The sequence below is a fragment of the Carassius auratus genome, chromosome 26, assembly GCF_003368295.1.
Source record: "Carassius auratus strain Wakin chromosome 26, ASM336829v1, whole genome shotgun sequence".
Taxonomy (NCBI): Eukaryota; Metazoa; Chordata; class Actinopteri; order Cypriniformes; family Cyprinidae; genus Carassius; species Carassius auratus.
Window position 1 is genome coordinate 6502896 of NC_039268.1, and position 144179 is coordinate 6647074.

General features: G+C 37.3%; 3 protein-coding genes and 1 long non-coding RNA gene across 18 annotated transcripts; 3 read left to right on the top strand and 1 right to left on the bottom strand.

The window, feature by feature from the left end:
- Positions 1 to 395: 395 nt before the first annotated feature.
- Positions 396 to 77060, bottom strand: LOC113044175 (sorbin and SH3 domain-containing protein 2-like). Of its 14 annotated transcripts, none has more exons than XM_026203883.1 (25): positions 59540 to 59892; positions 37863 to 37918; positions 34964 to 34990; positions 34601 to 34725; positions 32073 to 32648; positions 30647 to 31033; positions 29175 to 29295; positions 27554 to 27729; positions 23539 to 23605; positions 23385 to 23435; positions 21896 to 22100; positions 21515 to 21629; positions 17876 to 17959; positions 15900 to 15956; positions 14561 to 14607; positions 13564 to 13739; positions 11436 to 13121; positions 10438 to 10499; positions 10199 to 10245; positions 9652 to 9766; positions 9425 to 9553; positions 9144 to 9314; positions 3238 to 3275; positions 3020 to 3126; positions 396 to 2677 (listed from the first exon to the last, which is right to left on the bottom strand). In XM_026203883.1, the coding sequence occupies exons 2-25, from the start codon at positions 37870 to 37872 to the stop codon at positions 2616 to 2618; spliced, it is 4641 nt and encodes a 1546-aa protein (XP_026059668.1). In that variant the 5' UTR covers positions 37873 to 37918; positions 59540 to 59892; the 3' UTR covers positions 396 to 2615. The 14 variants fall into 14 exon arrangements, with proteins under 14 accessions (XP_026059668.1, XP_026059655.1, XP_026059660.1 ...); XM_026203870.1 differs by lacking the exons at positions 396 to 2677; positions 3020 to 3126; positions 3238 to 3275; positions 59540 to 59892 and adding exons at positions 3282 to 3645; positions 6471 to 7256; positions 8183 to 9037; positions 76724 to 77060; XM_026203875.1 differs by lacking the exons at positions 396 to 2677; positions 3020 to 3126; positions 3238 to 3275 and adding exons at positions 3282 to 3645; positions 6471 to 7256; positions 8183 to 9037 and having other exon boundaries at positions 9425 to 9550; positions 59540 to 59938.
- On the top strand, positions 66325 to 68113 carry LOC113044176 (uncharacterized). Its single transcript, XR_003275855.1, has 3 exons — positions 66325 to 66384; positions 66641 to 66646; positions 67866 to 68113. It is a non-coding gene; the product is annotated as an uncharacterized LOC113044176 (long non-coding RNA).
- A 6290-nt stretch (positions 77061 to 83350) lies between the features above and the next one.
- On the top strand, positions 83351 to 87863 carry LOC113044177 (toll-like receptor 3). 2 transcript variants are annotated; one of them, XM_026203885.1, is made up of 5 exons: positions 83351 to 83687; positions 83897 to 84374; positions 84762 to 84956; positions 85473 to 87322; positions 87566 to 87863. In XM_026203885.1, exons 2-5 carry the CDS (start codon positions 83934 to 83936, stop codon positions 87792 to 87794), a joined length of 2715 nt encoding a protein of 904 aa, XP_026059670.1. In that variant the 5' UTR covers positions 83351 to 83687; positions 83897 to 83933; the 3' UTR covers positions 87795 to 87863. The 2 variants fall into 2 exon arrangements, with proteins under 2 accessions (XP_026059670.1, XP_026059671.1); XM_026203886.1 differs by having other exon boundaries at positions 83998 to 84374.
- Positions 87864 to 123560: 35697 nt separating this feature from the next.
- LOC113044178 (cytochrome P450 4V2) lies at positions 123561 to 131392 on the top strand. Its single transcript, XM_026203887.1, has 11 exons — positions 123561 to 123810; positions 124647 to 124759; positions 125434 to 125519; positions 125932 to 126122; positions 126498 to 126567; positions 128311 to 128437; positions 128520 to 128693; positions 129104 to 129206; positions 129351 to 129485; positions 130286 to 130465; positions 130585 to 131392. Exons 1-11 carry the CDS (start codon positions 123618 to 123620, stop codon positions 130746 to 130748), a joined length of 1536 nt encoding a protein of 511 aa, XP_026059672.1. The 5' UTR covers positions 123561 to 123617; the 3' UTR covers positions 130749 to 131392.
- The last annotated feature ends 12787 nt before the right edge of the window (positions 131393 to 144179 follow it).

Sequence of the window (144179 nt, forward strand, 5' to 3'; positions counted from 1 at the left end):
CCGGGCCGTCCATCCCCTACCAGCGCCGCGGCCAACGAGAGAGACGCGGCCGCTAGGAGAAGCCGCCGCCCCTCGCGCCCCGGACCAAGGAGGGGAGCGCGTGCGGCCGCCGGACTCCGCCCCTTGCCTGGACCCTTCCTTGATGAACACTGCCCGACCTACACAAATCCCGCAGCACGACGAGGACACCAGATTCCCTGTTATTTTGGACACTTTCCCCCTTTGGCCACTTTTATTCCCTGTTATTTTATGATTTCTGTTAATAAAAGCCTCTCCGAGGCCTGACGCCACGCCCACTGTGTCTGTCTTGTGCTCCTCCCGTGACAATATGGAACAAAAAAGAGATAGAGAGAGAGAGAGAGACAGAGAAAGATAGAAAAAGAAAGAGAGTGAGAGACAGAGAAAGAAATCTTTATTTGAAAGTGAGCAGGTTAAACTTGATTCTCTCAAGCTCACCAGCTCATCAAGCACACACATCAAATAACACTATATGTTGTTCAGTCAAAAGGCTATACGGAAAAAGGCAAAAAATGTCTTCCAAAAAATCCACTGTCTTTAGTAGAGGACAGTAGTTTGCAAACTGTGACAAAAATCTCCTAAATCCAGTTTGACTAGAGTGTGCATCAGTCTCCATCCTGTACTGAAGAAAGTCCTTTATTAGTCCCCAAGAATCCTTTTTGTCTATTTTTTGCATACGTTTTCTTTCTTTTTTTTGCACCAGAGTTGTTGAAGAATACATTTGGCACATGTGATGAAATATTAAGGACTAAAACAGATGAAAGAAAGCAAAAGTGAGAAAGGAAGGGCTTTATAATGCAAGTGAAACTCATGTACAGTACAATACAAAAGGACAAATAAAGAATCAGCAAACAGCCGTGAAGCTGGAAAATGCAAACAGTGTTATTAAAACATTTTAAAGCTGAAGTGTGTCATTTCTGTCCCATCAAACATTATTGCAATTGTTTTCAAACAGGTTTCCAAAACACTTCCCATCTGCCATTGGTCAGGCAAACAGAAAGCCCCGCCCCAAACTCAAACCATTGATTGTGCTCGGATGAACAAAGCTATAAATTATTCAACCTATGAAAGGTTTACTTACAGTAGTTGTCCCTGCATATTAATCTACAAAAGGAGATTAATTATTTATTACCCAAATTCTTACACACTTCAACTTTAAGAAAAAAAGTAGAACCGATAAATGTTTAAGGTGCTTTAAGATTGCTCTGCTGTCTGTGAAATTCATAGACACACTTTTCCTTATACTGAATATACATACTTGTAAAAGCCAATGCAACAAAAGCCTTATGCTTTCAGATGAGAACACAAAAAGTGATACACTTAATGCAGAAAATACTGATACACAAATCCTTCGAAAAACTTAACATAACACTGAACGTCAGACAAGCATACAGACATTCATCAAAGACCAACAACTCTCTCTATTATGTTATATGATGCAATTGTAAAAGAGTGAATCTCATGAGAAACGTGGCAGATAAATGACATCATTTAAGTTTTATATCAGAGATCAAACTTTCGAAATTACGTTTTAGATAAATTAGTTAATTTAGGTTAACAAATAAGAAATGGAAACATCAGAGCAGGCTCACCTTGTTGTTGTAACATTGTTGTCAATCATTACTAAAACAAGCAATGATTTAATATTGATTTACATGTTTGTTTGTTATTTTATTTTTTATTATTTCTTTTTTTTTTTTTTTTAAAGGTGGTTCACTGACACCTGGTTTACAATTCTAAAACTCAGTCTGTTCATAAAATTCACAAGTAAACATTAGAAAAAAGTTCACTAATCAAATATTTGTTACCAAATTCCATAAAAGGATCTTTTCTTCCCAGAATGTCAATGCACTTTCAACAGACAACTTATACAAATACCCACAATGCACTGATTACATTATCCTATGGTATATGAATGATTGCCACTTCAGCAACAGCAAAAATTGCTCAATGACAGTTATTTTGTAATTCTGTATGTCAAAAGTATTGTTACCTATACAACTGTTTAAAGCACATCTGGTCCAATCACTTATTGATTTTGGCCACACACAAGGGGAATGAGCAATTTCATAATTGTCCATGATTTCACCTTTAGCTAATTTTAATAAAACTATCCATCCTCATCTATAACCAGTGGACTCTATTGCTATTAACTCTGTAATGTTTAATACACAATACTCACACACACATACACACACTCAGTTGAACACTGATGCCTGAGGTTTCTTCTCAGACACACTTTCCCATGTGTCTACCATTTATACTGATCTACTGACCTCACTCAATACCATGGCTGCTTCAATCCTCGCCATACTAACTCTAGTGCATCCTGAAAAATTACAAAATGCCAATATAACAGGAACAACTTTCCTGAATGAGCTGTTGTCAGAATAGCAGATGAAAGAACAGTAAGGAGACTCTGTGATGGCAAAAAAAAAAAGCTCAAGGTGAAATAAACTTCAGTTGTGTGGACTTGACAGAGCTAAAACTGCTGTGGTTGTGAACACACTCACACATATGGACACACACACTTTCTCAAAGGTGAGGTGCCTTGTTGGCCCTACACAGTAGGCACTGGAGTGGCCATATTTGTGCCATTAAAGTGGTTTAACATAGTTTCCTGGGAACGTTCCAAATAACTTGGTTCTCCGAGAGGTACCTAAAAAAAAAAAGAGACTATCAGCAAAGCATGATTACATTACATAATGCATAAAAGATGATAACATAATGTACATTATGTACAAATGTATTTCAAATATATCAAATATATGTTTTGTAACAATGTAAAAGTCTTTTTTAAACAGCTTTTAAATATTGATCCATTTTATACATCCTTGCTAAATAACAGCATTAATTTATAAAAAAAAAATCTTACTGACCCCCAAAATTTTAATAGTAGTGTACATACATTTATTTATTAAGTCATACTGAGTAGTCTCATTAATAAAAAAGTATATACCATTTGCAGAGATGCTGTATTTTTTTTTTTTTTTTAACTTACCCACAAACCAGCCATCATCACATTTTTCGATAACATCAATAACGTCCCCATCCTTCAGCTCCAGCTCATCCTCATTACGAGGCACATAGTTGAACACAGCTCGGAAGCTTAAGTGAAATTAAAATAATTTAAATTTGTAAATGTGCTGTTTATGTTCTGATGGTGAATAAACAAAATAACAGTGAAACGTATCTGAAAAATTAAAAAAGTGTACTTACGGGTCACCACCTGAATGCTGAGAATCCTGCATCATTTTCTGAGAGAAAGAGAGAGGGAAGTGTCAGTATGGTGTGAATACAACACTTTAAGGTGTGAGAATATCATGCCAAATCCAGCCACAGGATGTCATAGTGTGAGACTTCATCGTCGTCACAGAGTTTAGAGAAGACCTGTTGTGTTACAACACACACAAAGAGGAAATCCACCCATGATGCGTCCAGAGAATTATAAAAGGGATTAGAAAGGACTTCATTTCCCAGTCTGCACTGCTGCTAGTGTCACAGCACACTCCATCCTACCCTTCTTGCTCTACTGGGTGATAAACAGGGAGATAAACAGCGCCTCCTGGTGGAAATGGGGCTAAGTGGTGGCTTACCCTCAACCACCACTTCCTGCTTATAAACTGTCTGCAAGAATCAAATTCAAGGCAACCAATCAGAGATCAGCACGCTCATACAAAATCCATCTCAGTGTTATTTACAATCTCATTTTCAGTCTTAAGCTTAATACCAATGTTAATTCTATTTTAGTTAAGTCATTCCTTGAATTATTAGGGATGTGATAACTTCAGTCCAAAACATAGTTATGCATATAAAAACGCACCCTTCTCACACACACTATTATTAATACATGCCATATTTAAAATAATGAAATGATGAATATAAAAACTGTCATATATCTTGCAATAAAAAGTCATATTAATCACTAGCTGTTGACCTAGCTAAAAATCTGGTGTAATGCAAATGTAACATTTTTTTTTTTTTTTTTTGCAGTTTAAGGTTCAAAAAACATTATTTTCCACATACTGTACATTATTGTTTCTCCTCTGTGCCCCGCCTTTCTTAAATGTGTGGATTTCTACAAAGCTCATCAGTATGAAAAGCGAGGTGCATGCTGATTGGCCAGCTATTCAGTACATTGTGATTGGGGTGGTGAATACCTTAAGCTTGCGAAATGTTACGTCCCTTAACATAAAACTGAAACAATGTCATATATCCCATTTAAGTACCCATCTAATAAGTACAGAAATGCAAGGATACAGATATTAAAATCTTGTACACAAAAATCTGTCATTAGTGAAAAAATTAAATAAAATAAAAAAATCTGTAATTCTGTCACTGTATGTTATGACTCATTAACAATAAATTGCTCATCTTAAAATTATATACTGTTTGGTATCAATTAAAAATAAAAATAATTAAAAATAAACACTAATAACTAAAACAATAATTGCAAATGCTGCAAGTGAGTTTAGCCACCAAATTATTTATCTAAATTCTTAGGCTGTCCTCGACTAAGGAATTTTCTGGTCGACTAGTTGTCGTACATTTGAAGCATTAGTTGACTAATCGCACGTTTATTAACAAACCATTTAAATCATTATAATGAGCCTTTAATTGCCTACATAGCCTAATAAGTGCTCAAGCATAAAGCTTGCCACAGTGTACAGCAGAAGTAATGATTATGAATGTGTCAGGGAAAAACGGTAAGGAGACCGCATTTACATTCACAGAGACACAACTCAAGTTCACAGAGACAGAGATGGCAGAAAGCACATCCTGTTTGCTTTCATTATTTTACAAAAGTACGATTTGTTGTTATTGTGAGTGCAAAAAAAAAACAACCCAACAACCCTTGAGTCTTTACAGATTTGAAGGATTTATTACTCTTATCCATATGACAAAAATAAGAGAGTATTTTAAGAGCAAGTGAAGCACCTGCGCCTCAATCTGTCCTGCAGTGAGCACTACTGATCATCTTCCACACGCTACACAGACACTTCAATAGTGCACATTTCTCAAGCTTAACATTAGATTAAGTGGCCATGTAAAGTTGCTAATACATATTTCAGATGATAAGCCATATTTGAGGTTGATGAATGATAGGCGAGAATTTGGATGTCCTGCCTGATGTATTGTATTACCATAGACTTGCTATTAGCAATCTGTCCATCACAAACTGCATGACTTCGCAAATGTCGATTAAGGCGGGCGTACACGAGTCAGAATTCGGCTCAAAATCGGATGAAAATCGCAGAGTGTATGCCCGGCTTAAGAGAGCACACGGATCCAAAGCAGTCGAATCGCTCTCGCTATACTTTGATGTCATACAAGTGATCAAGTCGAACGCGTGTGTGGTTTATGGAGACACAAATGTCTATAATGACATGGGTTTTACAACGTAAATGAGCACACTTCCCATGCCCTCATAAACCAAATCTCTTTAAAAAATACTAAATGGTGTTTAATTGAAATTTGAAACATGCATTTTTTCTGTGATTGATAGAGGTAGTGTATGGGGATACTGTAGAATACACAGTTTGTACAGTATAGAAAACCGTTATGTCTATGGAGAGTCCCCCATGAACTACATAAGTGTGTGTGTGTGTGTATGTGTATGAGAGAGAGAGCAAGAGAATTAAAAAGCATGGTACATGCTGCTAGAAACATCATACAGCGCTCGCTGTTCCTGTCAGAGTTCAGCGAGTTAATCCCCCTGGTCAATAGCGTCAATAGTCCACATTAGCCATGGCACTGCAGTCTTCGTCTTTCTTCTTCTGTGGTTTTCCTAGTTCTTGATTGGTCAACTTCAGATAGATCAACAAATCGGGTCGTTCAACCGCACGCCATGAATTCAAACTGATAGTTTAAACCGATGTTTAAAAATGATCGGGAGGTCGGGAAGTGCTCGTAAGGCACTCTGCTCGGCTCATAATTCCTCGCACATGATACACAATTGAAAAAAAAAAAATTGCATGCGAACTCGTACGACAGCAAAAATCGCACTGTGTATGCCCGCCTTTAATCAACTATTCAGCTTGCATAATTTAACATCCAATGTCCAATTGTATTGATATATTTTGCATGGCAACAGAAAACACCAAAAAGGCACCATAAAAGTGGTTTATATGTCGCAGCTTGGCTCTGCTCATCAGGAACAGCTTGGAAGCTTTATATTTCTATTGGTGGTTTGGAACAATATGAGGATGCATATATAATAACAAAATTTTCATTTTGGGGTCAACTAGCCCTTTAAGAACTTACTTAAAACCCTTGTAATTGTGTCAAATTAATACTTCTGCAACACAAGCCTCTTTTTTTCCCCTGAGTGTTCAAGGTGCATAACCATATGATCTTACTTTTAATCTTTGTTTAATGTTGAAAACGTTACAGGTTGTATCACATGCATCACACAGCAGCCCTGAATACATTGTTTTGTTCATTCTTTTTACCTTAATCTTAGGAGAACGAGGCTGTGAACGTGGGGAGAGAGGAGGAAAAGAGGGCTGAGTGGAGACTACAGACACAGAGGATGCAGGAGGAGAGGTGAGGTGTGAAGGAGACCTGGGAGGAGATGGGACGTGGTCTGAAGAAGATGGAGGAGGAGAGGGAGTGGAGGGTGGAGAGGCTGGAATAGTTGGTAGAAGAGGCTGGCAGGAGGAATAAAGAGGAGGATGCAAAGAAGGAATAGGAGATGAAGGAGGAGATGGAGGGATTTGGGAGAGATGGGGAGAAGGAGAGTGGGAGGAAGGGATATTTGAGAAAATAGGAGTGGAAGTAGGAGAAGAAAGGTGAGAGGATGGAGGAAGGGGTTGCGGAAATGAGGGAGGTGGAGAAGGAGATGACTGATAGTTAGAAGGGAAAGAAATAGGCAAAGAAGTAGGAATATTGAGAGTCGATGAAGGAGGAGGAGGAAGAGGGATTGGGGAGTTTGGAGGAGATGGAGGAGGAGTGGAGAGAGATAATGGAGGGAGAGGAGAGTCTGAAGGAGAAGCAGCAAATGAGGTTTGGAGGACAGAGGAGGAATAAGGCACCAAAGGAAGAGATGAAGCAAGAGGAATAGAAGAAGGAGAAGGACATGGAGAAGCTTTGGAAGAAGACGGTGGAGAATAGTGAACAGCAGAGGCAGATGATTCAATGTGTGATGGAGAAAAACTAGTGGAAGAGAGAGTAAAGGAGGAATTAGGCATAGGGGAGGTGGAGAATGGCAGAGATGGAGTGATGGAGGAGGAGTCAGCCTGGTAAAGAGAAAGACAGAGCTGTTCAACTACAACTTTCACAACTTTGAACTAGATTTTCAAAGTTATACACACAACTAATGTGACAAAGACTATTAAAAGGGGCCATATCATAGTTAACGGGATTTTCCTTTATCTTTTGAAACAGGATTGAGGTAGCTATATATTTATGTTCAGAAATATTTACCACGTAACCATCAGTTATCGTATTAACCCCCTGTTTTATTATTTTTAAAATTGTATTTTTTTTTTACAATAATGAGAATAAGACTGTTAAACACTGTGGCAAATAGAATTTGAGGGATAAAATAAGCTCTATTGCCCTGAAAATAAATATAAATCTGTAAATATTGTTTTCTTATAGTAGACCTGTTTCCCCTATTCCTTTTTTTTTTCAAGCTATATTGGACCCTGCTTAAGACCAGCAACCAAAAAGTAACCCTTATTTCTTAAGTCATTTACAAGTCTCTTCACACCAAGGACAATAACTGTAACAATAACTAAGGATTTAATAATCATTATAATTCCATAAGAATGGGGAAGCTCACACCACAGCTATAATAATAACAGCAGAAGAACAATATAGCTGAAATCATTTTCTTTTTTTAATCATGAATGATAAAAACATTGACAGCCAATAAGAATCCATTGCTTGAGCATTTAAAGCAGCAAACAATGACTGCAGTATATGCTTATAATATAACAGAACGTTATAATCATGGAGTGGGCATACATTTGTGGAATTTAAAAAAAAAAAACTAAGTTGAATATGGCCCCTTTAATTTAGTCAATGAACATGCAAATAATGTTCTGTATAATTTTTTTTTTTTTGTATTTAAAATTTAAAAATTGTATCGTTAAACTTAAGGTTATAAGAGATTTCACACCACCAGACTATCATGCTTTTGTCACACTGCATGTTCTACCTCTTTTTTTGAAACCATTTCCAAGCCTGATCTGTTGTTTGTTTCATCATCCTCTTCCTTTATGTACAACTCAGGAAGTTCCTCCCATTTTATAGCTTCTACTGGACTGTAAATCTCTGTTTTCTCATTCAAAAGGACTGACAGCAGCTCCTCAGCCTTTTTCTCATAGATATCATGATGTTTATCCAGTATATTTTCTGATCTGTGGCTTGCACTGATGGACAGGGGCTTATCAGGTAATACTTCTCGTTTAGCCATGTTTTTTGATCGACTGGCCAATCGGAATTCAAGTTCATTATAAAGTTGATTTTTCAGAAACATTGACATAAGTTCGCCATGTGGGTCAGGTTTGTTTAATAGCTGGGATGGGTCATGGTTTTGTTTCAAGCTTTGCTCCTTTAAATACATGTCTTCTAAGAACTTTTTACCATCATGCCCCTTTCTTTCCATTCCTAACAGAGCTTGATTATGGTCTGTAATCTGTTTCACTGGTAAACCAAATGTTTCTGGTACATCTATTGCTGTCAGTTCATCTCTGTAGAGATGTTCATGAGAATAAAGCAAAATATTTGAGAACTCTGAAGTAATTGGTCCTTGGCTAGGAAAAGGGGAGCATTTTGAGGAAAGGCTTCTTGGTGGGGTGGACCTTCGCACAAGTGGAGGGGGGGACTGGGGGCCAGCGTAGTGTAGATTGCTGGGTAATGGAGGAGGGGTGGGTGGGAGTGGACTGCCACGGGAAGATGGGCAAGTGGTAGAGACACCCAATGTGAGAGACAGCCATTCGCTAGTGACTGTCTGAAGGTGTGTCTTAGTGGCAGAATCAAGACACTGCAAATGGGAGGACTCTGTATAGTCCTTGAGCAAAGGAAAAAGAAATCAAGGAGACTGGTTTATGAACTTATTGGACTTATAGGACAGACTTTGTGGAGGTGACGGTCAAAAACCGATGCTATAGACTTACCTTATGTGCCCTGTATGTGTGCGTGTCTCCTTGGTGACTGGGGCTCTTGGAAGGAGAGCCCTTGGTCACATCGACATAGGACATTGGGAAAATGCCCTGCTTGTTTGAACCAGGAATCTTTCCTTCATACCAATTCTGATCCACCTTCCTTAGCAGGATCACTCGCTCCCCCTACAACAGCAAAAACATGCATGCATGCTTTAAATATGCAATTCATGGTGGGGTGCGATAGAGAGTGCACGACTGAAAGATGGTAGTGTGATACAGGGGTTTATACTCACCTTTCTAAGAGAAAGCTCCACGTTAGTGTCAGCATTGAAGTTGTATCGTGCTATGGCTTCTCCCATCTCTCGAACCTGAGCCGGAGGAGGAGGCCTGACAGGCTGCCTCCGCTCTGGAGACGCCACCTTCTGAAGGAGAAAATGAGAGAAATAACGAGGAAGCGAGAGGGAATGTGATTAAGCATGTGTCAGCAGTTACTTCATAAAATAGATTATTTCAAATTTACCTCGACATAAGAGATGGGGAAAATCCCAATCCGTCCTCTGTGTTCCCCCTCATACCAGTTACTGTCAATCTGTCTGATGATGCTGACAGCATCACCTTTCTTAAAGGAAATTTCCCTGCGATATGCAATAAACATGCATATGTGACCATGAACATTCATTACATATATAATAAAGAGAACATTTATACCAGTGACTCGCCTAAATCTATATTCTGTATATCACATTTCTAATTTTTCTACTGAAGCAACCAAGCTGACAATTTCATGCAATGACACTGAGCTCAGAGCAGGATTGCTGATCCAGAGACCAATTTGACATAAAGCAAGTTAGTATGCAAAAAGCACAAGAGCAAAAACTGCACAAAGGAAAATGCAAAACAAAATGAAATAAAAAGCTTTGAATGGATAGGCAAGAGTAGAATTAATTAAACACACTTTCACAAACAAAAAGCTGACTTAGCTCTTTGTGAATTCAAATTCAGTGAGATGCTGTGATGTTATCTGCATGCGCCAGACAGAGTTTCTCAGATTAATTATATATACTCACTTTGCAGACTGAGCTTTAAAATCATAAATAGCCCTGGCAGACTGTTTCTGATGGAGGAGAGAAGACAATATCAGATAGGTCGTCTGCTTGGAGGCCAGCAAAAAGACCATCAGCTATCCAACATTTGCATAGCCAAGCCAAATACGAGGTTAAAGGGGTCATGGGATTTATTAAATTATTAAATTATTAAATGAAAACTAATTAATGTAAAAATGGAATGAGTAAAGCAGCATTTCTACCTCTCTTTCTGGCGTGGGTCTTCTGCTTTGTGGTGTGAGACGTCCTGCATCAGAGCCCTGATCTGTGGAAACAGAGAAAACGTCAACCGAAAGAAAACTAACCGAAAGAGTTCATGGTGGCAACACATGCATTCCATTGGTGTCAAAAGGAAAATGAGACTTCTTTAAAATTATACAAATATTTATTTCAAATTTAGGGTAAAAAAAGAGGGATGATCTGGATATACACAATATGACATAAAATGGCATGCACTTGACCTAAAATAATGGCCCAAATATTAGTCATCATAGAGCCATTTGTTAAAAAAAAAACCAAATACATACAAAATACAGTACATACAAAGCAAGCAAATACGCATATGTACAACAGTATTTCATACATCAGAAAAAAATTAAAATAAAATAACAACAACCAAAAAATAAAATAAATAACACAATGGTAAGGGCACAAAATCAAAAGGCAAAATTTAAGCTCAATGAAACACATCATGCATATACTGGATTGACATTTAGTGCCCCAAGAACTGCTAATACTTCTTTTCCACATTTATCATTATAAATGAACAGAAAGAAATACAATATTCCATGTATTCATAATCAGAGCTTTTGTGTTAGCATTAAAGCTAACTATTAGCTAATGTACTATAAAAAGAACAAAAACATTGAAAACTGATTTTTGTCCATTGAAATACTTTCTAGAATGGGAATCTCCCCCCAAAAAACGAGCTGACTTCTTCTTTATTTATGGTTCTATCTCAATTTATGAACATAGGAAATCAAAGGACTGAAAAAGTCAGTCAATCTAAATATACTATAATTTATAATTACATAAATATAAAGATTGGACACTTGGTGCCATAATAATGATGCATTCTGTTTAGGTGAAAAAGAAGTAAAAGCACTTGCATGTTTTTGGTAGGGAATGCTTGAGGTAATGACATGAGGATTTTGCAAAAATGATTCGAAACAAAAGGAAAACTCTTGAGAACTAGCTGCACCTGAGTAGCAGTGCACATTAGCATTAGCATTATGCTGGTTGTTGTTGAAGGCGTCTGTAAGGTGGTGTTGCTGCTGGTAGGAGGCACATTGGTGGGCTCCATGGTAAGGCTGGTTGACATTGAGCGAGGAGGGGGAGCCGGACCCTCTCTGTGCCCGCAAGGAGGAGCTACGTTTGGGCACGTCTGGTAGCAACTCCTCCAGTAACCGCCGCAATATGCTATCATCTGGCAACCTTGCTGGTCCCTGCCCCCTTTCCGCCCTTATGTGGTCATAAATGTCCTGCAAAGCGGCATCTAAAGCCTCATAAATTGCGGTTTTGGATTTTGGCCGACCGCTTCTGCAGTGTCGCTGTTGGGTTGGTGGGGAGCCTCGTTTCCGGCGGAAAGGCACAGGGCTGACCAGGAAGGCAAGTTTTGAAAGGCCTGACTCACTGGGTGACTGTTGCGCTAGTGGAGACGTAGCGGCAGTGTGGGACTCCTGCCGAGCCCTTTCTTGTTGTCTCTCGTGTTTTAGCATGGTGGTGAATCGTGTATAGGATGCCGGGCAGCGACCCTTACAGGAGCTGATGAGGTGGCGGTGTTGGTAACCTTGACTCTGACCCACACTCTGGTGGAGGTGATGGTGCCGGTGGTAACGGTGTCCATGATGATGGTGTCCATGATGGTGATGCTGCCCAGAACCAAAGAAGCTTTCCGATGAGGTAAGTGAGCAATGATCCAGGTCGCTCTCGCTACACAGTGAAGACCCTTCTATGTGGACGTCACTCATTTCGGAGGCACATGCGTCTTGCTCACTGTCTGAGTAGTCTTGATGCTGCCTCTGGTTCTTCCCATAAATTTGCACCAGGCTACTGTTGTCTGGTCCTGGTCTTGGCTGTCCCTCAGGGGGACTTCGAGCCCTTTCTGGAGGATCCTCCTCCTCCAAAAGTGATTCCACAGAAAAGCGTCGTTTGGGACAGCTGCTGGCCCTCGAGGACCCTGGTGTGGTGGTGCCTGATGGGGCATTTTCATCACCAAGGTCTGGCATGGACTTGGATTTCTGGATAAGCTGTTCATATTCCGATATACGGTTTGGGACCATTTGTCGTGGTACCTCATTACCAAAAGGTGCCCATCCGTGGAGGTTGTGCCTCTGTTGTTGTTGTAGCCGCTCCAGCTCAAGGATTCTTGCACGTACAGAACGGATCACCTCTGAGGGCAATAATTGTTCTCTGTCTATGTGGTGCATTTTCTTGTAGAGCTGAAGGAAACCTGGAGCATCGTGTGGCATCTTACGCCGGTGATGTCGGCGTCCCCTGGGAGATGAGGTAAGACTTTTTACTTGAGGTTTCTGTGGAGTGTCTTCATCAAGCAATGAATCTGCACTTTCAGAGCGAGTGGTAGTCACAGAAGTGGACGCTCTTCCATTATTATTAGCACCATGTCCGTCAGACAGCAAGTCATCACAGCTGCGTGATTTGAGCCGTGGTGATGAAGGAGTCACGACAGATTCATCGTCAACACTACTCCAAGTCTCCGCAGCTTCATGCCGGCCTGTCTGCCAACCGTTCTTGAAGCAGATGGAGCGTTTGGAGCCACGCCAGGTTGGTGTGGAGATAGTGAGGGAGTCTGAGGAGAGATGGGAGGAAGGGCGCTCCATACCTGGAGAGCTCATACAGGAGGAGAGTGACTCACTAGCATCTCCAGCTGTGAATTAAAATAACGTCCAATGCAGCATGACAAAGAGGAGACAGGAAAGCTGGTTAGTGAGCTCAGCTGAGTGAGAGAAAAACGATATCAGTAAAAGTGACAGTTAGTGAGAATGCGTCAGTATAGTTAAGATAGACAGAGGAGAATATGCAGTTTCAAGCAGTTACGATCATCTAAAAATTGTACACAGGTAACAACCACAAATGTGATGATCTAACGATAGAATAAGAGAAGTGCGGTCTTTTCGGTTTCTGGCACAAATCAAACAATACATTCTGATAGAATGGTAACAGAACAAATCCATCAAACAGTTCCTCTGCACAAAATAATGGAGTCCTAATTTAATATGTCATTAGACAATAATGCATAATCTAAATGTCTTCAACAGATTCGATCAGTTTAGCATGTTCTGTTCGAGTTTGAGTGTGTCTGAAATTACCTTTGGGTCTGGATGGTGAGGAGGGCGAGGAACGTATGGTGGGCTTCTTCAGTGTCTGTGCTTTACTGGCATCCAGTGGGCGGGAAAACACTTGACTGACATTCTGCTCACTTCCTGTGTTGGCTTGAGTGACAGATGGTTCCGACTTTCGCCTTGTCTTGTAGTCACTCGCAGAACTACGAATCCCCAAAAATCCCAGATCAATAATGAAATAAAATAACAAAAGAAAAACATTATTAATGACTTTAAAGTTTTATAGAATTACTGAATACTTTAATGCAACATTTTATATAACATTTAAGGCCAAATATACATAATTAAGGGACTACCGCTGTAATTTTATAATACAAATGACTAAGCTATTTATGCCATTTTTGAAAATGGAAACATCACCCAAAGTGATCCAGCTAGTGGACAATAAACCATTTTACTTATATTGACAATGACACTCTGAATACAGGATCTTCTACCCATTAAATATTCCAAAATATGGGTTCCCATATCCAGTACTCTATAGATTCCATATGAACAGCAAGTGTTTTTGAGCTAGAAATTAGCCGTAGAGGGTATGAACAATAAATCTTCAAATACACACAACAGTATGGGATGTCCAATTCATATATATACAGTATATACAATATATATATATATATATGTATAGTGTTCCTGTAGCTCAATTGGTAAAAGGTTTTGGTTCGATTTCCCGGGAACACATGATAGGTAAAAATGTATAGCCTGAAAGCACTGTAAGTTGCTTTGGATAAAAGCATCTGTTAAATGCATAACATTTATTTATATTTATTTTAAATTTAATATACACACACAGCAAAAAAATAAAAATAAATAAACAGTGACAGAGCTTTTAAAACCTGAGTAAATTAAATTAAACTGAGGATGCTCAGGTTCTGTCCTCCAGTGGATATCCAAAGGGCATCTCTCTGAGAAATTAAAGAGCCTGAGTGAGAAACACTGATATAAGAATGAAAGGGAAGCTTACCTTGTAGTGCCGTCAGGTCGTTCGGAAGGCGAGAGATAGAGGGATGACTGAAAGAGAGCAGACAACAAAAGAGAAGAGTGAGATCCATGGGAACAAAGAAGTGTAACACTCCCGTGCTGCGCTACAATCTAAACCTTCCCCCCCGCATGCGCAAAGACAGCCGTGACTGCTGAGGGTTCCACATCTCTCAATCCCACCTTGAAGGACTATAAAAAATGAACTTTGACCTCCTGTAAGAATAAAAAAGGGCCAGGGCCCCACAGTAAGCAGAGACCAACAAAAGCTAGAGAACAAAACAGTACAGATCTAGAAAGGCTGCACGTGGCACCAGGTCACAAGAAGCCCCGTCTATTATGTTGTCCAGGATGGCCACGCCTCCTTTCCTTTCACACAGCCTGGGGTGAATTTGAACAAATCTGAGAACATTACAGCAGTCTCTGGTGTTCATTCAGGCTTATCCATGCGACTTGGATCAGAGAAAAGAAAGGACTCACTTGCTGACAACAGAGCATTAACACACCAATTCTGATAGGTCAAATAAGAGGATAAATAAAAAGCTAGTTCACAGGCACAGGAGAGAATGCATTTCAGTAGTACTTGTGAGCATGTGACTCTTCTCAAACAACATATTTTAAAATAAGAAACCTATAAAAACTCCCAACACATGCACATAAACACATTCATTCATCAGAGGAAAACTGTAAGAGAGAGATGTTCATGTTCTGTGGAACATGAATTAGTATATTCTAAGAAATATCTCAATGTCTATACAATGGAGGTTAAACCAAAGTCAAACCAGTGTTCCTAAATATCTTTTGTGTTTTGCTAGAAAGATCAAGTCAAGATCAAGAATGACATCAGGGGGTGAGCAAATCAAATAATACAAAAATACATTCTGATTTAAAAAAGCAGTTATGAAAAAGCATTTGTCGGTGTTCATTATTTAGCTATATTTTTCAGTAGTGTCACTCCAGGAAAGCGCAAATGAAGTTTCACATTTAGTTTAGTGTTTGTTTTATTAAAATGTACACATGCAGCGTAGATTTTACCCTGAACATTCTAATTTGCAGATTTCTAGTAAAAACTACAAAAAATAAAATTAAATACATGTTCTTGACACTGAATACATTGCAACATTTTTCACTCAACAGAGTACACACTACTCTAATAAACTAAAAATAAATATTTACACTATATTGGTACATTTTTTTTGGCATTTGTTGTTTGCTAAATAAATGATGGGGCAGGAGAAAAGGCAATAGGAAAGGAGAAAGAAGGAGATATAATACAAACAAACAGCAAAGGAAAGATGGATGCATGGACAGGAAGGTAGATTTACCTGTGCCACAGCATTTGTGGAGTAGTCAGGATTATAATCCAACCTCTTTTTAGGAGGCTAGGAGCCCCATCACCCGAACAAACGAACGAACAGCACAGGGGTGAAGAGGTGAAGATGAGGTGGAAAAGCAGGTGCATCATGGTAAAAAGACACATGTGGAGAGAGTGACAGCATTAGGGGCATGGAGAAACAGAGATCACACAAAACAAACACAGTGTACAAACAAACGAAGGGTGAATACAGTGAACCTTGGTGTGTTAGTAAGTAACTGACTACACAAGTGCCCAGGCATGCTTCACCTACCTTACACACACACCGCTGCTTGTGTGTATAATACACACAATAATGAAACTACATAAAGGTTTCACACATATTTAGCTTGTTTACATATGATAGCAGCACACTCAATCAGTAAACAAGCCAGTGTGTTTATAGAAGCTGGAGGAACTGTGCATAAATATCTCATTTATGAACATACATTTGCCTACAACATACATCATTTTTAATTAATTGTATTGCATTAGATAAAATAAAATAAAAAAATTCCTAAATTTGGAACAGATTACACTTCTCTTAGTTACCTAATATCATTTTAGGGGATATTGGCAACATTGAAAAGTCTGGGGTCAATATGATTTTTTTTTTTTTTATTCGGTTAATGTTAAAATGGTGCACAATGCTAATTGCTAAAAATACAATGTTAAATGCAAAAAATCAGCATTGATCGTTTTACTATATATATTTACAATTTACTGCCTTTTCATGAATCACCTACACTTTGTTTGCGGTCAGTAAGGTTTAAAAAAGCAATAATAATAATAATAATAATACGTTCATTAGTCACTAAAGACATTTATAATGTTACAAAAGTTTATTATTTCAAATAAATGCTGTTCTTTTGTACTTTCTGTTCATTAAATAATGATGGGACATTGAAGACTGAAGTAATGGTTGCTGAAAATTCAGCTTTGCCATCGCAGGAATAAATTACATTATAAAATTTTTAAATGTAATAGTATTACAGATACTAAAACATATATATTACTGTTTTTACAGTATTTTTGATCAAATAAATGTAGCTTTGGTGAGCATAAGTGACTTGATGAGTGTTCGCAACATAAATCTCCATAGATCCTGAAGGTGAAGCATATCCTTCTAAATTAATACTTCAAAATTATACATAGTAAACAATTAATTATAATAGCGCTCATACATTTTAGTGAATTTTTAAGTGAACTATTATTTTACCTTTGGCGAACCAAATCATCAATACTTGGTTGCATTATAGTAGTAGAATACATGCTGAACTAAATAAGTTGTCTATTCTTTTAGTATTAAGACATTTTTGATGTGAAAATATTCATTTTGAAAGTGCAGTGTTTATATGTTGGATGCATGGATTAAGTGTCCAAATCCTTTTTAGTGCCACTGCAAGTCTTTTCAAAACTTTAGACTCGATAGTGTTTTCTGCACAGGTTCTGCAGCTGTGAGAGCTTTAAGCAACAGAACAGAACAGGTGTGGGATACAGCAAACAGAGCCAAAGTAAAAACGCAGTGTTACACAAAGTTAAATGTTAAATGACATTCTTCTAAAAACAACATTGTACCCCATAAGTTGAGTACCCCATAAGTTGCTCTTTTGGTGAGAGTTTTGAAAACAGTGCATAATTATTTTCTTTAAATATTAGCTTTGGGATTAACATCAGGCATATCATACGTGTCTGATGCCTCACCCGCTGCCTCGAGCATTGTTATTGTGTAAATTGTTATCGAGGTGATGTTAAATGTCTTTTTCCAGTTTTCAGTGTGCAAATAACACACTGAACAAGTCAGAACTGGAATTAGAAAAAAGTAACTACACACACACACACACACACACACACACACAGCTTGTCATTACACATCAACATGTGTGTACCGGACAAGGACATTATAGCCTACAGCATGCCAACCTGCCGCACCCTCACTCAACTTACCGGCCGTCCAAACTCCAGCTCGGAAAAGAATTTAAACCAAGGCTCATTCTCTAAATCTATGTCATCTGGGTTTAAATCAAACATCTGGAGCAAGAAGCAACATAGAAAAGAAGAGGTCAGGGAAAGAAGAAAAACAATGAAAGGGAAAGAGATATGGAAATCAGGATTAGGAGGACCAAAATGTGCTGGAAGGACTGGTGAGCAAAGAACAGAGGAGGAAGATGTTGTGGGTCATCAACACTCTTTCTGTCACACACACAAAATGTGTAATGACAAATCATAACTATTAATAAGACTTAAAGAGATTCCAAAAACACATGCCTCATAACACCTGGAACATAAAAGAAGATATTTTGAAAAATGTTTGTAACCAAACAATTTCAGGGCCCATTGACCTCCAAGATATGGAGTAAAAATACACTGGTAATTCAATAGGAACTTAAACTATTTTGTTACTACATTTTTTCCAAATATGTTTTATACTATGCAAGAGAGAAGATATTTTGAAGAATGTTGTTCTGTGTGATATGAGTGTGCCTCTCAGACATGTCCAATAGGGGGAGACATTGTGCTTCTTCCCCTCTTCTCTCTAAAGTCTCTCTCTCTTCCTCAAGCTATGACTGTACATGCTGAGAAAGCTGCCCACTCATTTTGCCACTTTGGACATCTACCGTCACATCCACTGTGTTTGTGCTGAGGGCAGTGCAATGATTCAACCTGCTGACATTTCTATCTCATTGTTCCCTAAACTGAGTCACTGTCCCGCTTTGTCTGACACTCTTCAAGCATTTTACATCTGCATTGCAAAACAAAAGTTCAACTGCTTTCAAAGGAGACATAAAACACTGAGGGAACTCCTCTACTAAGGCATTTCATTTGTCTTGCTTTATTAGACAAACAGAATGAAAGAATGAGACATTGTTAGGGGAGTTTGGGACACACTGTATTGCTGGAAAATTAAAAACTGCATTGTCCCCATCATGACCACAGCACAACGGCTCTAACTGACTGCTTTTAGAGCAAACCTTTACCTATATTTTACTAACTACATGAACTAATACACAAAGGAAAAGAAAGCTTGCCCTTATGAAGCAAAAATATATTGCAGTATATTGGAAAATATCATGTAATATATCTGTCATATATTCTTATATATATATTTATTTTTTCCAATATATTGCAATATATTGAAAGCGGCAATCATTTGTATATTTTGCAATATATTATATAATATATGTATCATAAATATATTATTAAATGTATTCAAATATATAAAATATTAGAAAATAAAAAGGGAAAATAATATATTGCAATATATCACAATACATTTTAAGAAATATATTGGTAAATATATTTTCCTTTCGTAAGGGTGCTGCAGCACCACATTGCTCATGATAAGCAAACTCATGGCTGATGGTCCATTATTTGGTCAAACGACCCATGAAACAAAAGGAAAACACAGCTTTAACACATGTCCAATCAGCAGGCTGCAAAATTGCAGTTTGACTCTGTAGTAAAGAGTAAGATAGGCCTGCAACACCTTAATAATGCGATCCTCAAACAGCTGTACCGGCTACAATGAAATTGAGAGTTTTCATAAGACTGGATGGCAATGTAATTACTGTACATTGCTATTCGAAAGTTTAGGGTCAGTAAGTTTTTTTTGAAAGACAGTAGCAATAGCATTGTAAAATATTACCACAATGTACAGTAAATGAAGTGTCTTCTATTTAAATGTGTTTTAAACTGCATTTTATTCCTTAGGCAAAGCAGCCATTAATCCAGTATTCAGTGTCATATAATCAAACAGAAATAACACTGAACAGTTGCTGCTTAATATTTCTGTGAAAACCGTGATTCATATTTGAAACAAATATTTGTTACATTATCAATTTCTTTACTATATTTTTTAAATTAATTTAACTGCTTGCTGAATATATATATATATATATATATATATATATATATATATGTATATATTAGTGGTGGGCATAAACTATTTTTTTTAAATCTAGATTAATCTCACTGTAATCTTGGAATTAATCTAGATTAATCTAGATTAAAATGACTCATTTGAATTCTGCTGAAGGCATTCAGAATATGTGTGCTACCCAAATAAAATAATGACTAAAAGTAACGTTAAGTCTTTGAAAACGGGTTTCTCAAGACAGGTGGTGCATTAGACCAGGGGCTCATCTCCTGTTTCCAAAATGCATCACAAACTGCTTGAGAAAGCTGTAAACTAATTCCACACTGCACAAGGTGCAAACAACCTTACGCCTGTTTCACACATAATCCGTTTGCAGTGCATATGCGTTTCGTATTTTTTTACGCACCCATGTAAACGGATTCCAGCATTCACGCGGTTGCAGTCCGTCAGTGCGTTCCTGGAGCGGTGCATCTGCAGCAGTGCAGCGATCGTTCATGTACCGAGTAGCAGACTGCAAACGCGTCCTGTTTGAAAGCACAATGAGTATGAGCTGCTTCTGCACCACATACGAAACGCACACGGACCGCATACGCACTGCAGACGGGTTATGTGTGAAACAGGCGTGCGTCTTGTCGAGGTTTCCATTGGGAAGCTTATTTTAAAAAATCATTTCCCAGAAGCAAACCCCGCGGCATCTTAGCTGCATCCATGTTAGCATGTCATGTTTGATGTGCTAATTTCATAGTAGGCATACACACAGGTTTAAAAACTTGTTCTCGCCCCCCTACAGATTTGGCTAGGTATACATCTGCGCTAAAATATCAAGGTGAAAGTCATCAAAGCTCGCGTAGTGTAGACACAGCTCCCAACCCAACTTTGAGAATAGATTAACATTAACAATATTCTTTTTATCGCCCGATAAGTGTCTCACTTTAACGCAGCACGTTAACGCAGATAACGGCCCACCACTTATATATATATAAAAAATCTTACTGACACATATTTTTGAATGGTTCTGTGAACATACGACAAAGAGAGAAGCACAAAAAGTGTCAACATAAAACATACAGAAACTAAAGAAAGAAAGAAAAAAATCTTTAAATTATTAATTATATTAATAAATATTTATTTAATGCATGAAACATCGTTTTGAGGTCAAATGATAGCTTTGTCTGAGAAACAGACCACACTCTATTTACTCCACTTTATTTACTGAAAATATGGCACCGTAGATATTAATGACATCAATGTGAAACATGAGAACCAGTAACATGGTTAAAAAAGAACTGGTTTGATGTGTCATATTTGAATGTACGTGTTTCTGTTCCACAGAAAAAAGCAAATCATACAGTTCTGGAACAACATGAAGGTGAGTAAATAGTTTTTGGTGAGCTACTTCTTCAAAACTTTTTACAGATTCTGGGACACACATTTGGCTTTACATAGAACTAAACATTTTCAAAAGGCAAGTCTGCTGACATAGCAATTTAAAGTCTAATCTTCACAAGAGCCTGACCCTGTATGTTTGATTTTGTGATTAAACAGACTGGAACAGCACTGAATTACTCTACAGTAAAATGAAACAGGATTGCCTTTAGACCTTAGCAACCTTGGGTCCATGTTATGTGAGGATTTTTACAGCAGGTTAAATTAAATGTATGAATAAGAATCACTTAGATATAATGATTCAATTAAATAAGATTACTCACAGGCCTTTCTTGCTCAAGGATTGAGGATTTGCCAGGCTCATATTCAAAGATGCTCCGTGGTTCTGCTCGGTATTTACGTGTGTCCACTTTTCGATCTGGAGGACCCCACTCATTTCTATAGATGAGAATAAGAACCAATCAGAGTTGTTTTTAACCAATCAGAAGCCAGTACACTGTAACATATGTGGCACAGGGTTTACTTTGAAACTTTTTAACCATAAATTTTCAGAATTTTTAACCAGAAATATCACAAACAATTACAGAGAAATGACAATTAACCCCTTGAATTAAACACGCAATTTTGAAGTTTAAACACTGCAATAGTATTTTCTTGCAAAATGCACTCTTTTACAGTGTAGCTCAGGATGTCAGGAGTCTTACGGGTCGTGCGAGAACTCTTTCTCTCTGTCCATGTCTCGTGAGCGGAGCTGGAGGAGAGAGGGCATCGGAGGGGGTGGAGGGGGCACGGGAGATGGCGAGAGCTCCCGGTGGACGGCACCGTCTGGCGTGTCTGAGGTATTTCTAGAGAGAGGCCGGTAGGTGTGCGTTCGAGGGGGCGGGTGGGCATGGACAGGAGGGTAATTTTCTAAAACAGAAGCACAATATTCAGAGTCATATAATAGATCAAGAAAACAAATGTACAGTTGCTATACATATTTGGACATTACAGCTAAATATTAACATATGACTGTACACTGTACACATCTGAATTTTGGGGTTGGTAAGTTTTTCTGCTCATGCTCATCAAGTCTGCATTTATATAAAAATATATTAACAATGTAATATAATAAGAAACAAAATTGCTTATTTTAAAGAAAAAAATATATTTTTTTTTTTTTTAGAAATGCACAATATAGAATGTAATGCAATAATATAAAATGATACTGCTTTTAAGAAGTTTGGGATCAGTAAGATTTTTTATGTTTTTAAAGAATTTTCTTATACTCATCAAGGCTATATCTATTTGATCAAAAAGAAAACAAATGTAATTTTGTGAAATATTATTGCAATTTAGAATAACATTTAATATACTTTAAAATATAATTTATACATGTGAATCAAAACTGAATTTCAGCATCATTACTTTGTTCTGCAGTGTCACATGAGCCTTCAGAAATATGCTGATTTATTACCAATGAAAGCTTTTTCAGGATTCTTTGAAATATAAAAAAGTTAAAAAGAACAGTGTTTATTCAAAATAGAAATGTGTTGTGCTACAATATACATTACTACTCAAAAGTACGGGGTCAGTACATTTTTTTTTTTTTTTTTAAATAAATTAATACTTTTGTTCAGCAATGATGTGTTAAATTGATAAAAAGTGAGAGTAAAGACTTATATTGTTAGACATTATTTATATTTTTAATCAATTCTGTTCTTTTTAACTTTTTATTAATCAAATAATTAAAGCTAAAAGTATCACAGGTTGCAAAAAAATATTGAACAGCACAACAGTTTCATCAGTGATAATAAATATACATATTTGAATTTCTGAAGCATCATGTGACATTGCAGACTGGACCAATGGCTGATGAAAACATACATTGTACATAGTACATTATCCACTCACTGGCAACTTTAATCGGTATACCTGTTTAATTGCTTGCTAACTAATAGCTAATCAGCCAATCACATGGCAGCAACTCAAAAGGAGAAAATATCCAGTGAGCGGCAGTTGCAAAAGGGGGTCCAACCCCGTACTAGCAAGGTATACCTAATAAAGTGGCCTGTGTGTGAGTGTGTGTGTGTGTATACCCCACCATCGTATATATAAAACCATTCTTATATAAAGGAACACAGACATGATTTAAACTTTTACTACATACATGTGTTGGATTAAGCAGATATGAAAGTTAATATCAGAACTTACCATCGTTTATGACAGCGTATGTTGCATTGTATGTGTCTGCATAGTCATCATCTGGTGAAAACATTAAACAGAAATGAAATCAAAGTGTGTGTTTGTGAGTCATCCGAAATGAATACTGCAGGATACGTTTTAGTGTGTCCTTCCACTCACTCACCTGCTTTATGAACCATGTGGATCTGTTTGAACATGGTCTTGTACCAGTCCTTGGGTCTGTCCACAGTCTAAATAGAAGCACACACACACAAAAACACACACACACAGCATGTGCAATTTGCCTTGTCAGTTTGCCGGTTAAGCGCACAAACAGCTAACAGCATTTGTCATTACCTGACAACCAACAAAATCACCAGAGCACAGAGTGAGAGAGACAGACAGGGAGTATCATAGTAACCTTCCAGGAAAGAGCCAGGAATGTTCTCTTCCCCTCACAAACACACACATTCACAGACAGTCTGAACTGCTGAGAACTCAGAAGCATTCCTCTAACCACAGTAAGAGGATCAAATGTCAAAATAACTTAAACACAAATTAAGAAAAATGCCCTCAAAACAGATGACAGCTTGTCTGTTGTTTTAAACTGAACAGTGAGAGTGAACAGATGTTGTGCTGTTTAAAAACATTCAGAAAGAAAGAAAGATTGTTTTATTTTGTTTTGATAAGGCAACAAGTAATAAAACCTCATGTAAATCTCAGTTTTTGTATTAACCAGTCACAAGCGCGATAAGCAGTAGAATAATCTGCCAATATTTTTGGGGTTTATATTAAATATAAACCCAAAAAATATTGACAGAATATTCTACTGCTTATCACTTATTTTATGTGCCTTCATGTTGTAGAGCACCATCAACTCTAAATCTCATTGCTAGTACATGTTAACAGTTCAATATATGGAATTATTACTACAAAAATATTTCCAAATGAAGTCAAAGCCACTCACGTCTTCTGAGCAACAAACAGATGTCTTTTTCGTAAATGAATCTGTGTTTTGAACTAATCAGTTGAATGAATGATTCAATAAGCCCTTTCACACATGCAGACTTTTCCTTAAAATTACCGATCAATTGCTGTAAAGAGATCATGTGTGAACAGGATCTTTAAAAAAATACCGGTAAATTCATTCTGGCAACTTACCGGTATGAGAAGTTGTAACATTACCAGTAAATAGAAAATTCTGCTGTGTGAGAACGCAGAAGGAAAATTATCGGTATGAGCACGTACGAGATTGGAACGCGGTTACATAAGACATTTAATCTGGGCCAATCATAAAAATGTGACGCATTCAAGCACAGTTTACAAAAATAAAATAAATGTCATCCAACTGGAGAAACAGTGAAATTAAAGCGGTTTTCCTTATTTGGGCGAATTAAGAAATTTGTCGACATCTGAGAGGAACTGTTAGTAATGCAGTAACATATGATAAAATATTATAGTCCAATCTATAGAAAGCTTTAAGTTACTACTTAACGAAATAAAACAAATAGAAAAAGATGTTGAGTCAGGCAACTTCATCCTTGCGACACAGAATCAGAAAACACTAGTTTATTAGTAAATAATTCAAATATCTCATTACTATTTCCCCCTGTCACATTCATGGTAATTACTTTTGCCGGTGCTTTGCACCATCTTTTGAACTCATTTTGAACAATTTGAATGCAGAACTGTTCATCTGTGCTGACGGCACATAGACTTTTTGATATTAATTTGGATCAGCATAGGCTACATTAGTGAACGCATCTTTTCTGCAATGTCGTGCGTCTTACAGACTGCATTTTACAACTTCATTGTGCTATTACTCCTTTCAATCCGAATTTCACTCAACTGGTCAGCTCCCGACAGCATCATGTGTTTTATTAATGGTGAGCATAATTATTTATATATTTATTTAAATGAATGTAATCGATTAGATATCATAATATTTAGGCTATAATAATTATAAAGCTGGTTGGTCTGTATCGGTGACATAATATTTAAATGATATGCATGCGGCCCATGAGTCTTGCACTTTGACCATGGTGCAGCTCAGTGAAAAAAAAAAAAAAGGTTGAGAACCACTGCTCTAAACAGTAGCTTGAATTCAGAGCAACCCCAAACTAGTGTCGCCGAGGACACATGTGATGAAGCACGTCATCGACTCTTACGATGTCTATTACCATATCTCTGCAACAAAAACATTTGCATGAATGCAAAAATTTTAAACAAAAATGTAACATCAACAAAAATACTGACCATTCATCCCCATTGAAACTGTGTGTACGGTATACTGTTCATGTCCCGAAACGTAATAAAAACATCTTCAAAGTAGTCCATGTAACATCATAGGGTCAGTTAGAATATTTTAAAGCATCGAAAATACATTTTGGTCCAAAAATAGCAAAAACCATGACTTTATTCAGCATTGTCTTCTCTTCTGTGTCTTTGTGAGTGAGTTCAAAACACAACAGTTCAATGATATCCGGTTCGCAAACGAATCACTCAATGTAACCGGATCTTCTTGAACCAATTCGAGAACCGAGGAGCTGATGATACTGCGCATATGTTGTGTGATTCATCATGAAGCAGACTGACACACAGAGCATCTGAACCAACTGGACAGAGCGTCTGAACTGAACTGGTTCTTTTGGTGATTGATTCTGAACTGATTCTGTGCTAATGTTATGAGCGCGGTTAAACCGAAGGCTTGAATAAAGGTCAATCGTCAACAATGATATCATTACGTCGAGTGCAAAAGAACCGGTGAACTGTTTTCTTCAACCGGTTTATTCAATCGAAATGTCCAGAAGAATCAGTTTGCGGAAAAGAACCAAATTTCCCATCACTACTGGTGATCCGAAAACTGATGCAACCGTCGAGAACGAGTTTATCTTTTGTTCATTATCTGGCTCGGCTCGGTGTTCATCTTGAGTTCTCTCTTCCAGGAGTTCAGTCAGTGTACTGTTTGAGTAAATGAATTACTCCAGGATATTGGTTTGTTTGAACTCAGAGGGAATGTCAGCCACATTAAAAATGTTAACAGCTTAAGTCATTTGTGGATTAATGCTTATTGGAGACGAGAACCGTTTCAAACAATTCAGCTCGATTTTGTGAACTGGTTCAAGAAGATCCGGTTACATCGAGTGATTCCTTCGCGAACCGGCTATCATTGAACTGTTGTTTTGAACTCTCTTACAACAGACACGGAAGAGAAGACAATGCTGAATAAACTTGTAGTTTTTTATATTTTTGTACCAAAATGTATTTTCGATATTTCAAAAAATTCTAACTGACCCTGTGATGTCACATGGATTACTTTGAAGATGTTTTTCTTACCTTCCAGGACATGGACAGTATACCGTACACACAGTTTCAATGGAGGGACTGAGAGCTCTCGGACTAAATCTAAAATATCTTAAACTGTGTTCCGAAAAAGAAAGGACGTCTTACGGGTTTGGAACGACATGAGGGTGAGTCATTAATGACATAATTTTCATTTTTCGCTGAACTAACCCTTTAATGATGTCACAGAATTTACCGGTATTTTGGAATGGATGGGTGAATGGTGCTTTTCTGAAGAAAAAAAAAACACAAAATGTCTTTTGGGAACAGCACATTTTGCACAATGAATTTACCGGTAAAGTCGTTCTGGTAATTTTTCGGCAATTTACTGGTATTACTGTATGAAAGGGGCTACAGACTCATTTCTAAAGACAGTCCTTTGTCACAACATACATACATATGTAACTTGACAAATTACTCATCTGTAAATATATCATTCATAACTTTAGACAAAAGAAAATAAAATAAAAAATCACTAAATACTTCACTAAAGTGTCATCATGACACATTAATGGCAAAACTGTGTATACATTTAAGTGTATATATATAATGAACTGTGGCTACAGTGAAACATGGGTGAAATAAATTTAAAGGAGCAAAATACACTGGAAAATTTACTTTGTAATAATTTTCACTCCAAATTTGCTTGCAAAATTCACAAATAATAACAAAGGAACAGCAATAACACATTGAAAATGCAATTTTTAAGTAGACCAACTAAAATAGTATTTATTTGTAAACCGTACTTCAATAATCTTTATTTTATTAAGCAATAAGGCCGATCTTTTTTAAAGTGTAGTTGTTTTTAATTTGTCATTTTTGTCAGTTCCCTTAAAAATGTCTGGAATATCACTCACCGTTCGGATGGCGATGGGAATGCCTGACTCATCCACTGGTCCAATGCCTTCGTAATGGGGAGCTTTTATGATGGACACCTTCTTCTCTTCCTCTGAGAAACGAGCAATGGGCACAGAGCTACTGACCACTGTCTGACCAGAGACAATGGTCTCTCTCTTCACCGTCTCTGAACCCTCTGAGTGTGTGTGTGTGTGTGTGTGTGTGAGAGAGAGAGAGAGAGAGAGAGAGAGAGAGAGAGAGAAAGAGAGAGATAAAAAGAGTTTTAAAAAAGTGCTGTGCAATTGATTCTTGTCAAATTGTGACCTCAGTGAGTTCCTGGGTAACAGAGAGGGTAGACAGTGCACTACTTAGTATCAACCTTTTCAACTAAACATCTCTCCCTCACACACGCATCATTGATTGCTGTGCTGCTATTGGCTGTTCATTAGACTGCTGCCATAGCTACAGCCACACTGCAGGACTCAAAATTTGTTACTGTCAGTACTTCATTGTATGCTATTATTAATCAGAAAGGCAACTAATTTGATATCCGTGAGAATGTCACACTAAGCAATCAAAAACTGCCTTTAATGAAAGCAATCTATTATGTTTCCCAAAATTTTATGAGATGGCATAATCATGGAAAATATTACACAGTGTCAATGTCACAGTGTCATATATATATATATATATATATATATATATATATATATAGTGACATAAGTCTGAGCTGGACAGTCACAGTCAAATCTAATTTAATAGAGCAGGAACACTGACATGGCACAATCTCTCACCCTGACTAAGCACCCTGAACTATGAAATATGTATGACACAGCATAAATGAGACAGCTACTTTTATTCCTTCACCTATGCTAAGTTAGCACTAGCACAAAGACAGTGACATGAGGAAACACTAAAGCAAACTTTTTGTCAGCATCTTTTCTTTAAACCACTTCAACAATAGTATGAATTTGCCTTCCTAAGCAAATCCGAGTCAGACCTTTGCCTCTCCTCAGTTTCCCTCTGTTCAGGTATTGATTGCACCGGTCTGGCCTAATGGATGCAAATGCATCATATCCTGAGGACTGGACTGCACCGTTAACTGGCATCCACTAACAAGAATTGTGCATTACAAATCCATTATTTTAGAACACCAAAACTAGGACTCAATCAATAGAAGGACAAAAAGACAATTGAGGAAATATTTTTTTTTAGAAAACGTGTCCAAATAGGCTTACTTACATACCATTGAGTATGCAAAAAACATTACACCAAAGAGTGTTTAAACGGTATTCTAAAATAAAATATGCAAAAGTACCTGGATGATCTACTATGTCCGGCAAGATTTTAGAGTGCCATGGACATGTTACTATCGCATAATGCCAAATAGTCGTGAGGTAAGTTTCAAACATAAAGTAGTATCTACTAGGCTATTTTCATACAGATTTTATCTGATGCAGTTACTATCTCTCTTTTTATGTCTAGTCTACATCACATATAAAAACTAGTTTTACATGTGGGTGAGACATCCTATTCCAGTCTAAGTGGGCGGTTTAAGGCCTGAATAAGCAATGTTCGGCTGGTGGTCCAAACTCTGCTTTGCAATACTAGCCAGAGGTCTGTGTGGGACTTTCCTCTCACCTGAACTACGACCCTGCTGGATCTTTACCAGGCCAGGGCTGAGGTTTGGGGGTGGAGGCGGGTACACAGGCGGAGAAAAGGGCCTCCGAGATTGAGAGCTTCCGTTCACTGCCATCTGACCCTAGGCAACATAAAAAATAAATCAGTTTACAAGAGATGGAAATATGTTATTTGTAGAGTCACTTTATGTCAAACAAGTATGAGTGGGGGACAGCTATGGGACAATAAGAAGTTAGAAGAATGAGAAATGCAAGACACAAGAGCACACATCAAAAGATACTGTACAATAGATGTATAATGTATAATAAATGCATTACTGAGGAAAACTCTTGTTACAAAAAAGATAAAGGTGCTTCTGCAGTAACATAAGTTGAATGATGGATGACACATGAAGAGGTAACTGAAAAACTGTTAGACTACATGACAACAAACACACTTTGAAAGAACCTTCAGTATATAATGAGTGCAGGACAATCTATGTAAGAAAGAGTGTTAACACTGGAATATGGTATCATTATACATTCATATTCCAAAGAAGTTCAAGTTTTCAGTCAACAGCAGCAATATAAAATGCAAATGTTAATCTCAAACAGACTTCATGAAAGGAGAAATAGAAAATTCTAGAGTCTACATAAAATTAAACTGTCCTCTTTCTTCATACGCATACCTGGACTTCATACTTCTATTAATATATAGTATGAAATATTATATATACATTATCATTTAAATGTTTGTGTTCAGAAAGATTTTATTATTTTTTTATTTATTTTTTTATAAGACAGGAATAATTTTATTTGACAAGAATGCATTACATTTATCAAAAGTGACAGTAAAGATATTTATATTTCTATCTAATCAAAGCATCTTTAAAAATGCATCATGGGTTTCAACAAAAATATTGAGCAGCAAATCTTCTTATAAACACTCATATTTATAATAAATGTTTTGTGAGCACCATATCAGCATATTAGAATATAATAATCAATACCAAAGACTGGCTGCTAAAAATATAGCTTATTTAAAATATATTAAATTATATTTTGTACAAAAACTATATTTTTGATCAAATAAATGCAGCCTCATGTAAGGTTCTTTTTTTAAAAACACCAAACATCTTACAGACTCTCTCTCTCTCTCTATATATATATACACAGTATCCGTTTTTCCAGACACAGTTTTTAATACTGTTTCATTTTAAAACATGTCACATTATGTGTGCATGTTTACTTTAAATGGGAAACAACATACATATCATACAATGAAATACCGAATACATAAAACAGAGTGAGAATCAAGCGTAAAACAAAAGACAAAGCAGCCACCTGCTGTAAGCTGACACATTCAAGCATGTGACTCAAAGTTAGACATTCAACAGTGCTGAAAGACTAGTTGAGGACATACAAATACGAGCAGATTCAAACAAACATGACACCAGACTGGAGTGAGGTGTGCCAGTTGAGCGTGATAGTTACGTTAGTGCCCATGGCAGTTGACGGGGCGGTAGGAAGCTCGTCAGGGACGTTGGAGGCATGGCTGAGTGTGGGGGATGGGGTGGGTGTGCCTGCAGGGGAGGAGTCCATGCCGCAGATCTGCAGCTCCTCCAGCCCAGCTGTGGATGATGAATAATGACTCAACGCTGACACGGTTACTGGTGACGGGGCAGGTGAGGCCGACATTAGCCCAGAACGTTCCAGAGGGGTATAGGGTGTTGGTGACAGGGCTTTGGGCAATAACCCTGAGAGGAAGTCAGGGGAATCCTGACTGGCCCGGCTATACGGTGACCGGCGAGCTGAAGGGTCTGGGGAGGGCGGTCCAGAAGAGAACGGCCCGGTGCTCCCTCTTACAGGGGAAAACTCACGCTGATGGAGGAGGGTGTGAGGGAATAAAAGGGAAGGAAGACAAGAATTGAAAGTGAACATAAAGCAAAGCCGGTGAGCAAGAAGTGACATACGGGCACAGGCGGATTGAACCATGTTGAGTGAAGAAAAACAAGTGGAACTGTGGGAAGGAATAAAAGGTTGCTGGAAAAATAAAATAATATAGTAATTAGCAGTAAACACACGTTCTTTCATCAAGCTGTCTGTGTATGTTCACTTCAGATGAAGATGAATGAATGCTAAATGGGTCACACTCAATGAGTATACCGTAAGAAATAGAGACACCAAAATCTCAAAAAATTTGGAATAATTAAGATTTCACCAAGGCTGCATTTATTCGCTGAAAAATATAGTAAAATTCATAAATATTATTAGAATTTTAAATTATAATTTTAAATAGTTTGGTGATTAAGAAACATTTATTTTTATCAGTGTTGAAAAACGTGCCGCCAATTTTTTTTGTGGAAACTGTGACACTCTACTATTCCATAGTTGGAGGTAAGTCGGATTTAAAATAATAATAATTATTAAAATAATGAATTACTTATATTCAACAAAAATGCATTACATTGATCAAAAGTGACAGTAAAGCCACTTTATAATGTGTAAAGATTTCTATTTCAAAGAAATGCTGTTTATTTGAATTTTCTGTTTAAACAATCTTTAACATTCAGCAGAGAGTTCATGTTTTAAACAGATTATAATAATACAATTATTAATAACTGAATACCAATAATACATGACAATAACTGAGCAAAACATCAGCATATTATAATGATTTCTGAAGGATTATATGACATTGCATACTGGAGAAATGGCTGTTGAAAATGAAGCTTTCTCATCATAGTAATATATTCAAAAAGAAAGCAGTTTTAAATATTTAATGGTATTTATTACAACATTTCTGCTTCTACTGTAGTTTTAATCAAATAAATGCAGCCTTTTAAAAATTTTCATTATTCCAAATTTTTGACCAGTAGTATAAGTGTACATTAACACTGTAAATAAATGACAGTAATACCACCAAACTGCTTGCTGGTCTTGGTGGTACAACAGGGGCTCGCATGGGGTCAGCGTGGTCCACTGCGTTTGTCCTGGATCTAGTCTCAAGCCCTGACTGGGCCTCTGCTTGAGGTTCTGGACTGCGAGGAGCTAACTGGACGGAGAGAGAAGCTACGTGTGTTTCAGAAGTAGCAGTGGGGTTTTGAGGTGGGGAAGCAGATGGCTTAGTTTTAGACTTAGGGTCAGTTTTAATCATGTTCATCTTGTTAGGTGCTTCATTTAGTAGGTCGCTTGAGAATTTTGAGGATGACAATTTGTTCCCCAGAACCCGAGTGATAAAACTGTTAGCATTAGCCTGTTGGGACAAGGGGGGCTCCTCGAGTGGGGCTCCAGAGGTGCTAGTGGAGGTTCGGGTGTTCTTAGAGTATGAGTATGAGGAGGTGGCACTAGATTGGATGGTGTAAGAGCCTGAGGAAATGACTTCATTAATCTGTGGGGAAGAGAGGGAGGTGTCTGACAGCAATGCAAGGGAACTGTAAGATGGGGGGTTAGGGGTCATGTGATAGCTCTCTCTCCGAGGGGGTGGCGAGGGGACCTGATAGAGAAAAGGTCAATTCAAATATGTAAAGTCAGTTTAAATAAAGCACATTTTCTCAGAGATATTTCAAATCAACTGCTTTAGGGGTCAAGAAAATCACACTTGATATGAATCCTATAGAAAGACCTTATCATATTGGAAAAAGAGCATGACCAATATTAATACAAACAGTTGTGAAGCAAAATCATTTCAAAGTAGCACATAACATGAAAGCAGAGGATTGCTTGTTGTGAGAAGAAAATGAATAGGGTGCAAAAAAAAATCTAACAGCAGTATGATAAAGAAGCAGGAATGCATTAATAGCTTATTTACAAAAAAATATATTTATATATTACAATATATATATATTAGTGCTGTCAATCGATTAAAAAAAATTAACTAATTAATCGCACAATTTTTTAAAATTAATCGCGATTAATCGCGATTAATCGCAATTAAAAGACTGAAACTTTTTGGATATGTAAATGTAAAATGTAAATAATTAATGTAAACTCAAGACAAAGAAACTATTTAAATTCAAAATATGATTGTTTATTGGAATTTTTGTTTAACTTGTAACACAGATTTTCTCATGTAAACAACATACCTGCAATAAACCATCAATATCCTCCAAATTAACTGTTGGCTTGAAAGGCATTTAACACAGGCAACACAGGCATTTAAGTACCATTTGAATTTCAAAACAATCAATGCCAATAAAAAACAAAAATGATTTCCACGTTGAATTCTAAGTGGACTGCAAAAAAATTCCAAAGTATAGTCATTGCCAGTGCTTTAAGTGGGCCAGTGCACAGGTACTCAGTACCGGCACTTCCAAATATAGCTCTTGAGCGTACCGCCACCTCTCCGTGCGCCCAGAACGTGCTTTTAGCGTACCGGTACGCTCATTTGGACATCTGTTTTAATAGAGGTTTTAATCTTTTTGCCGATTTTCAGAGTGCCCTTCACAATGCAAGCTTCCTAATTCATCCCACCCAGAGCAGAAACTACATTACCCATTCACCCTTAAGTTATACAAGTGAATAGCGCATGTGTCGCTTTTCCCACTGTTTAGTGTCAACAACTCAACGTGGCCGGAGAAGGTGTGTGAAACTCGTTGTGAGTTATACTAAAGCAAAATCTTGATCTTGATTGTCTGATAAACATTAAAAACTGTCTGCGGAGGTTGAGTCGTCCTGCCGCCCCCGCTGGCTGTTCATTGGCTGCAGCATCTTTTTTCTAAGTTCTAAAAAAATACCGTAGACGGCAAGGCACAAATTTAGATATTCATTTATCTAATTAATCTATAGCCTATGCACAAAGACAATATGATCTTTTTGTCCCCTTTTTGTTTTAAAGCTTGATGAAGAGAGAGAGCGCAAGTTGCTGCAGCTGAGGAGGACAGTGATGCGCGCGCACAGGAGTGATTGACAGTTCGTGGCACTGTGTACAAAAAATACTCCGCTACACAATTATTTATTTATTTTCGTTTAAGCTTATTAACGTTAGCGTTACAGAAAGGTCTGATTTACGCACTGTTACAGTCATTGTTTTTTTTTTTTTAAAACAATGACATTTGAGTTCATGATTTTAATGTTGCTGTTTCTTGTGGCAGACTGAATGAAGAGTAATGTTTCTTGTGGCAGACTGAAGAGTAATCCGGCAGAGTTTTATACTGAAACTTTCCGTCTAAAAGTCCTTCCTTGGTCTTATCCATATTTCTTTGCACGTTGAACACACATAGGCCACAACTGGAAATAAAAAAAACTGCAACCGCGTTAATTGCGTTATTTTTTTTTAACGCGTTAAATATTTCAAATTAATCGAATGCGTTAACGTGCTAATTTTGACAGCACTAATATATATATATATATATATATATATATATATATATATATATATTATATATATATATATATATATATATATATATATATATATACATATACATATTATAGATGAATATGTACCGGTGTCGGAGATTTTTTATCCTGTAGGTTTGGTTTAATGCTGCGGAAGCCTTTAGCAGTCAAGGACGAACTGCTGGGATCTCCATTCCTTAACCCCTCAGACACACTGTGTGAACGCCAGGCATCTACACACACAGACACACATTTTTTTTTATTTTTTTTTTATAAATAAACAATAAAAAAATAAATACCCCCTCCCCAACACACACACATACAAGACACACACACACAAGACACACACACACACACACACACACACACACACACACACACACACACACACACACACACATATATATATATATATATATATATATAAACACATCAATGAAGACAGACAAACATGCAACAACAAACACTTGCCTGAATCTGATGACTGGGAATCACTACCTGTGAAAAGTAAAGATGCATTAAAACATATAACATAAAAATGCATTTACCATGATAACACCATAGAATTACCTGAGAAAAGCAAGACAAACATATAACAAAAGACACAAAACATGCAGAAATGTCATACCCATTGAAACTAAGACAAAATTCTCTTGTATACTCCTTAATACTCAATACTCATATGCAGGGTGCGATTTGTGAAAATTACAGATGAGGGGAAGGTTTTGAAACATTTAAATTCCTAAAAATAAATCATGAGAACATGAACAAAATGACGTCATGAACTAATTAGCATATTTATGACTTCTTATAAGCTTCTTATTGTATTGTCTCCCTATGCTCAAATGCTGCAATTTAATTAAGCCATTTAATTTAATTCTCAATAAAACTGTTTTTATTACTATATTTTAATGTTTCTGTTTGTCAGACAACGGAATGAATATTATAATGACTGAAACATGGTCCATTAAGACTACACCAGTTCTCAAACATTAATCTGCACTAATGAAATCAAATACACATACGATAAAGTCAGTGGTTGTGCTGTGACTGATGTTGGCTATACTTGCTTGTAAAATAGAGTTAGTGACTCTTTACAGAATGTCTTTTTTTTTTTTTTTTTTTTTAAATAAAAGTGCTGCTCCTCACTGCGCTCGCTGAACACAGCAGATGCAGAGAGAGAGGTTCGCGCTGGGAAAGAGAGACCTCGCGCTCGTGCGGCAGCACCAGAGAGTCTCAGAGACTAAATAATGATTCCCCAAAAAGTCGCTAGATTTGCTAGACAAAGACGCCAAGTTGGCAACTCCACTGTCCAGCGGACCGGCTTCAACCGTCTCACAATTGTTTATAGGCTATTACTCGTGAGCTGTAACCAATCAGATAGCGCCGTGGGCGGGACATTGAGCAAGTCTGCTCAATGCAGATGCAGGGATACATTGACCAGAAAGGGGGAAATCCCACGCATCCCCTCCGGCAAATCGCACCCTGCTCCTATGCTATGCCTATATTTTGAACTACTAAGCTGTTAACCAAGCTGTTTTTTTTCTTTAGTTACGTCTAATTTTGCTTATTACACCATGAGATGGTCCTGCCATTTGTGCATAATGACTACAATATGGGATTAAAAAGAGAGATGCAGAAATACAGAGAACAAGAAGATTACAGAGCAGAAGCTGCTACTGAACACAGGGAAAGAAAGAGACCGCTAGTAAGACCACACAAAGTTTGAAACACCTACTACTCTCATAATGATAATTAAAACTACAATATATAAACTCAAAGATTGGAAGAACACGAGCTTACATTTTGAACAAAACTAATATACTTTACAACAGTTCATATACATGATCACATGCTGTCCTAATGTAGAGGTTGCAGCATTGTATGGGCTATTACAAGTAAAAGTGAAAGGCAAAGTCTCCATGTTGCTATTCAAACATCTGCTGTATTTTGTCAAACCAGGCCATGCATTAAAAGAGTACAACTGTGCATCTGTGAATGAATGCTTGACTGCCTGTCTGTGGCCAGCAGCTTTTCAAAACTAAAAGACGTGTTGTCATATCTCTGGAAGGTCTTGACAGCATGTCACTTTTTTCATCAGACTCACATAACCAGCAGAATATGACCGAGAAAATGCCTGGATCCTTGTAACAATCAGCACAGAAAAATTGCAGCTAGTCTTTTTATTTTTACGTTAAAATATCATTGAGTGTGTGTTTGTGTTTTGAAAAGGTAAATGGTTTTATTGATTGAATTTAAACCTGAACACTCTACAACACATTGGATTCAATATAGCTAGCTGACTGCAGACTGAGCATTATTTTTTTAATTCAGAAGGCACATTTTTAATTTGAATAGATTACATTCAATCAGAAAAATTTGAGAAAATTGAGAAAGCTATGTTTTCAATAGTATATTATTATTGCATCAAAAGCTCTTATTTAATTTAGGGCTATCAATCGATTACAAAGTGTAAACAAATTAACTTTATTCTTAAAATGCTCTGAAAAAAAAAACCATATGACTACATTTAAATATGGGATAAGACCCAATTAATATAACGACCTGAAATTAACTTGGTAAATTGACAGGCTTAATTTAAAGATGTTAAACATTTACAGTATGTACTCTATGTATAATAGAAAGTAAAACATATTAAACAGGAAATTTTTATTTGGCCTTTCAAATTATTCCTTTTAAATTTGATCATATACTGTATACTGACAACATGGAAGATCCTTAATCTAATACTTCTGTTCTCATCTCATCAGACCATAAAAAGATTCATAAAAAAATTAAGAAAAAAAAGAAAAAATAAACCAATGTAGCATGACAAATATGGAACACAACAGATGTAGTGAACACATGTAAAACAAACTAACAACGCAAATAGAACACCAGGGAGAAAATGCATTTAAATAACTAAGGCAGATGAAACAACGTTAAGCAAAATGAGATAACACCTTCTAGAAAGTCTATTTTAAAGATCTGTGTCTTAGATAGCCCTGCTCCATTACTGATACCTGCAGCAGTGTACAGGTTGGGTGAGCTCTGGACCCTCTTCACAGGCCAGAGAGTGAGCGACAGGGATGCTCTTTTATGAGCATAACCTCCGTTATCTGGAGTATGTTTGTTTGCACATGCACACGCAGAAGCACACATGCAAAACAAACACAAAGCAAAGCACATGCATTGTTAATGCAACATTATTGCACCAAAGATAATGCAAAAACTTAATTAAACGATGAATGATTACCTACCATTCAAATGTTTTATTTTTTTTATTTAACCAAGGATGCATTAACTTGTTAAATTGTAAACCATAAAGACATTTATAATGTAAAAAAATTTACACAAATATTGGACTTACCTGTATTCATGATGAAGATCTCCGCTGATCTGTGTTCTGAAGAAGGACACTTTCACCTGTAAAACACATCAAGCTATTCTTAATAATCTCAAAATCAATTCATTTTCATCTACATACAGTAAATAGATGTTTGAATTAGATCTTATATATAAGCAAGCTAATTTATTAGCCGGCACTGTCTTGTTGTGCTAAAGTCCCTAAACTGTTTAGCGACCGTGAATTTTTATCTAGCAGTTCTTTGACTTGTACAGGTTATATTTACTCAGATTGATATCAGATATAGAGGATAGGCCTGTTCTGTTTTAAACATGTTTGTTGTGTATCAAATGAAGACATAGTCCTTAATATGGATCCATGACAGTCAACAGCTAGAAAGTGTGGCGTCTGTGTGTGTCTAGTATGTAGTAATACTCTGACTGACACCAGACAGTCTGGACACCAGGAATACACTCGATGTGCCTGCGATGTGTTAATTTTACAGTGCATTACACACATATTTCACTCTCTCTCTCGACACTATCAACATTTGCAAACATGAAGCATGAGGTGTGGAATGTGTGTGGTGGAATCTCACCATAGCATTTGTATCTGTCTCATATGAATACTAAATAATGTTTCCCAATATACATGTTAACAAGATAAGAGATAGGATTTATGTCGAGATGAGGTTTTGATGATGGTGCTCCACTTCTGAATAGCAAGAGTTGAGGATTTCCATACACTCCTTACAATAACTTATAACGTGCATCTCATGTTCACTGAGGCTAACAGGGAGCAGACATAATGGATTAAAGAGAGAGAGAGAGAGAGAGAGAGAGAGAGAGAGAGAGAGAGAGAGAGCATTTAGACATAAAAATAAAATCCAGTTGTCCGATATCCCTTTGCCACTGACAGATTTATAACTTGCCAGGAGAAACATTCTACACTCAGGGAGTGAAAACGTTGTCAACACTATTTGAATCTTAGTAACTTGAGGTCCTAATGTGACCTAGAATACCATATTAATTTTTAACCGTTAAACTTTTTAACTTGACATATCAAATGAATAAAGTCTTGGTTAGATGAAGCCGACACTCTATAAGACTATAAGTCAGAAAAGACATCAGATCATAGACTGCCGACAAAAAAAGAAAAAAATCTCAATACATTCACTAAGTTGCTATGTACTTTTCAGTTGTCCCCTACAGTAATGCAAAAAGTAGAAGAACACTCCAGAAGTATTTATACACATAACATGCTGTGTGACCCAGCTAATGCCATGAAGGTTCTTCCCAAATTTGGTGGGCCCAAAATAAAGGCACTAAAAGCACTAATAATAGTCTGTAGCATCTTTAAAAAGAATGAGTCTCTGGGACATAAAGAAAATGGAAGCAAAACACAGACTATTTAAGGATCATCTGCACTATCCGGTACCAATTTACTATTTTACTATGAAGCTGTCCTATTTCCAACACACTATTTTAGGTTTTGGTGAAGCGATGGTGAATTCTTAATAATTTGTACAAATTTATTCATAAATGTTCATATAATCTTCTTAAGCTCCACTAAGGGGTTAGGTTTAGGGGTGGACTTTCATGCTCAGTCATACAAATTTGCCACCAATTAAAAAAAAAAAAAAAAATTTAAACAGACACGTTATCTCATGAGACTGGGTTTAAAAAAAATACACATACTCTACATCATGGGGGTCATTTTAGGTTGAGGGCCGGATTAGAGAAAACGCCTTCTTGCGTGGGACAACTTGTTAAAACTTTTCAGTGGCTCACAATTGCATTAATATTAACCATTCAAACTACAATATTAGGAAAATTAGGAAAACTTTTTTTTTTTTCGCCAAAGATGATGCTAGATTATTTTAAAGGTATTGACATTAAATGCTATCTCAATATACAGTATATATAAAAACAACAAAAAATGTATCAACTGATAAACATGCTACACTCTTACTTGTACCATACATTTTCCTTATTTTTCTGCTCCCCATCATCCATTTGCTTTCATATTGGTATATGTGACTCAAACCTTTTTACAATCCAATTCCCGATGGATAAAATCACATCCTGTCCATCCAATCTCAAAATGTTATATTCTAATCCACAGCTGCAGCTCTGAGCACCTGATTAGTTACTGGCAATATTAGTGCAAATCCCTCTGGGTGCACTTGATTGTGACAAACATTCAATGCCATCTGCAGCTTGCGTTAACAGGCAATTAAGCTGGCATTTCCGTTATGTAATGGACTAGCTGCCACAGCTATTCACTTCGCCATGAATACTGTAATTCTCCATTGTTTGACAAGGCTCAGCTGGAAGATATTTGTGTTTTCAGATATTCAGTTTTTGGCACAAATAGCCGAAGGCAGCTCAGTACAGATTTTGTCAGTAGCTTTGAGTGTTTACTTGCAGATTTCATGAAAGGACTCAGAGACTAATAAAGTTGTTCTTAGCTATTTTCTTGCACACATATGGGCTTTCACACTTGAGATTGCTAAATGAGAAATTTTTAACCAGGGGTTAGTGATAACACACTCATTTGTGGTCTCTTAAATTCTCTTTTTCACACACACTCATACTGCCCATGTCAGTGGCATACAGTAGTGCACTGTGCAAACTCTGTAGTGCAAATTAATTTAGTTAGTACTAATTTTATTTGATCGATAACTTATTTTTCTTATTCCATTGTCTTTTTCTTGTTTGGGGGGGGGGGGGTTATTGGGGAATCACAGTATACTCAAAACAAAAAACTAGGCTACACCACTTAATGTAGCACATTCAAAGCACGTAGGCTTATTTCCTCTTCATATTTCATAAAATATACACTATTATATAGAACTAAAGTGTGTAAAATTAATTTATTCAGAAATGTCATGTTTGTGTGTTTTTTTTTATTTCCTTTTTGTTATTTAAATTAATAGACCTATTTGGAAACAGGTGCACTGAAAAAAAGAAATATATATAAATTGGATTTGGTAAGTGGTTGCAATCAACTGATTTTATCTACATTTAAATAACCAAATTTAGTTGACTAACTTTTTTTTATGTAGCTAAAATAAGTAATTTGCAACCAACTTAAAAAAAAAAAAAAAAATAGTAATAGTATCTGCTGCTTCACAAACCCCTTATGTTAACATACACATCAAGAACCAAGACGTCGCCCAGCATGGCGCAGCCGGGGCCCCACCCTGAAGCTAGGCACCTTTAGGGGCGTGATTGGGAGGAACGGCCACCCTGACCTGAACCCGAGCGGTGTTCTGTTATTGGATTTCTGTGCTAACCACGGTTTGTCTATAACGAACACCATGTTCAAGCATAAGGGTGTTCATCAGTGCACGTGGCACCAGGACACCCTAGGCCGGAGGTCGATGATCGACTTCGTGGTCGTGTCATCAGACCTTTGGCCATATGTCTTGGACACTCGGGTGAAGAGAGGGGCGGAGCTGTCAACTGATCACCACCTGGTGGTGAGTTGGATCTGATGGCGGGGGAAGAAGTTGGACAGACTCGGCAGAGCCAAACGTACTGTGAGGGTCTGTTGGGAACGTTTGGCCGAGCCCACTGTCAGAGAGATCTTCAACTCCCACCTCCGGCAGAGCTTCGACCAGATCCTGAGGGAGTCTGGAGATATTGAGTCCGAGTGGACCATGTTCTCCATCTCCATTGTCACTGCGGCTGCTCGGAGCTGTGGCCGTAAGGTCTCCGGTGCCTGTCGAGGCAATAATCCCCGAACCCGGTGGTGGACACCGGAAGTAAGGGATGCCGTCAAGCTGAAGAAGGAGTCCTATTGGGCCTGGATGGCTTGTGGGACTCCGGGAGCAGCTGACAGGTACCGGCAGGCCAAGCGTACTGCAGCCCGGCTAGTCGTGTAGGCAAAAAATCGGGCCTGGGAGGAGTTCGGTGAGGCGATGGAGAAAGACTATCGGTTGGCCTCGAGGAGATTCTGGCAAACTGTTTGACGCCTCAGGAGGGGGAAACAGTGCCCTACCAACACTGTTTACAGTGGAGATGGGCACCTGTTGACCTCAACTGGGGATATCGTCGGGCGGTGGAGGGGATACTTTGAGGATCTCCTCAATCCCACCAACTTGTGTTCCGTTGAGGAAGCAGTGGCTGGGGACTCGGAGGAGGACTCGTCCATCACCCGGGCTGAAGTCATCGAGGTAGTTAAAAAGCTCCTCGTGGCAAGGCACCGGGGTGGATGAGATCCGCCCTGAGTACCTCAAGTCTGTCTGACACGCCTCTGCAACATCGCATGGCGTTTGGGGACAGTACCTCTGGACTGGCAGACCGGGGTGGTGGTCCCTCTTTTCAAGAAGGGGGACCGGAGAGTGTGTTCCAACTGTAGGGGATCACACTTCTCAGCCTCCCCGGGAAAGTCTATGCCAGGGTACTGGAGAGGAGAATTCGGCCGATAGTGGAACCTCGGATTCAGGAGGAACAGTGTGGTTTTCGTCCCAGTCGTGGAACACTGGACCAGCTCTATACCCTTTCCAGGGTGATGGAGGGTTCATGGGAGTTTGCCCAACTAGTCTACATGTGTTTTGTGGATTTGGAGAAGGCATTCGACCGTGTTCCTCACGACATCCTGTGGAGGGTGTTCTGGGAGTATGGGGTCGGCGGCCCCCTGCTTAGGGCTGATCGGTCCCTGTACGACCGGAGCTAGAGCTTGGTTCGCATTGCCGGCAGTAAGTCAGACCTGTTCCCGGTACATGTTGGACTCCAGCAGGGCTGCCCTTTGTCACCGGTTCTGTTCATTATTTTTATGGACAGAATTTCTAGGCACAGTCTGGTTTGGGGACCATACGATTTCGTCGCTGCTTTTTGCGGATGATGTTGCCGTGTTGGCCTCCTCAGACCAGGATCTTTAGCGTACACTAGGACGGTTTGCAGCCGAGTGTGAAGCGGCTGGGATGAGAATCAGCACCTCCAAGTCCGAGGCCATGGTTCTCAGTCTGAAAAGGGTGGATTGCCCACTTCAGGTTGGTGGAGAGTTCCTGCCTCAAATGGAGGAGTTCAGGTATCTTGGGGTCTTGTTCACGAGTGAGGGAAGATGGAACGTGAGATTGACAGACGGATCGGTGCAGCTTCTGCAGTAATGCGGTCACTGTACCCCTCTGTCGTGGTGAAGAAGGAGCTGAGCTGTAAGGCAAAGCTCTCCATTTACCGGTCAATCTACGTTCCTATTCTCAGCTGTGGGTCATGACCGAAATGACAAGATCCCAGATACAGGCGGCTGAAATGAGCTTGTTAGATAGGGTGAGATAGGGTGAGAAGCTCGGTCACTCGGGAGGAGCTCAGAGTAGAGCCACTGCTCCTCCACATTGAGAGGAGCCAGCTGAGGTGGCTCTGGCATCTATTTCTGATGCCTCCTGGACACCTTCCCAGGGAGGTGTTCCAGGCACGTCTCACCGGGAGGAGGCCCCGGAGAAGACCTAGGACACGCTGGAGGGACTATGTCTCCCGGCAGGCCTGGGAATGCCTTGGGGTCCCCCTGGAAAAGCTGGAAGAAGTGGCTAGGGAGAGGGAAGTCTGGGCGTCTCTGCTTAGACTGTTGCCCCCGCGACCCAGCCCTGGATAAGCGGAAGATGATGGATGGAAGGATAGCTGCTGGTGTCTGTGTTTTCATTTTGACGACTATTGTTATTGTGCAGAATTGAGTGTGCAAGCTTGAAATTAACTAATGTGAATCACAAAAGGAGATATGAAATGATTACCCTTTCAGTGTTTTTGTAAGCATGCCACTAAAGCTGCAGCTGCTTCTGGTGATAGGCTACTATAACAGACTACAGGAACGATAACATTACTGTAACGAAACGACAGAAAATTAGCCAGATAAGGCTGATATTATCCTATACATTACAGAAAACAAGGCTGATGCTATTGTAGCGTTACCTGGAACATCAAAGTAACAAATAGCTAGGCTATGTTATCATTAATGTAACTGTAACAGCAGGGGATTGTTGGCATATAAAAACAATGAGTGATTTCAATGAACAAAAAGTTAATATTAAGTTACTTACATTGCCTGATTTTGCTCTATTTTGTAAACTAAAATAGTTTCAAACAAATGCACAACTGAACCTCTGCACATCTCCTTTCAAACACAGCATTGTTTTCGAATGAATCTGCGTTTTTAAATGAATCATTTCAATGAGTCAATTAAATTATCCATTCATAAAGACATGATTTGTTCTTGAATGATTCAGCCTTTTGAACAAATCAATTGAGTGAATGATTCAGTGATAAAATCAGTAACTTGCCACCACCTAATGGCAGATTTAGTTTAATTTTTCAAGTATCATTTCAGTTTTTTAAATCATTGAATATTTCTAAACTCAAAATGTTATATTTTAACATTATTCTCAACCTGAATTTATAAAGTTCACTGCACTCATGCAACCCCTTGAGCCTCATTAACTGTCTGTAAATACCTACAGACCACTTTTGTGTTCTTCTATGCCAACTCTGTAGTCCAAATTAATGTTGTTAATATCAATTTAATTTGATTGATTACTTATTATTCTCATTCTATTGTTTTTTGTTTGTTTGTTTGTTTGTTTTTTTTTGGGGGGGAGGGGGGGTATTGGGGGAATCACATTGTACTCACTGCAAAAAACTAGGCTGAATGTACCCTATTATACCCTATTATATAGAACTAACCTGTATAAAATAATTTTATTCAGAAATATCATGTTTGTGATTTTTTTTTTTATTTGATTTATTTATTAATTCATTATTTAAATTAATAGAATCTAAAACTCTATCCATTAAAAATTTAGCAAATTCCTTTTTTTTTGTGCACCTTTTTGCAAATATATCTATTAAATCTATTAAATAGATATATTTGCAAACAGGTGCACTGAAGAAAAAAAATGGAATTTGCTAAATTTTTTAAGGTCAAGTCAATTGATTTTAGAAGATACATTTAAATAAACAAATTTAGTTGACTAACTCTCAGTGTTTTATTATTTTTTTATATTTATGTAGCTAAAATAAGTGATTTGATTTGTGATTTAAAACATATATTTATACTTTTTTCAGTGCAATTAGTTGCTGGTGTCGGTCACAAAACTTATGAAAAGATGCTTTGTGAAAATGACTGGCAACAGCTGGTCTTAAATTCTTTAGACAGCACAAATATTATATTTGTATAATAAACTGGGAGGCCATTTCATTAGACTGCACAGGCCTGTGCCCGTCAGACCCATCCACTGCCTACACCCCTGGAAGGTGGGCACTATAGATCAGCATACAGTGACAGGACAGGACATGGATCGAGTTTTAATGGGCAGACCAGAGGCATCACAACAGCTGTTTAATGGAACACACACTATTATTTTTTTTTAAAGAAGTCTCCTATGCCTACCAAGACTGCATATATTGGGAAAATATTATTACAATTTACAGTTTTCAGTGTGACACCATTTTTTAGAAATCATTCTAATATGCTAATTTGGTGCTCAGGAAAAACATTCTCATTATTATCAATGTTAAAAACAGTTGTGCTGTTTAATGTATTTGCATAATATTAAATAAATACCTTTTGTAACATAAAATGTCAGAATAAGTCTCAGGATAAATCCTTTTTACTTACAGACCCCAAACGTGTGTATGTTCATATGCTGTCCAATTCTGAAGTGTTACATACAGGAGTGTTGTGAAGACCAAGAGAGTTCTCTAGGGATCTTTCTCATTTTGTGAAGGAGTAAAATCTAGGAAGCAATATTAGAGCAATATGAGATGAAGGAGGACACACAATCTCAAATTGTGAAATCCATCACAAAGTTCTTCCATGATTCTCGAAAAACTGTTTGTGATCATGAATCTAGTTTGTCTGCAGGGAACTGATCTAATAGCTGATTCACAGGAGTTCTGGCAACCATAAGAACATCAATATGAACCACATGACAGAAGATATTTTACGTCTGACAGCACTACAGATATATTTGCTATTTATACATCTTAAGGTATCCATCAACTTCTCCAGTAAAGGGATATTTAGAATTTAAGTAAATGAAATCCAATGTTATTTTTTATTCTTTCACATAAAACAGCTGTAATAATATTCATGTTCATGTTCCATTTTTAATGAATTATTCCATTAAGCCTGTAGCTGATATTTAAGAGTATTTGGCAGCATTTGTAAATATTTCTAAGCACCTATTAAGCCTTGTAATTCTTAACTGAAACCGCTTCAGGACTGTTATGTACTTAATCAAACATGGCCTCTATTGATGACATTTTCCTGAGAGGTACAGTAAAGAATGGCTCTTAATAATAAAAGACTTAATCTTCTTTATATGACAGAACTGGTGGCAGAGAACATTTCTCTGTAATAAGGTCATTTTTATGCCATATATAACAGCTGGTAAGGTAAATGTAGGACGGTTATACATTACAAATCTGCTGTGTGTATGAGTGAATGTGCGTTAAATAAAATCACTCCGAATAGGCCACTAACGTCTGCCAAATAATTTATTTCGCAATATTTTTAAACCACCATGACAGATTTAAAGGGGCCAGAGAATTCAAGTCAGCTAAATAAATCAGCTCTACTTAACTTGATGATAGAATCTACAAAACAGGGGAGGACAACATCAAGCTTGAGCTGGAACAAAAAAATGACTGGTGGTGTTTAGCCTGATTAGCTATTCTATCTAAAGCTAGTGGGAGTGAGAGGAGGAAACTATACAAGGTTGTTTTGCTGTTGTGCGTGTGTGTTTGTGCCATTAGAGAGATGTGAAAGGCTGTGTGGGTTTCTAAGTTGCACCAAAGTTGTCATTATTGTTATATTGGATGCCCAAATGAAAATGTGTGTTTTTAAAAGTTTTGTGTAGATCCTTTACGCTCCTGTCTGCTCCGTCCCTGCCCAAACCACAGACTCTCTGCTTCCCTCTGTCAGAGACACTGATTCATTAGTGGCTTCAGCCATAGCGCCACAAACCACATTCCACTTCCTATTAGTGCAGTGAAGCGTCTGGCACAGTACACAGCAAGTAAACTAGGCTCATGTTTTGAACTAAACCAGTTCTTTTAACTGAGTTTACACAAAAGCAGTGTTTTACCACAATGCTAAATGCTAATAATATAATGCTAAATGCTATAGATAACAAGAACGGAATGAGAATCTGGTGGGAATTTATTACCATTGATCCGAAAGTCTTTCTTCTATACAGTTTTTTGCACAAGTTTTCATTTACTCATTATGAATCGATTACTGATAAAATTATGGATCAGTAGTGCACGAATGCCGATTTAACCATATTTATTTTATTGTGACTGAAATAGAGCCAAAAAATAATAATGCTAGATCAATTTTTTTTTGATTTTGGAAAGTAGTACTGCTGACAGTGCTCCAGTACTGCAGAGTGATTTATGATTTATTTTCGGGTTTTTTTAGAGGACGATGTGGTTTACGGTAGAATTCAGTTATTTTTGTATCATGTGGTTAACTGTGTGACACAGGGCAGTATGGTTACACGAGGAACTCAGAAAGCAATAATGCCGTGAAATAAAGCAGAGCTCCATCAGTCAAGTTTGATTCAGTTCTGTACTGCCTCATATTATTTTAACAGATATGACTGGAACATGATCTAGATTCCTGCTACTGTGACAGACATAGAAAATCCTAAACTGGTGAATGCCACAGCCACAAAGAAATTTTGCATGCAGAAATAAACCATTATAAAACACATGACATTCTGCCCATGTGCTATACTCATACAATGGGAAACCACACACACAGAAAAATACAACACAATAACTTAACACAGAAAGACACATACATTCATTGCAAAAGAAAATAAAAAAGGAAAAGAAGAAAAGAAAGGAAAAGAAAAAGAACTAAATTAAAATGTTCAAAATCGGAAAAAGAAAAAAGAAAGAAAGAATTGGTATTTGGTCCTGTTTATCAGGAAATATGCAAAATATCTAAAATGTTTAAAACAAGAATAATTTACTTTTGAAAGCAAATGAAAAAAAAATGTCTAAACTATATTTCTATAACTATATATAATTCTGAATAAATAAAGTCAATATATTCATTATCATTCTTAATATTTTACACAAATATATATATTTTTAAGGGGAAAGGTCACAGCATATCAGGGCCACCATGGTGGGCACACTTACAGACTTTCACCACTTAAGATTATGTGTGTGCCTATAAGTGTGTATGCCCCTATTTAAGGTTGTACAAGAGAGGAGCAGACTCACCTATCCTTACAGTTTCAATCTTTGATAAGTAAGCAACACGCAGCTTACATACCACTTAAATGCAAATTCAGTTCAACACTGAGGACAGCAGCCATATCCTTCCTTCAGAATTTCAAGCCAGAACATAAATCTGAATGCAGACACAGAAAGTCTCGAGTCCCTTCCGATCACAAGACCCATCCAAATAAGGAAGAATCCATTTTGTTTTTTGAAACAGGTCCAAGATATTTGCTTAGTACATTTTTGTGGGATATTTGTCAAAGGCTAATAAATTAAAAACATTTTATCAGGAGTTGCAAAAAGGCGTTTAAGCGGCTCTGGGTGGTTAAATACCAGCTGCTGTTGCTGGGTCCAGATTGCTCCCTTGGTTTCCCTACTGACCACAGATATTCTAGTTAACTGCAACCAGGCACTTCTGTTTCCCTGGAGCTTTAACCTTATGATCTCCAAAACAAAAAAAGACAATAAAGGCTAATGAAACATTGCTGGTCCAAAATATTCTCAATCCAAAATAATAATCTACTGCATTCTCTATTCCTGTTGCTATATTAAACAGAATAGAAATAGAATCAAAGTTTGATTCATTAAAATTACTTACATTCCTTTTCATTTGCTGCAAAGAAGTTACAATTAGACCTATTAGTTTGTTTCTTTGTCGGAACAGATTTGGCGATATGCAAAGGTATCGGTATCGAAACAATAATTTTGGTATCGTGACAACACTAATGCATATGATTACGTCACTTGCTCACTTAGTGCAGTGAATGGGTGCCGTCAAAATGATTGTTTCAAGGAGATGCTTCTGGCCAAAATCCATAATCCATCCCCCAGTTGTCCTTTCACAACAAAATCCACCAGTACATTCTTTTAGAACTGGTTCTGACCATTTTACTTTAAAACCGAGCTTGATACAGTATGTGCACATTTCTCTCCTGATTCAGATGAGACAACTTTTCCATTAAAGTAACTGGATAGAGGATTTGTATTTTGGCCAGAAACTGCAGTTTGAAGTTTTATTGTAATAATTTACACATTATTACAAACAGACAGCTTTTCATAGCAGTTTGGATTGTGGATTATTTTGATGTTTTTTCACTTGTTTGAACACTCATTCTGACGGCACCCATTCACTGCAGAGGATCCATTGGTTAGCAGATGATGTAATGCTCCATTTCTCCAAATCTGTTCTGATAATTATGTAATGCAGCATCCCTACCGAACATGTAGGGCCTAATTACATATTCATCATGATAACCTGTTACTCCTCGCAGAGCCAACAAGATATTCATGCCCAGGGAAAGAAGTGGTGATCTGAGGAAAAGGAAAATCACTGTGCTAGGGGCAACAAAAGCATGTCAGATAGAGAAATAGGAGACAAATAAATAAGTAATAGCCTTGAGCTATATATATAAAAAAATAATAATAATCAAATTTGGTGAAATGAAAAATTTGCACAATTGTATTATGCAGTAAAGAATAAAGAATTACTATGCTTCAGCAGAATATGAAGAGGATGAAAACAGGGAGAGACACAGGAGAGTAATTAAACAACATAAACCACAAGGACAGAGAAATGAGAAATTCCATGAGAGCCTGTGGCATGCAGTATTATGTAAGATGAATGAGCTCCTTCAGGACAGGATATTAACAAAGAGCAATTCCTCACACACATACACACCACAGCGTAAACTTCATTAGGGCTCAGTGCTAATTGGACTAATTGCTGTGGTTTGTGTGCACCATAAAATATGGTAAGAGTTTGGCTCATTACAGGAACATGAACAATGCCTCTTTTATTCGCACACACTACATAGATGCAAACACTACTCAGACTCATGCAGCAAAAGTGCAGACTGTTGCTAAAACTCACACATTTTAACTTATGCAATTAATGTCTTAAATATGGAAAAAGGCACATGCATTCATCCTCATGATTTTTTTCTTCTTCTCACTTCATTATTTCCATTGCCCAACAGGGTTTTTCATTATAATATGACTTTAGAAGGCTCAAGATAGAGTGCATGAGTCATACACACAATGGTGGTTAAGTCTCTGTCATTTCTCTATAGTCATATTTATAAAACACATCATGACTGTGCTGAAATCAGTTCACAATAAATAGCATGTATTCTGAAAATCACTACAATACAGTGATACACCTTTGGAAAAACAAGGTGTGAAATATTTCACTGGCTACGTTACAGTCTCTTGGTCTATGTACTAAACAAACTCTCTTTAGAAACTTGCTTCCTAAAAGTCATTGGACGGCATAGCACAGACCACATCACACACTTAACTTCTATTACAGGAAAATAGACAGAGGAAGCTTGAACAGAATCACCTGCAATCCATCCATCATACTTCAGTCTAAATAACGTCACACATCCACTCCAGTACAAATTCCACTGATATGATGAGTCTAAATATAAAGCCTCGCACTGCTATCCTTTCTGAAAAGCATGCTCAGTCATCTATAAAAATACATTTCTACAAGTGTTTGGAGGGCATACTTTTGGTTCATGTGATAATACTTAAGTATCGTTTAAATGTTTGGGGTCGGTAAACTTTTTAAATGTTTCTGAAAGTCAACAAATAAATAACTATTTCCTACTTTAATATGCTGATTTAGTGAGAAAGAAACATTTCCTAATATTATTATCAGCTGACTTCTGTTGAATGTTTTTTTTTTTTTTTTTTTGAAACCAAGATAATTTTATTTTCCGGATAATTTGATAAATTGAGAGCTCAAAAGAATTGAATAACATTGTAAAAGCACATACTTGTTCCCTTATGTTTTGTTACTGTGTGTAAAAAAGTATTAATAAGTCTGACTGGTAACAAATTGTTTGTTGTTTGTGTATATATTATTGGTCAGACTATGAGCATTTGAGTTAGTCAGCATTATTTATAATTATTCAAACATAAAACAATAGAATTCTATTGTTTGTTCCTATTTAGGCTACTGAATGTGATTATTTGTGTGTGTGTGTGTGTGTGTGTGTGTGTGCCTGCCTGCATGCCCTGTTTGGCCAGGTTTACAAGTATTCCCAGACCACTGAAACTCAAACTCACTGTTCCCTTTTGAGGCCTTTGTTGTGGTGGAAGCTAGTGAGCTTAAACAAATCACACACAAACAGAGGAATGAGGAAGAGAGGGAAAAAACACATTAAGAGTTGTTACACACATCCTCTCACTCTCCCTTTCCATCTACTTTATCTCTAATAAACAAACATAGAGAAAGTCAAATAACAATGGTTTACAATGAGTTGGCCTCATTTGTTTAAATTCAGTGTCAGAGTTGTAAATGTCATATAAATCATTAAAACTGCAGAGAATTATTCCAACTGTTACTGGGAGTGAACGAGTTGTAGTATTAGACGTTGGGTACAGATGTGCATGAATTGGAGTCTGTGTTTGTGCGCGTGTGCGTGTGTAATGCCATCAGGGATCTCACTTTCTATGTACTTTAGGGGTGATGAAGTCAAGGTGACGTTCCAGTTCAACATTGAGAGACTAACTAAAGACACACACAGACTAAACACAGAAATAAGGACAGCAGACAGCCTTCATCCTATCATTCAGTGTTATCAATGAATTATCAAATTATCAAAGAACTTTCAAAATAGTCTGTAAAACATAGGTCCCACTTTATATTAGGTGCCTTAACTACTATGTACTTATTGTGTACAATGTACTTATTGTGTTAATATTGTATTGCAAAACACTTTTTCTGCTATTGAGGTGGGATACGGGTAAGGTTAGGGACAGGTCTGGTGGTATGGGTAGGTTTAAGGGTGAGTTAAGGTGTAAGGGATAAGTTATATATGTAATTACAGAAATTAATTACAGATGTAATTACATGCAGGTATTTTTAAAATATAAGTACAATGTCAAACGTATGTACACAATAAATGCACTGTATCAAAATATTAATTTAAATGTAAGTAAAAAGTAGTTAAGGCCACCATTATTCTGCCTCACATTTAATTAATAAAATCCCAAAATTAAACATTTAATATATGGAAGCAAAATCTAAATATCTCAAAATCTGAGCAACTTCAGAGTGCACGCAAACAAGTGTAGTTTATATCATAAAATAAAATAGAAAGAATTTTCGCATACGGGCTGATCTTTAAAAAGATTTATTTGAAAAATCCTTTTGGTTTCATTTGATGACTCTGGTCTAAACTGCAGGCTGACTTTTTGTGTTCTATTTCTAGGAAAGTGTTGGGCTAGAACCACAACCTTATTTTGACGCTGGCTTTATTTTGTCATCTATGGAAAGAAAGAAAGAAAGAAAGAAAGAAAGAAAGAAAGAAAGAAAGAAAGAAAGAAAGAAAGAAAGAAAGAAAGAAAGAAAGAAAGAAAGAAAGAAAGAAAGAAAGAAAATACCAGATGCACTTGTTCCTTTAAAATTGCGATTTTAGTTATTTTGGTGAATTCCTCTGAAACAATAATGACAAATGTGTCTTTATCTTCTATACATAACAGTAGCACAGGCTAAAATGCTGCAATCCTCCCTGGGAGACTCACTGCAGCTTTTGCAGCAATATGACTTGCACTGCAGACTGCACTGACCTACTCACCAGTCACATCTATAAAAGTGTACCTGCTCTTTAACTCTGACTTCAAAGACTTAGTGAAATGATAAAGATCATTTGTTTTTCAATATCCATGCAAGTCAAAATCTAGAGGGATCAGCGCTACTTAAAAAATTATTAATAATATTTTTTAATAAAAAATAAAAATTACTATTATTAATATTATTACTATAGTTTTTTTTAATTAACTATTTTTTTTATATTAAAGCAATTTCCTGAGAATATATTAGCCTTCTAATCCATTAGCTGGTATATTCAAATCAAGTCACCTTTATTTACATAGCACTTACATATACAATTTAGATAGTTTCAAAGCAGGAAAATTACAGAATTAATGATGCACTTCATTAATACTGATGAACTTCATTAAATATGAGACCATTTCAAATTCTAGTGTAAAACATCTCTCCAAAGATGTTTACTGATATATTCACACACTATAATTCAGTTTAGTGTTGATTCAGTTCAGATCAATAACTGTGCAAAATTCAAATAAAAAAAGAGTTCAGTACTATAAGCAACTCTATTCACCTCAAGCCACTAGGGTCATCATTACTGAAGTATTGCCATATTATTGAATATTAAGTGTATTTTAAGTAAGGGATAATGCACATCCAGCATGTACATTATCCCACTTATTACAAGCCTACTTGCCACATAGTTATCTTATAATCCAAACAATTCATACAAAACAATCGTAGCAAAATGGCAGCAGCTGTTTTTGTATGAAATGATAATGTGTCCGCAATACCAGTATGACATAATTAAATAATTGTACAGCATTTTGAATCAAGTTTTAATATATTAGCTAAACAAACACAAAGCTTCCAGCAAGAAAAACAGTTCCTAGCAAGAGTACAGCCCCGACTTCAGTTAGCCGGATGAGCCTGTGTTATCAGCTTTTATCGGCTTCTATAGACGGATAACTTACCTCAGAATGTCGTGACTGACCAATCAGAATATAGTATTCCACAGAGCTGTGTAATAAAGTGCAGTAAATGGTACAACTATTTCTGGAACAAACTAGTGTGTTTATGATTATGATAATGGCTTACAATAATATGATAACAAATACCAGTTAGCATAATCAAGTGAAGTAAAGGTTTATTTTTAAATAACTAGAAGTAGCTGATAGCAGAAGTCTTGTGAAGATAATAATGGCCATGCCTACTTTTATGTTCAAAATAAGGTGAATGCTAATGCTAAGCATAAAAAATGCACAGCACAAACAAATATTTGGTAAGATCATACATTTTAATTACTCTGACCTAATTTTTATAATCTGCATTCATCTCACTTCCTGTTTTATCTCATTGAAATGCATTCTGGGATGGTCTTAGAATTTCCCTTAGAATTGGGTTACAACAAGGTTAGGAGGCAGAATAATTAAACCATGTACCATTTGGAGCAATCGATCCAAAGTGTGGGAAGTGCCGCTATTCTGCTTCTGTAGTGCTTTACTTGGTTTTGGAAAAGAGAACATCCCTTTCTATGATTGGGAAATAATATCAACCTGATCTATAGAGCCCAAAAAACTGACTCCGACAGATTTTTTATTTTATTTTTTGTTAATAGAGATGCAGTCAGACACATGAAGAGACAATGCCATTTCACTCTAGTAAAAGATGCGTGATCAGCATAACAATAAGAGAGAAAGCAAGAGATGGGGGGATAGAAAGAAAGGATGAGAGACAGAGGGATAGAACAAGCCTGAATGATCCTACCGTCATATAAATTCCACTCTCACTCTTGTACAAACGTCAGTCAAAGAAATGTCAGCATGGCACTTTGTTCTTTCCTTTTTTTTTTTACCTATTAGTTTTAGTTTTTAATTAGATTTTTCCTCTGTCCTCAGGCTATTCTTGTCAAGTCCAGAGCAGAGCACCACTCCTGGGGGACAGGAGGGTTAGACAGTGAAAGATCGGTGGGGTGAGAGAAAAAGAGGGCGAGAGATCAGATAGGTCTATTTTGGTAGTCGGACATGCTTCTGTAGTGCCTAGAAAGTTCCCTTATGGGGTCTGTATGGCTCCACCTGTCACGTCTGAATCAGTGACCCAACCTCTTAACATCCGCTGCAAGCAGCTTAATGACCTCAGGGAAATTTAACAAGCCATAAAGCACCTTAAAGTGCTTCACATTTAAATGATGGTCCCAAAGAGAGACTCATAATGTTCAAGAGAGGAGTTTGAGAAATGTGCATACCTTATCTACTGACCTAGCATTTAAGAGACACATACATCACCACATCAAAATGCTGTCTGCTGATGAAGAACTCTGCTTGGTCTCAGGCTAATGTGTGGATTTGTGTGTGCAGCTGTTTTAGTGTCAGTGTAAGCAGCTGTACAGCTACATTAAATCAATGTAAAAAGTCACACACGTGCGCACACACACACACACACACACACATTATATATGTGACCCTGGACCACAAAACAAGTAATAAGTAGCACAGGTACCTTTAGAGCATTAGCCAACAATACATTTTATGGGTCAAAATTGCATATTTTTCTTTTAAGCCAAAAAACATTAGGATATTAAGTATATTAATCATGTTCCATTAATATATTTTGTTAAATTTGTTATAATTTTTGATTAGTAACATGCATTGCTAAGAACTTTTTTGCTCCCTCAGATTCCAGATTTTCAAATAGTTGTATCTTGTCCAAATATTATATAATAGTTGTATCTCGGCCAATTTAAATATGAATCAAAAGTTCAGTAACTACACTGAAGTCAAACAGTCAACAGTCTTTATGTTAAAGGCTGATGCAGGTGTATCAAACAGTCATTTAAGATTATGTGACATATCTTATAAAATTGTACAATTAAACCTAATTATGCATCTGTACTAAAGTTTACTCTAAAAATCTGGATTAGTTCACACAATTGTGGAGAATGATTTAATTTGCTGTGTTCTGGCAAATTGGTGACCGATTCCTAATCATGTACAGTTTTTACCATTTATTTTCCGTAAAATTCACAAAGTAAGATTTCATACAAATTTGTCACATAGTAAAATAGTTACGTTTTACGAAAAAGGATGTGATCACAGGTCATGTACATGCCAGGGATGACTGTGTTATCGCAACAAGCAGCAAACTGACACTATGCACACCAATGATGTAATGGTGAGAACATTTTCCAGTAGCCCGATAAAACTACAGTCAGGATGAAATACAAATGATGGCTGTTCTAGGGAAGAGATCATGCCAAAAAAAGACAACAAAGTATGGGAAAGAGGAAAGCTGATCCTAATCCATTGATTCATGTTATTTCATTTACATCATCAGTTCAACATGATACTATGATACAGCACTCCATTTCCTCACTAAACTAATACAAATACAAATTATGCAACAAATTGTTTTTACCAATTAAACAAACTCTTGTTTGAATTCACAGTGGAGGGAATGGATAGACACTACCTCTGCTGACCCATCTCAACACCCAATCCATTATCACAGTGAATACCAGCCAAACATTCCTGACACGGCAAGTGAGAGGTTATAAAAAGCATTGCTGTTAAGTAAACACATGTATAATCATATATCGGTGGGTCGATACAGCAGTCACTGCTACTGTATTGCCATTTGCCCTTTACGGCAACACTAGTTTTAGTTAGAGATAAATGGAGTCTAAAAAAAAAAAAAAAAAAACCTTTTCATCTTAATGCTCTGTACCCCATTAACCAAATCGTCTTATTTTCATGTCCTGTTTCCCAAAAGCACCATACATTAAATAGCACTTAAAATCACCATAAATCGAATGTTAAGTTTCTAAGTGCATCAAAATTGCAATGCTTTATTCAGTGTACAATATGTGATATGTTTATTTATAAACATTTATACAAAATAAATGTATAAATGGAACAGTTAGTTGGAGCTGGTCTGATGATCTGAATATGAGAGAGAGAGAGAGAGAGAGAGAGAGAGAGAGAGAGAGAGAGCAGGGTGACGTGAGGAACAGGATTGAGAATCAATGATTTAGAACACTGATTTTGAAACTTGTGAATCCATTAGAATCGATAGAAGACAGAATCCAGATTCATATATGCATACATTTTTACGTGGACCCCTAGTTTTCTCTTCCTCTTCTCTAAAGCAGCACAACATGGCCTTGCCCCCTTTGTTGCGTGTACCCAGGGGCATGGTTTATCTGGGTTCGTGACGTAAGGAACCTGGGAAGAAGCTCGTTGTATAGTCCCTGACCAGCAATTTTTGTAGGCTTTAAACTGCCAGAATTTTTAAAGTTAAAAAAATATATATTTTTTTTCAATTTGCATTAAACTTTCAACTATGCAACTTTGAAGATATTGTTAGTGCTCAAATAGAAACATTACAAACTAACTAATGTTAAAAAAGTAAAATCGCAATCAACCACCTTTTTAAAGAGGGATCAGACCATTTGACATATGTCCAATAAATATTCTTCTCACTCCTGCAGATACTGTGGGTCTATGTAGAGAATAATCTTCACTTTATCCAGCACTATTCTAGGGATCTCTACCCAGTAACATTAGACAAATGTACACAGACACCTTGGCTTCAGACATGCACATCTCATCACTCAAACACATGCTTTCTTTAGCACTTCACACCTTTTTGACACTGTTGCGCTACATGCATGTGTCTGTCTGTCTCTTTGTCTGTCTGTCAGATGTCCTTACCTTTTTTGAAGAATTCAGATTATTTTCTAATTGAATGCACTGTAACATAGCAGTTTTATAGAGAGCACACACAGGATTCATAAACTTTGAGAATGAGCCATAAAGCCTGCATTAAATATGAATGATGAGGAATTAATGTTAAGTAACTTCAGAGAGAGCTTCATTTGCCTCACCCCCCCCACCCCCACCCCAGAGCAGCATTTTTAATAGACTCGTTAATTATGTAGATGCTGTGACTGAAAGCTTTCAGTTTTGTATCTGTATACATTATGTGCTACTGTACATACTTTAGAATGATGGTAACTAGTAAACTGCAATTCCTTCATATGCAAATTAATCAAATTAATCTAACCTTCAAATTATTTGATTTATTTCATAATTATGTAAGTATTCAATTTCAGTGTGAGGTCAATGGCATAATTACATTACCTGGCGTGCCCTTTCCCCGCTAGTTAATCACCCACAAGAACAGTATTTAAATGAATGTGCAATACTGACATCCAGACCTAAAGTGAGATAGAGGGATAGATATCCTAATTTACCTGTCATGACACCATCCTATATAAGCACAATATCAAACCGATCTAGTTCACAAGAGATTAAAGCACCACCATTCTCTCTGTTCTGCTTTAACACATATAGCATTCTGTCCCCAGGCCATAGTCAGCTCTTCGACTATGGTAACCTCACCACTTAAACAACAAACTTTATTTTGATTTCTACAGTGAGTTCATTAGTACATCCACCATCTGAAGAAACTATAAGTTTAATAAAACATAAAAGCATAAATAAACCGGAATGAATATTTATATGTAAAAAAATTAAAGAAAACATAATAATAAAGACAATAATAATAATAATAATAATTATTATTATTATTATTATTATTATTATCATTACTTTTATTATTATTATTAGAATTATTATATACAGTTATATTATTACAATTTTGGTAAATATATATCCAATTAAATGCTATAAATAACACAAATGATTACCATTAATTATAGGAAGTATTACAAATAGATAAATACATTTATTTATTTGTTAAAATGTATAACAAATAAATGGTATCTTTTATAAAGAAAAATACATAATTACATAATATTAATTATTATTAATTATATTAAATATCAATTTAAAGTTATTAATAATTAATTAATTTCCATTCATTAAGATATATTATAGCTTTTATATATTATATATATATATAATTTGTATATTATATAAATACATATTTAGATTCACTGCGCAAAAAAAAAAAAAAAAAAAAAAAAAACAACAACAACAAAAATAAACTGTGTAACAGGCTGAAAATAATGCTTGAATTAGTTGATTGTGGAAACAGTTATGAATTTTTTATGAAATTACATCCCAGGATAATAAATCCAAACCGTTCATCTACTTCCACCGTCCACTGGACCTCCTCGCTAATGAGCGGGTAATGACAAGCCTCTTAATTGTTATGTTAATCAATTAAGCCAAAAGATCTTGGCGCAAGATTTTGGTACACAAGCGCTCTTTGTTGTCGTGCAAGGTCACGCCAGATTGAGTTACGGGTAATCAGTTTCACTCTCTGCATATCCACACAGCAAACGTATTTCGGAATTATGGACAAAACTTGTTGGGTCAACTATAAGGCTACAACATATCAGAATCTGAGAGCAAAACATCTTAAATTGAAACTGGTATGCAGCACCTTCCAAATACGCAGCAGTGCTACTTTAACGATGTAACCACCGCCATGTAGCTACTGCAAACTGAGAGCGGCAGAGAATAAAAAATAGGTGATGAAAAAGTGTTACAGCATATGAGAGATGTAGCCTACATTACCTTTTAAAGTCACAAACTTGGTCATAAATAGTGCATTTTTGTTTTAGGCTATAGTTAAAGGATCCTTATTTAAGTCTCTATTTCATGTTCAATAATAAACTGAAATCTCTATTTGGAATGACGTGCTTCTGCAGTAAGCTACAAACATTAACTAACATCTGCCTTTGGAATCGAACTCTGAATCTGCAGCAAAATCTGCACCTGAGGTTTGTATCTGGAATTCTCTTAAAACTACATTTAAAATTCATTCTCTCGTTGTTACTGAAATTTGTCTTTGAAATCTGCCTCTGGAATCGCAAACTCTTCTCATTCTGACTGCGCCGTTGTGATTCTGTCAGCGCGTGACCGCGAAACAAGCGTCCTTACCCTGAGCAATAAGCAAGCATATGGAGTCATCCACCGCAGTTAACGCGCAGCACGTAAGTCCATCAAAGTCAGGGACGAGAGAGACGAGGTCTGAATCTAGACTGAAAGCGCACACCTGCTCCGCTCGCTTCTTCTCTGCGAGCCGACTCCAAATAAACGCGTAAACGCACATGGACTATGCCAGTGCGCGGCACCACCCTTTCCTCTTGGGTCAGTGGCTCTCGCACGGAGCTGGAGAGCTATTGAAATAGCATTGCGGTAAAACTGTCTCTTTACACATGACGAAACGCCTCTCCTTATCGGCTCCAGAAGGAGGCGGAGATGGAAACGCAAGATCACATTCGTTTTGCATACTCAAAACGACGCGATGCTTGCGCACGTCACGAACGTGAGAGGTTAGTGCTTAATAGAGACTTTATCCAGACATCATCCAATCGTCGCTTGAGGAGTATTTTATATCACAGCCTATAGAGTGAGATAGAGAGCAGCGCCGCGCATCGGTCCCTCACAGGCTCTCAGTAGTCATGGCAACCAGAACACTTCAATCGGGAACGCAGATATGAGATGCTGATGCTGAGGTCACCTCTGCCACTCAAGGGCAAAAAGACCGCACTGAACTGCTGTACAAATGTCGAAATTTGATGGAAAGTTAAATTGAAATGTATGGCAGAATATTACTGCAACTCTTTAATTTGCCACCATTGTAGGAAGATCTTAGCAAAAAATCCTGAGGAACCAGATTCTTCAGGGTGGATACATGCTTCATCACCTTTGCATATTATTTCATTACTTAACATCCACATTTAATTCAAAAGGACTTCTTTAGTTCTGATATAATTTTTTGGCAAGCATGTCATACCACATTTGGACAGCTGGGAAACATTGTGATACACATTGACAAAGCCTTTTTTTAAATGGTAGATCAGATTTTTTCACATTTTCAAATATTGTCTTCTTCATTGCTGAAACCTTGAAACTGACAACAATGTTTTGGCATAGCGGTGTGTTTTGTGAACTGGGACAGCGTTTATGTAATTTTAACAGAGATGAAATAAATTCTAGTTCAGAATGAAGAATTCAGAATGAGCTTTATTGCCAGGTATTTTTACACATATGAGGAATTTTTTTTCGTGATAGAAACTCCGCAGTTCAACAGAATAACAGTGACAGAACAAAAAGCACATAATAATAGAATACAAAATTCAAATACAAAAGAAAATAAATAAGTTGGTAAGGAAAAATTATACTTGACCATGACATAAATATTATTTCTAGCACCATAGTTCAGTCTAGAAGCTTAGGATGTTATGTAAAGGTATTCTTAAGGTATCTTGTTGGAATAAATAAATAAATAAATATTTAAAGAGTAAATTTAAATTTTGAGGGATGCTGTATATGGGAAGAATAGGTTACAACAGCAGCTAGTAAAAAAATATATAGATCATATAAAATCTAATATTGCTGTATTTGAAAGAACTAGTTGTCCTACTTTATAAATTTGTCCCAGTTTGCCTGTGTGTAATACCTGTGATTTGGGGTCTGTGTGTTTTGAAGAATTTCAGGTTTATGTATTTAATATTTCTTCACATTAGGTAATATATTATTTGATTATTTCTTAATGTGTGAGGCGCCAAGCCATTTGGACTATGTATTTAAACAATGTGAATGATACATTAAAAGAGTGCCTCACTTTGCCTGCATTTTTCTAATCAACTGGACATAATTTGCTTAAACACAAATGTGATTTGGATATACACAGATTGTGTCACCCTATAAAAGGTAAAGTGACACAATGCCATTGTTACGACTGGCAAAACCAGTTCATTTAGAGTTTACCATGTCTAGTATGTCTAGCATGTCTTTTTCAGTGAAAGTAGTGCACACATTAAACAAGACTCTGCTAAGGCTCATACTGCCAAACACACACGCACGCATGCACACACACACACACACACACACACACACATTAATATTTTAATCGGTGGCAGCATGGTGGGTTTCCCTACAATTTGACCTACATATTGAAAGTCATACAGCATCCCTCACACCTACTAATCCAAACAGACCTCAGAAATGCAAAACCAGACAAACCAAACTTCACAAATCATTTACTTACTGATTTATAACACTAGTAGTCTGTATATTCTCCCCCTGAACCCATGTGCATTATGAGGATTGATAGCAATGGGAATGCATCATTCAGAGCAGCTGTTAACTGGAATTCTGACAGCTTATCTTATCATGTATACAGGATTTAACTAACTGAATGGTTTCATCTTTGCCAGTGTATAATTATAATGTCACAGCCACAGAAGGGAGTCTGAAAGCTGAAATTACAATGCACCTCATTCTCTTTTTTTCCTCATTATCTGCTTAGAGTTGATCATTATCTATTTTTTAAGCTAAACAATGAATTTAATGTGGTCTTACAAGCAATAAAGCATATTAAATTACATTTTATTGGTTTAGATTAAAATTGCTAAATATATTACATAACACTAAACAATAAAATCCAGCTTTTTTGTGGGTGGATGCCACGTTCTCATTAAATTTTTTCATGTTTTTCCTCAGAAGACTTTTAGTCATGGTCTGGTGGAATTCAGACAGACAGTAGATGCAGGACATTTTATCAAAATTTCTTAACCATCTATTTTACTGTACTTGTCTATTTTTACAATAACTGTTTTTAAAACATTGCCTCCTTATAATAATAATAATCTCATTAAAGCAATAAGGAGAAATTACGAGAGGGCATTTACGGTGAGATTTCAGCTCTGTCACAAATGCCCCACTGCTCTGCTATACTGGCGTGGAGACTGAGTCTCAAATACCCCACGTCAGTAGCACCTCGGACCACTGCAGATCAAAGATGTCCAAATATAATCTCTTCACTCATAACTGACCTTTGCAATAGAATATGATTGTGAGTACAAGTGTGTATGTGTTTGAGTATGTGTATAGTCTTAGCAGCTAGCCAGGGCTCTTGGTTATCTGAACTGGAAAATTCACCATGACATTGAGGGGATATTTTCGAGGGGCCAGTCATCAACACATGGGATCTCAGTGGGACAATGATAATGAATATAAATACAAATGTCCATTGTTGGTTCATGTGAGCTCAGCTACATAAAATAATATCAACAGATACAATTTTTGATTTTAATAATGTATTTGAAAATGTTGAAATCGACATAATCCACCCAAAAATTCACCCTCAAGTTGTTCCAAACCTGTATGGGAAAATAAAAGAATATATTCTGAAGAATGTGGGTAACCAAAAAGTTGCTGGTAGCCACTGACTTCCGTAGTAGGGGACAGTCAATGGCTACCAGCAACTGTTTGGTTATCCTGGTCATCCCTGATCTTTCTTTGTTAGGCTAAATGACCATAAAGGTTTTTCTGGTTAAGATAGTTCAAGGACACTAGCATACTAGCCTTTAAAACATACAAGTTACTATTTCAGTCAGGATTTATTTTTGTGTTAAAATTTAAATTAAAGCTAAACTGAATCTAAAGTAACATTTGCGCATCTTTATTGGTAGCTGGGCTAAAACCAAGCAAATTTACACTGTGGAACAGTAAGCAACCTGAAAACACACGGATGAGTACCCACATACACTCATAGCACGTCACATGTCACAGCCCTACACTTACAGCATGACATCATGCACTAGTCTCTAATTATCTCACATGTGAGCACCAAAAATACCATGGAATGTAGCTTGCATGTTCTCTGTTCACACATACACACACACACACAGCCACACTTTGTTGTGTCTGCAATATGTGATAAAATGCACAGGAAAAAAATAACACCCTTATCTCCCGGTACTGTTCACTCCATATTCCCTGCACTTGATAGTGTGGCTTTATCTCTGTCTGCTTAGCTTTAGCCACAGAGCATTCTAGGCAGGAACATTCCAGCATGAGGTCATTTTCTAAGAGTAATGAACGGATTCAAGAGCTCTTTACCTCACCTTTGATCTTGAGATGGTGGGATCTTTTCTGAATGTGCACTCTATTTTTTTATGTTGAGGTGGCTAATATTGCAGCCATCTCAGATTTGTACTGACACCAAGGAGTTTCACAAAGTCTTTAGTAAACAATGGCATTGTAGAAATGTGTTATTCACTGTGAATCTGAGGGTGCAAAAAAATCTAAATACTGAGAAAATTGTCTTTGAAGTTGTCCAAATTAATTGCATTAATTTGCAAAATGCCTATTACTAATCAAAAATTTAGTTTTTATATGTTTACAGTAAGAAATTTACTAAATATTTTCATGGAACATGATCTTTACTTAATATTCTAATGATTTTTGGCATAAAAGAAAAATCTATAATTTTGACCCATACGGTGTTTTTGTGGCTATTTTGACTAAAAATATACCCCAGCGACTTAAGACACACACACACACACACACACACACACACACATATATATATATATATATATATATATATATGGCTGTTTCTGCAACTACAGGCACTTTTAAGTCCCAGCAGTGAATTTAAGATTTGTGTTAAAATTTGTCATACGTTTCTTTATAAATATATTCACAGTGACATTACACACCTTGACAAATATATGATTAATATAATTTAATATAAAATTATGAAGCATAAATTTGTTCATGTTCCACAACTCTGGTCATAATGTTGACATATGTAAAATAAGCTAATTAATTACAATTTGATATTATTTCAAATATAATTGTTTAATATATATATTAATATAAAGCATCTTTAAAAAAAAAAAAAAAAAAAAAAAAATCTAAACTAAATACTAAACTTTCCAACTAAATGTGCCTGTCCCACACTTTTCAGTATGCACCGCAACAATGAAAAAAGGCTTTTATTATGACATTTTATCAAAGACAAACAAGTCTAGATTCTATGGAAACAGAATTTAGCATGTGAGCACAGAAGCCGCGTTTCCACTGTCGGGCCAAAAGCGGCATTCTAGAGCATTCCAGGGCAAGTCGCGTTTCCACTGTCATTTCCCGTGCCTGATCGTACCTCGTTGGTCAGCGGCCTGGGTTTTTTGGCCCACCGAAATGACAGACTGGGCTACCTCACTACCTCACTCACAAGATCCTCAAAAATATAAGGTAAATATAATATTTTCTGTGTCAGTATTTATTGAGTGTCCTTGCAATACAGCTTATTAATTCTGTACTTTGAACTATATTTTAAAAATAAATGTATATTACTGTTTAATTCATGTGTATTAAGGTGCTAACAGTCAAAACTAATGTAGTAGACCTTGCTAGCTGCCAATTAGCTGCAATATTAGCAAAAATGGTCTTGTGATGCGTTAGAGACAAGTTCAAGATTTACTGTATATTAAATTACAAATATTCAGTCTATACGTTTTCTGCTTCTTTTAATACTGTTGTTCTCTATAGTAGCCTGTTTTTGATTTCATGGCCTTTTAACATTGTGATTGATGTCATTACTGCAACTCTACTTTTTTTTCTTCAGATTTTCATTTTCTAAATTTGATTTACACATTGAAATTGCAACATTTGTCATAAAAAAGCTAAATATGTTTTCTTTAGTGTGTATGCATCACATGTTGGTGGGTTTTTGTTAAATGTGAGCCAAAATCATCACAATTAAAAGATCCAAAGACTTAAACTACTTCAGTCTGTGTGCATTGAATTTATTTAATACACGAGTTTCAATTTAAGTTGAATTACTGAAATAAATGAACTTTTCAATGACATTCTAATTTATAAATATGCACCTTTTCACTAACTTATCATGCAATTCAGTTTATGTTACATATTTGAAAGAGGCTGGGAAGATAGGAAGCACTGTTCATTAAAAAATCCCACAACGTTTGAGCACTACCTCGGTCCTCAGGTGATTCATTTGGTGTCTTTTGTCTCATTCTCTGCATTAGTTTCTGTCCTCCCCTTTGTCTATCATGTTAAACTTTATTGGCTTTGCATTCAAGCAGAATTAAACTGTGCATTATTGATCTTCCACTAGCTGTGCTGAAGTGAATTATCACTGTTTCTCTCTTCCCCCTCATTTTTGATCTATCAGAATAAAAATGGGGTTTAAATACAAAACATGCAACATTCAATATCTTAGCAGGTTTTGCGCTGTTATTTAACAACGTCTTCTGCCTCAGAGTTAAACATTTTAAAAAGTAATTGTAAGATAAATATTGCAAAGTGTGATATGAAATAACACTAGGAGGTATCAGTGAAAAAAGCCAAAATTGGGAGAAATAAAGTTGCATTTTTTTATATAAAGGTCACAGTTACCTTTTAATTTTAATTTTAACAGATTCCATATGCCTGTTTTCACTGTTACCTGATTTGCATGATTTCTCGAGTGAGCTGGGTGCTAAAACAATCACAGAATGTGTGTTTAAGTAATCATTGTTATAACTCTGGGTTCTGACATAGTTAATTTTACTACATTGGCCATCTGAATCATGATGACACAAACGTCTTGGGACCCTACGTCACTAGTGTTACATAACTACCCACTTAAACACACTTTTGCCACTGTACAGACCTCAAGGCCCCTGACCACACATATACACACACTGTTAGAAATGTCTGTAAATTTAACAGTATTTAACTGTAAAATGAACTGTATTTTACTGTAGGACAGTTATACAGCATATTACTGTATTTTAAAGTAACATTTTGGGGAATACCCTCTTGGCGACACTAAATTACAGTATTTTTAATTTACTGTAAATTTAAATACAGTAAAGAAAAAATGAGCGCGAAACCTGACCAATCACAGATCAAGTTTTATATCCCACTTGGAGAAAGAAGAAAACAAGACACACAGATGCGAAAAGAACCAGTCAGATGCAAAGGTGGGTACAAATATTACTTCTTTTACTTTAAATATATTATATCTTTGGTTTAACTAAAACAAAAATATAAATAAAAAAAACGCTGCCACTGTATGGCGCGCAGTCACCTCACATTTATGCTGTGAAGAGAGCTAGAGAGAGTTGTGGTGACACTGTGCAAACATTCATATTTCTTTCCTTTCTTTCCCTTTTCTGAACGTTTCACCGTCAAAATATGGACATTAACGGGTCTCTGCCTTGGGTTTGACCACTCCAGGAGCTGGTGAGTGTTCATGTGAACTGTTAGCCGAACAACAAAGCTTTCGTGGATTTAGCTTAAAGTCAGTCGGATTTTTTCCCGCTATTATCGCTTGCTGTTAACTGATTACCCCATATAAATGCACGTCATGCTTGTAGTGCTAGAGTAAAACCCGCAATGTTCGTGTCGTGTGCAAACACTGGCGTCTCTGTGGAGACATTATACGCCTTTATTAATCATGCCAAAGGGCATAAAAACACGGCGAATTTAAGGTTTTCGTGTGCAGTTCCTGAATGCTCATACACTTTCCAAAGCCTCTCCGCCCCTCAGTCTCACATTTAACGTTACCGCAAACACATAAAGTTAAGGAAACTAAACAACCAAGAGAAAAATATGTCTACTTCAAATGTAACATTTGTTCTGTACATCAGCATCGGGAGAATAACATAATCTCGTTCGCGAAAATGCGCCGCAAATGGCACAGAACACAATGGAAATGTTTTCAGGGGACCCCAGTAAGTGACGAACCCGACTGTGTACATCCAATGCGCGATCAACGGCTGTCCGAATTCATTCACAGCTTCAAGTGAACCGTATTAGTGGACTAATGTAGAAATGAGTGAATGAGTGTTAAGGGGGCGATTTCGGATTTAGCCAACGTAATTTCCTCATTATTTTAACCTGGGATGTTCTCGTGACAAAGCAGCATGGTGTCTATCAGCTTAATAGCTGTACTTAGGACATAAATGTCTTATTATTGCTGTTAACATAACTGTTGCAAATAAATACATTTTATACAAAAAAAGTTTTCGTAATATGCTTTATTTATCTGTGTGTGTCTCAACTTTAAAATTAGCTGTTTCATCTTTGGACCCTACATTACCTTACATTTCTTACCTATGAAACTTATTTAAACATAACATTAATTTTTTTTTTACAATGTTACTAATGTATAGATTAATATCTCACCCTCATGTTCTTTTTACATTTTTTATATTGTATATAAAGTTGTATGTCATAAATATGTAATCTCTGTATTTTTTGCAAGAAAACAAAAGTAGACATTGAGTACTAAACATGCTCCATCCGGGTTCGTCACATATTGGGTCCCCTGGAAATATTTCCTTTGTGTGCTGTGCCATTTGCAGTGCATTTCTGTATTTGGTTGTGTTGTGAGTATTTGGTTGTTTTGTTAGACATTTTTCACATCAAATGATCTAACTTTTTTTTCTGTTATGTAAAGGTTAAATGATAACACTGACAACAGCAAGTGCTCCTCAAAGTTCCACGTCATCAAAAGAAGTGGGAAGATGGTGCAAAGGAAGAACTCTGGTCTGAACCCTCATGTATCCTCCTTCATTAAAGGGATAGTTCACCCAAAAAATTAATTCACCCATTAATAACTCACCCTCATGTCGTTCCAAACCCGTGAGACCTCCATTTATCTCCTCTGTCCCTCCATTGAAGCTGTGTGTTCGGTCTGCTGTCCATGTCCAGAAAGGTAAGAACATCATCAAAGTAGTCCATGTGACATCACAGGGTCAGTTAGAATTTTTTGAAGCATCGAAAATACGTTTTGGTCCAAAAATAGCAAAAACTACGACTTTATTCAGCATTGTGTTCTCTTCCGTGTCTGTTGTGAGAGAGAGTTCAAAACAAAGCAGTTTGTGATATCCGGTTCGCGAACGAATCACTCCATGTAATTGGATCCTTTTGAACCAGTTCACCAAATCGAACTGAATCATTTTAAATGGTTCGCATCTCCAATACGCATTAATCCACAAATTACTTAAACTGTTAACTTTTTTTAATGTGGCTGACACTTCTGAGTTCAAACAAACCAGTATCCCGGTGAACTGCTGTGAGGAGAGAACTGAAGATGAACACCAAGCTGAGCCAGATAACGAACAAAATACTGACTAGTTCACGAGTCAGCCACATTAAAAAAAGTTAACAGCTTAAGTAATTTGTGAATTAATGCGTATTGGAGACGCGAACAGTATAAAACGATTCAGTTTGATTTGGTGAACTGGTTCAAAAAGATCCGGTTACATCGAATGATTCATGAACTGGATATCACAAACTGCTTTGATTTGAACTCTCTCACAACAGACCCGGAAGAGAAGACAATGCTGAATAAAGTCGTAGTTTTTGCTATTTTTGGACCAAAATGTATTTTCGACGCTTCAAAAAATTCTAACCGACCCTGTGATGTCACATGGACTACTTTGATGATGTTTTTCTTACCTTTCTGGATATGGACAGTAGACTGTACACACAGCTTCAATGGAGGGACTGAGAGCTCTCGGACTAAATCTAAAATATCTTAAACTGTGTTCTGAAGATAAACGGAAGTCTCACGGGTTTGGAACGACATGAGGGTAAGTTATTAATGACCTAATTCTGATTTTTGGGTGAACTATCCCTTTAAGGAGTTTGTGGATTTCAGCTGGCAAAACTATTAAGCTACTAAGAGCAAATACATTCTACACAGGAGTTTTCTGAATTAGTAAATTTTTAAGATTGTTCTTATGACTGAATCTGTTCATGTCTGTTGTTTTAAAATGCTCTTAATATGAAACTTTTATGTATAAATGAAATGTATTCAAGTTTTTGGAAAACTGAAAGTACAATCTGCAAGAATATTAAAATGTTATTTCAAGTATTACAATTTAACTATTAAACCAATAAAAGAAGTTAAACAGTCTTTTGTTTCTTTTTATAGTTTTTACTACTGAGACATGAGACCTGTTGAAATACAATAATTTGTAAAGTTTTACAATACATAATAAAAGTGAACCAATTACAGTAAATTTCACAGTGTAAAGTAATATTTTATTGTATTAAAATATATAAAAGGAGAAAAAAAACATAATTGTGTTTTACAGTAAAAAAATATATTACTGCGAATACATTTACAGCAAGTTAAATGGTACTGTAAATATGAATACAGTATTTTTACTGTAAGTTTAATTTACAGTAAGTTACTGGCAAACTGCTGCCAGTAAGTTACTGTAATTTCTACAGGAAATTTTTTACAGCAATTTATACCCATCTACTTCAACCCTTTTGGACACTCTGGTTTTGAAAGAATCCAGTCTGAATTTGAAATTAAGAAAGTGAGAGAAAGAGAGACAGTATGACAGGACCCAATGGAAGAGAGAACACCAAAGGAAACAGACTGAGAGGGAAAAGAGGAAAGCAAAACTGAGAAGACTGAAACAGAGGACTGTCATGTTTAACATCTCCATCACTTTCACAGATGAGAGATGAGAGTGTTTGGGGGAAGGGCAATGATTTCCACTTTCACACATGAATGCACACATGCACAAACAAGTTTACCTTGCTGTCTAAATGAGAGCACACTATAGACTTCTATTGTTTTAATATAAAGTAGTTTTTTAAATAACTAACTAATCTTGTAACAAGTAGAAATAAAAAATGAAATTTATAGATGTTTATAACTATTTTTTGCTTAGAAAAGCAAAGTTTGTCAAGCAAATGTGGTTTGACAACACTTTGTTTGAAAGTTTCAAAAAATACTTAGATAAAAGATAGACAAAATGATAGACAGATACAGTATGATAAAAAATATATATAGACAACAAATAGATACAATGACAATTATATATAAAACGATAGACAGACAGAAAGATAGATATTTTGTATTGAAAGTATGAAATAGGCATTCATGCAAAATTTTTGCCCTCACACACAAATACACACAAATACACACACACACACACACACACACACACACACACACACACACACACACACACACACACACACACACACACACACGTTTGTTCTTGTGAAAAGTGGGGACATCCCATAGGCGTAATGGTTTTTATACTGTACAAACTGTATGGCCCTTCACCAACCCTACACCTAACCCTAACCCTCACTGGAAACTTTGTGCATTTTTACTTTCTCAAAAAAAACTCATTCTGTATGATTTATAAGGGTTTTGAAAAATGGGGGACATGGGTTATGTCCTCATAAGTCCCCCTCTCCTTGTAATACCTGTGTCATACTTATGTCATTATACAGAGTTGTGTCCTGTTATGTCACAAAAACATACCCACACCTTTTGGTTTGACCATTTTTTGGTAATTCAAAGTATGTGCACACACATCCTGTGTTTGTGATGAATGTAAAAATAAACGTCTGGAATAAATGGTTTGCCGTGCCAGGGTGTGGTACACACACTCACACTTAGCATACTTCACTCACAAGCCATCTAAGCCACCTCTGCAGAATAATAGCGCATAATAATAGAGCCGGCTCTCAGCAGCACTTAGCAATCAGCAACTCTCCCACACTTACGCTGGCTAGCACCTACACACTCAGACAGCGAGAGACACACACGCACTCACTCTGGGCATACACTGTTTAGAGCTGCAGGTCATTTACAGTGAACTCTACTTAGATTCATTTACTGAAGAAAAGGAAGCTTTTCTCCTGCTTTCTACCACTCTCTCATTAGCAGATGCGGGGGATCAGCGCTTTGGAACACTGGCATAAGGAGATGGAGCTAACAATTGGATTGCTCTGTCACAATATGGATGCAAATACACCCACACATTTGCACAAGCACACAAAACAGAAAACACAACATTACGTCTGTTTCAGTAGAGCATTGTGTGAGTGTCTGCTTTATTTGCATGACTGTTAGAACATCTGATCTCTCTTAAAACACAGATGGAGATGAAAGGCTTTTGACTGTGATTTTGCCAAATAAGATGTGTTCCCACATCAACATCCTTCTTGAATCTGGAATACTATTCAAGTCAGAAAGTTTTTATATCCAGGTTAGAACAAGTTTTTTTTTTTTTATTATTATTATTAGTCTGCCTGGAAACAATTGCCTTTAAAAGGTACAACAATTGTTTTAAGGATGAAAGGAAGGATGGAATACATATACCAAATATATAATTACCAAATTATATATATTCCAATGCAGACCAGACTTTACTTGTTTAGTCAAAGTTAGGCCTTTGTAAGATCACTATGGCTCACAATTCATGGTCATGGTCAAGTGGGCTGACTTTTCCACTGGTTAGTAATTAGTTAATGGCTCAGTCAATTCTAGCAACCCATAAAAGAGACATCACAACAGGGGATTTATTATCCATTGAAAAAATCTAAATATACAATTTATCATTCTCCATCTAAATCTTTGTTTGGCACGATAAAAATTATTATTATTATTTTTTTTTTTTTTCATACTGGCGAACATGATTAGGGGACTTCTGAGCAGCTGTAATGAATGGAAACTGATTTATTTTCTTTCCCTTCTTTGGTAGCAGCTTTATGTATCTTCTGTCACGTGACTAAAAGCATTATCCCATCATACTCACATTATCGCCACCATAGCCAAAAAGGGATTGAGGACGGATATGTTTTTCACTGATGTAGAAGTCTGGCATGACAAAAATGCAATGAATGGATCAAAAAATGCATTCCCACACATTCCACAGCAAACAAAGTGGAATTTCCTGGGAGGGTCAACCACTGTGCAACTTCCTTTAATTAATCAGAGAAAAATAGCATGTTTGTTGAGCATATGTTACATCTGACCTTCCCAAAATTAGAAATCAAGAAATAATACTTAACAGAAAAGGTTAAATACAATACAATAGCCTTATGAACTTCTTATTCTCTGTGCTTGTAAATCAGACTAACTGTATGATGTTAACCGCAATATAGTTAGTCTGATTTACAAGCACAGAGAATAAGAAGTTCATAAGGCTGTTGTATTGCTGTCATATTTTATTTATATGATACCTGATAGCTCAAAAAAACTGCTAAATTTGACACATTGCCTCAAAAGATAAAGATTTTCCATAATTCTTGATTTTTTTTTGAACAATTGATTGTTTTAATAATAGAATCTATTGAATAATAAAATACCATTAATTTATAATTATTACATTCGACAACAACAATAAAAATAATTTCAATTTTTATTAATTTTATAATAATATGAACTTGTTATGCTCTATTATAATATATTAATAATTGATTATTAAATACAATAATATTATTTTATTTGACTTCATGTTTTTTTTTTATGAGAACTGATTAAACAAAATGCACCCATTTTATGTCAGGGTTTGGCAAGGGAGGAACTCAAGTGCAGACAGGATTCTCAACACAAAAGGGTTTATTTACAAAAAGGGAAAACAAAAACCCACGAGGGGGAAAACAAGGACTAGGGCAGATACAAAAATAACTAAACAGGACTGATTAGGCAAGATAAACAAAGACTCAAAACTAGAGAACACTGACTACAAATAAACACTCACGGTTATACAGGACACAATATCTCAAAGGGGTTACCAGGGTATAATCACAGGTGAGGAACAATCACAAATCACAATGAACCGACGCAAGACAGAGCACACTAGGAGATCTAAATAGGGGGAACAATCAAGACACGACAGGTGGCACAGATGGGACAATCAAGACACGACTAGGTTAACAAGGGGGGCGGGGCAAGGGAACGAGACAACACAAGCACATGGCCCAAAGACAAGGCCATGTGCTTGTACACAAAACATGGGTCTGTCATGATCTTGCCTCAAGACTAGGGAAAAATCAAGGACACGAGGGCAGAATCATGACAGAACCCCTCCCTTAAGGAGCGGCTTCCAGGAGTCTTAGGAGGACGGGACGCAGGCTGACGACGGGGGGTACGGGCAGGTCTGGGTGGTGAGGGGTGGGGAGGGGGTCTCGGGACAACTGACAGAGGACATGACAGGAGCAGACAAGGGACGCGGGGCAACACTTACGGGACGCGGGGATACGACAGCTGGACACGGGGGAACAACATCTACTGGACACGGGGAGACAACAGGACACGTGACAACATCAGCTGGACACGGGGGGACCACAGGACAAGGGGGGACCACAGGACACGGGGAGACAACATCTACTGGGCTCGGGGAGACAACATCTACTGGGCTCGGGGAGACAACATCTACTGGGCTCGGGGAGACAACATCTACGGGACACGGGGGGATAACAGGACACGGGGAGACAACGGCTGGACACTCGGGACTTCTGGGGACAGGGTCTGGGGACAAGACAGGACTGACGGGGACTTCTAGGATCCGGACAAGACTAGACCCCTAGAAGGGAGACCCCTTCTTCCTCCTCTTCCACCTAGGCCGCGGTGCAGAGGTCACCGCTGGGACAGAGACGGGTTGGGGAAGTTCGGTCTCGGGCAGGGCAGACTCTGACGCCGATGCTGACTCCCACGAAAACTGTCTCCCTCGCTTGTTGGGGAGACTGAAGGAAGTGGGAGGTGCCTCAGGATTCTGGGAGGAACTTGCCTGGTCCCCCAGGGTTGCCACGGCCAGGACACGACCCTCTGGAATCGTTGACAGCTGGGTAGGTGGAGGGGACCTCTGTGGCTCCTCCTCTCGACCGCTTGCTCCGGAACGACCTCCCCTGGTCCCCCGGAACACCACTAGGCGAGAGCCCTCAAAACCATCCCGCTTGCTGGCTGATGACATCCAGCATTGCCTCCTGTCTGCTGAGTTCCCTTTTGGTCGGTTCAGGGAACGAGACAACACAAGCACATGGCCCAAAGACAAGGCCATGTGCTTGTACACAAAACATGGGTCTGTCATGATCCTGCCTCAAGACTATGGAAAAATCAAGGACACGAGGGCAGAATCATGACAGAACCCCTCCCTTAAGGAGCGGCTTCCAGACGCTCCTCAAGGGAACATCAAACACGGGACATGACTGACATGACAGACTGGGACACAGACACAAACCAACAAGACATGACAAATAACAACAAACGCAAACATGAGTACACAATGGCAGGGTTAGGGTGACAAATCAAAAAAAAACAAACAGGGAAGGAGAGGAGGCGGGACCACAAAGTTCATGGGGGACAGACCAGGGTGGGTGGGTGGGGCAGGAGTCTTAGGAGGACGGGACGCAGGCTGACGACGGGGGGTACGGGCAGGTCTGGGTGGTGCTTGTACACAAAACATGGGTCTGTCATGATCCTGCCTCAAGACTAGGGAAAAATCAAGGACACGAGGGCAGAATCATGACATTTTAATATTAACATTAAAATATGAATTATAATTATAATTATATAGTTATTAAAACAGCAGCAACAAAAACAGTAATAACAACTGTGATATATGAAAACTGATAAAACTGTAATGTTTAAAAATAGATTATGATTATTATTACAGCAACATTAATAATAATAATAATAATAATAATAATGTTCTTGATCATTATTATTATTATTAGTAGTAGTAGTAGTAGTAGTATTGGTTAATTTTAAAATTATTAATATTATTTTACCCACACATTAATTAACAGAAGGATGTCAGTCAGACAATTTCAAGCAAAGCCTTCAAAGAAATCTGACTGGTGTTTCCTATACAGTTTAATGTTACTCTTGCTGTTTTGTATTGGATTAGAGGATGTGTTTCTGCTCTCCTCAGCGGCCTGTACCATGATGGTAGCTGAACAAATTCAGAGTAACAGGATACATCTTGAGTTGACAAAACCAAACCTCTCCAATCCGGCTTTGTTTGTACCATAATGCTGTTCATCAACTTTCTTTGTCAATTCAGGCTTTGATCCTGAGCTTGTGGAGTGTATGCACATGAATGTGTGACATCACTGGCAAACAGCCAATCATGAGCCTTGCAACACAAAGCAAGTTTGATTTACTTTCTTGCGAGAGACCCAGCGAGATTCAAAACTAAAGGTTAAAGGTTTTGCTAAAGGTTAAGAGATTGAAGAATTACAAATTTAAACGTCATATGAAAAATGAAGGAGGACAAATAAAATAATTAATCTTGCTCTATCAGTGCAGTGACAAGTGAAACTTGTTAACTTAGTTTATACATTTAAATATATAGTGATAGAGACTCAAACATGTAAAGTCATAGTTTTTTATTTTATTTTTTTTAATAGTACAATCTATTGATACTAAAACTTATTTATATTACATGGCCTGTATACATTAATATTTATTTAAAATAAACAATTTATAATAACTGTTAAACTATAATTGCTTGTGTGTAAAAGATAAATAATAATAATAATAATATGAATCACAATTATTATATAAATCATAAAATGACTCAGTAATTATCATTAAAGCCAGACTTCTTCTAAAAAGTTTTTTTTTATTTTTTTATTATTATTTTTTTATTTTTTAGCATTAGTGACCTTTACTTTGGAGCAAGATAAACTGGAGTGACTTTGTGTCAGACATGTGTCACTTCTCTCACATCTGATTGGTCCAACTTCAGTTTGAGATCACTAACCCAGAACATAACCCGGAGTGTAAGTTACTATGGCAATGAATGCCGCTAAAAGCCAAGCCACTTTTACATGGTACCTAAAGCCCAGGATTGTTGCTAACTAACCTGAAACTTACCTGGCTAGACAGCTAATCTAGCTTCATGGTACAGGCCCCTGTTCTGTGCTGAATTAATGCTGCTGGTCTGGGTGTAGTATTGATGCCCTGCTGCCCCAGGGGGCACATTATGTTTGTGTGAGTAAGTGTGTGTGTTTGTGTGGCTGAGTCAGCGATTGGCTTACACTGCAGCTCCTGATGTGAAAAAAGCTTAGTTGTTTTCACACTCTCTCTCGCTCTCTCACACACACACTGACTCTACCAATTATCCACATACAGTATAAAGCTATGAGGGTTTATGACCCATATACTGTAACATTTTCCTGACCTTTCACTGAAAAGACATTATAAATAAGAAAATATTGATGCTCTGCTAAGACATGTTCAGTTATTAGATATCCACAGTAGATCTGCCTTGTCTACATGTCCTTTATCTATTTCATCACCATTACTTAACCAGTAGGAATGAAACTGGCCACCGCTATTAACCCACAGCAATTCCTTTTTTCAGCATAACATCAACACTCTGCACACCCACAAACACATACAATAGAGTAATATGACCTCTAAACACCATTTGTCAGCAAATGAGAATGCAGGCTTACTACCGCAGTGTAATACTCTATGAAAAGTGTAAACACACATATAGATAGATAGATAGATAGATAGATAGATAGATAGATATCTCTTACCCTGTCTAAAGCTGTACAATCCAATACAATTGCAGTACAATCCAAATCCAGAGAGCTTGTATATTGTCTGTACAGTATGTGATGCTCAGATTGTTAGGCATTCATTAGCTCTTATTGTTTGTCTTTCTAAAACATACTGTGATTTCTCTGTAGCCGTTTGATGTTATTCCATCTACATGAGTGGACTTTGACATGTGGAAGTAAAGAAATGTCCTACTGTATCTAAGTATGTATTTCTTCAGAAGTAGATTCCGGCTTGTGAATGTAATAGTGATGTTCTCCCACAACAGCTCTCTCTGTCTTCCTCTCCATTGCTGACTCCAGTGCACAGCTGATTTCTGCAAGGTTTGCTCTCGCTCTCTCTCAGTTGTTTTTCTCTCTTACTTAACTGTCCGTCAGTTTTCTTGCAACCTCTCTTTCTTCCTCTCTCCCTAGGAATATTTTTAATCTGCAATGTTTTTACATTTAACAATATATATATATATATATATATATATATATATATATATATATATATATATATATATATATATATATATATATATATATATATATATATATATATATATATATATATATATATATGTTATATCCATATATTCAATATATATTTGTAAAAAAAAAAAAAAATGATTTCACAATATTTGTTTAATAATAATGCTGCCTTGGTTAGCATAAAATACTATGCTTCCTCTAAAAGATAAAAAAAAAATTCTTCTTATTCTTCTTAATTCTTCTAATAAACTATCTTATACGTCTTCTTGCTATATATTAAAAAAGCATTGTATATTGCATTTTGACCTTTTCACTTCAGTGCCATCAAGGCTCAGATCTTTCTGTTCTGATCTCTGAAAGAATGCTTGGGAATAACACACTGGGCCCTATTTTAACGATCTGAAACGCAAGTGTCAAAGCGCAAAGCGCAAGTAACTTTGTGGGCGGGTCTCGGCACTGTTGCTATTTTCCCGGCGGGATAAATGGCTCTTGCGCCCGGCGCAAATCTAAAGTGGGTTGGTCTGAAGTAGCTTCATTATTCATAGGTGTGGTTTGGGCGTAACGTGAAATAAACCAATCAGAGCGTCATCCAACATTCCCTTTAAAAGCAGGTGCGCAAGTTCCATTATGGATTGCTATTATTATGGCGTATTTACCAGGCGCACGCCAGGAGCGGTTCACAGCCGAGGAGACTGATGTTCTTGTAAGAGCAGTGAAAGACAGAGAAGTTGTGTTGTATGGGGATGGGAGAAACCCACCCAAAATAGCGTCGGTTAAACAGGCGTGGGAGGAAATAGCCACAATTGTTTCATCGATTTTTTTTCCTGGTTCTTGACGGACAAACCAATTTGTCAGATGTCCTTATATACATATATGACCTCAAACAGGTCTGATCCTTAATTACTAAAATTAGCCTGAATAATTTGTAAGCTAGATTTATGCCTATTTTTTCACATCTTCGTGGCACACCACAATGATTTCCGTCATCTCATGTGTTAATATTTTTTTAGTGTAACAATTTATGATTTGCAAAAATAACTGTTGCATCTGTGTAGATTACATGAGCAAAGTGTATGCGCGTTGTGCACGCTATACATTATGGTCAAGCATGCGCCCTTAAAATAGCATAATGAACAACGCGCAATGCGCCACTGACTTTAGACTAGGTTTTTTCTGGTCAGTGGCGCAATTGTTTAATGGAACAGCAAAATAGCACCAGGGATTGTTTGCGCCGGAACACGCCTCCTTTTTTGCGCTGAACCGCCCAGGGAGCGCAAGTTCATTCACTAGTTTAGCGACGTGCTTCTGTGGAGGGAAAAGCGCGCTTTGCGCAGGTGCAAAATAGGAATGACACATGCGTCGGTGTACAAAGTCAATTGCGCTGGGTGCAAGATAGGGCCCACTGAAAGAGACTGCTGAGAGAAGAGATAAAAGGAGATCACAAAAGAGGAGTTCTTTCTAGAGAGATGAAGAAAAAGAAAGCATGTTATGTTATCGCTTCAATTATTCATGAACTGAGCAGGTACAGAGGCAGGTTAGAGATTGTTTAAATCATATGGAGGAAAGACTGTTGTAGATACTGTACAAAGTATTGTTTAAAATACAACAATGACAAATGGATAAAATGAACATCTCTAATGATCATGTTATCTGTTATTCACTTTCACAAGCTGAGAATGCAGTCTCTATGTGTAACTTGTGTCCATTTTTATTAATAATTTGACATAAAACAAGCCTATGTTTCAAAAGGGTCATGCTAGTCTGAGATCATAAGTGTTTTTTTTATGTGTATATAAAAATGGCCTTATCAGCTGGATACATCTGCTAGCACAAACTCCAATGTTTCATTTCTGCACTTGAGGCTCTTATAACAAGAGGATATAAGCTCTTATCTGCACAGTCACTGGTAACTGAACTAGCTTCAACCTCATCCTTTTACATGCAAATTCATAGACTCCATAAATTATGCAAAATTTCTAATGTTTCAGGCATCACCTACCGCTGATTCTTTCAGAGTCACAGAGCGTACATTAGAGTCTGTGCCTGCCGTGATGGATTGCCTGCAGTAACTATCTGTGAGAATAGCTGTATGTTACTGTTAACTGCATCAGCGAAACAGACACAGGTTGACCAGCATTACACACAGAATATTGATCGCTTTTGTTGAGTGAATATTTGCTGACCATGAAAGGACACAAATGCACTCACATAAATACCTTCCCAGCATTGTTCAGTCACTATAGTAATGATACTTGGAATAAAAGAAAAATAAAAGACAGGCTGTATTGATGCGGCTGAAATTAAAAAAGGGAAGTGTCAAGACCAGTATAAATCTGGTGTTATTTTTAATATTGTATCTGTATTTAATGAATGCTGATGGAATAAACATCCTGAAAGGTCTCCTGTCTAAAGGCCATGAGCTATACTGATGCAGAGAGTGGTACCCTGCTGTTTGTCAATGAGTCATCAGATTCCAGGTGCCCTTCCACTTCCTGCTGCAGTTGCTAGGTAACAGCACACATCAGAATACAAATACTTCAAAACCACAGAGATTCCTAAAGACACTTTCTTTGCCGAGATCTTGACACCAAGGTGTTCATTGCAGTCTTGTGAAAATAAATGCTGAGTTCTAATGACATTTTTCGACACATTTTTCGACTTTAAATAATATTATTATAGACACAGAGAAAGCATGTTAATACCTCGGAATTCAGCTGAAGCTGTCTGTGCCTTCAAAGTGTGTAGCATAACATTTCATGTTTAAATATAGGGTACATTTTCGTTCTCTAATACAGACTTTTTTCTTTCTTCTCATTTTGAAATCTGTGTCGCCCCCAGCTGGGCATTATGCTGAATTTATGCTGAAGCGACGTTCCATTTGAAAATAATATACAAATATTATATATTAATATATATAATACATATTATATATTAATACATTTATATAAGACAAGCATATATATATATATATATATATATATATATATATATATATATATATATATATATATATATATATTAACGTCTTATAAAAAAGCTTGAGAGCCTGCAGCTATACATTCAATGCTCAAATTGAATCAAGTTCATTCAAATCCCTTTTTTTGGTGGGGGTTAGTCTCGCAATATACAATTTATAAAAAAATCACAATATGCAGAACTATATACTATTTATTAAAGAGAGACAAGATACATATACTTCTTTTAAATGGCTTACTCCAAGTAATACTGTAGAGGGTGACAAAGCATCAGACCCAAAAGGGCAACTATGGCAAATATACCAGGGGACTACTTATAAGACACTTGAAGATCCGTAAAAGCATGTGACCTCAAAATACACTGACATTTCTCAAAAACAATATAAAATATTTAGATGGCTTGTATTCAGATTCAGCAGTGGCACAGGAATAATTATTTCATAATGTCTCAGAAAACAGTGACGCCTTTGGAGTGAGAATGGATTTCTAAAGGAGCATTCAGGAATTTCAAATGGACCTTTTTATTATTTAAACAGTAGCAAAAGGATGTAAAATGTTATCAGACTGTAATGATACTATTGAGATGAGATTAGGGATTATTCAAAGAGTGCAAGACAACTGGGCAAACAGGATATAGTCTTTATAATAGTTCATAAGTTTAACATAGGCATGTCCAGGAGATGCATCAAATTTCTTCAGAAGTCACTGAGTGAGTATTCTAGGAAAATCAAGAAATAACCATGTCAGGAATCAAACAAGGAAAATCTCTTTTAATATAAACTACACTCATAGAAAACACTTCTCTGAAGTCCAATCTGAGACACAAATAACATCCAGGTAAACAGAAGACGAAGCATCCTTCCATGAGTCCATAGAGTATTTACAACATTCAAGCCAGACAAAGACAGATTGTCACTGCAGTATTTTTTTACACACAAAATGCTCCACTAACACAGATCAGGTCTGGCTCTTTACTGCTCTGGGAAGCACAAGCAGGCAAACAATGTAGACGGCAGAGAAAAGTCCATCAGTGGAAGAATAAATGTTAACCCATAACTTTTCCACCTAGAACAGTCCACAGTCTGTGCTTGCCTTCCTGTCTTGGTTACAGTTGACAGCCGATGGCCGTCTTTCAGCCAAAAGAGCACCAATGATTGTGGGTCAAACTGCTCTGGAGGGCCATTGATGTCTAGAAACATGACAGAAAAAAGGCTTTTGGCCCTTAGGCAATTTCTCCTCTTGTTAGTGCTATCCCTCATGGCTGAAAAGCCACGTTCACATTCAGGTGAGGTGGCTAGGTAAGTTTTGTTTGCAGTAATCAGCCTCTTGATTGTTTTCCCAGGACTATCACCTTCAAGTTTCCAGAACCTAAAAGCAGCTCTGGTGGGTACTCCCAGATGCTTAGCAAGGTCATGAATTTCCTTTTACGATAGAGGAGGAGGGAATTACAGTTTTTGGCCAAACAGGAAGGTTCAAGCGGTGCCAGAAGCAGTAAACTCTGAGTCAGAGAGACATACAGAGAGATTACAGGCTGTAGGAACTGCCCCTTGTTGAAATTCTCCTTGGAGGCTTTTAGTGTGATGCCTTTGAAAATGCATGATGTTATCCTCACCTCTGCCTCTGCTAGTGACTTTCCTGGTGTTGTTTTCATGTCCTCCAGAACCTACATAGTCAAATGAGTCCACCGATTGGCATCAGTGAGAGATGTGTTTTGATTCTGCTGTTTCAGGGAGAGGCTTCGTAACACACAAAGCAGATCTTTCATCAGTGCAAGGTCTTTAACAAAACCTATGCTGCTGATTTTCTTCAAATCAGTGTGGGAAACATCTACATTTCTGGCAAGTGCTGGAATGTCCTGGCAAACAGCTCTGACAGTGCTGAAACTGCTGGCAACCCAGGGAATGGAGAAAAATGTTCCCAATCTTCAGCAGTGAAATGAAATCATGGACCAGTCTAGCATTTTTTGGAGATTGGTGGTAAAACGTTATACAACTTTGAAATTAACATTTCAAAATGGTTACATTCAGTTACAGACTTGCATGTATCGTGCACTGCCATGACAATGAATAGTCTTCAATGAAGGGAAGTCTGAGCTGTGGCTGACCTGGTCTTCGCTTTCGTTGGGGCTGATCTGTGCTGATTGTGAAAAATATATATATATATATTTTTTTTTTATTATTATTATTTTTTTTTGTAAAAACAGTAATATTGTGCACACAATTGAGTAAATCGAGGGAATGCAATAGTAATCATGTGCAAGTTTTAGGACATTGAGGGAACGTATTAGTAAATCGTGCGCACAATTTATTTATTTTTTCTTGCATAGCATGTGCGGGGCTCCGTAACACACACACACACACACACACACACACACACACACACACACACACACACATATAGCAAAGAACCCGAGATCTCTAGCACCCCAGAACCAGGCCTAATAATAATTTCCACAAGCAATACAAAAAAGCCCCGACATGGAGTTTGTATAGTGGAAAGATATTTAGAGAAAAAAAAAAAAAACCTTCAAAAAAGTCAGTAAAAGCTTCCTCTTCCCGACTGCGAGTGGAGGTTTATCATTCTCATTTTTTTTAGCTAAAGGTACTTGTACAGTACTTCACCGGAGCTGCGCCAATAAAGCAGTCTTGTCAACATTGGAGTTTGTGCTAGCAGATGTATCCCTGATAAGGCCATTTTTATATACACATAAAAATTTTTAAAAAAAAAAAACAATCACATTTGTCACATGTGTCATATTAATATACCCCCAAGTCTATGTTTTACTTCTTATGGGGGGCTCTCTAATGCCTTATGGGGGTTCCCGGATCCCCTGAGCCCCCACTTCATTTCGAGCACTGGCTACATTTTTGCATCTAGAGGGAAAATGGGAAATCCCTGTCGGTTTACTCAGTCCTTTTTTGTAGGTTTTTTATTTTTTTTATTTTTGAGGCCAATAAAAATATTAAGATGTAAAACTATATTAGAAATAGCAGAAACGAAAGTGGCATCTGGGGATGCCACCGGAAGCGGCGCTGCGACCTGCCGCTGCCAGGACTTGTGCTTGCTCTCTACCATCGTTCAGATAATATAAGGAAGTGGGTTATTTTAGTCGCTGACTAAAAAAAAAAAAAAAAAAAACAACAACAACTGCCGGATGCGATTTTAATCGTCATGAATGTACAAAAAAAACGATCGAATGTGCATTCAAACAATGAGAGAAACGTATAATCTATTATAAGTAATCACAGAGCTTGAGCTCTCTGTCGAATATGAGTGACGAAATTTAATATCTAGGACACGTCTGCGGGAGAGGATCCGCCTCTTCGTTTGTTTCACTTCTGATAGAAGCGGAATTGTTCCTTATTGAATGGTATTTTCCCCCATGCAAAGAATAAATCGGCTATACAAGACTGTCTTGAGTTCTTCACACTTGAAACACTTTAACCATGCTGATATTTGAGCTGAACGAGGGAAATTAGATCGGCACGATTCATGTAAGTCACGCATTAAAACTTTGCAACAGATTAATACGTTCTCGTGTATAATGTTATTGTTAAAAAAGTTGCTATGCGGTTTAATTAATTTTCAGTAGCAAAATATCACGTATTTTATCTAACATAAATTATTTTGTGGGAAATTGTTGTGTATAAACTTGTGTATAACCTTTCATACCGTGAATGAAATACTGTTATGTTCATTACAGCTTGACTTGAGGAAAAAATAGGAAAGCAGGAAAAGATATGGAGCTGATGAAACTCATATTGTTGCCCTTGTTCTGCATGTGTTTCCATGGCCACTGTGCAGGCACAGCATACCCACACAAGTCAAAATGTACAATTGGGAATACCAAAGCAGACTGCAGTCATATGAATCTGGATGCAGTTCCAACGGACTTACCCAAAAATATCACCACATTGGATGTGTCACACAACAGATTAAAAAATCTGTCTTCTCTGCATTTGTATTCAAATCTGATGAATATAGATGCCAGCTACAACACTTTAAAGATCATAGAAGAGGATCTATGTATTTCTCTGCCACACCTGCAAAGTCTTAATATGCAACACAATGAAGTGCATTTGTTAAACAAGAAAGACCTGAAAAACTGTTCTCATTTAACACGACTTGACCTGTCTTACAATAGGCTGAAGCTAGTTGGGGAGCCCTTCTCTGTTCTTAAGGTATGTTTATGAAGACGTTTTAGTAAATATTAATATTGCAATAAAAAGTTTGAGGTGGCTTTTTATGTTCTTGTTTAAAGTATAATTCAGTTTGGTGCCTGCTGGCAACACTGTTTTCTAGCACTAATATTTACATAGAGGGACAGGCTATTATGATTTATTGTGTGTGTAACCATAGAGACACGATCAGTACTGCCATATATATGAATGATAATCAATGATAATAATTGAATGATATGAATGATAATAATGTGTAACAGAAAATACTGTGTGCAGCCTCATTGGTTTGTTTACAATAAACACGCTCTATCCCTTTCTCTGTTGCTTTTTCAGTCTGTTATGGTCTTATAGAACTTACTTTTTTTTTTACATTTCCTCTCTATGTAGAGTTTGACGTGGTTAGATGTATCCTGGAACACACTTAAATCGGCTAAATTGGGAACACAACCTCAACTGCCAAACCTGGTGACCCTTGCTCTATCTGGAAATGAAATTTCTGAACTGCAAAAAAACGACTTTTCATTCCTCAGCAATTCCTCTGTATTTCGGGTTCTGATACTCTCATCCCTGTCTCTTAAAAAGGTAAGAGGAAAAGAATGTGACATATGTCCCGTTATTTTCACTGAAAGCACATGAGTATCTATATATAAAACCCATACAGAATTTCAGATACTACAATGCATGTTTGCCACAGTGTGTTTACTCGCATCTAACCTTATCTATCTTGGAAATCTGTTAGGAGTACATTTCTATTTTTGGTGCTCAGATAACTGGACTTTGCTGTGATGTATTCTTTGTGAAATAATACTGAGAAACTTTGGACTCTGATTACTGACATGACCTAAATACATCATGCAAATTTATGAAATGTAGTATTGTCAAGTGCTTTTGTAGCATTAGATCAACAAACAAATGCAACATGAACTAAACCTTTAAATGAGGGACAGTCAATTAGTATGTTCATATGCATTTAAAAAAATAAGTTTGCATGTGAACCAACTCATTGCTATAATGTGTAGTTTCTTGAATCTGGTTTAGCTATGTCATTCTCACTCCAACAAACCTTTGTCTTCTTTTACGATTGTTTTGTTAACCTAGGTAGAGAATGGCTGTTTCCAGACTATTGCTAGACTTACTGACTTAGTGTTGGACTACAGCAAGATCAGCCTTCAGTTAACCCCCAGTCTTTGTGAAGAACTTGCAGGCACAGCTTTGCGAAACCTTTCCCTTAAGAACACTCAACAGGTCACCCTCTCAAACACAACTTTCCAAGGTCTAGACAAGACTAACATCACAGTGCTCGACCTCAGCAGCAACACGATGACGAAGATTGCTAATGGCACCTTTCAGTGGTTTCCCAGACTGGAAAGTTTATCCCTGGGGCATAACTCCCTTAAACACCTAACTAAGGACACCTTCCTTGGATTGGGAAACCTGAGACAGCTTAACCTGCAGAAAGCACTGATTAAGAGTCATAGTTCATCCTTACCAATTATTGAAGACTTCTCTTTCTCCCATTTAGTCCAATTAGAACATCTATGCATGACAGATACTGCATTTCGAGAGATAACTGAACATATCTTTTCTGGGCTTCTGAACCTGAAGACACTGGATTTGAGTTGGAGCATCACAGGGTTGAAGACAGTCACAAACACAACATTTGCTTCTTTGCAAGAATCTCCACACCTTCAGACTCTTAATCTTACTGCCACGGGTATCAACAAGTTGGCACCTGGGGCCTTTTCAAGTTTGGGCAACCTCTCGACACTCCTACTCAGTCACAATTTCATTAATCAGCAGCTGAAAGGACATGAGTTAGAGGGCCTTTCAAACATTAAAGAGCTTGACATGTCTGAAAACCAGCAAAGTATTTCCCTTACCAATACCTCATTCATCCATGTCCCTACATTAAGGACTCTAAAACTTGGCCGTGCAGTAAAAGGGACCCTAGATATAGAACCATCTCCGTTTAGGCCACTTGTCAACCTCACAATTCTAGATCTCAATAACAACAATATTGCAAACATAAATGCTGGCTTGCTGAAAGGATTGTACAATTTGAAGGTACTGAAAATGCAGCACAACAACTTGGCTAGGTTGTGGAAGACGGCCAATCCTGGTGGTCCAGTGTTGTTCCTCAAGGATGCCACAAAACTGTCTGCTCTGGATCTGGATTACAATGGTTTAGATGAGATTCCACTTAATGCTTTGCGTGGCTTCTTTGAGTTACGTGAGCTAAGTCTCCGTGGTAATTTATTGGATCAGCTGCATGCCTCTGTTTTTGATGACCTACAGTCTTTAAAGTATTTGCATCTTCAAAAGAACCTTATAACATCTGTTCTACGTGTCACGTTTGGTGTGCCACTTTCCAACCTGACAGAACTCTACATGGACCACAACCCTTTTGATTGCACCTGCGAGAGCATTCTGTGGTTCTCTGAGTGGCTTAACTCCACCAATGTCAGCGTTCCTGGGTTCCCTCAAAGATATATTTGTAACACCCCAAATGCCTACTTTAACCGCTCTGTTATGGACTTTGACCCATTGTCCTGCAAGGATATGACACCTTTTAAGGCCCTGTACATTCTGAGTAGCACAGCAGTGCTAATGTTGTTATTCACAGCTTTCCTGGTACACTTCCAAGGATGGAGAATCCAGTTCTTCTGGAGCATAATGGTGAACCGTATGCTGGGGTTACTGAAGGATGAAAGAATTACTGAGGGTAGATATGCATATGATGCATATATCATCCACAGTGCTGAAGATAGGCCATGGGTGGAACGGAGCTTGCTTCCCCTAGAGGATGAAAAATTTATTTTTTTTCTTGAAGACAGAGATGCAGTACCTGGCGTTTCTCAACTTGGCGCCATTGTTGAAAACATGGGACGTTCCAGGAAAATAATTTTTGTTATTACAGAAATGCTTCTGAAGGATCCTTGGTGTAGGCAGTAAGTAAACTTTTCCTTATTATCTATAACTGATTCAGAAAGGCTGTCTACTAATATGTTTAGTGACCATTAATTAAGTGTAAACCACTGACCAGTTTCAAGGTGTGCAGTACATTCAGATCCTCAGAGAAACACCTCACATATTCACCAAATTCATGTTTCCTTTTCTGTAATTAACTGAAATACACAGGTGGTTTACCAAATTCGAGAGGTATTTAAACTTTCTCCTTCTCCTACTTTCAGATTCAAAGCCCATCATGCACATCACCAGGTAATGGAGGACAATCGTGACTCACTGATTCTGATTTTTTTGCAAGATGTAACTGATTACAATTTAAACCGCTCTCTGTATCTTCGTCGTGGCATGTTGAAACCTCACTGTGTACTAAACTGGCCTTTACACAGGGAACGAATCCCAGCTTTCCATGAGAAACTCCGCTCAGCACTAGCTTCTACCAACAGAGTCAACTAGAATGTTTATTTTTTTTCCCATATGCAAAGCACGTTTAATTTGTCCTCAATATTTGTACTACAATCCTCACTTTCATTCTCCGTTTCATTTCTTTCAATTTCATACATTTACATTTCAAAAGAATTAGCAAGTGAGATTATAGAGTGCTGCTTCCAAGCAAACACCACCTACTAGACATGACATCCAATGGCATTCTATGGAAAAAGCTAAATGTGCACTCACATAAAAAGTTTCACTATACCTTTTTATCCTCTTTAGTAATAATAATAGAATAATACCATTGCGACTCCAAACTAGATAATTGGGCAGACAAAATAGAGCCCACGCTGTTTAAGGTACTAGTTTATATATATATATATATATATATATATATATATATATATATATATATATATATATATATATATATATATATATCAATAAAAAAATAAAATAAACAATTTCTTCCTCCATTTTTAAGTTTTATTCAAACAAAATACAGTGGAGCAGTATAAAGTAATTGGAGCAGTGTGGGAAGCTTTGGCATTTTCTCTTAGATACTAACTATTTGAGAGAACATGAGTTGTATACTACTTTACAAATTTACGTTGCACTCTGGCTGTTAATTTAAGTCTGTGTTAATGATAAATGGTGTAAATGTCTTTTGTTTGAGTATTGTAACCAATTGAAATATTTTGTACAATGCAGCCATCCAGTGGTCCTTTCAAGATAAAAACTAATTTAATGTGCTTGGGTTTATTTAAATTTTTTATTGTATTGGGGAGACCGGGGCAAGTTGCAACCTGAATATTTTTTTACTTCGGTTTTACTTTTTTTCAAAGTCTAGTGAACATATAGAGATAATGCCATATTACACAACTTTCCCAACTAGTCTTGGTCTCCCATATAATGTATAAAAATCAAGGGATAAAGTATTACTAAAATATCAGTGCCACAAGAAATCTTTTTGATTTATTATTTTCATGAAACATTAAATTAAACTTTTGATAACATTTTTGGTTTTTCTGGTTTTATTCTGCACAACAAACAAAAGTCATGGTGGGTATTTGAAAGTCTAACACATCCCATGGCTTAAGGGGGGAGTAACACACATTTTCAAGTTCCCATTTAACAGGCGAGGAGCTCCTCTAAAACTTACTACCAGTGGCGGCTCTAAGGAGGGGCTTAACAGTTCAGATGGGGTGCTAAAAAAAACTAATTAAATTGAGTAAAAGTAGCGAACGTCTATAAGCTTCAGATATCTAAATAGCAAGCAAATTCAGCCACCTTGTGTTTTTTTATATACGGCAGCTTTGAGGGGTAAGGAAGTTTCTGATGTGGCTATAGACCCGTCAAGCCCCGCCTTAGCGCCACCATTGCCTAGTCTACTACAGATCTAACAAAACGTAAAAAATGCTAGTTGGTGAACTGTTGAATGATCTCCAAAATGGGGCGTGTACTCCAAAATTGGGCAGAACCTCCAAAATGGGGCGGGTCTCCTTTCGCAAAGATTTTCACCATTGGCTGTGGGTTCAGCCATTTGTTACTGATTTACATTTCGAAATAACACTTTATAAATTCATTGTTTCTAGTTCATCTAAAAATAAAATATGCTATATAATTAATTGTTCTCCATGAGAGCAGAGGCCAAAGCTTGTGGCCAGTGGTGTTTGGACCCAAGTTTGAACCTCGCTTCATGATGTGAATCACTCAGGAGCCGTCCACTAGCAAGTACACTGGGTGTTATGGGAAGTGTTCCTGGTCCTGGTTTACCTAATTAATGCAGCCTAAAAATCCTTTAACAGATTTAGATATTAGAAGCGTATTACTGTGTTATGTGTAAGCCAGGTTAAAGAGATAGGTCTTTTATATAGATTTGAACTGCAAGAGTGTGTCTGCCTCCTGAACAATGTTAGGTAGGTTATTCCATAGTTTTGAGAACGCAGTGGACGTGGAGGACTATAATGTAACAAGAGCTTGTTCAAATACCGAGGTGCTAATCCACTCAGGCCTTTATAAGTAATAAGCTAAATTTTAAAATCTATACAATGTTTAATAGGTAGTCAGAGCAGTGTTGACAGAACAGGCTAATATGGTCATACAGTACTTCTTGGTTCTAGTAAGAACTCCAGCTGCTGCATTTTGAACCAGCTAGAGTTTGTTTATAAGCGTGCTGAACAATAACCCAATAAAGCATTACAATAATCTAACCTTGAGGTCATAAACATATGGATTAACATTTCTGCATTTGTTTTTGTTTGCGCACAAAGCATTATAAATTGTTTCCTGTGTTATATGTTTATTCAATGATTACAGCTAATGATTTGCCAGAGGTAACCTATCGTTAGAATACACTAAAAGTAAATGGGGCAACAGCTGTTAAATATTTTCTTATATTCCACTGTTTTGCTGTAAAAGTATGTTGTTTGATAAGTATGTTGCTTGAAGTGTGTAGCCTAAATAGGCTATGGGGCCATAATAAAACTTGCTCACTGTACTGTAAGACTGTAAGGTGAGAGATAAGGAACAATATAAAGACTCTTAGGAAGTAGCTTTTTTTTCTTAAAAAATGACATGACAACCTTCCTAAAAGCAGATTGCAGTTAATGTGGATAAGATTTTTGTTTGTAATTAGTTACAAATCAGCAGAGTTTGTTACTTGCACTTTTGCTGATTATTTTTTTGTTCCTAGTTTGCAGAATCACTTCTAATGGGGGAGACTTGAATTTCCTCAAGTTATATATATGAGGGCACTATTACACAAATACATACATGAAGACATGGGTGAAGGTTCTTACAATTAGCTTTTGGTTTTGTGTTTTTTTTTTTTTAACCCAATGCAGGGGATGGTGGATGATGGACAACAGAATGTGTACTTTATCACTGTAATAGTTCAACAAATCAAATGCAAAATATAAAAAAAACACACATGATACAATTGCTTCATTTTTTTACCAGTTTTAAACTGAAATCCACAGTTTTGGAATCAAGATAATCAAAGGTAATCAATATTCTACTATTAAAAACATCTGGTTTATTCTTGAATGGCCTATTCTGCAGTGCGTATAAATCTGGTCCCATTGATTTGAAAGTATGTTTCTTCTCCCAAAATTTAGACTGATTTCACTGAGATTGTACATGGTTTATAAATATCTATTTGCCATTGGCTGTTCATATATGATTTTATAACAGGTTTTAGATCCATAAGAGATATTACTTACCACAAAAATCCTGACGTTTGCTTTCTTGTGTTGATCAGTGGGCCTATCCCTATACATATAGAGTCCAGTAGCTAATTCTTTATGAAAAAGTGGGATGGGTGAAAGTTAGCTATTATTTTGCTATTTTGATCAGGTGTCTGGATTTAAGAATGCGTCCATGTTTATAGCCATGTGTACACGCAAAGCTCAACGTATTATGAAGTTAGTATAGGCTGCATTCATACTATCACTTGTAGGACTGTAAGTTTCCTCAGTTTGCCAAAAGAAATGTCTGTATCCAGGCTACACTGATTGGAGCTGCAGTTACTCAGCTCCGCGGGAGAGGGAGGTATTGAGCGCGGTAAAGTAGACAGACAAAACATTTTACAGTTTTTCTCAGTCGCTTTGGTACATTTCCCGAATCATCCTTGAGATTTGCAAAACAGTAAGTGCATTTCTCAAAACAACTCGTACAAATAACAAAACAGCATGGATTGCCTGCAAAAGCCAGTTTCTTGCACACAATTCTTAGTTCTACCAGAAAGACTCGGGAGATAGAGGAATGTACGAAGCATACATTTATTGACAGCTCAGCGAGCACAATTATAAAATTTCTTTGGCGGAAGGCCCCGTCCATGGTTCGTAATCCAAGGGTAGCGAATCTGCATTTCCTGCCTGAAGACTAAGGCAGGGGCGCAGCAGACCCCCCTGGAAGGTAAGGACAGGACCATCCTGGTGGTGGTGGGGAGGGTGGAGGTTGTTGTCGCGTTGGCATCTGCGAACTCAAACATGTGTAAGTACGAGCTTTTATACAGGAGTATAAAGACGTGATTGGATAATGATGAAGGTAATTAATGACGAAGTGATTGAGTCTTCCTGGCAGAACTTAGGCTAAAGCTTCCATTTCTACCAGAAAGACTCGGGAGATAGAGGAATGTACGAAGCATACATTTATTGACAGCTCAGCGAGCACAATTATAAAATTTCTTTGGCGGAAGGCCCCGTCCATGGTTCGTAATCCAAGGGTAGCGAATCTGCATTTCCTGCCTGAAGACGAAGGCAGGGGCGCAGCAGACCCCCAAAATTAGGTGGATTATGAGACCTCCAGACGGGGCCAGCCTTCCCCCCAAAAAAGTAGATGAAGTATACCCACCAGTTGTGAATCCTAAGGTTCCTGGAAGAAATAGAAAGAGAGTTAGCATGACCAGTATAAATGACGTTAGATTAAACTTCTTAAGTTTTTACAGAAATAGCCGCAATAGGCCAGACACAGACAGCAACGATAGGCAGACACGGACAGGCCTCGATAGACCAACAGAAATCGCCACGATAGGCAGACACGGACAGGCCCCGATAGGCCGAACATAAATAGCCACGATAGGCCAGACGCAGACAGCCACGATAGGCAGACACAGACAGGCCCCAATAGACCAACAGAAATAGCCACGATAGGCCTCACGCAGACAGCCACGGTAGGCAGACACAGACAGGCCTCAATAGACCAACAGAAATAGCCACGATAGGCCAGACGCAGACAGCCACGATAGGCAGACGCAGACAGGCCTCGATAGACCAACAGAATAGCCATGATAGGCAGAACACAGACAGCCTCGATAGACCGTACAGAAAAATAGCCATGATAGCCAGACACGGACAGGCCTCGATAGACCGTACATAAATAGCCACAATAGGCCAGAGGCAGACAGCCACGATAGGCAGACGCAAGACAGGCCTCGATAGACCATGATTAGCCACGATAGGCAGACGCAGACAGGCCTCGATAGACCGTACAGAAATAGCCACGATAGGCCAGACGCAGACAGCCACAATGGCAGACGCAGACAGGCCTTAATAGGCCATACAGAATAGCCACAATAGGCAGACACAGGACAGGCCTCAATAGACCGTACAGAAAAATAGCCATGATGGCCGGACACGGACAGGCCTTGATAGGCCGTACAGAAATAGCCACGATAGGCCAGACACAGACAGCCACGATAGGCAGACACGGACAGGCCTCGATAGGCCGTACAGAAATAGCCATTATAGCCAGACACAGATAGGCCTCGATAGACCGTACAGAAATAGCCACGATAGGCCAGACACAGATAGCCACAATAGGCAGACATGGGACAGGCCTTGATAGACCATACAGAAAAATAGCCATGATAGCCGGACACGGACAGGTCTCGATAGACCGTGCAGAAATAGCCACGATAGGCAGACACAGACAGGCCTCGAAAGACCATACAGAAATAGCCACAAAGGCCAGACATGTACAGGCCTTGATAGACCATACAGATATAGTAACACCACCACCAGTAATTGCATGAATTTACCTGATTAGTTACAGGAGAGCTTGCGGAGCTTCAATAATGGTTTTGAATCAGGTCTGATGTATGATTCAAATGCTTAGGAAGACCATCTGCCCATGATCTTAACAGCTGATGTAGAGATCCCTCATTCAGCTGCTGAAGTAGCTGCCCCAATTCTGAATGAATGGCCAGTAGATAGACTGCAGCTTTGAGAACAGTGGTTAAGAGAGTTCTAAACAGCCTTGGAAAGGGGGCTCCGTTAGAAAAAATAGAGCTGGTGCGTTTTAGAAATTCTAGGTCGGATTTTTAAGAAATTTCACCATGCAGAGAAGGGACAGGATTATTGATTTTAGAATTGTTAAGGTGACACCAGAACCTTGCACATCGGTTTTTGAGTGCTTGAGGAGAGTGTGAAGAATTTTGGTCCGAATCATAGATCTGAAGGAAATGCCGCGAGCAGGATCAAATGGATTGGTTTGAAGTGAATTCCCCTGGAAGCATAACCTGTAGAAGGCAGATAACCACTGCCTCCAGAAGAATATTGAGGTACTTCGAAGGAAGGCCATAGCAGATGGAAGTAATTAATTTTGCAATATGGGCAGGGTAATAGGCAGACATTTGTCTTTAATTTGTTGGAAGATTTAGCTAACCCCTCAAGTAGTAATAGAACTGAATAACCAAAAGGCTTAAAATTAGATTATAAAATTTAGCGTGGATTAGATGCTGGCAAGGAGTCTGCGAATAGAGAAATTAAGATTGCGATTTTTTTTTTTTTTATTTTTTTTTTATAAACAAGAAAGGAGCAACGGTTGAAATTAGAATAGGAACGCAAAATTGGAAGGAAAAAATTAGAAGCGGACCATGCAAACGTGTAGGCTTGATTGTAGAGGGAGCAACGCCTTAGAAATGTGATTTCCAGCTGACGTAAGCACTTCGTTTAGTATTATGTCTGCTAACGGAGGGCAGACTGAAGAATCCGGGTTGGCTGAGGGCACAGCTGTCTGAAAGTTTAAAAGTGTAAAGTGAAAGCCGCAACAGCCGAGTAAGAGTGATGAACCAACACCAGTAGATGCGCGAATATAAACAAGCTTTGATTGTAGCTTAACCCCTTAACTGTCACTCCCCAATTTTTTTTTTTATTTTTTTTTTAATTAAGTTGAGGTATCGGAGGTTAAGTTTAAAATACGCATAAATCGAAGTGACTTAAGCTTACTAGCACACATTGCTAATCTTGATGTAAACAATTAAACATTGTTTGTCTTAGCAATCTTAAATTCTGAATATTTCCACCCTGTAACGAATAATTTTTCTGATGACGTCAGTTTGACAGCATGAGCAGAACCTACTTAACGCGCCCCTCCAGCCGTTAGTTAGTTATGAGTGATGGGCGGTCACACTGCACTTTTCTCTCCATTGACTTCCATTCATACGCATGCGAATGCGTCGGACCGGAAACGCAAGCTTATGCGAAAAATTTTGCATTTCGCTGCCTTCCAAAGTTCAAGTTTGGTGAACTCTGACCAGGGAATTTGCATAACGTGAGGATGTGGACCAGTAGAAGAGCGATACATTGCTGCATGACCTCTCTGTACGAAAATTCAAAAAGGAAGCGCTATATAACTTTAGCTGTTGCGCAGCGTCCTATTTTATAATACATTAAAAGACTTATAAAAGAAAAGAAGCTGCATAGTTTGTAGTGTCGACGGGAACAGGTGATACATTGGAATGACAACGTTTTATAATTTTTTTTTTTTTTCTCTCTCTCTTTCTTCTCCCCCTCCTCCCCTTAGGGTGTATATATTTATAGAGAGATACAGAGTAACGTTACAATATAAAACGCTTTCGACGCCGTTGCAAAAGACACAGTGCTAGAAACATAATAATCCATCTTGTGAAAATTGAGGGGAGGCTGTTTTATCTTGCTCCCGCCCATATTCGCAGTGGCGTTCGAAATAATTTCGCATGTTTAAAGTCTAGTGTGACCGCGCCTTGAGACGGAGACCAGGAGTGCAAACGAACCATGCCTGCTAATTAATATTCGGTTTAAACTGGAGATATGTCACTACTCTGAAATAAGGTCAGCAGCAACTCGTGTCACGTGGAGTAATATATGCCTGCTGACTGAGCATTGAGCCGAATCTTACCTACGACTCAAAAGAAGGGTCCATATACGCATCAGCTTGGTAGATCCAGTGTTCATAATTCGCTAGCCCAAGAGTAAGCCATGTAAAGATGAGGTGAGAGCAGCGGTTCCCTGCATCTGCAACCATAGAATCCCATTAGAGTATGAACTTTTCAGGAATAACGCAAATGAAAGACTGAATAAACATAATAAAGCATAGGATTAAAACAGCGAATCTCAAGTGTGCTAGACAGAGCTTTTCTTTTTTTTTTTTTTTAAGAATGCGAAGAATCTTTATCAGTATAAAGATTGTAGCGTTTATGATGAGCCTTAAAGTGCCTCATTACGAAGAAGTTATTCAGAAAATTGCATGCACTATGATCAACATCTTAATTATGCTGTGCAAGTCTGCTAGATAAACGAGCACGAAACGCCCAGTGCTTTATTTGAACGTGTAAGTATAAATCCCTGCAGAGAATAAATGAATGCCCAGGCGCCGCAAGTGCATAGAACGAAATGATACTTATGATGCTGTAGACTTGTGAAGTGATGGAGGCGAGATGCCGAAGAGACTGGCAGCCTTAATTCTGTCTGCTGGTCCGGTGAGACTTCATTCGTGCAGGTTCACGTGAGCGTACAGATGAATATTTGTTGATTGAGACCAAAGTCTTTTCAGGTGTTGAGACCCAAGCAGCACTGACGCGACATCTCGGAAAGCACCAGCGTTGCCAAGACCGTATTTTTTTTTTTTTTTTGGGATGCCTTTTCTGTCCTGGGTTTGAGGTGACCCCAATAGTGTTATATATAGCCCCTAGAATGTGAATTCTACCGATAAATCCCTTTTGAACGCGATTGGGCTATTTTTTTTTTTTTTTTTTTTTTTAAAATAGTAGTAACTGGCGGTTTTGAGAACCTGGCAACCCTGGCCTGGAAGCACACGGAACTCCGCCAATGTTCACATCCTCTGCCGAGAAAAGCTTGTAAATCATCCAACACAAACGACTGCAGATGATCGCCGCCACACGGAGCTAAGCCAACGATCCCGTGTGCATCTTAGAGGAACGTCAAACTCTAGATAGTTTGCGGGGCACGAACTTAATTACAGCAAGTAGATGAATAAACACAACAGCTTGAGCAAGTACAATCGCGTCGGAATCTGCGAACTCAAACATGTGTAAGTACGAGCTTTTATACAGGAGTATAAAGACGTGATTGGATAATGATGAAGGTAATTAATGACGAAGTGATTGAGTCTTCCTGGCAGAACTTAGGCTAAAGCTTCCATTTCATCTCTCAAAAATAAATATCTGTGTCAATGAACATGTCAGTGCCATCAGAATGACAAGTCCTTGTGTCATAGTTTATGGATAAGACTAAGTCATGTTGTCAATATAACAGTGTACTCTGGAGGGATGTTCTGATGTAAACTGTGTCAACATTTTGGATGATAGTTACTGTATTGAATAGTATGCCATATGCTTATGTATGCCATATATCAATTTCAAAAGTACACATTAACACATTACTGTATGTGGGATATTGATTACAAAAAACTAGATAGAATTCCCAGTTACACTTTTACTAGTGGTCTGACTCCCCAAAAAACCCCTCATTGTGATATAGAAAAGGAAAAAGAAATATGGCCACAAAGATGAAAATAATTCAATTGTCAGAACTTAAAACTCTCATGTTGTCCTCTGTCTATACAGTATAAGCTTTCCAACTGAAGATCCATGAGATGAACCTTTGAGCTATTTCAGAGAAATGGTTTATCATTGGTTTATCATTTACATTCTCTTCATTAGTCGAGATTCACTTGCACAATTCATACCAAATTGACAAGTCTAATAACAATGTGTAAAAATCTAAATAAAAAGTGTGCTAGGCAGTTTATGACAACTAACCATTATGACAACTAACCATTAAATAACCATTTAGCATTTAATGACCTTTATGATGAACTAAATACTAGATGTTTTGAGGGGTAAGACTGTTGAACAGAAAACTATATAATACATTTTGAGCGACATGATATTAGCAACTAATAATGTAGGAAACCACAGATAAATGTGCATAATCAATTGCATGAATGTACAAAAGTACGGAAGTTCTAAGCGGCCATGCATTATAATTTTTTCCCTTTTTGTTTTCTCATTATAACAACTTATTTTTCTTGTTATCTCGACATAACGAAAGTCGTTTTCTCGTTTTAATGACTTATTTTTCTCGTTATCTCGACATAACGAAAGTCATTTTCTCATTTTAATGACTTATTTTTCTCGTTATCTAGACATAACGAAAGTTTGTTTTCTCGTTATAACGACAAGACAGTTTTACTGTTGCTATAGTAACGAACTCAACTTTGACAGGTATCTGATAGACAGCCATGCAGACGCTCTTAATGTAGCCTATATTTCAGCAAATTTTGCTTCGCCTAGGTAATAACGTCTACAATACTGTACATAAATAAAGGCTGATCAATCACTGTTGATTTTTCCAGAGACAGTACAACAAACGTTTTTTTTTTTTGTTGTAATTAACATGTTTAAATGGTAACACCGTGCCATTAGAGCTGCTTGGAATAAACTCACTTTTAATTTTCATTTTATTTGAAATAAAATTATATATAATTTGTAATTTGTAGTAGTCATTATATGATGTGGCAGATATCATGTGTGTTACAAGCTTCTGTTTGAAAAGAGCGTTCATGTGTACGTGTAATGTGTGTGTAGAAAAAAAACAGAATTAAATTATCCTATGCACTTTACATATACATCACATTTCTCATCAATATGGTTAACAATAAAGATTAGTAATAAGGAAAAGAAGCACATGAGCCTACATCGCTAAATCACGGCTTACTGTAGATAAACACAACATCTCCGCTTATTAACTAAAAATCATGTGCCTAAGAAGCACAAATAAAGATATAGGTGCCAACAGAATACAGTGACGTCAACCTTGGTTTTGATAAGCAGTTATTTTATGACACAGAACGTGTTTGGTGAAACTCATGCATCTAGCAGGAACTTAATACACAAAATAATCATATTGATTCAAGCATTTAACATTTAGAAATTAATTTAATGTCACTTATGAACAACACTGCACAAATTATAGCAATCACGAGGAAGGTCTGCGTACAGTAAAGTGGATAGTAACACAATACCCCATCAGTTATATTCAGGTATATAGTGCCACCTGCTGGTCAGTTTTGTAACTTCTTAGAGAAAATTAAGTCGTTATAACGAGAAAACGAACTTCGTTATGTCAAGATAACGAGAAAATTAAGTCGTTATAACGAGAAAGCTAACTTCGTTATGTTGAGATAACGAGAAAATTAAGTCGTTATAACGAGTAAACAACCTTCGCTATATCGAGATAACGAGAACATAAAGTCGTTATAACGAGAAAAAAATTATAATGAATGGCCGCTTAGAACTTCCGTACAAAAGCAATTGCAACTTGTTCAAAAGAATGAGAAACTGGTTTTGTGATGTGTATAAAAGTAGTTTTGAGAATTTCATTTCTGATTTGAGAAATGCACCAAAGTGACTGAGGAAAAACCGTAATGGTCATCACTGAAGTGCCTTTTACTTAGGTTAACCCTGATACTGTACTGACACATCATGCACTTACACAATTTTTTTTTTTCATTATAAAAGGTCATTTTCAAACTGATCATAGAACATTTAAATAAAGTTGGCGCATACACCAAAGTTTAACATATTTAATATTATTATATTTGTATATTATATCCTGTAACAGTAATATTGTTTGCAGTTAACCATGTTTCCTAGAAATGGGTAAATTTTACTAATCCCAGGGACAGGTTTCAGTTCTCTCCATTTATACATGTAATTTTTAAGCAACTATTTTATGAAAGACAGCTCAAGTAGAAGTGAGACCAAAAAACACCAATCCGTTCAACAGTTCAGCAGCTACAGTAGCATTTTAGTTTTTTTTTACGTTTTGTTGTTTAAATGTGTGTTACTCCCCCATGGGAGGTGTTAGACTTTCAAGTAAACACCTCATTTATTCTGCAAAAGCAGAATAAAAGCAGAAAACCCTAAAAAAAAATTGATCACAATTTTCATTTAATGTTTCATGAAAAATAATAAATCATAAAGACTTCTCATAGGGCACAGAGAGGAAATTAGATTAGTTTTCAACTTGTTAAAGAAATGACCACTGGATGGCTGCATTGTACTAAATTTTTCAATTGGTTAAATACTCAAAAGACAATTACACCGTTTAGCATTAACAAAGACTTTTGAAAACAGCCAAAGTGTAAAGTAAGTTAGTACTAAGTAGTATACAACTCATGTGTCATGATTCTGCCCTCGTGTCCTTAATTTTTCCCTCTATTTAGATCTCCTAGTGTGCTCTGTCTTGCGTCGGTTCATTGTGATTGTACCTCATATGTGATTGTTCCACTGAGATTGTTCCACATTTGTGATTGTGCTGTACCTCTGAAGTCCTTGTATTACCGTGATTGTTTGTTTGTAGTTAGTGTTAAGAGTTTGTTTGTCATGTCAATCCTGTCCTGTTTAGTATCTGCCCTAGTCATTGTTTTCCCCCTCGAGGGTTTTGTTTTTCCCTTTTTGTATTAAATAAATCCTGTGTGTTGTGATCCCTGTCTGCACTTGAGTTCCTCCCTTGCCAAAACCCTGACAGAATGAACCGACCAAAAAGGAACTCAGCAGGCAGGAGGGCCTCCGAGCTCCAACACCTGTTGGAGTTCCGCCAGCAATGCTGGATGTCATCCCCCACCGACAGGAAGGGGGTCACCCTCCCATACTCGCCCGAGGGGGAGTGGATCCTCCAAAATTATGCCCGGCTGTGGGAGAGCTTCTCCCAGGAGGAGCCACAGAGGTCCCCTCCACCTACCCAGCTGCCAACGATTCCAGAGGGTTGTGTCCTGGCCGTGGCAACCCTGGGGGATCAGGCAAGTCCCTCCCAGAATCCTGAGGCACCTCCCACTACCTTCAGTCTCCCCAACAAGCGAGGGAGACGGTTTTCGTGGGAGTCAGCCTCGGAATCGTCGGCGTCAGAGTCCGCCCTGCCTGAGACCGAACTTCCCCAACCCGTCTCTGTCCCAGCTGTGACCTCTGCACCGCGGCCTAGGAGGAAGAGGAGGAAGAAGGGGTCTCCCGGTTCTGTGACTCTGTCTCCTCCTGCAGCGGTGAGCGTGCCCGAGCCAGCAGCGGTGACTCTGCAGCAGAAACTCTACTACAGTCTGTCTCATCTCGTAAGGAGATGCCGGTTATGATAGCTGCTAAAGCCTTGTCTGATTATTTGTCTCGTCTTGTCCAGAGCCAAGTCCCCGCCAGTCCTGTCTTGTCCCCAGACCCTGTCCCCAGAAATCCCGAGTGTCCAGCTGTTGTCCCCCCGCGTCCAGCTGTTGTCGTCTCCCCGTGTCCTGTTGTCCCCCCGTGCCCAGTAGATGTTGTCCCCCCGTGCCCAGTAGATGTTGTCTCCCCGTACCCAGTAGATGTTGTCTCCCCGTGCCCAGTAGATGTTGTCTCCCCGTGCCCAGCCGTCTCCCCGAGTCCAGCCGTCTCCCCGTGTCCAGTTGATGTAGTCGCCCCTCGTCCAGTTGATGTTGCCCCGCGTCCCGTAAGTGTTGCCCCACGTCCTGTCCCAGATAGCAAATGACATGTGGCCCAGTTCTGGCCCACATCTCCCATATTCTTCTGGCCCACATACCGCGCGGAATGACGGTGATGACTCAACCTGAGTCTGGCTGACATATGTCAGCCACAACTGAACCAGATCTGGGCCACATCTCAGAAATGGTGTGGGTGACATCTGGGCCAGATCTGGCCCAGTTTTGTCTGACAGAAGTCAGCCACAACTTTATCAGATCCATGCCGCATCTCACAAATGGCATGGGCGACACCTGGCCCAGATGTCAACCACGGCATTTCTGACATGTGGCCCAGATCCGTCCCAGTTGTGGCTGACTTCTAGGTTAGATATGGCCCATATTAACCCTTTCTAGACACAAAAGAATATGTAATTCATCCAGAATAAAGAAAACACTCATGTAGTCTAAACTGCTTTATTAAAATATAAAAATTAGACAAATAAATATACATACATGAATACAACTGCATGCATAGATATAAAACAAATACATTTACATTATTACAAAATAAAAAATACAGATAAATATTTATAAATATAGTTAAATACACATTAACATTACATTTACATTAAGCAGACACTTTTATCCAAAGCAACTTACAAATGAGGACAATGGAAGCAATCAAAATCAACAAAAGAGCAATGATATACAGGTGCTGGTCATATAATTAGAATATCATCAAAAAGTTGATTTATTTCACTAATTCCATTCAAAAAGTGAAACTTGTATATTATATTTATTCATTACACACAGACTGATATATTTCAAATGTTTATTTCTTTTAATTTTGATGTTTATAACTGACAGCTAAATTCAGACGCTGCAGAGAGGAGTGAGTATGAGAAACATTCAGATACACAGGCTGATTCAGTCTTCTGAATTGGGAGTAGCGAACATGCATTATAAACTTCTTTCAAATTAGAATCTGTTGGGGAGATAAAATGTGCAAGATAACGTATATGTACTAATAAAAACATCAAACAAAAAAAAAATGTATCTTTTACTCTCCAGTACTGAAAGCAGAACTGATAAGGGAGCCCTTGATACTAGCCGCATTTCCACTGTCGGGCCAGTGCGAGCCAGGGCTTAAAGCGGGTCGGGCGGGGCTCATAGCCCCGGGCCAGAATAGCGCAGGGTTTCCACAGTGGAGCTTGAAGCACCGCTGCACGTCACTAAAACACGGCCTTTACACGCCTCTCAGAACAACGTCATGCAAAATTAATCACACATAAACACACTTATTTCTATTTTATTTATTTATTTATTTTTAACGCTTATGAAAATAGCCTGCTTATTCAGTCGAGTCTGTTTCTGTTTATTAGCCACAGTATAGCTGTCATATTTATAATGAATGATAATATCTCTATTTTTATAAAAGCTACCGAACAAAAACATTATTAGGCTATATTCTTTTATGATAGGCAACGTGAGATAAACTCTCGAGACGAGGCTTGTTACTTAATAAATACACGATTGTGATAGAGAATAAGAAGCTGACGTCTGATTTCTTCAAGCGGTCTTATTTTACCATGTTTACTATGGTAATATGTTTAGCGTGCATATCTTTTTCATCCCTTATACATATTTCTGCCTTGCATGGTGATTATAATCCACATTGGATCAAGTTATTTCAAAGACTCGCTGCTGACTGAAAGAGAGTTTTGAGCTCAACTTATTTAAAGTGTTTAATGCTGGTGTTAAAGCTGTTATCTTTCTGAAATGATCCGCAGCGCAGACTCGCTATTTTTATAAAAGCTCACAAACAAAAATCATTTTTATATTTTGGTGATATGTAACGTGGAGCTAAACTCTTGAAACGAGACGACAGATAAAATGTTACTTAATAAATACACAATTTTGATAGAGAATAAGAAGCTGACGTCTGATTTCTCCAAGCGGTCATATTTAACATGTTTACTATGGTAAAGTTAATGTTTAGCGTGCATAGTCTTTTACATCGCTTATACATATTTCTGCTTTGTTTAGTGATTATAATCCACATTGGATCAAGAGTGAGTTTTGAGCTCAACTGATTTTAAAATGTCTTTAATGCTTGTGTTAAAGCTGTTATCTCTCTGAAATGATCCGCGCTGACGCTCTCTAGACACGGAGAAACTGCGCCTTTGTTCATAACCCCTCCTCTAGCCCCAGCTGGCCCGCTTTGGCCCAAGGTTTTTTCGGGCCAAAAAACCCTGGCCGTTGGCCCCGAGGAAGCCCCGGCGAGGCACGATCAAGCCCCGGAAGTGACTGTGGAAACGCGACTGGCCCTGGCACGCACTAGCACGCCCGGTCTTAGCTCGATAGTGGAAACAAGGCTACTGTGACACAGCTCTTTCAAATTAACATTACCTTTTTTGCAGTGGCGGTAGTTTGTATGTCCATCTATAGTTGCCATCATCTAAGGTCTTTTGAGTACTGGTATCATCTGAAGTCCTCACAAGTCCTGCAAGTCCTGTGCTGTGCAGTTTCTAATAACCCTGGGATGGACATTTGCAGAAACAGGAAGGCAAAGGGAGAAAGATTAGCATAGCTGCTGTTCATATCATTTCAGGCAATGTGCACTTTTTCCTATTTCATCAATGGAGTACATTGAGTACTATTTTTAATCTAGTAGGTTTAAACTGAAATAATTTTTCTAGATCCCTTAATAAACATATTATTTGTTGTCTGTTTTTGGGGAACAGACACAGTCTCTATAGAATGGACTGCATATGCCAGAGTAACATTTAATACATTTTTATAAAGTTTACGCCCATGAAAGCACGTCACGAATTAAAAGTCACACTCTTACGTTACATAAATAAACATATGAATAAACATATGCCCCTTATTTTTTTTTCTGTAAGAGGGGCCGCGGCCATTTGTAGATTTAATGTGTCTGGCTTTCGGTGTCATTCCAGCTATATTAGCTGTACAAACAGCTTGTTTTGCTGTTTTCTGTTGCAAACTGCTGTATTACCATGCTATTTTTAATTTATTGTCTTAATTATGAACGTACTGGTTTGTAGTGCAAACAGTTTTACCGTTTACTGCACTTTGTTCTTCTTGTTATTTCCCTATAACCATGACCATAAGTCTCGCACATTCACATGCAATTGTTTGGTGGATAGAATTAGATCACTACATAATTCAAAATGTCATTCAATTATGATATTTCTAATTTAAAATTCATTTTGTAGTTATATAGCCCAGTGCAAAATGCCAGGCCTGCACATAATAGTGGGACAAAGTGGCACTTTTATAGTTTAAGATTTTGTATTGTTGCTTTTACGAACACTCATATATATATATATATATATATATATATATATATATATGTGTGTGTGTGTGTGTGTGTGTGTGTGTGTGTGTGTGTGTGTGTGTGTGTGTGTAAAAGGTGCATCTTGAAGAAATGTGAATATCATGAAAAAAGTTCATTTTTTGTAACTTTTTTTATTAAAAAGTGAAATTTTCATATATTCTAAAGATTTTTTTTTTTTTTTTTTTTTTTTGATGATTAGAGCTTAATTTAATGAATGTAATTATTACATTTAAAAGTAAAAAAAAGGAGTTAAACAAATATTATTTAATTATTTAAAATGATTTTTAAAGAAACTTTGTCCTGTGGTGTGACAGTACAGGTGTCACAATGGAGGACTTTTTTTTTTTTTATCACACCAAAGGACGTTTCAGCCTTTTCTGTCAATTAATGACCTTGCTATTCCAAGCTAACCTGTCATTAGTGGCAAGCAAGACATATTTGCTAAATTTTCTAGGATTATGTATCTTAACATGCACTTTTTAATTAAAAAAATATATAATTTAGGGGTGTCATATTAATGCACAGCAAAGCATAAAACATTTGTAGTGGTTCCGAAAAAGTTCAAAGGACATGGTGTCACACCAGAGGACATGGTACAAAAAAGTAAAAAAAAAATCGAATAACATTGCAGCTTCATAAAAGGTCCGTGTAGGTCAAATAAATGTGTGTATGTATTTATATTACGTGTCCTGAAATATTATGGGCGTCGAGTACTCACAATAGTTTTAGAACCACTGACTGGTAAAGTAAAGTGATCTGCCGGGACGTGTCTTCAGAAAATGGCACATCTGGTCACCTGGTATAGGCCATATCTGGCCCACATACAACAAGCCAGAACTCAACCTAAAACCGGTTTGTCACACACGGGCCAGATCTGGCCCACACACAGCAAACCACGACTCAAATTAAAGCCGGTTTGTCGCACACGGGCCAGATCTGGCCCACACACAGCAAGCCACGACTCAAATTAAAGCCGGTTTGTCGCACACGGCCAGATCTGGCCCACACACAGCAAGCCACGACTCAAATTAAAGCCGGTTTGTCGCACACGGGCCAGATCTGGCCCACACACAGCAAACCACGACTCAAATTAAAGCCGGTTTGTCGCACACGGGCCGGATCTGGCCCATAAACAGCATGCCACAACTCAAACTAAAACCGGTTTGATGTGTGTGGGCCAGAGATGGCCCATATAACCTCTGCCGCTGCCAGAACTGAGCCAGATGTGCCATAGTTGGCCCAGATGAGGCCCGGATATGTTTGCTATCTGGGGTGTCTGCTCCTGTCATGTCCTCTGTCAGTTGTCCAGAGACCTCTACCCACCCCTCACCACCCAGACCTGCCCTGACCCCTCGTCGTCAGCCTTCGTCCTGTCCTCCTAAGACTCCTGCCCCACCCACTCACCCTGGTCTGTCCCCCATGAACTTTGTGGTCCCACCTCCTCCCCTTCCCTGTTTGTTTTTTTTTATATGCCACCCTAACCCTGCAGTTGTGTATTCATGTTTGCCTTTGTTATTATTTGTCATGTCTTGTTGGTTTGTGTCTGTGTCCCAGTCTGTCATGTCAGTCATGTCCCGTGTTTGATGTTCCCTTGAGGAGCGTCTGGAAGCCGCTCCTTAAGGGAGGGGTTCTGTCATGATTCTGCCCTCGTGTCCTTGATTTTTCCCTAGTCTTGAGGCAGGATCATGACAGACCTGTGTTTTGTGTGCAAGCACATGGCCTTGTCTTTGGGTCATGTGCTTGTGTTGTCTCGTTCCCTTGCCCCGCCCCCCTTGTTATCCTAGTCTTGTCGTGATTGTCCTATCTGTGTCACCTGTCGTGTCTTAATTGTTCCCCCTATTTAGATCTCCTAGTGTGCTCTGTCTTGCGTCGGTTCAATGTGATTGTACCTCATATGTGATTGTTCCACTGAGATTGTTCCACATTTGTGATTGTGCTGTACCTCTGAAGTCCTTGTATTACCGTGAGTGTTTGTTTGTAGTTAGTGTTAAGAGTTTGTTTGTCATGTCAATCCTGTCCTGTTTAGTATCTGCCCTAGTCGTTGTTTTCCCCCTCGAGGGTTTTGTTTTTCCCTTTTTGTATTAAATAAATCCTGTGTGTTGTGATCCCTGTCTGCACTTGAGTTCCTCCCTTGCCAAAACCCTGACATCATGTTTCCTCAAATAATTAGTACCTAAGAAAATACCAAAGCTTCTTACCCACACTGCTCCACTGTGTTATTATTATTATTATTAATTTTTTTTTTTATATTGATATTTATGTAGTTTAACAGATTTGATTTTCAAAAGTGATTCCTAAATACATATATTACCTTTTTATATATGAACCTGATGGCAGTGCCCTGCTGAAGGTCAGAATAAATTAAACTGTTATGGTCCCAAATGTGAGTTTGTCTAAAATTTTCTCTTTGAGCATACAAGATTATAATAATAATAATAATAATAATAATATTATTATTATTTATAATAATAATAATAATAGTGATAATAATAATAAGTCCTACCTTACACAGTGTGGGCTCTATTTTGTCTACACACTTGTTCTAGTTTGGAGTAGCGATGGTATTATTCTATTGTGATTACTGAAGAGGATAAAAAGGTATAGTGAAACTTTTCAAGTGAGTTTGATTAAATTAATTTGCCAGGTCACATTTAGCTTTTTTCTTAAAACGCCATTAAATGGCATGTCTAGTTAATGGTGTTTGCTAGAAAAGATCCCAATTCGTCGGTTTGCTACTTTCACAATCCTTTGTTTTCTTGCAGGTGTGAAACTGTTAAAACAGATTTGTTTAACAACATTTTTATTGTATTTTATTACTTATATTAAATATTTTGAATGAACTTGGCAACAATGGCTGCTTAACTGAAATAAACTGAAATAATGGTTGCTCTGATCCAAAACTTTACTATCACCACCAAAACTAGTCTTTAATAAGCTTAAATATTTTCTTTATCCTGTTTTTTAGCTTAATTTACACTTTGCAGCATTGGACTTTAACAGTCTGAATGGTATCTTGGAATATTCTTCTAATCTTTGTACATAGCATACATATAATATCTTTTTCTTTTGTCTAATGCACAGTCATCAACTTTTGTGGTGCCACTAAAAAGAGTTCACTCACTAGGTTATCTTGATCTTCAAACATCCACTCGTATTGTGTAATATACTGTCAAACAAGTGAGTTATTGTTATTAGTGACACCGGTGGCCATTAATTGAGCTGTGGTTAGTAACTTACTGCTAATGTAAAACCAACCTGAATCATTCACATAATAATTATTCTACAGGCCTTTTTTTCATATAACAAGTTTTGTTACATGCTGTTCAGACATCGGCAATAGTATTTAATTGAATTTAATACTTGAACATTTTCAGCTTGTCTATAGAAACGAGTAGCAAATAAAGTTCTAGAACAGCTTTTTCTACTGTCCTGAAATAACTAATCCAGATCCAACAGGATGTCATATGATTCACTAGGCAAATACTATGATATGCTATAGTTGGCAGTACTATTAACACAGGTGAAGAAAAAGCTTTATTGCCAGCAGGGGCGTGTCTAGGGGGAGGCTGGGGGAGGCAATGCCTCCCCTAGGATAAGCCTTGCCTCCCCTGAGAAATTATCTGTTCCTCTGATGATAAATTAAAACTTAAAAGTGGATTGTTTTGTGCATATTTTTCCATAGCTTGCAGATGGGTCTGATCAAACAAAAATTCAGTTTGGCGCTGTTTGACAGAAAAAGCGCATCATGTGAGAACAGAACGCTAATTGAAATGTTTACCTGGCAGAACTTTAAAGCAGTGGCGTGTCCAGAAGGGTGGCAAAAAAAAAATGAGATTTGCCACCCCAAAACAGCGTATTGGATCGAAGTGCATTGACAGCTGAAAAGCTTGATTTTGTCCTCGATTTCTGCCGAGGGTAGGATGTTAATACTTTTGGTTGTGGTATAATAAAAATGTCTCTACAATCTGCTTTCGAAGAAATATCATTGCATTGTGTGCTGCGCACATTCTATCAGCTGCAGTTCTGGCCCAGCGGGATTAATATACTGCGACATACATTAACATCACAGTTAACTCATTCACATTTTTTTGCATATGTCTAAATCCTTACTGGTTATTTAAACGTTTAATTCGTTTGTGTCCTTTTCTGACGTGCGGTTTTTCTGAGCACAAAGTGCGGCCCGAAAACGAAAAAGCCCTTCGAACTGAGCCTGATGTCATTACTAAGTTATGTTTTGTGCTAATACTGTCAAAACACACAAGGTTTATGTATAGACTATGTTTAAAATGAAAGTAAACAACTGAAATAAACAGATGCATATGAATATTAGAGGCGCTCAGGTCTTAAAGGGACAGTAGGCTACATGCTGCCGTGTGAATTAAAGGGATAGATCACCCTAAAATTTTATTTCTGTCATTGTTTATACACTCACATGTTGTCCAAAACCTATATTAACTTCTTTCTTGTGCTGAAAGCAAAATAAGATATGTTGAAAAATTAGGATAACCAAACAGTTGCTGGTCCACATTGACTTTTATAGTAGGTGGAAAATTACTGTGGAAGTCTCATTCAGATTTTTTTTCTTCACTATTTAAATTTTTGGGTGAATTATATGTTAATGAAACAACAAACACACAGAGAAAAATCAATACTCTATACTCGTGACTGAAAAACTTTAATTCAGTTGCTTTAATAGGAATCAGTGTATATAGTTTTTATTTTTATATTTGTTCATTAAATTTTTTTAATGCTCCTGCTAAATACACCCCTTGTACCTGAAAATGAAGCACTTTATTTGTATAATATCTGTATTTGTAATGTGTATCTTTGTTCTCATTTTTTTAATAACAAAGATAAAATAATGACAAAGATTTTAATCCATGCACTTTGGCCTAAATATCTGCCACACTCTTTCATATTATTATAAAATAATAATAATATTTTCCTATGGCAAGCACCACAAAAAAACAAAAACAAAAAAAAAACGTATATTTAAAAAAAGTTATGTTGCCTCTGCTAATCATATCATAATTGAAATTCTTATAGTTTTACAAAAATAGCTATTATTTCAACTCTCTAAATCTCCTGACACCCTGTAGCCTAATATATTTCTAGGCCTACATGTTTACATTTATTCATTTAGCAGACACTTTTATCCAAAGCCACTAACAACCAGAGAATAACATTCAAATACTGTTCTCATACTGTTCAAATGACAATATCAAAAAAAAATTTTTACCTGGGGCCGCATTCACAAAGAAACTTATAAGAGGCTACAAGTAGCTCCTAACTGGTGAATTTAAGAGAAACTCCTACAAATAATGACTGCTAATGTGTTTTACTAGGAGTAATTCACGAAGCATTTCAGCCCTAAAAGTAGCATCTACTTCTGGACCATCTTAAAAGAAGAAACAAATTAATTAACCTCCTGTCTATACAAATGTGATTTAAGATTCATTTAAAGAACTCTCTTGTCCTTCTCGGTAACCTACTTGTGTAACACATCTTCTCACAAGCAAACACCTGTCACTCATTATCAGGCAAACACCGTGATCTGTTATATATATGAATCTGTCATATCTGTTGACCTGGTTTTATGTTCAAATTTATGTGATAGCCCTACAGTCTAATAGGGGCCCTGTGCCTATCTCTGGGTTCCTGGCTTAGAAAAAGATATGCATTAAAAAAGATTGTGTGTAATATAGCTTAATTTTGTGCCGATATTTTCAGTTGTCTATGTTGCCCCCCCAAACAAGCCAAATGCCCCCCCAAACATGACATCCTGGTAACCCCTCTGATTGCCAGGTATGTTTGCTCATACAACGAATATGTTATAGTGACAAAGGCTTCCACATTTACTTATTATATTTTATTATCTCTGTCTTGTCTCGTCTGCTGTTGAAGCCTTTGTCACTATAACATATTCGTTGTATGAGCAAACATACCTGGCAATAAAGCTTTTTCTTCACCTGTGTTAATAGTACTGCCAACTATAGCATATCATAATATTTGCCTAGATGCATGAGTTAACATACCTGGCAATAAAGCTATATATATACCACTCACACACACACACACACACACACATATATATATAGGTGGTGCATTAGAAAAGGGGCTCATCTCCTGTTTCCAAAATGCATCACAAAGTGCTTGAAAAAGCTGTAAACTAATTCCACATTGCACAAGGTGCAAACAACATTACAACATTACTCCTGTTTCACACCAATTTTTTTTTTCAAGTTTGTAGGTGTCAAGGTACAGAAACCAAATAATTGCACTTAAATGTAAAAATGAAATATACAATCCTACATTTATTCAGACACCTTCAACATTTCTCACATTATTACAGTTTTGATATATATATAAAAAATTATATCTGGTTTCTGAATAATTTTTGGTTTGACTGTTAAAACTACAATTTAATTCAGTCAAGAGCAGTGAGTGATTTTCATTTTCATTTTCTTGGATTAACATTTCAGCAGCCAGTAGCTAAATTAGGCACGGTCACTTTAAGAGACCATGAACACATCCAATATAATACACATCCCATTTTTTTCCCTCAACTGTTTACTTTCACTTAAGAAATAACTGACATTTTTTTCGAGCATAATTTCCAAGGTGGATATTTTGACATATTTTGTATGTATTTGTCGGCACAAGAGCAAAAATTAGCAAATTCGATGTTCTAGTGCAGTGGTTTTCAACCTGTGGTCCGCGGCCCCCTAGTGGGCCGCGGTGGTATTGCAGGTGGGCCGCCAATTATTTTCTGTTCATTTCCAGTCCATTCTAGGGCTGTGCGATTAAAAGAAAACGTCCTAAAATCACGATTTGAGCGTGACCGGTTTTGTGACAGAGCAAAGGAAATCTGCTGCCAACAGAGAGATTCGCACTCGTGCATTATTTTAATGTGCTTTCACGTTATATTTATGCGCTCTCACTGCTGACCGCATACACATACTGTATACACACTGCAAACACCTGAGGCACCGCTACAATTAATGAACTCTATGAACAATGCATGGCAAAAAACAAAAAAAAAAGTCCCTGTATACAGGATTTTTTTTTTATTTATTTTTTTTCCCCACAAGTCTATACATTTTTTTACATCTTCACTATAGTGATAATTTTGACTTATGTCTGTTCTAGAGATGTTACAACTTTTTGATAAAGCTCTGATTGGTTTTCTTTTGGAAATATGTTTCAAATTAATCCTGAATGCATTTATGACTGTAAAAGCACAATTGCAAAATTGATCAAAAAAATCGCGATAGTTTTTTTTTTTTTTTTTTTTTTTTTTGTCCATATCGCACAGCCCTAGTTTATTCAATAAATATAGTTTAAAATCTAGCTTCTGAGTACTAAGTTATTAACCCAACAATAGCGGGGTCAGTTAATTTTTTTGAAGTGGGCCGCGCAAACATATGTGTTTGGTTTTGTGGGCCGCGAGTTGAAAAAGGTTGGGAACCACTGTTCTAGTGTTTTGAGACGCCTTTCTCTGTGTGAGCCCTGAACACCAGAACACCGTGGTGTTGAATTGGGCTCTTTCACATCTTTTTGTTTGTTCAAACTGCGATTTGCATTTGTTGGTTCGGGTGCAGGAGGGACTTCGAGGTGAACTTCGCTGAAGATAGCTCGGTTCAGTGTCGCTGTCCGTGATACGCGGCTCTCTCTCTCTCTCTCTCTCTCGTGCGCTACTCTGTTCAGCTTTTCCGCGTCTTGTGTTTGGATGCTTTAATGTTTAAATCGACAAGCGGTACGGCTTAACAACACGTGAGAAGATAAGCTTTTTGGCCCATCAACTGTCCTGAGCATCTTTTTAGGCTGGCCTCAGCCAGTCGGTTATATAAAATATCAAGGTGAAAGTCATCATAGCTCGCTTAGTATAGACCCAGCTCCCAACCCAACTTTGAGAATAGATTAACGGCGATATATATATTTTTTTTTATCGCCCCATAAGAGTCTCGCTTTAACGCAGCACGTTAACGGCGATAATGGCCCACCACTAATATATATATATATATATATATATATATATATATATATATATATATATATATATATATATATATGGTACAGACCAAAAGTTTGGACACACCTTCTCATTCAAAGAGTTTTCTTTATTTTCATGACTATGAAAATTGTGGAGTCACACTGAACGCATCAAGGGCTATTTGACCAAGAAGGAGAGTGATGGGTTGCTGTGCCAGATGACCTGGCCTGGACCCAATCGAGATGGTTTAGGGGTGAGCTGGACCGCAGACTGAAGGCAAAAGGGCCAACAAGTGCTAAGCATCTCTCGGGGAACTCCTTCAAGACTGTTGGAAAACCATTTCAGGGAGTGAGAAGATGTGTCCAAACTTTTGGTCTATACTATATATATATATATATATATATATATATATATATATATATATATATATATATATATATATATATAAAATAAGTGTTTTTAAGTGTTTTGATCAAAACACTTGAACATTGAATTTGCTTATTTTTGCTCTAGTGCCGACAAATATATATGAAATATGTCAAAATATCAACCTTGGAAATTATGCTCGAAAAAACTGTCAGTTATTTCTTAGGTGAAAGTAAACAGTTGAGGGAAAAATGGGATGTGTATATTATATTGGATGCTGTCATCATCTCTTAAAGTGACCGCGCCTAATTTAGCTACTGGCTGCTGTAATGTTAATCCAAGAAAATAAAAGTCACTCACTGCTCTTGACTACTTTGTAGTTTTAACAGTCAAACCAAAAATTATTCAGGCACCAGATATATTTTTTTGATATATATAGCAAAACTTTAATAATGTGAGAAATGTTGAAGGTGTCTGAATAGGTTTCACTGTATATTTAATTTTTACATTGAAGATCCATTGCCTTTTTACATTTAATTATTTAATTTCTGTACCTTGAAACCTACAAACTTGAAAAAAACGTAAACATAGTGAAAATAGCACAAATAAATAAAAATAAACTAACATACAAATTAAACAATTTCAAACAGGGCCCACAGGTACAACCTTCACCGGGTCCCCGCTGATTCCCTGTTTCACACATACTCCGTCTGCAGTGCGTATGCAGTCTGTGTGCGTTATGTATGTGGTGTAGCACGGACTCGATGTGCTTTCACACGGGACGCGTTTGCAGTTCGCTACTCGGTACATAACGATTGCTGCACTGCTGCAGACGCAATGCTTTTGGAATGCAACTGGAATCCGTCAACATGGGTGCATAAAAAAATATGCCACCATATATACGCACTGCAGACTGAAGGGGGTCACACAACAGAAGAGAAACGCAGCGCCGCGTCGCGCCACGTCTTTAAAATTCTAACACATTATTCTCTATGTGAGTACACACACTGGCGGCGCCATTCCGTTTCTGTCCGCAGTGCCCAGCTACGACTCAGAACGCTGTTCAAATTTCTGCTGCGCCACAGAGCGCCATCTGCATAGTTTTATATAAAAAACCCAGATGTTATAAACTGAAACTGAAATTAAAATACAGCACACTTGTTTCATTCAAATAAAACATGAAAAGTGTTTGGTTATGTTTTCAGCTGCACAGCTTGCCCAGACAACAGATACAACAAAACAATAACAGACTTATTATAACACATATTATTTTCATTAATTAACGTTAAAAAGCTTTTATCAATTAAAATCATATATTTCAAATTAAAATAATAGATGAAGTTAAAACTCTCCCATCTTGCTGCGAAATTGAGCATATAGAATGTGCGCGTCCGGTGTGCAGATACCTCGAGTTGTCCTACATGGGGCGCGACGCAACGCAGCGCTTCTCGTCCGGTGTGCGATCGCCTTAAGTATGTGTGAAACAGGCGTACGGTTGTTTGCACCTTGTGCAATGTGGAATTAGTTTACAGCTTTTTCAAGCAGTTTGTGATGCATTTTGGAAACAGGAGATGTACATTTCTAACGCACCATCTAGCTTGATAAACCCCTTCTCAAAGCTTTACTGTTTGTCAATTTTATTTGGGTAACACACATATTCTGAATGCCGTCGGCAGAATTCGAATGAGCCATTTTATTATAAAGATTAATTTTCAGGTTACAGTGAGAGTAATCTAGATTTAAAAAAATATTCTATGCCCACCTCTAATATATATATATATATATATATATATATATATATATATATATATATATATATACAGTATTGTTCAAAATAATAGCAGTACAATGTGACTAACCAGAATAATCAAGGTTTTTAGTATATTTTTTATTGCTACGTGGCAAACAAGTTACCAGTAGGTTCAGTAGATTGTCAGAAAACAAACAAGACCCAGCATTCATGATATGCACGCTCTTAAGGCTGTGCAATTGGGCAATTAGTTGAAAGGGGTGTGTTCAAAAAACTTTTTTAGCAATCCTGTGAATCACTAAACTAATATTTAGTTGTATGACCACAGTTTTTTAAAACTGCTTGACATCTGTGTCGCATGGAGTCAACCAACTTGTGGCACCTCTCAGCTGTTATTCCACTCCATGATTCTTTAACAACATTCCACAATTCATTCACATTTCTTGGTTTTGCTTCAGAAACAGCATTTTTGATATCACCCCACAAGTTCTCAATTGGATTAAGGTCTGGAGATTGGGCTGGCCACTCCATAACATTAATTTTGTTGGTTTGGAACCAAGACTTTGCCCGTTTACTAGTGTGTTTTGGGTCATTGTCTTGTTGAAACAACCATTTCAAGGGCATGTCCTCTTCAGCATAGGGCAACATGACCTCTTCAAGTATTTTAACATATGCAAACTGATCCATGATCCCTGGTATGCGATAAATAGGCCCAACACCATAGTAGGAGAAACATGCCCATATCATGATGCTTGCACCTCCATGCTTCACTGTCTTCACTGTGTACTGTGGCTTGAATTCAGAGTTTGGGGGTCGTCTCACAAACTGCCTGTGGCCCTTGGACCCAAAAAGAACAATTTTACTCTCATCAGTCCACAAAATGTTCCTCCATTTCTCTTTAGGCCAATTGATGTGTTCTTTGGCAAATTGTAACCTCTTCTGCACATGCCTTTTTTTTAACAGAGGGACTTTGCGGGGGATTCTTGAAAATAGATTAGCTTCACACAGACGTCTTCTAACTGTCACAGTACTTACAGGTAACTCCAGACTGTCTTTGATCATCCTGGAGGTGATCATTGGCTGAGTCTTTGCCATTCTGGTTATTCTTCTATCCATTTTGATGGTTGTCTTCCGTTTTTTTCCACGTCTCTCTGGTTTTGCTCTCCATTTTAAGGCATTGGAGATCATTTTAGCTGAACAGCCTATCATTTTTTGCACCTCTTTATAGGTTTTCCCCTCTCTAATCAACTTTTTAATCAAAGTACGCTGTTCTTCTGAACAATGTCTTGAACGACCCATTTTCCTCAGCTTTCAAATGCATGTTCAACAAGTGTTGGCTTCATCCTTAAATAGGGGCCACCTGATTCACATCTGTTTCTTCACAAAATTGATGACCTCAGTGATTGAATGCCACACTGCTATTTTTTTGAACACATCCCTTTCAACTAATTCAACTAATTGCCCAATTGCACAGCCTTAAGAGCGTGCATATCATGAATGCTGGGTCTCATTTGTTTTCTGAGAATCTACTGAACCTACTGGTAACTTGTTTGCCACGTAGCAATAAAAAATATACGAAAAACCTTGATTATTCTGGTTAGTCACATTGTACTGCTATTATTTTGAACAATACTGTATATATATATATATGTTGTGGAGTAAAGGCGTTGCACAATGTATTTTTTATATATATGCATGATCACGTTTAATTGCTGTGTTTTTCTTTGGAGTGAATTGTTTTTCTTTCGTGTGGATTTGCTGTGTTTGTATTTGGAAAACAGTTCAATATAGCCACACCTCTATTCCTGATAGATTAATGAACTAATAAGTAATGGATACTGGGCGGAGCGGGTGATTTGTTCCCTTATAAAAGGACGTAACAGTGACGGGGTGGTGGCAGCATCGAGTATTCGTAACTGAAGTCAACACAGTGAGTGAGAAATCACGTTGTGCCTGCATTAGAGCGTGAGTGTTTGTGTTTCACTCATGTTGAGACGGCCTATGGCTATGAGAGACTGCAGCGCACGGTAGACGAGTGACCACAACGTTGACGATTCACGGAGCACTGTTGGAGTAGCAGCGTGTGAGACGGGCTGAGGGCCGGCTGCGAGGGCTTACCGGGAGTGTTGGGAGACGATAAGAAAACGACGTGGTTCTTCTGCCGTGAACACATTGGACTGGATAGCAGGGTTGCTGTCCAGTCATGCAGTGAGTACGCTCTGACTTCTACCTTGCGGTGCGCCTATCCAATTTAATTTATTGCCTCATAACGGACGAAAACCATCCTGTTGTGTATAATTGTACCTGAGTGACGTCTTGAATCGGCCGATATTGTTAAGGAAGTTTTAGTTGTATTTAATACGTTTTTAAACTGTTGATGTGAATTGGACATTGTATGCTGGCAGTTTTTTCCTCTTGTCTTCCAGCATCGGGCTGATACTGATCTCTATGTGTGACTGAGTGTTAACGGACAGCTGCTGTAATACTGAGGTCTAGTAGAGACTGAGTTAAACCCTGCCCTCGAGCTGAAGATCTGGACTTTGGACTTGCTTGTTGTTTGATAAATTTGATGTTTTTCTTGCAACTAATTTTATTGTAATAAATTGTTCTACTGTGCATTTCTGGGTGTTGGTTTCCACTGTTCCCTCCTCCGATAAAGAACCTGTGTTTTAATATTGGGTTCCTGGGGTCTCAGTTTCGACTCTAGGTGGCGTAGTCGGCTACAAAAGTTAAATGTTAGACACATTCGGCCGCTGACATAATTTGGCGTAGTCGGCAGGGTTCGGATACGGGAACGGTGGAACAGCACTTGATAGAATATCTAAACAAAAAATAATAATGATGATGCCAGTGTTTCCTGGTGCCCCTTGGGTGCCCAAGTTTACGGGTGTTGATTGTGATTTGAAGTATGGAGATTGGAAAGAACAAATGCAAGGGCTTTTAGAAGCACAAGAAGTACCTGAAGCAAAGAAAGTTAAAATTGTAATGGGTGCCCTGGGTGGTGATGCAAAGCGGGAAATAAGCGTTTTGGCTGATGGAGATAGGGATAAGGCCAGTAAGATTTTTGAGCATTTAGACACCTTGTATGCTGGAGAAATACCTCTTCCTGTCCTTAGGTCACATTTTTTTAGTTGCAGACAGAGACAAGATGAATCTTTTAAGATGTTCGTGTTGCGATTACGAGAACTCTATTGTAGGTTGCAGCGACGTAGTCCAGAAGGGGCCCTTGTTGAAGATCAACTGAAGGAGCAGTTGTTGCTGGGGTTGGAGGATGGACCTTTTCTGAGAGCTTTGAGAACATATGCACGCCGAAACCCAGAAGGAACATTCACAGATTTGCATCAAGAGGCTTTACTGTTGGAAGCAGAATACCGTCAACCAAGGTATGAACTGGCTTGTGCTGCTATTAGTGGGCCTGGTAGGGTTGATTCTCGCTTACAGGAGACTGACTGGAAAGCTGAATTAAAGCGAGAAATTTTGGAGGAGGTTAAGGGACAGATGCGAGAACTGACACAGGAAATGATGAAGGAGTTGAAGTCATCTAGTCCAGTGGCACAACTAAATCATGCACAACCTAATTCTGTACCTTTCCAGCCACAAACTGTTTCTTCTAGGCGACAAAGGGGGCAGTCTTCTTTGAATATGTGGGATGCAGAGGGGAGGCCGATCTGTCGGCACTGTCAACAGTCAGGACATATAGCAAGGTATTGTAAGGAAAGTGTGCTGCCTAATGGAAATTTAAACTAATTTGCCCTGCTGCAGAGGTCCAGGCGGTGGGGCCAGTAAGAGTATCAGAAAATTCAAGGACCATTTCTTCTTTCATTGGTGGCTGTCCGATGGTGAGTGTTACGATTCAGAACATTAAGTGTACAGGACTGTTGGACACCGGCTCTCAAGTTACGCTGATGCAACAGAGTATGTTTGAGGAGAAGTTCCCTCAGTATAAGTTGGGCCAAGCCCCTGTTTTGATTTTACGAGCTGCAAATGGCCTAGAAATCCCCTATATTGGATATGCTTCGTTTGATTTTAATGTTGCTGGAGTCCAAGTTTTAGAGCGGGGTGTTGTCATTGTAAAAGATGAATTTTCTACAAACCCTTTAATAATTGGTATGAACGTAATTTCACAATGTTGGAGTGCTCTCTTCCAGAATGAGGGGCATTCTTCATCTTTGTTCCAGAGTACCAGAGAACGACAAGCATGGCAGCAGGTCATGGCAGTTTGTCAGCGTGTTGCAGCTTGCACTCACGAAGATGGGTTACTGGGCAATGTGTGGTTGGCTAACAGATGAGGTGTACGTGTTCCACCAAGGAGTGAAGTTGTGGTTTGGGGACGTGCTCGAATGGGTCTGCGACAGCGTGATTACTGTGGACTTATGGAGCCTGTGTCTGAACAACCTGTGGCTGCTGCACGAACAATTGCCATGGTAAGGGGTGGTAGAATCCCTGTGAGACTCTGTAATATACATCCATACAGTGTTTTTGTAGGAAAATATCAGAAGCTTGGACGGCTATATGAAATCAATAGCTCTGATATTCATGGCTGCAAGGATCTTGGATTAACCTTGAATACTGAAGGCATTGTGGAGGTGAGGCTTACTGAAGCTAGCCTCCCCGTAGAAGATGCAGTTTCCCCTGATATAGGTCAATTTTCTCAAAGATCTGATTTGACCACATGGCAGTGCCAAGACCTCGATGCACTTTTGAGAAAATGGTCTAAAGTTTTCTCTGAGAGTGAGGAGGATGTGGGGTACACAGAAGTGGTACAGCATAGGATCCACACTGGAAATGTGCCTCCCATTCGGGAGAGGTTTTGACCATTGCCTCCTATGATGTATCAGGAAATGAAAGCCTTGTTGGCTGACATGTTGAATAAGGGAGTCATCTCTGAGAGTGCTAGTCCATGGGCAGCCCCAGTGGTGATGGTGAAGAAAAAGGATGGGAGTTGGAGATTCTGTGTGGACTATAGGAAATTGAACGCCGTCACCCACAAAGATGCGTTTCCTCTTCCCAGAATTGAGGAGACTCTGACCACTTTGAAGAAGGCTGAGTGGTTCAGTACTCTGGACCTAGCAAGTGGGTATTGGCAGGTGGGTGTAGACCCAGAAGATCGTCCTAAGACTGCCTTCGCCACCCCTTTGGGGCTATACGAATTTCGGCGTATGCCTTTTGGTCTGTGTAATGGACCTGCCACATTTCAGCGGTTAGTGCAACGTTGCTTAAGTGGCTATTTAATAGATTTTTCTCTGGTGTACTTGGATGACATTATTGTGTACTCATCTGACTTTTCTACTCATCTTAGCCATCTTGAACAGATATTCCAGCGGCTGTCTCATTATGGGTTAAAATTAAGATCTGACAAGTGCCAGCTCTTCCAACAGCAGGTGAAGTTCCTCGGCCATGTGGTGGACAAGGCTGGCGTACATCCTGACCATGGAAAGACAGCAGCAGTCCAAGGTTGGCCTACCCCTACCACAGTTCGGGAGGTAAGGGCCTTCTTGGGCCTTGCAGGCTACTACAGGCGTTTTATTGCTAATTTTTCCAAAATCGCTCAACCTCTAAATGCTCTCTTGGTTGGCATTCCTGTAGATAAAAAGTCTGGTACACGTCAGATTGAGTGGACCACTACATGTCAGTCTGCATTTGAGACCTTGAAGTCTTGTTTGACAAAAGCCCCTGTATTAGCCTATGCGGACTTTGCTTTACCGTTTGTTGTGTACACCGATGCCAGCCACCAAGGCTTAGGTGCTGTTCTGTCACAAGTGCAGGATGGAAGGGAGCATGTGATTGCTTATGCTAGCCGAAGCCTTCACCCTGCAGAGAGAAATGATTCAAATTATAGTTCCTTTAAACTAGAGTTACTAGCATTGAAGTGGGCTGTAACAGAAAAATTTAAAGACTACTTGACTGGATCAAAGTTTACCGTAGTTACAGATAACAACCCTGTGGCCCACTTACAAACAGCTAAGCTCGGGGCCGTGGAACAACGCTGGGTGGCCCAACTAGCCAGTTATGATTTTGTAGTGAAATATCGGGCGGGGCGGGAAAATGACAATGCAGAAAGTTTGTCCCGATTACCTGTGTCCATAACAGAGCAGAATCAGCTTGCAGAGGTCCAACAGATTGATGCCAATGGAGGTGCTGTCACTCTTGGTATTTTGGGGATCGATGAGTGGCGAGAGGCACAACAAGGGGATGATGAACTCCAGGTGGTTATGCGGCATGTAAGGTCTGCCAGTGTACCAACCACCCTTGAGAGAAGAGCATTACCTCTGAGGGTACAACAGTTGCTTCGCCACGTAGCACGACTTGTAATCCATGATGGAGTGTTGTACAAAAAGATGATTGATCCAAATACCCAGGAGTGCCGATTGCAGATTATTTGTCCAGCTGTCCAGCAAGAGGAGGTGTGGAGGCGATATCATGAAGCATTGGCCCATGCAGGTGTTGAACGTACGCTGACCAGAGTGCGGCTCCACTTTTACTGGCCTAAGATGGAGGAGATGATGCGAGGGTTCCATTCTGGGTGCGTCGCCTGTAGCCTGCAGAAGGGTAGGGACAGTCATAAAGCACCCCTTAATCCCATCACAGTGTCTTGTCCATTAGAAGTGGTGGCTTTAGACTTTTTGTCCTTAGGACGACCTACTGATAGCTACCAAAATATATTAGTTATGGTAGATATGTTTACACGCTACGCATGGGCAATTCCAACAAAAGATCAGACTGCCCAAACCACTGTGAGGGCCCTTTGGACTCCTGTGGTGCAGTCCTTTGGCTCTATTCAGATAGAGGACCAAATTTTGAGTCTGAGTTGGTTCAGGAGTTTTGCCTGTTATATGGAGCCGTGAAGAGTCGAACTACTTCCTATCACCCTGCAGGAAATGGTAGGGTAGAACGTGTTAACCAGACATTGTTAAATATGCTCCGTACATTGGGACAAGAGAAACAGGATAGGTGGCCTGATTTCCTCCCTGAGCTGATGCAAGCCTACAACAACACTATTCATAGCGCCACAGGGTTTGCTCCAGCATATCTGATGTTTGGGCGTACAGTGAGGATCCCGGTAGATTTGGGGTTGGGTGTAGTGTTTGATCAGCAGAAGTGGGATCATGGAGGGTGGGTCCAGGATCATTATAAAAAGTTAAAGTGGGCTTACGCCATAGCTAAGAACAACATGGATCAGGCTGCTGAGAAAATGAAACAGATTTATGATCGTGGGGCTAAGGATGTACCTTTGTTAGATGGTCAGCGAGTCTGGGTTAGGGACCGAAATAGGCAAGGTCGGGGAAAGTTGTGTGGTTGGTGGAGTCCAGTGCCCCATATTGTAATAGGAACATTGGGAGAGACTGGGTTGGTGTATCGGGTAAGACCTGAACAGGGAGGGAAGGAAAAGGTTCTACACCGTAATGCACTTAAATTGTGTGCTGCCTCTGAAGGGGAAGTTCTAGCACCCCCTAGTACCGTGAATACCACGCCTATAGTCACGGCTCAAGACCCTGTATCATATAGTGTTTGGGTTGCTTCAGAACCTGTAAATATGGGGAATGAGACGGTTAGACGATCTACACGTACAAATGTCGGACAGCGACCTATGAGATATAGAGAGTGATTTGAATAACTTTTGGGCAGGGACTGCTTTTATTTTACTGTGGGGGGGTGTTGTGGAGTAAAGGCGTTGCACAATGTATTTTTTATATATATGCATGATCACGTTTAATTGCTGTGTTTTTCTTTGGAGTGAATTGTTTTTCTTTCGTGTGGATTTGCTGTGTTTGTATTTGGAAAACAGTTCCCTATAGCCACACCTCTATTCCTGATAGATTAATGAACTAATAAGTGATGGATACTGGGCGGAGCGGGTGATTTGTTCCCTTATAAAAGGACGTAACAGTGACTGACGGGGTGGTGGCAGCATCGTGTATTCGTAACTGAAGTCAACACAGTGAGTGAGAAATCACGTTGTGCCTGCATTACAGCGTGAGTGTTTGTGTTTCACTCATGTTGAGACGGCCTATGGCTATGAGAGACTGCAGCGCACGGTAGACGAGTGACCACAACGTTGACGATTCACGGGTTGCTGTCCAGTCATGCAGTGAGTACGCTCTGACTTCTACCTTGCGGTGCGCCTATCCAATTTAATTTATTGCCTCATAACGGACGAAAACCATCCTGTTGTGTATAATTGTACCTGAGTGACGTCTTGAATCGGCCGATATTGTTAAGGAAGTTTTAGTTGTATTTAATACGTTTTTAAACTGTTGATGTGAATTGGACATTGTATGCTGGCAGTTTTTTCCTCTTGTCTTCCAGCATCGGGCTGATACTGATCTCTATGTGTGACTGAGTGTTAACGGACAGCTGCTGTAATACTGAGGTCTAGTAGAGACTGAGTTAAACCCTGCCCTCGAGCTGAAGATCTGGACTTTGGACTTGCTTGTTGTTTGATAAATTTGATGTTTTTCTTGCAACTAATTTTATTGTAATAAATTGTTCTACTGTGCATTTCTGGGTGTTGGTTTCCACTGTTCCCTCCTCCGATAAAGAACCTGTGTTTTAATATTGGGTTCCTGGGGTCTCAGTTTCGACTCTAGGTGGCGTAGTCGGCTACAAAAGTTAAATGTTAGACACATTCGGCCGCTGACATATATATATATATATATATATATATATATATATATATATATATATATATATATATATATATGGTATTTGTGTGTACAGCACTGTGTTATGTACAAATGCAAGTAAATGTAAATAAGAAGCATGGTGTGTTAAATGCATGTATAAATAGTTTTTATTTATTTTTATTTAAAAAAAAAAAAAAAAATTGTGAAGAAAGATATTGTATTATCCGAGAGCAAAATTAACTAATTGATTATGTATTTTGAGTATTTTAAATACAAAATACTGTCTCTCAAAGTTTTTAATTTGGCTACACATTAAGTCTTTCCACGATTTCCCAACATAAACAAAGCAACAAAATTTTCCCATTTCAGAGGTTCTGCAGTTCTTTAAATTAATTTGTAGCGGTGCCTTGTGAACTTGCGTTTGGCTACTTGTCAGGATGATCCAAAGTCCAGTAGCAAATTCATTATAAAACGCCGTGAAGCTCATAGACACACACGCACCTCCGTGCCTCTCAGTGGCAAGATGGTCCCGTTCGTCGGTGTGTACAGTTTTGGGTTCGTAGCCGCGACGGTTTGCGTTATTCTTTTGACATACATCACCTACCAACTGCTGAAAAACTACCTTCACAACTGGAAGGAATTGAAGCCAGTCCCGGGCATTGGAAACACATATCCGTTCATCGGGGACGCGCTGCAGTTTAAATCGAACGCGGGAGGTGAGAAGGGCAATATATAGATCCATTTTTTCTTCCAAGCATCTTTACTATGTTTTGTCTGCTCATAATCTCATAAATAAATATAGAACACACATATAATTTATACATGATAATAAATAAAAAAAAAGTTATTATAGAATGACAAAAATAAAACGAATAATATATCAGAAATAATAAAAGCAATGAAAGTGTTCACTTTTACATGCTAAGATTCTTTTAAAGAATAGGTTATTTCTAATTGTTCAATAAACCAATGTATTTGACGAAGCTTAATGTATTAATTGCAAGACTACAGCCAAGTAGGGCCTATTCTGTTCTTTTCTTTTCTTTTCTTTTCTATCGTTTTTTTTAATGTTATATTCTAAAGTATTCTATATTTTAATGTCTATTCTAAAAATGTATTTTGATGATTCCTTTAACACATTCTGTTGTAATGTTCCACCTATAGGCTATATCTAACTCTCATTAGAGTGAGTAGTAGGCTGGTAGGGCTAGGGTAAGTAGAATAGATGTAAGTAGAAATGTAGCCTACTTGCAAAGACCATCACAATAGAGTTAGCAGATATTATTCAGACAGTAATTCTGTAATGGGAGTTAGTTAATACATAAGTGCAACTTATTGCCAACTCAATTTTCAAAAGAGACCATCAAAAAGTGTATAAAAACATATTCTAAATTGTTCTGTTTTTTAAATTAAAACGACAGCCAAACGTATAGTTTCTTCTGTGACAACTATTCCCTGACTCTAATTTTAACATAGAAAGTTCAGTGTTCGACTTGAATTAAAGTAACCCTTCAAATGCAGTGAAGTATAATAGTTGAAAACTGTCTTTCAGATTTCTTTTGTCAGGTGGTTGGCTACACAAAAGAATTCTGGGATTCTCCTCTGTTTAAATTATGGATCGGACCTATTCCATTTCTCATCTTATACCATGCTGAGACTATCGAGGTATCACTTGCATGCGCACTCTCATTTGTTGATCAGGGTCTCTGGCCTATAGTGACAGTGTATTACACAATATGAGTTGATGTTTGAAGATCAAGATAACCTCAGTGAGTGAACTCTATTTAGTGGCACCGCAATAGTTGATGAATGTGCATTAGTTAAAAGAAAAAGATATGATATGTATGATATCTATGTGCAAAGAAACACATAAAACGTTAAAGATTAGAAGAACATTGAAAGATACCATTCAGTATGTTAAAGTCTAACCCTGCGAAGTGTAAAAGCAGATTAAAGAGTAGTTTTGGTGGTGATAGTAAAGCAGAGGAACCATTATTTCAGTTTTTTTTTTTCAGTTCAGCAGCCATTGTTGCCAAGTTGAATCAAAGTGCTTCAATGTAAGGAATAAAATACAATAAATATTTAGTTTAAAACATCTGTTTTAACAGTCTCACACTTGGGAAACAACAAAAAAAAAAAGATTGTGAAACTAGTATTGCAATATTCAACACAATGTTGCTTAATTCTATATTCCAACAAAATTGTACTTCACATTTTTACATTGCATGCATGTGAATACTTATTATAATACTTAATATATCATCAACCCTAGTGGTAACAAATATAAGTCCTCAATTTGTTTTATTTGTCACTCTTGGCAAATCCAACCACTTATACAGACAGTGCTCAATAACCCCGTTCACATGGACAAGGCCTACGCATACAAATTTCTGCACCCCTGGCTGGGAACAGGACTACTCACAAGGTAAAGTATACCAACATTATAAATGCTCATTTTAAATAATTTCAAGTTGTAGGGAACATTTCAAAGCAACCACACAGTATTAAACAGGGTCAGTTAGTAGTATCAGTTCAGAACCATTGATGCCAACTTCATCAATATAAGACTAATCAATAGTCTTCAGTAAAACAGCTAAAAAAAAAAAAAACCACTAATGTCATTATTCAGCTCCAGTCAGTCTCTAATAGCTGTGTAAAGTTCATCATTTATAAATCAAGTTCAGTTTATAGATTAGCAGCTAAACCGAAGACAGTAGAATTGTGATTGATCATGAGACAGTTTAATACTGATTCTATTTAGTTCAATAATAAAGAGCAGACAAAAAAAATAACTAAGACACCTGTCTTAAATTCCCTTATGTGTTTCATTTTGTTAGTACTGGGGATAAGTGGAGACACAGACGTAAGATGTTGACCCCGACATTTCATTTCTCTATACTAACTGAGTTCCTGGAGGTGATGAATGAACAGGCAGAAGTGCTCATAGAGAAACTTCAGAAACAAGCTGGAAAAGGCTCTTTCAACTGCTTTAACCACATCACTCTCTGTGCCCTTGACATCATCTGTGGTTTGTGTAGTTTTCTGCACATTTTAACATCCTTAAAGTAATGATAGCACCTTAATGTGTACCTTTAACAAGACAAACTTGAGGTGGGGACAAACTGTGGTTTTGGACTATTATACAGCAGACTATTAAGGCATTGTATTATTATGGCATTGTAAAGACTAAATTTATTCCTCACAGCCTCGTTTTCATCCACATAAATGGTGTCTAACCTGACTATGGTCTATTTACATATATTTTGTCTGTGTGTTTATAGTGTTTTTTTTTTTTTGTTTTTTTTTGAGGGTTTTGGTTTCTAGTGTGGGTGACAATGCAAGTAGTTTGTTTGAGAAAATGTGGACAAGTATCAAAATTCAAAACAGAAGTGTTACATTTCAGAGACTGCCATGGGAAAGAAGATCTATGCACAGAGCAACCATGACTCTGAGTATGTGCGCAGTGTGTACAGGTAAGTGCTTATACATTTATTAACGTTGATATGGAAGGAACTTTTTTAGGGTGGATGCTAGACAGATTTAAGGTTGTGCATCCGAGTACAAATCAATACTGGTTTGAAACTCTGCAAATAACTGTGTGTGTTTAACTGGCTTGCTGAGTTAGCTTTTAGTGCTCGGTCATGCTTTATTCCAAAGGCCATGCAACGGATAACTTTGTATGTTTATTATGGCCTTCTAACAATCCTTATATCTGCTGATTGGCTTCATCACTCCGTCTCCTCTCCACTAATAAGCTGGTGTGTGGTGGGCGTTCTGGCGCAATATGGCTGCCGTCGCATCATCCAGGTGGATGCTACACACTGGTGGTGGATGAGGAGATATCCCCTGACAATGTAAAGCGCTTTGAATGCTTAGAAAAGCGCTATATAAATGTAAGGAATTATTACTTTTAAAGCAATAAGCCCTAAGAAGTCGTGGTTTACACTGAATTTATAACAGCTAAGGGGCATTGTTAAAACCCTAAAACCTAAAAACGGCCTTAGGTGTTATAAATTCATTGTAAATCATGGCTTCATTGGGCTTATTCCTTTTATAAAATGGTTATTCCATGTACATAGTAAGGTTTCACAGAATAAAACAGGGCAAAAAAAGTGTAATGATTTAAATAAAAGCTGTTTTCTTTCGCCAAATTTAGCTCCTAAGAAACAGTTGTGAATAAGTGGTTGCTGAGCAACCAACATAAGTGAACAAAGGTGTTTTTTTGTAGTGCAATTTACAACAGATTCGAATACGGCTCAACCAATCAGAATCAAGGATCTTAAATGTCCTTTAAAAAAAAAAAAAAAAAAAAAAAAAAAACAGTCTAAAGTCATGGTTATATTTAGTGCTCTGAAAGTTTCAAAATACTTCAAAATAATTCCAGTTCTAAATAGATGGTTAAGGGCTTCAAAAGTATACAGGGGTCAATAAAGCAGCTGTGGTTTACAGTAAGTTTATAACAGCCAAGGGGCATTGTTAGGCATGACGTAAAGCCGGGTGTATGTTTGTAGTGTAATCTACAACAGCTTCTGATGCGGCTTAACCAATCAAAATCAAGGACTGGAACTATCCATTTCATAATTTGATTACTACAAGGAAACATGGTTCAGTTTGTTCATATTACAGTTTCTTGATCAATGATAAACAAAGTATTTTCTTGTTGTTGTTTTTTCCCCTCCTGTTAAGATGCAAAAATAGTAGTTGCAACAAACTAAATAGTAGAAAATAGTCTAAACACCAAATGAAGACAGAATAAATGACATTTACAGCCTGTGATTATGAGTTAATGAATATGTTAACATGAATAGATTGTGAAGTGCTTAAAATGACTAATACAGATATATTTTCATGACATTTGTAAATGTAATGAGCATTATGTAATATGTGAACTGAAGTTTAATGACATTTGTTCGCATTCAAAAACACGTTAAGAAGCTTTAATGTAATTTCTTCTGTCATGAAAACAAATTTCTCGTATGTGTAAACATACCTGGCAATAAAGCTCCGATTCTGATTCTGATTAAATAATTGTAAACCATCTGTCAAAATAATTTTATATAATAATTTCAAAAGTGAATGATTTGTGAAAGCATCTCTGTCAAGCATTACATAATGTTTGTTAATAATTAATTAATGTAAGTTATTATAACGTGTTACCAATGAATGAATATGATATTTACTAATACTTGCAATTTCTGTTATTCTAATTGGTACAGAATGAGTGACATCATCACCAAGCGCCAGAGGATGCCCTGGTACTGGCCTGATTTTGTGTATAACTATTTTGGTGAAGGCAGAGAACACAACCGTAGTCTGAAAGTCCTTCACTCCTTCACAGAGAGTGTGAGTGTTTGTGTAATATCCAACCACATTCAGTCTGGTCAAGGCTGCATTCTGATCACCGGTGTGTCTTTCTGTCATGAAGGTGATTAACGAGAGGTCAGAGTACATTAACTACATTGAGTCTGACAGTGAATCAGATCAGGGAATGAGAAAAAGACGGGCTTTCTTGGACATGCTGTTAAAAACAACAGATGAGGATGGGAAAAAGTTAACCCACAAAGATATCCAGGAGGAAGTGGACACCTTTATGTTTGAGGTAGGAACTGTGAGAGGAACAAAATGATTTACTGTTCAAAACCGCACAGGCTAGCGGGTTAAACAATGCTATGATAACTCTGAAAAAATAAATAAATACCATTATGAAGGTAAATATGAATGTCCTGTAACATTTTGTTATTTTATTCATGCATAGTTCTTGTTTTGTGTGTTATTAGGCAAGGATTGGCAAACTAGGTCATTATCATCCACCTTTTCTGTATTACACTATTCAAATTCATTTAATTAAAAAAGAACTTAAATGATAAAACTGATCCAAATGAGTTAAAACCATTAGACATTTGTTCATAGGTTTACCAAATCACTGAAATTTCTAAATGTTTTGAAACCAAGGTAACTTGGTGAGGTAAACTTTATGTTAAAAAGCATTTGTTTGCTGCATTTTTGCAGGGTCATGACACAACAGCGGCTGCCATGAACTGGGCTATACACTTGTTAGGCTCCCATCCTGAAATCCAAAGAAAGGCGCAACAAGAACTATTTGAGGTTTTTGGTGCGTTAAGCCCACTTGTGGTTCATATTATTCTGTTAAACACCAAGAACAGGTGTTTAAATCATTCCTTTGTTGTGAGGTTAAAGAGTCTGAAACCATTTGGAACTCGTTTTTAAAATTTTGCAATGTGTTTGTGTGTGTCAGGCGAGTCTGAGAGGCCAATTAACACAGAGGATCTAAAGAAACTGCGTTATCTGGAGTGTGTGATAAAGGAGTCTCTGCGTCTCTTCCCTTCTGTTCCGTTTTTTGCCCGAACCATCTGTCAGGATATGAAGATCAGTGAGTTCCTTCTACTTGTCACGTATCCATTCATTCCTTGGGTCATGCATGCATTGAGTAATGTGGTATTTTGTTAATTCACACAGTAGTATTAGTATTACATAGTATTTTTTTCATCAGTTTCAGCAATAGTTCACAAACAAAGAGGTCCGAACCAGTATGACATTATTTTTTACTATGAACTGCAATAAGATCAATTTAATAAATTATTTAATAAATCATTCTCTTAATAATAATGCACTGGTAGCTGATCACTTCCAAACTTTAATTCTGTTCTTATTTACTCACCCCAAATATCATTAATAAATTATAGTGCCGTTCTTTCCACACACACACACACACACACACACACACACACACACGTCGTAATGGTTTTTATACTGTACAAACTGTATATTGGCCCTACACCTAACCTTAACCCTCACAGGAAACTTTGTGCATTTTTACTTTCTCAAAAAAACTCATTCTGTATGGTTTATAAGCATTTTGAAAAATGGGGACATGGGTTATTGCATGATAAACAATAACCCATGTGGACCACGCACGCATGCACGGACACACACACACACACACACACAAATAATCTTTACTTAGATTTTTATCATGCAATGACAAAAAGTAGGATGTCCTCTATTTTATTTTACTTTAATTTATTGAAATAATAGCTGAAATAATAACACCACACATATTTAAAACAACATAGATATTAATAAGTAATTTGAGAATTTTCATATTTTGGTAAGCTACTATGATTAATTTGTTGTACCATTTGACATGGTACTTGTGTGTGCCTTCTGTAGATGGCTATAAAGTTCCTAAAGGAGCAAATGTCATCATCATAACTTATGCCCTTCACCGTGACCCTCGCTTCTTCCCTGACCCTGAAGAGTTCCGTCCTGAGCGTTTCATGCCAGAGAACTGCGTCGGTCGACATCCTTATGCCTTCATTCCATTCTCTGCCGGCCTTCGCAACTGCATCGGTGAGACCTACAAGCATAAAGATTATACTTGGAAATAATGTGTCATTCTGTACATTCTGTAAGAGTTTTTTTATTTTACTTTTTTATTATAGCTGACAGTTTTATGTTTGTGTATTCAGGTCAGCGTTTTGCTATAATGGAGGAAAAGGTTATTCTGGCTTCTATTCTGCGCTACTTTAACATAGAGGCATGTCAGAAGAGGGAGGAACTCCGTCCAGTGGGCGAACTGGTACTGAGACCAGAGCGAGGCATCTGGATCAAGTTGGAGCGCAGAAAGCACTAAGCACACACATCTAGTCAACAAGAGAATTCATTCAAAATGGAAATATTTTGTACTGAATGACACAAACCTTAATTAGCATAAAGCCCAATACCCGAACCTAACCATGATTGTCCTACAATCTACATTTTTGTATGATATCCACCTCAAGCTATTTTCTTTGAATGTGCAAGATTTCTGATTCATTGGACACAAATTTCAATAGCTTAGGAAAACAACAAAGTACAGTAAACAGTATAGTTATTAGAAAAAAAATGTTTATGATTGTGATAAATTGAGACAAAATGATAATAAATACCAATTTACAATATAAAAAAAGCATAACATACTTCTTATGCATAGGTACAATAACTGGAAGTCTGTGGAATTCCTGCACATTCAGGTTATTTTAAAAATGAATTTAAGATTATGCAATCTTGTCCAAATAATTGTCAAGAGATTATGTTGAAAGTTACACAATTACAGAAGTGCAACTGTTCTGTAACTGAAAGTACTGCGAAATGATTAAGCGCTTTTAAAAATATACTATAAAATGTAATCTAAGAACATTTCATTTAATTCCTTCCAGAATGACCATGACTAAAACTCTGTAATAATCTATCCTTAAATTAACTCTGGTTTATGTGGCATTAAATGTTAGCAGATCATTTGTTTCAGACATGCAATTTTTTTCTTTCTTTCTCTTCTCTTGTTTTACACATTTAAATCTAAAGATGCTAATATTAATTATAAAACTAATATTTTGGGAATCGTTTACTGATTGTTAGAAATACAATGAAATACTATTAAAGAATCTTTAGTGTTGGTTTCATTCTCAGTTTTTGAGGTCTTGGTTGGTTTTTAATTTTGCATTCTAGCTGTGACAGTCATCAACAGACAAATAATTATTCGAACATGCACCATAGAGCAGATACGCCGGATTGCACATGTGCATGAATGCTCATACCTCATTCTGTAGATCAGCAAAGTCAGCATGAAAACATCTGCAATTATGGGACAACATCAGCATAGATGATAGAGACTGTAATTACTTGAAAAGAAAAAGTGTTGAAAATATTCATGCCTTGATAAGACTCAAGAGGGAGATACAATAGTCTGAGAATTAATGACCTCTGGTGCTGTCTTCAGTTAATTAATAATTATTCAGTGTTTTAAATAAAGACACCAGTAATAGCAGTGGACAGCAACAATCTGTTTAATTCCACATACAGTGGATTGTCCAAGTGTTTGTTGTTTAGCATGACCTCTGTTGGTAGATTCCTTATCTATAACTTCAATGGCATCTTTCTAGAATTGATGGCCAGTAAAATAATAATAATAATAATAATAATAATAACAATAACAATAATAATAATAATAATAATAATAATAATAATAATAATAATAATAATAATAATAATAATAATAATAATGTGTTCAAATGATTTGTCACCTTTTCCTAACTAGTTCTGAAATATCGTTTTCATTGATCTGTGCTTATGTAAACAAATTCAAAGTTCTTTCAGTCTGTTATTCACAGAAGCAATCGAATATTAAATAAGAAATTTGCCTCAATAAACTCCTAATTTTCTGCTTATTAATAGTTAGTAAGGTATTATTAAAGTTTAGATAAGAGATCTAAAATATGGTCAAGGGGAATAAGGCATTAATATTATAAGTACCAATAAACAGCCAATATGGTATTAACTGCTGCTAGTTTATAATGAGAATATGTCCTTGAAATAAACAGTCACCCAGAATATATATTTATTTATTTGATTATTATTATTATTATAATTAAAGTATAGAGAAACATTGTCAAGATAAATATTTAAATTCAAATGTATTTGTATAGCAATTTTCATAATAAATCCTAGGCAGAAAATATTGCCATATATTTGTTAAAAGTAATGAGTATTGATTTGCATTTCATATTTTTATTACTTCCTGAAAACACACACACACATATATATATTATATGAATTATTATATAAATTACCAAGGTGTATTTTATTAATTATGACAATCAAAGATTTTGATGTTTTTACAAAGAAAATAATTATCTTAACATCCCTCCACTGGGCACAAGGGCTGTCAGAAAATATGGACTGTGATGCACAGCACGTAGAAGAACATTCAGAGCTGTTTTTGGCTAAGTTTAATTGCTACAGCACCAAAGTCAAACTCTAATGACTTCCTCCTATCTTCAGACATCATCCAATATAGTCTTGCTCTGTCCTCGTTCTTCAGCTCCCTCTCTTCATATTCTCACCTGTGTATTTTCTTTTTCCACCCAACCATCATGGTCCCACGAGACCTTTGAGCACACTTTTTTTCGAAGCCTTACACTTTGCACAGCCTCTAATGGCTAACCTCTTATTTGTTAAAGGAATAGTTCACCCAAAAATGAAAATTTGGATTATTTGCAGTAAATGGGTGATGCCAGAAAAACAGTCCAATCTGTTAATAAAAACGCAACAGATAATCCACAAGTAACCCACATGACTCCAGTCCATCAATAAATTAATGTCTTGTGTAGTGACACCGTGTCCAGTCAATAAGACATTTTTCACTTTAAATTGTACCTTCTGTCTGCTATCTATTATGTTGCTTTCTCCAGTGAAAAAGAAATCTCTTTGAAACATGAGAGTAATATGCAAAGATCAAGCACTGTTTAAAAGCATAGCAGTCTAACCAAATGCAGTACATCCAGGAATATTGGTGTGAGAGAACAACGGGGGTGGAATTTTTCACTGGAAGAAGCGTTTTTATGTCCTATGGTCGTATTTTGGCAAGAAACACTGATTTAAAGTTAAAATTCTTTAATGATTAATTTGTTTCTTACAAACATGCAGCTTTTCAGTTCACAATACTTTCATTGGTGGATTTGGATCGTGTGGATTACATGTGCTTTTATCAACTGTTTGGACTCATTCAGATGGCACCCATTCACAAAAGAGGATATTTTTAGATTATACTAAATTTCTCCTAATCTGTTCGGACAAAGAAAAAAAACTCATCTACATCTTGAAAGGCCTATGGTGAGTACATTTTCAGAAATGTTTCATTTGTTGGTGAACTGTTCTAATAAGTGACAGGACGTTTTGGCAAAAAAAAAGAAAAAAAAAAAAAAAAGATTGTAACATGTTTTGGCTGGATAACATCAGTACAGATAGAAACAGTGGGCCCTGTAGTGAGATAGAAGCCCAGGGCCCATGTCTTCTTCCTTTCTTATTGTTTGTTTTCCCATTTAATATCTCTTTTCGGGTTTCTCTTTGTGCTCTGAAGTGTTTGTTTGATAGTTGTGAGCAGATACAACACAGTGTCCCTCAGGGCTGCAGTTAATTAAAACTTTCCCTCCCTCTGCTGGCTTTTGTGTTCTCCTCTATGATCTTCTCACATTGACTACTGCATTATTTTGACAGCAAAGCCATTGTTACTGTGCAATTACCCACAACTCTGATGTATGACCTCCCACTTCTTCCATATTAGAGTAGAAATTAAAACAAGGCTAAAAATAATAGTCTCTTGCGGAAAAGAAAAGATTCAAGCAGTTATTTTCATCCCTGCCTGAGGCGACAGAAACTTGTTGTGTAATATAACACTCATGATGTGATTGGCAGGCGATATGCTCAGATTGCACTGAAAAACTGCTCTAATCCAATACTTTAATCTTACGATCAAAATTGTTGTGATTTGTGACACAAGAGCTGGTAAATGAGTAATAACATTGTAAAGAGTGATGGTGGTGAGGGTTTTAATTGTTGACTGACAAACACATTGAATGTGAAAAGGATGCAGTGATGTCTTCTGAGCACTGAGGGGTGGTGTTGTTCCTCTTTTAGTGTATTTTCTCATGAACAGAGACATGAGAAATTTCCTCTGCAATTAAAGGCACCAGACACATGAATGCACATGCAAAGCATATGCACTGAACCCTCTGGCAAAACCCAAATGTCCACACAGCAAGAACTCACATTTTTATCAAGATCCAATATCTCTGGTACAAACTTTGTAAACAGACTGTCTTTGTCTAAACTGTAAGTAAGACTCAGAGGTCCTCCACTGACATAAAACAGAAATGTTTTTCCTTTTTAACTTTTTTTTATTATATATATTTTTTTTACTAGGCAGCACATTACTATATATATATATATATATATATATATATATATATATATATATATATATATATATATATATATATATATATATATATATATATATATAAGTAAAGTGTCCATCAGTCACACACTTAAGAATCTGAAGTTTGGAAGTTATAATAAATAATCTGAGTGCTTTTTGCCTACTGTGTTATGGATAACTCCAGCTAGGACATACTACTCAGCTCAGTTTGCTGCCTTCTATATAGTATAGAAATAGGTATTTTCGGACACAGGGAGTGTGTCCAGGTCTGTGTGTGTGTGTGTCAAGCACACATGTATTACTCACTGGCTAGCTCAGGGCTTCAGATACTGGCATGACAGTCTTCCTTTTGAAGTGTGCACTCTAGTAATCTTACACCTAAATTGGCAGAAATGTGGGTCGTGCCACCAATTTAATCCTAGTTGACACACTCATAGCATTTCATATTTCTATACTGGAACTCTCCAGGGCAGAGTAAATTCAAAACAATTCTGTTAAATTAATTTAAATTTAATCAAAGTATTTCTAAATAGCCCTGAGAGAGTGAAATGTAAGAGGTCAAATGCTCACAAGCACTGAAAGGGACACTCAATTACATTTCGACAGTGCTGCCGTCAGAGCGGGATTTCTGGCATTTTTCATCCGTCTCCCTCCCTCATAAACACAAAACACACATCTATATATTTATGGCTCTGGACACTACGACACACTCATGATTTCTTTCTAAGTATTAGAGACACATATCTGATTTTTCTGTTGGTCGGCTGGATATCTTCAATAACATAACATCAAAGTAAATATAGCAAGAAAAAAAGCTTGCTTTAAATTAATCCTCTGTTGAATTTATACTTACTTTATTAAAGTAGACAAACTCTATCTGACTGAGTTCCACATTTTGTAAGCAGGTCTGTTATAAACTCAGCCATGTTACCAAAGTATTATAATAAAACAGTTCAACAAATACTTTAATAAATTTATATTTGATTTATTTTCAAGTGGAAATTTTCCTTTAGATTTCATTTGAATGTTTATTTAGCATGCATTTGTATTCTATTTCTGTTTATATAATTACAGTAATTGGAAGATTAAAGCGGTTAGTCAGATCCCCCCTTTTTTGTTAAAACTGTAGATGTTTATTACATAGACAGTGTTTTGAAAGAGAATTCGACAAATTTTTACATTAATTTTTTATTTACATGTTTAGGTGGGTACAGTGCCGGTGCTAGCCATTTTGGTGCCCTAAGCATAATTCCTTTATGATGCCCCCCACCCCGACACCAGGAGAAAAAAAAAACGTTCGCCCACGCGGCGCTGGGTGGGTATTGCAATTTGAGCATTAGAGCAGTGTGCTCTGAAAGAGCACATAATGGAGAATTTGTGGATGAACTTGGCATACAAAGTGCATATATATGTGCAAATGTGTAAGAAAGACGAATGAGTTAAGATCACAAGGGGTCCTAAAATCTTCTTCAAAGGGAGTGCCACCAGGATACATCCTTTCTGACAGACACAAACCTGTACTCTTACACTGACAAACTTACAGTCACACTTCAGGGGTGCTGATTAGTTTAGCCATCTACCAAAAATAAAGAAATAATAATAATAATAATAAAATATATAATAAAACTCGTTGTCAGATCAGAAGTCAAGCATAAGTTTTTACAAAACTTTGTATTTATTTAGCCACCCATATTAATAAATAATTAATAAAAAAATAAAAAAAAAGTCTGTTAGGCTTGATGCAAATTATACACAGTAGTTGACAGATCTTTTTATTTACATTTTGCATTTTAGGGTTTGGGATCTACTAGATTAATTTATTAAAAGTAAACAAATATATAAATGTGATGCTCCTCTTGATGCAAATTAAAGTTTGTAATTAAGATCCACTACTGATAAACGATGTATTTATTTTTATTTAGTTTTTCCCAGAACACTTAATTACTTTCATTATAGGCTATGAAAGACTGTCAATCATAGATTAATACTACCACTACTACTACTCCTATTCCTACTAATAACAATAATCAATCCAAATTTACCAAAACAGGTTTGTTTTAGACATGACGTTATCCCATTAAACCATCAAGAAACCTCCAGCATGACCCAGAAAACCTACAGAAACACAAGCCTGTGTTTGAGTCTATATTCTGTTTATAGTTGTGCACTGCTTGTTTATGTGGTGTGTATGGCTTTCAGTGCAGGGTTAAATGTATGAACTTTCCCATACATTCTTTGCTGTGTGTGAATATATGAGTATTTATAAATATGAGTGTTTACATGTTAGCAGAGTAATCAGTTTCTGACGTGTCTTTAGAATCCTTTGTGCTAAAATGAAAAAGCATTTAATTTGTCAAAAATTTGGTGACAATTGTTTTTTTTGCTCCACAATCTTACACTCCGTACTATGTCTGTGTCAGACATCTCATATCCATGTGTATCCATGCAAGCAACTTTTCCCACAGGGTCCTATTAGATGTTTTAGCTCATTACAATTATCAAACCAAGCTACATCATTACACAATATAATGGCTGAAGAAATCAATGCAGTGCAAAGGTTTTCTGTTTATACCCTATCAAGGCTAATTACCCTAGTTACACAAGTTAGTTTATTTGGGGCAAACAATCCAAGTTCTACTCTAAGAAAAGTACTTTTTGCAGCAACTAATTAAAAGGAAACGAAACCCAGGTTCAAGTGTATGTCACAACAACGTGTTTAGTACAGTCAGTGCATCTTTTTGTTTATTTTTGTTTTGTATCAGTTTTACATCTGTCTCAGATGCTATTATAGAACAGAATGAACAAAGCTGAGCCAGTCATACTTCAAATATAAACATAAATATGCACTTGGGAGGTAATTTTGTTATGATTTTGAACTCACACTGGGACATTTAGGGCCTGGATTTCGGCAAATTAATCAAATGTACTTAAATAATAAATAATCATTCCACAATCTGTGCTTTTGACCTCAGTCAGCTTAGACAGCTAATTTAATTTGGCTGGGAGTAAACAAGAACAGCACATTCAATTGGTTTTACTGCGGTGTAACTTGACTGTTCAAATTGTTCAAAACTGTTGCCTTCCTAATAAATAAATAAATCCTACCACACACACACACACACACACACACACACAAAACATACATTGTGAAAATTAGATCTTCAACCAGTACAGTACAAGCTATTAAATTAATCAAAGTTTTCATTAGGTAAATTAGTTAAATTAGATATGTTGTATGGTAAATGTCCGATTATTATGATGGCTCTGACCATTTGAAACTTTTTGGAAATTTGCACATTTGTACATAATATTGTAATATTTTGAAAGATCCTGGAACATTCTTTAAATGCTATCCTATAGATACTTAAAGAGCTCGGACACAGAGACACTCCTTTGTATATGAAAAGAACACATACGTCTGATTAATAAATAATAATCAAGATAAGATAATAGATAATTAGCTGCTATATAAATCTTTAATGACAGAAGAAGCTGTAAAACATCAATGGTGTCAGAATAAACAAACAAACATGTGAAATAAGTGGTGCTAAAAGCATATTGAGTTTTTCCCAAAAGAGATGAATGTGAATCTGGCAACATTTTATTATGTTGCAGTGTGGAAGTTCTAAAATGAAATGATGATTAGTGTCGCTTTGTTGCAATTCAAAATTATTTACAACATACACTAAACTATACTTTAAACCAAACCAATAACCTTAATAGAAGAAATTTTGAAATAAAAAGGTATTTGCTGAAGTAACCATTCAGTTTTTGCTTGACTTTATTAAGCCTATGTGCTCTTTTATAATGACTTGTTTTTCACTTGACTTATGCCCGAGTGCTCCACATTGCATATTCAGTGCATCCAGGTGAGCTACTAAGCAAGTTTACCATGACAGAATTAAGTATATATATATATATATATATATATATATATATATATATATATATATATATATATATATATATATATATATATATATATATATATATTATTATTATTATTATTATTTTTTTTTTGATGATGATATCAAACAATGAAACTAGCAAACTGTTAGTTCACAAATTGTGCACTATAATAAAAGCGTTTTGAGGTCGTAGCATAGTATTGTGCAAGGAACCATTTGGAAATGTTGTGTGAAAAGCAAAACAATAAAATAAAATAACAACAACAAAAAAAAAAAAATCTATTTTTGGATTTTTCCAAAAATCTAGGTTAGTACCATTTTTTTTCAAAGAGCCTAATCTTTAAAACTTGAACAATTAAACAAAAGCACCATGAAAATACGACAAAACTCATAATTTGTGTATTTTTGTGAAACTGTGAAATTGGATCGCAAAGAGCCAACTTTTTCTCTTTTTGTTTTCATAAAGACATACAGATTTGGAATAATATGAAGGTCTTGAACTTAAAATTTTTCAGTTACCAGCCTAGCACATCACAACACAGTTAAACAGCTCATTACTGAAATAATGCAATTTTTTTGTTAGGTGTGTGTACGTCTTGATTCTGTTTTTCTACTAGTCAAACCTCATGCATCTTCAGATTAGAGAAGCTTTCCATGTGATTATGCATGGGGAATGATATAACTGTGTTCTTGGATTTTCACAGATTAAATGTGTCAACCAAATATAATAATGTTACATGATGGAAAAAGAAAATCCAAAATCACACTCTAATGCAAAATACACTCTAAAACATCCTTTTTTGAGTTCATTTAAGGTTGTTCCTAGTTGCATGGTTTTAGAAGTAAATTCAAAAGGCAGAAGTTCCTTTAGCAGCACAAAGTTGGTAGGAATAATGGGTTAGTATTGAACAAAGTACATGGTCGGAGTGCTGGCCACAGAACAACTGCCACCTAGTTTTTTTCACATCTTTTAATCTAAGTCCAGGGCTGTACAGTAGGTAGGACTCAGTAATGATGCTAGTGCGCTACAAAAATCAATAATACACTTTATTATTTAACAGTGATACCACTGATTCAGTAAAGTAATACGCTTCATAAAAATAGTCTTTTCAAAGATTTCAGTGCTGAGAACTTTAAACTATAGCAAAAAAGTTTGTGACTAGTTCTTACACCCCCCCCTTTGTCTTATTCTCATATGGCCATATAGTACATTAAATAGAGTCCGCTATGGCTTAATTGTTTATTTAGCATGCATGTTACATCTTAACTTGAGTTTGACAAATATGAACATGACAAGCTGCTGACACATTATTACAGCGTTGTGTAATAAATTGCTCAATTTTATTTGTCCATTAAAGCAAAAAGCTAGTTTTTAAGGAACGATAAGCATGAACATGAAACTTGTTTTATCTATATTTCACAGAGTACAAAAGCCATTTGTCTTTTTTAGTGACCTTGTCTAAGTTTGGTTGGTCCAACTACGTTACATATTTTCACACATATAATATTATTCAAACACAATCATGATCTGCACTGCTCAAAATTCAAATAAAGCCAGCCACTTAATAAACACAGATTATAACTATGCTCATTTTTATGGAACACTTGAAACGTTCTGCCCTTTCACCCCATTAGCAAGCCCTGTTTATTACTGAAACACACATCAATAACAGGCACAAGCTTTACATAAGTCCATCCAAACAGAGCTGTGACTTTGAAAGACAGGAAGTGTATGTGCAAATATTTATAACAACATAGCTAATTTAAGAACCCAGTTTGGAGTAAGCCAAGTCTGTCTGGAAAGCAGCTGATCCTATTGAAGTTTTTTATGAGCAAAGTCCAATGTTACACTGCTACATCCACCGCAAGCTGGAACAGAGAGAATGAGGCAGAGGAGATGGAAATTAGAGAAGAGGGAATGAAGGGAATGAAGAGAGAACAAGAATACTGTGTGTCCTGCTGTTTGTCTCGGTAGTCAATATTCTTAAGCTGCTTTAGTGTTATAGATTTGTTGATGTCTACAGAGAGTTGTTACTGTGCTGTATTTCTTCCATGCTTAATTTACTATCAGTCCAACTGTAGACAGATTTATTCAAGTCCAACAGATAAAATTTTTTACCCATCTTCTCTTTAAATCTTTTCTTCTCTTGTGTTTTAATCTTGCAGAAAATCTTAATCATCCAGTGTGTTTGGAAAGGTTCAGGTTATTAAGGCCACTCACAACCAATTAAATAAAGTGAAGTGACATTCAGCCGAGTATGGTGACCCATACTCAGAATTTGTGCTCTGCATTTAACCCATCCGAAATGAACACACACAGAGCAGTGAACACACACACACACACACACACACTGTGAGAAGCCATTTATGCTGCGGCGCCCGGGGAGCAGTTGGGGGTTCAGTGCCTTGCTCAAGGGCACCTAAGTCGTGGTATTGAAGGTGGAGAGAGAGCAGTTCATGCACTACCCCCACCCAAAATTCTGTCCGGCCCGAGACTAGAACTCACAACCCTTCGATTGGGAGTCCAACCCTCACGACTTCCACGAATGATAATCGCATTATCATTCTTAATCCTGGAAATGATATGGACCAGCCACTGTTGTTTCATTTTAATAATCTCTTACTATAATGTAAGCATTTAGCATGAAAAAAAAAATACTTCTTGGTCTGGTAATTCTTTTCTGCTCACCAAGGCTGCAGCATTTTTTATGAAAAATACAGTAAACCAGTATTTTCTAAATATTGTAACTGTTTTTTCATATTATTCATCGTTGTTTTCTTCTCTCTGAAAATAAAGTTCTTATAAAATTCGAGCTAGAAAAAACAAACAAAAGAAAAGTTATAAATGAATAGAAACGATGCAAATTGTTCTCAAAACTACAATGAGTTAAGAAAATCAGATTTTAAGTAAAAGCACCTGCTCTGAATCCTCGGCTTTATTGTGCATCTGCCACAGCTTTGCTTTATCTGAAAGAGATCCACGGCTGATGGAACTCACCTCGTTGTGTCTGCTCCTCGCTTCTTTCTAACACCTCTAGACAAAGAGATGTCAGGTGACAGGAGAACAGCATTTCCATCTGCTTCACTGCATGTGTATGTGCATGTCTTTCAAATTTGTATTCAAAGGTGGTTCCTGCCCCCGACCTCCATTTTGAGATACATCTCTCTAAATCATATGCAAATTATCCAAATCATATTTTCTGTCACTTTTGAACAATAAGATTGAGTATTAACAGGGACAATTGGATGGGATTTGTGTCTTAAGAGAATGGAGAAAAAAAAAAGTTTCTGGATTCATTTAATCAGTTTCTTTTCTCTCGGGACAGCTGCCATCTGATGGGATTTTACAGGAGGATATTTCAAGGTTCACTTATTGTGTCACTATGATTCTGTAGCTCTTGAATGACCTCAGACACCAAAGAAAATGGATAGTAAAAAGCATTGATGAATCTCAAACTCCAAATGTAATCATCACAAGCAAGAACACCTTATCATCTGTCCAGCAACCAGCCACAACAATCACTTATCTAGCAACTACTTAGAACACACAATCCTATAGCATCAGAGGGACAGCGGTCTGAGATAATTTGCAGGGCCCCTATTGCCCTCCTGGACCTGTATCTATCTAACTTATATATGCTACTTGTACTTTGGCACAGAGTAATGTAACTAAATCCTACCATAATGTAACTAAGATGTCCTTTGATAATTCACACCTAAAAGGAAAATATTGTTGACCCATTACATTGTAATACATGTTTTTGGTGTTATTGTGCACAATTATATATATATATATATATATATATATATATATATATATATATATATATATATATATAAAATAATTATAAGAATAATCTCTTAGGGCCAGAATTACTAAACAGGGCAAATTAGCGTTAAAAGTAATTCCATAAAAGTACTGATGTGAGAGAAATTAAATAATGCGTTGAATAATGGTGCAAATACCAGTAATCTGACGAGCGCAAACATAAGAAAAGCCTTCAGACTTGTGATTGCACAAGTGTATGTATGTGTGTGTGTGTGTGTGTGTGTGTGTGTGTGTGTGTGTGTGTATTTATTTATTATTTGCTTGGCTTGCTTTTATGACAGCATGATTACTTAAAAATGAACTAGATGCAGGCAAGTAAGCCCTTTTATAATGTAGGTGATTACATGTAATGCATTCTCGCTAGATAAGCTGTTTTCTCCTGTCAAACTGATCATGTAAACACAATTTAACTGCTTGCTTAGGCTTTTATGCATTTGTATCTGTAAACGTTTGTGCATTTGTGCAAATACACAGTATGTCTACCCTTTAAAAGACTAAACGTGACAGTAAGAAAACAGCTTTTTTAAATGGAACATGTTCTTCCACTTATTAAAAAGGAGACATATCATTTAATCTGTGGAATGTTTATTAAAACAGACTAAAAATGTCTGGGAGATACAATTTTAGCAGTATTAATATATATATATATATATATATATATATATATATATATATATATATATATATATATATATATATATATATATATATATATATATATATATATATATATATATACATATTTTTTTCTAAAGATAAACAACTGGAAATTAAAGTTGTACTCTCAGTCCCACCAGTGATGGGAATCTTTGAGAAGAGGAGAGGGGGTTGGGGTTTTGTGTAGAACATTTATTCTAGTTCAGTATTTATGTGTGCATATACACTGACTGTTAGAAAGTTGGGGTAAGTAAATCTCTCATGCTCACAATTCAAAAGAACTGTTTTCTGTTTTAATAGATTTTAAAATGCTATTTATTCCTCGGATGCGTCTGATGTTTATTTTTTTTTCAGCATTCTTTGAAAATAGCTTTTATTTGTAATAGAAACATAAGTCTTTTTTTACTGTCTTTCATTGAAATGCTTCATTGCTTCATAAAAGTATTTGTTTATTTAAAATAAAAATAATAAAATGAATAAAATGAATAATAATAATACAATAAAAAACTCTTACGGATCTTGAACTTTTGAGTGGTGGTGCCTACTATTCAAAAGTTCAAACTTCTTCTCCAACTTGGTCTGGGTTATTCCCCAGAGCTCTCACACTTAATAAACAAAACATAATTCTCTGAGATTTCCCACAGGGTGCTCATGCAAGCCCAAGAGAGTTCAACTTTCTGATTGGAGGAAATCTTATATTTCCCTGCATATCCCTCAAACTCTATTCCATTAGTCACTTGTTCTTGTCCCAACTGTCACTCAGTGTCAGCTGACCTCTGACTGGGTGAAAGCCGGGGGCACATGGTGACAGAGATGATGGTGGATGAACCCTGATTGCTACAGCCTATTGTGATTGCTTGGCTGTCCTTCAAAATCTCCAACATAATTCCTTTTTGTTGTTGTTTTTGCTCAGAA

What these genes read in the sequence shown, in the direction of transcription:
- LOC113044175 (XM_026203870.1), bottom strand. An exon ending in TTTAAAGCTCAGTCTGCAAA is followed by an intron (nt 9,767 to 10,198) that starts GTGAGTATATAT and finishes TGCATATCGCAG; the next exon opens with GGAAATTTCCTTTAAGAAAG. An exon ending in ACACATACAGGGCACATAAG is followed by an intron (nt 9,038 to 9,143) that starts GTAAGTCTATAG and finishes CCTTTGCTCAAG; the next exon opens with GACTATACAGAGTCCTCCCA.
- LOC113044177 (XM_026203885.1), top strand. Translation starts at nt 83,934, where the DNA reads ATGGAGCTGATGAAACTCATATTGTTGCCCTTGTTCTGCATGTGTTTC. An exon ending in AGCCCTTCTCTGTTCTTAAG is followed by an intron (nt 84,375 to 84,761) that starts GTATGTTTATGA and finishes CTCTCTATGTAG; the next exon opens with AGTTTGACGTGGTTAGATGT. An exon ending in CATCCCTGTCTCTTAAAAAG is followed by an intron (nt 84,957 to 85,472) that starts GTAAGAGGAAAA and finishes TTGTTAACCTAG; the next exon opens with GTAGAGAATGGCTGTTTCCA.
- LOC113044178 (XM_026203887.1), top strand. Translation starts at nt 123,618, where the DNA reads ATGGTCCCGTTCGTCGGTGTGTACAGTTTTGGGTTCGTAGCCGCGACG. An exon ending in TTCACTCCTTCACAGAGAGT is followed by an intron (nt 128,438 to 128,519) that starts GTGAGTGTTTGT and finishes TCTGTCATGAAG; the next exon opens with GTGATTAACGAGAGGTCAGA. An exon ending in CGGCCTTCGCAACTGCATCG is followed by an intron (nt 130,466 to 130,584) that starts GTGAGACCTACA and finishes TTGTGTATTCAG; the next exon opens with GTCAGCGTTTTGCTATAATG.